This window comes from Paroedura picta, chromosome 6, assembly GCF_049243985.1.
Source record: "Paroedura picta isolate Pp20150507F chromosome 6, Ppicta_v3.0, whole genome shotgun sequence".
Classification (NCBI taxonomy): domain Eukaryota; kingdom Metazoa; phylum Chordata; class Lepidosauria; order Squamata; family Gekkonidae; genus Paroedura; species Paroedura picta.
In genome coordinates this window covers 22,667,703-22,811,881 of record NC_135374.1, presented here as the reverse complement: position 1 = coordinate 22,811,881, position 144,179 = coordinate 22,667,703, and the positions used below count along the sequence as shown (strand labels likewise).

Below are 144,179 nucleotides of genomic sequence, written 5' to 3'. Positions count from 1 at the left end.
AGGGGAAATGACAAGCCAGAAGCTCTATTTTCCCAAGCCCTCTCATGTTAAGAGATGTGAAAGAAATGTCCATGAATTTCCATGGGGTTTAGGCAAGGGGAGAATTTTTCAAGGGGTTTTCAGTGACTCAAAGTTAATAAGTAGTTGGTGCAGCATCAGGTGAGCAGAGAACCATTGCTGTTGCCAAATCATATCTCACCTTTTATCTACAGTGTTAATATGTTACACATTACAAAAGCCAGTGTTTTTCTCCCACTGGTATCAGTATTGCACAATAAATCATTTCACACTTTGTGCGTGAGCTCGGCTGCACATTTTCTGTCACTAGAACAAATCTGAAAATTATGCTACGAGAGCGAACAACATTTTAGTCTCAACATGATGTTAATTACCTTTGGGGGGATTATTCCTTTAAGTTGTGATTAACAAAACTCTCCTTTGCAGACACCTTGGGATGGTAAGTTTGCATTTTCCATGGCAATAAGGTCATATGGGATGTGCTACTGTTATTGAATTCTTCAGTGTATGGGAGAGTATGTTGTATGTGGGGACTTTTTGTGTGGTGTGAAAGACACTAAAAAGAATCCCATTGACCCCTTTCTCCCTCAGACAGTTTCATTTAGCCCTTTGTAGAACACAATTGTTGTTCGGCAAATCGAAGCGCTCCATAAGTTCAAAAAGGTTCTATAACAACCACTTGTGTTCTTCAAACAATATGGCACCGTGTGACCCACCGGGGAACTTCAAAATAATTAAACGGGATTTTAACAAACCTTCTAAACTGCCAACGTGAGTGGAATGGGACCTCAGAGAGAGATTTCATTCTGGAAGGGCAGGGTCAGCCTTTGAGTCTTTTTATATTTATTGTGAGGTAAATTAATTGCCATATTGTAGCTGTGACTGAAACAGTGGAGGAATAGACCTATAGTTCATTTCATTAAATAGTTCCTACTGAGTCACACTTAGATATGCGCAAACTTGTCACTATTCATAATAAAACCTAGAAGTTTCACTGTGAGACTGAGAGAGCTCTGAAAAACTGTGACTGACCCAAGGCCACCCAGCAGACTGTAGGCGGAGGAGTGGGGAATGAAACTCAGTTCTCCAGATTAGAATTTGCCACTTTTGACCACTACACCAAGCTAGCTTCCACTTCAGGATTTCATCTCACAGGCTGAATATCTGCTTTAGAACTGCTTCCAGCCGTAGCTGCAATGCAGCCAAACACCCAGAGTCACAAAATCCCAGGGACGCCTGCCTCCCCTAGGTGAAGACTGAGCCATTGCCCACATTTTAAAATTTAGCTGCTTTTTCAGTGTTTGTTGACAGGTGAAACGGGGATTCCAATCTACATTGGTCATGTTGCCAAGGAGCGTGTCCGAGAGTCATTAGCCCAGCTTAACCCATAAGGGAATATAACAGTGTGAGAGGAAAGCTATGTAGACAAAAGAAAAGAACACCCCTGTCACTTCTTCATCACGGAGTGTGATGTACTGATACCATTCAAGCAACAGACAAGCTGGCATTTAGGTGTGAGTTGCCCTTTTATAGGCTGGCAAAAACAATGTGCCAATCAGCCTGGTAACCCTGAAAAAGAAGCTGAAATTTTGTTGAATAGCTGTGTGGGGGATTAAATACAGTACTATCTTTCCCCCCTCCAACAGCGAACTTGTGTGATTTCAGGTTACAAGACCATCCACATGTCAACCTAGCTGCTAGCTGGGCCTGGGGGAATCACATGGACAAATCCTATTTGCATATACGAGTTCCTTGACTAGATAGGCATAGAGGCATGCAAGCCTTCATCTGACCCTTAGCTGGGCCAGGGTATCCCTTTAAATAACTTTTTGCTGAGCTATTTTGTTTAATGACTGCAAGTTTATACTTTTAATTTGTCCCTTCATTTAGAACTCTTAACTTAGAACCACGCTTTTTTTATTAAAATGGGTTTTAAAGTTAAAAAATTCTACACTTTTACAAAGCAAATGTTCTTCCGACAGATTCATGGGGGATAGGTCTATCTGTGGTAACTAGCTATGTTGACTGAAAGGAACCTAAACAGAAGGGTGGGTTGGAGGACCAATTTTAAGAGATTAAAATGTTGGGTACTCGAAGGTTGGGTGAGAGGAAAATTTTGGTTGTTGAGAAATAAATTTGTTGTGAAATAAATTAAACAAATATATGTATCTGTTACAAAGTGTACTAAAACTGGACTTTAAAAACATTGGCACAATCTGCCCTTGAAATGGTGAATATTTGAACTAAGAAATCCTGATTACCTGATATATATTGATAATTCTAGGTTAAAAGACTTGAACCAATAAAACAGGATCAGCAATTAAACATTCATTATTTGTTTGTTTGGTTTTTTGTTTATTTAGATTTCTATACCGCCCTTCCATATGGCTCTGGGCAAGTTTACATTAAACGTTGTAGAATGGTTACATAGAATATTATAACAATGCAAGAGATAACAATCATAACATAACATGGCATAACATAATCACAACATAAAATGACAACCAGATGCTAGATAAACATATCTCGCTTGATAACTTTGAACCACATTAAAGCAGAGCCAGCAGGGCTTTTATGGAATAACTTTTGTTTTTAAGGTGTTGGTGGGACCCCGGTTTAATTTTTCTATGACTGACTAATACAACTGCGCCTCTGAAATTGTTGAAGAGGTTTTATGCATAGGGGATGCCACATTTGCTGTTTTCAATTTTAATATAGCCCTGATGATATGCTATCATAATGATTATAAGAAAACTTGTTCCATAGTCAGCCCTTCCTAAATGCAGATGCTTTTGGAAATCCTTCCTACCAGCTGTCTGGGAGGGGATCTGAGTTCTTTAAACAGACTTCTGTGCATGTGACCTTTCCCCGGGCTCTCTGTGGGATTGCAGCTTTTGTATATAAACTAAAGTCAGGTTGGAAGATCATTAATTGTCACAGGAAAGGCACTGGAGTTTCAAGTGTGCATATGTTTTGGCAAGCATGTATGTACAGCTCGATGCAGGGTGTCAGTTTTCCACAGTTGTGTGAATTTACTGCTTTGCTCTTTCTGTAATTTAACAGCCATGTTGCAATTCACAGTTATTATGATGGTCCTCTACTTCATTATGTTCTCTTTTTAAGTGCTTTCATCTGCTCTGCTTTTCTTGATTGCCTTCCTCCATTCCTGGACTACTTGCATGCAGACAGTGAAAGAAATTTCTTCCAACCCCTTTCGCCCGTTCCCCCCAAGGATCCCTTCCTCTCTTCCTCGGCAAGCACATTTGTGTTTTTCTCCTCCTCACCCCCCCTTCCTTCCTGATTGCACCCAGGTTTTCTGGGTGGTCCATCTGCAAACTAGATAACGGTGGAGTGTCTCAGCCTGCCTGAAGCTGAAGCGTCCTGCTTACAATGAGGCCTCTCGAGTGCTTTCTGAGAACCTCCGCCTTTTATTGCCTTGTTTGTGTCCAGGCTCTTTCACACCTGCTTGAAAACATGTGCTTGTCTTTTGGGGATGTGCTCGGAAATCCCTGATGGCACAATCTGTCCTGTTTGGATGCAATTTAAAAACACACAAATATACACTTTCCATCATATGAGCTGTAGTGTTTCGTTGACCTTACCCCTGCTGGGAACCCACAGTAACACTCTGCAGTTTTTTGTCATGAAAATAGCCCTGGGGTGTTGATTTGTTTCTGATGAGTTATGTATAGTCGGGATATTAGGGTGGTGGCAGTAGCAGCAGCACCCTACTCGCTTCTCCTGAGGAAATGTCCATGTTTGTTGGAAGGATTCGTGCAGATATCCCCTCCCCACTAAGAGCTGGTTTTGTTCTGGAAGATAAGCAGCCTGTCATTGGGGTCTGCTCCTCTCCTCCCATGTGGCATCTTGCTGTGTTTTTCTTTTACGTGGTCTCTTGATAGCAAAGTGTCACAAAATCATTATCGCTCGATTGAAGAGCATGATTGGTGGAACTAATTGCATTTGTAGAGCTACAGCCACATTTGTGAGGGTGAGATTCTGGCTCTGAAGCTGTGCTGCTCCTACCCCTTCTAAAGCCTTAGCTAGAAAGGCAGAGAAGGAGTGCAAATTGCTTTGGCTGCTGTCCCAAACGAAACTTCCATTCGTTTCTCTCCATCCTGGGAACTGTGTGATGATGTCACAGCAACCCACATTGTTATGTGCGAAGTCGTGTCCGACCCATCGCGACCCCATGGACAATGAACCCACATTAGGCTTGTTTAAATGTTGATGTTCTTGCATAGTATCCACAAATGAGTGAGTTCACTCTTTGTTACAAATAGATCCAGGCAGGATCTATGTGCACTCACGGTAACATATGGACAGGTCGGGTGTCTCCGACCAACAAGAGACAGTGATGTGACAAGGGTTCTTTGTCATCTAAGTGTTGCTTGCTGTGTCTCAGTCACCTTGTTGCTTTAGGAAAAGGAGCTGCACGAACAAATTCAACATCATCTTTATCTTCTCTTTGGTCTTCTTGGTGCTGTGTGATGCCCCCTTCATGCATACACCGTACACACCAGCAAATGTTCACATTGATTCAAGTGTTCTGGAAGGCTTGCTCCTTCAAGAAATTCTTTGGTTGCAAACCACTAGAATTTTAGATGCTTTCTTATATATTCTAGTCCAGGAGTGATTCCCAGCCCACAGGAGGTACACCTGGCCTCGACCCTGGGCCAGGGCCTTTTTGGTCTTGGCCCCAGCCTGCTGGAATGAGCTCACGGGAGAGCTGAGGGCCCTCTCTGTCTTTGGTTGATGCCGGGGCAATTAGATCTGGGGGCCCTCCTGAAAGGGCTAGAACAACCGCTCAGCCCTTTTCCAACAGTTTTCCTAAGGCATTTGGTTATCAGTTAGTGGTAGTCCCTCAAGTGGGGTGGGTGGGGGTTGGAGGTTTTTTGCTGCCAGGGATGAATAACTCTTTTATGTGTTTTACTGGGATTGTATTGTGGGGTTTTTTTACAAACAAACAAATAAAATAAACAAACTGTGGTTTTACAAATGTCTATGGCCTACAATTACTATCAGCCCCTTTTCCTATTTACTCTAGTGGCCAAACCGAGGTCCATGGACTACAATTATCACATGCTCCTGCCAACAGGTGCTTATGGTAACTATACTTCATGAACCTCTGGAGAGCCACAGTGTGGCCACCCCTGCCCAAGTCTAAAGTTGTGGTATGGTTTGCATTCGAAAGGAAAAGTTAAAGTGAAATTTTCAAATTATGGATTGAGAAGTTCACTTAAGGGTTCTTCGCCTGCCTTTTTCCCCTCAGCTCCTGGAAGAACTCATCCCTGGTAATGTCCGATGTGCTTTCTTCCCAAATATCTACACAGCCAAAGCAGACTGTGTAAATGTGCTGCGTGCAAGATTGGCTGGCAACTAGTGCTGCCTGGGGAAATAAAATGCCTTAAATGAGTCCGTCATCTGTGACTGCAGAGTTAAAATGGGGTGAAGTCTTTTTCTTTCAACCCTCAAAATATAAATTAAGTTTAAAAATAAAATCATGCTGATGATGATTACCTCTAAAAAGATATGGGGTCCCCTACAATTTTTTTAAAAATAAAAATGCCCCTGAGTCTGGATTACAGTCTGGTGGTACAATATAGCAATTCATATTGATGCCAAAGTGTGATATCTCTCCTGGTGGTGGGGTCTCTCTGGGTCTGAAGCTGAAAAGCCTTAGCCCATGCAATATGGTAGCTTACTCCCTGGGTTGTTGGGTGAATGTCTAAAACAGGCATATGAAGACATCACTGATCCAGCCGTAAATAAAATCAAGATCTGGTTTACCTGCATTCCAAGGAGCACCAAATGAAGCTGGAGAAGTGAATTGGAATGGGAGAGAATTCAGTCAGCCTAATACCTATTTTCTTAGAATCTTACAATATTTTCTTAAACATATTTTCTTAGAATCCAGTCCTGTTAGTTAAATGGATCTTACTTCCAAGGAGGTCTGCTTGAGGTTGTGGCTTAAGACTTTTGCTCATTTTTTCCAGCTGTTCTTCACACCATTTCAGAGAAGGACTATCCAAAAAAATTTCCATGAATGTTCACAACAACAAGTGACTGGTATTTTTACGGGATTTTCCCCTCCAATTTTATTTTTCAAAGACATATCTTTTTTCACTGGTAAAAGGAATGTTTGTTTGTTTATTTATGCCCTCCCCTGGAGACACAATATCCGTGTTACAGGTTACTAAATTATTCCAGATGCCACATGACAAACTGGCCATTGACGGTATAGAATCACAAAAGTATACTCACTACGTGTTGCGTTGTATTCTGATAAATATAAGTAAACCGTCTACCCTTTTTCAAAACTATAGGTTTTCCAAAGTAGTAATATGTGACGTTGCTATCTGCCATATCTGTTCAGTCAACAGAATGATGGAGATTTTGATTCAACATCATAGCTCACTAGATGTACTTGGGCAAGGTGTTATCTCTCAGTCTCACCTTTCCCACAAGTCTGTTCTGAGGATAAAATGGGATGGGGTAGGTGGAAATCCGTATAATTGCCCTGGGCTCCTTGGGAGGATGAGTGATTTACAAATTTAATACTAATGCCATCAAAGTCTTTTGCTGGTACTACTATAGGTTCTCATGTGATTATTTATTGTTGAGTACTATCAAAGCAATGAGAACAGGAGTTACACTAAAAAATTGTTAGTGTAACTGGTTAAACTAATTTTAAGAGATCAGAAAGTACAGTACTGGTGGTACTGAACATCACACAAAATAAACATAAAAGTAAGTAGGAAAAACACTGGGGGTGTGATTATTATGAGGTGGATGTTATTGGTACTGTACAAATAAGAGCATACTTCCATGAAAATCTTCAACGAAATCCATCCACCCATATCCCCATATCCCCTTCAATGCTACCAATGTCTCCTTGCAGTATTTAAATGATCACTTGTCACTAAATCCATGTAGCACCAATTGGGACCACCAAAAGGCAGATCAGATATCAGTGAGAACTAAATGGTGTCATTCTCAAACCCTTTCTTATGATTCAATGGCTGAAGCAAAGTTGTAATAGCTGGCAACAATTACTGAGAGTAGCAGAAGGTTTGTTTGTTTTGTAAAGCCATAATGGTTGATTGAAAGAGTAGCAATTATCGAAAGTTAGAACAGAGATTGATTAATTAATAAATCTTAATCTGTGTGGTTTTCTTTTATGTGCCTGTTTTGGGGAGTGGCTGCGGCTCAGAGCTTGGCATACAAAAAGTGCCACCTTCAAACTCCAGCATCTGTAGATAAAAGGACCAGGGAACAGATGATATAAAAGACCCTGGAGAGGCACTGCTAGTCTGAGTAGATGGTACTTATCATGGGTAGGGTTGCTAGTTCCAACCCTAGACTGGGGGGAGGGCAGGGTTTGGGGAGGGGCCTCAGACAGATATAATGCCATAGAGCTCACCCACCAAAACTGATCATTGTCACCTGGAAATCAGTGGATCCCAGGACATCTCCCACGAGAGTGTAAATCTAATCCTGGTAGACCAGTGGTTTGACTCAGTTCAAGATTGTTTCACATTCAGTTTTACAAGAGGTTTTCCTCCTTAAATAAGGCCAGTTTGAAATTTTAAAAATCAGAAAAGTGTAAAATGAGAGCAAATTTGTATAGCATCTTTGTTATTTCTTTAGAGGAATATGCTTCTATGATTTTCCTAAATTCCTGAAAACTTAATGTGTATCTGAGAAGTTCTTCGAAAAGGAGTTTTGAAGACCTGTGGTTTCCAGTGGTTGTAAAGGAAAACAGAGCTATAATGCAAGATAGAATCACGGTGGTCTACGGAAGATGTAAAAGCTATTATCAGATAAGCAGGCAGCCCTTTAGTTCGGATGACATAGTGAAAAGAAAGCTGCAAATTGACCTGAAGATTATAAAAACAAAGATAATGAGAGGAAAATTGTTTAGGACTGATAAAGAGGACTCTCCTCCTCATAGTTCCTACCTAATCCTGAGTAAATTGTCCTGAGCTTCCCAAGGAGAAGAAACAGGCTGAAGAAGATGCCCCACTAACCATGTCATTTAGTGGGGCTTGCTTTCCAGTAACATGGAATAGCCTGAATAGGCTCTGGGGCCTATGCCCCTTCCATTCCTGGTAGGAGTGCCAACTCCAGGTTGTGAAATTCCTGGAGACTTGGAAGCAGAGCCTGGGGAGGACAGAGTTTAGGGAAGGAAAGGGGGCTTGGCAGAGATTTGATGACGTTGTCATTTTCTCTAGGGGAACTGATCTCAAGTAGCCTGCAGTTGAGCTCCGATAGCACACTAGACCTCATCTGGAGGTTGGCAAGCCTTGTGGCTCTGGTTCCAGAGGTGCCAGTAGAGTCACTTGTGTGATCCAAGAAGCATGATGATGATGGTGTTATCCGTTCAGTGTGTCCGACCCTCGGTGATTCTATAGGAAAGCTTTCTCCATTCATCTCTGTCAATGACTGGAGAAGCATATCCTGATACATCTCCCTTTTTCTCAGTGTTTATTTAGGCTTTTCTTTCTGATGTCACTATGATCATTTATGCACTGGGAACTTCACTTACCCAGCTCCCATGCAGGAACACAAATCGGGGGCAGATGAGGTGCTCTGGGCCAAATCCTTCCCCGTGTGGGTGCAGGAAGAGGTGGGGCAACCTGCCACGACTAAAACTCCAGCCTGCAGCCCAGCATGAAACCTCCAGTGCATAAACGGTCTATGAGAAGTTTTCCTAAGAACGAAACTAAAAAGACACATCTCCTCCTGGCGACTGAAACAGAAGGAGCCCATTTCTCAGCTGAGTCTGGAGGAGTGTCGCTTCTACCAAAACTATAAATTAAAAATCTAACCCGTAGTCATAAACGTTGACACTGGAAACTTCGTTTTTAAAAGCTGTTGTTACAAATTACCGTTGTGATGAAGAACCAAAGGGGAGACGTAAGCCTCCAGACGAAGTCTTCAGTTAAAAGTGGGCCATGTGTCGGCCTGTATTTCACAGTGAAAATGGGCTTATTTCACAGAACAATTTGCATATTTAATGGGGGAAATTGCTTATTTCATGGCACAGTATTAGCCTGATGGCATTAAAAAAGACGCTTTAAAAAACCCACAGAAGCAGCCGTATGAGAACGGGTCCCTGCCCTGTTCTTCCAGCATCTCTCTCCCTGTGCCACCAAGATCTCAGGCCACTACAGCAGCCCCCCCCTCCCCCCCAAAAAACAGACAGCCTTCTAAACCTATTTCCTTGGAAGGGAACCCGAATTGAAATGAATAAGAGCCGCATAAGCAATCAGCGGTGCTTGTGCGCATTTCATTGGCACAAAGTCCCAGGAAGAGCTTGACCTTTTGTTTGTTAGAAATTGCCAACCAATATTCTGCACGGGAGTTCACGAATCCTTGTCACAGCCCAAATCCTTGTCAGAGGTTGCAGGGGGAGAAGGCAACCTGAATTTTGAACTGAAGCTCACATTTCCCCCAAGATGAGCCTGTTATGTGGAGAACACCTGCGTCCACTTTAACCTCCTCTGATGCGTGAGCCTAGCTTTTTGCCACTAGCCAATTAAGGAGCTCTGGAGGACATTCGGGGTCACTCTGTAGCAAGCGCCTCAAATCCTCATTAACGTTAATTAGTGCTCAGTAGGTTAATTGGTGGTGAAGCTCATCTTTTTTTAATTACTCTAACGAATAAGCCTTTGGGACCCTGTGGTCAGCTTTGAATTATTCTATTTGTTTTGATGCTCTTCATCTGAATGTGTAAAGACAGATGCTTCTTGCCAAGGCTTGGGGCTGCTTGCTTTTCGGGAGGGGAGGGAGGGTCTGAAAGGCAAAGGCTCTTCTTTTTTTAACAATTGTTAATTGGGGGCTTAGCAGCTTATGCCCTAGAAGAATTTTCTACTCCTCCCCCCTGTTTCCCTTCGGAGATGGAAAAGCTTTATGGCCTGGAAGAGAATAAGTTACAACTCAAACCGATAGCATCTGAAACCTGTGTTTCCGGTGGGTCCCCATCATATTGAACAAGTATTTGAAACAGTGCTGGACTCAAACCTGGATTTATCGTCTCAGAGAGACTGGAAAAATGGAGGAGAGGGGAGCTGTCTTTTTGACAGACAAGCTTTCTGACTAAGACTGGCTGTGGAAATAATTTCTTTCCCCCTTGCCAACTCTTAGGCTTCAAATCAAATCCATTTGTTTATTAAAACTCTTACACCCTGTTTTCCAACCATATTTCAAGGCAGCTTACAAATTCTTATCTGAAACAAAATACCATAAAACCACAAAGAAATCCCACCACTTGCTTGTAATCACTCCATTCATGATCGTAGAGCCAGGTTACTCTAGGGGAAGAAATGTTCTCTGTGAAGCTGAATGGGGAGGGGGGGGGGGTGATCTGCCTCTATAATTGCCTTATGCTTCCTTTTGCCTCGGTCTTCGGCAACACAGAAGTTGTCTGATGCTTTTTGTACTCTCCTGAATAAACTGCTGAGTTCTAAGCCAGAATGTTGAGTTAACTTTTTGGAGGAGATTTGCCATGGGACAGGACCTCAGGGAAAGGCCAAGATCCGGTGTCAGAGCATTCTGAATGGTCGAGGTTTAGTCTCTGGCATTCTAAGACAACCTCCCCTGCCCAAGATGTCTGCCTGCTATTTAATCAGTGTCCAGTTAGACCCGGATGCCATCATACAGTCAAAGTCAACTGGTATTCAATATATTCTGTGTATAGCCAAGGCCACTTGAACATGTGGCCCAGCAACTTTTCAAAATGATGGGTGTTGGTGTTTGCAAAGCTTTCTGAAAGGAACTGAGGTGATTATCTAGGGCAGGGGTGGTCAACCTGTGGTCCTCCAGATGTCCATGAACTACAATTCCCATGAGCCCCTGCCAGCGTTTGCAGGCTCATCATATATATATATATATATATATATATATATATATATATATATATATATATATATATATGGTGTATGGTGGTCTCCTGCCTCTCTCCCCTCTCCCCTGCATTGGGGGGGGGGGAGTGTGCAGGTAGCAGGCTTTGTGTCCGTATGACGGGATCGCTGCTCACTCCCCGTACCATGGAGAGGGGTGCGAGGCATGTTGGGTGATGGGCTCCCTCATTGCCTAGGACACAAAGCAACCTCCGGCCAGCCCTGCTTTCTGGGTAGGCCTTCAGTGTCTGCCAAGGCCCTCGCACCCTTGTCCACACTGTAATAAGAGCTGGGTGCTGGGCCAGGGCTTCTGGTGTCCGAAACCATCTAGCAACAACTGTACGGGTTCTCCTAGCCCACCATTTGCTTCTGTGTTTGGAGATGCACAGTGACAGTATTCTGGAAAGCCCCGTGGAGAGAGGTTAAGAATCCACCGCTTGTGTGTTGGTGTTTATATTTTGCTTAGTATCCTGAGGCAGCACTAGCATGTTTGTGTTGGCTTATCTATTGGAAACCAAATGCCAGATATTTGGGGCACTTGCAGCAGCGCTGGCATGAGTTTGCAGAGATTAGTCTGCATTATGTTTACTGTTTCTTTTCAGGGGGTAGGAAATTAGATCCGTTTCGCCACATCAGGAAATGGCTGTAGACAAGTTTGTTCCAGTACGAGAAGCCCTACCTCCCAGTACAAGAAGCCCTACCTAATTGCTTTAACCTGCATGTGTCTTTGCTTTGCTTTACATAACCTCCGCGGAACCGAATGGACACCAGACTTGGCCCGACAAATGCTTTGTTGCTTATCCAGTGAGCTTTTACTTGTAATTTCTGAGCGAGAGCAAATAAGTCTCATGCTAGACTGCCGGCAGCCATCCTGGGGACTACAGTTTCAATGCTGCAGCTTAATGGTGGGGGAAACAAAGGCATTTCAGAAAAATATTTCAGAGTCCCACACTGTTTTATGGGACTACCAGTAAGAATTAAAGCCTTCCAAGGCTATTGAAGTCAATAGGATTAGAAGAGTTTAGCTCTGCTGAGAATTGAACGGTAGACTTGTTTTTTGTGAAAACCTATATGGTCCTCAATAAATTACAAAGGATTTGAGGTGACTGATGTGTTCCCAAATAAGACTCAACATCCTGTTGCAGACAGGTGTGACAGAAGCCTTGGACATGTGCTCAGTAACATCGTGTTGCGCTTTCTCTCTACGGTCATTTGGAGTCAAAGAAAGTTTGCAAGCTGTCCAAAGTTGGCAGAAACTTTCCAACTAACTTGTGTGTTCGATACCTGTATGGCCAAACAGTTATGCGTCATCCCCCCCCCCCCCCGCGCTCCCTCAGCATATTCGAATGGATCGGGTGCTGATTGATGGTGGACAGGTGTTATTTAGAAGAAGAGCCATTATTTCATGATCTTGACTCAGACATTAAGGGACTCATTTTGTGTGCTTTTATTCTTGCAGTGTGAACGAACGCGACCACCTGTTAAAAAGGCTTGGCAGAAAAACTCCACCAAGTCTTTTCCGTGCTCATTCTGTCCAGCATGGAGTGCCACGTAAGTAATGGGCAATGCGTAACTATTTCTTAGTACTGGATTGGCACAAGAGTGAAATAAAGGTTTTCCTGGGGTTCACATATATCAGGGGTGGTCAAACTGTGGCCCTCCAGATGTCCATGGACTACAATTCCCATGAGCCCCTGCCAGCAAATGCTGGCAGGGGCTCATGGGAATTGTAATCCATGGACATTTGGAGGGCCACAGTTTGACCACCCCTGATATATAAGATCTGTAAAAATGTATGGAAGGCATGAACACTATAAGCAGTCACACCCTTCCAGGTCACTTTGCTTAGGATAGCACTGCAAGCCTAGCAGCAAGTCACTTTTTGCAAAACGTTGGAAACCTTGTAAAGACAAATGGACTAATTCCAGATTCCAATATATGTATTATTTCTGGCAGGTCACCCTTATCTCGAATCAGAAGACAATGAGTCCATTTATGTACCCTCCTTTTCACTACCCAAAGGAGTCTCAAAGCATCTTACAATCACCTTCCCTTCCTCGCCCCACAACAGACACCCAGTGAGGTGGGTGGGGCTGAGTGAGAGAACTGTGAATGGCAAAAGGTCACCCAGCTGGCTATATGTGAGGGAGGAGTGGGGAATCAAACCTGGTTCTCCATCTTAAAGGGCGCTGCTCTTAACCACTACACCAAGCTGCCTCTCTTGACCTAGTGGTTACCCCGTAAAGTATGACAAGGAGAAGGGTGCCTGGAAAACACAACTGATGTGTGAGAGTATTCCACCGAAGCTTAGAAGGGTGTGATTGTGATTAGGATATCACACTGTAAGTGACCCTCATGTATCAGACGTTGACCTAGTCCCACAACCTGGCTGTATTTGATACAAGTAGTTGCTGTGAACCATAGCTACGTGTTTGTGCTGTACTCTGCAAGGGCCTCTTTAGCTGAAAACATGCCTATTGGTCCATGTCAAGTGATGATGGAAAGATGGTAGGAAGTGTTGTCAGCTTGCAGCCACCCCTTATTGGGTTTTCAAAGCAAGAGACCAACAGAGGTGGCGTGCCATGGCCTCTGCATCACAACCCCGGACTTGGTTGGTCTCCCATCCAAGTCCTAACCAGGGCCAAGATCTGGCAAGATTGAGCTAGCCTGGGCCATCCAAGTCAAGACCCAGATGGTAGAATAGCCTCCATTATTTGAGCTATGACAAACTTGAAGAAACCTAACACAGGGTAATGGAGGATAGCCCCTCTGTTGCAGAAGGACAGTGTGGTTATCATTGGTAGCCACAGGAGGCCCTCCACCCACTATTTCTGCTGCCCTGCTCTCAAACATACATAACATGATGATAAACCAAAGCCTTGCCTAATGCCCCCTTGGAAATCAGGCATTTGACTACGCAGTCCATTGGCCTCCCCACATAAGGCTGGTTTACGTCTGCCTATCATGTCTTATCCGGCCTAAGGGATTCCAGTTCAGAGACTAATTATAGGAACAGTCTATGTAAAGCGTTGTGGAATTGTACCCTCACTCTGCAAGCTCTGGACTGGGTCCAAGGCCGCATCATTAAAATCCAGATGATAATGATCAAGCCCTCCTCTCCTTCAGACAAATGTATGCATTGCAGGGGAGAATTCCAGAGGCCGTATAACAACTGTCAGGACAAAAGTGTGAAAAATAACATTCTGCACACATGTAGCATGCCAGAGGAGAACACTTGTGCTGTCAAACGTGATCTATGAGGTCGTGTGCATTTTTGAAGGCATTGCTAAGCTTTTAACAGGTTGATAAGCTGCAGGAAGGAAGAAGAAGGTATCAAAATAAATTTCAGCTCTCTTCACCTGCCTCTCTTAAATGCGAATGATGAAGTGCTAACCGAGCCGGTCCAGAGACAGTAGGAGACAATCGTGTGCCTGATTTCTTCCTGCACATAAATTTTCACTGTAATTTTAAAAAAGCAAAAAGAGGGGTTATAGCCAGTCTACAACCCCTGTCATTTCTTCTCAATTGGTATTGCTATCAAGTGGAAGGAGACTTGTGGCACCTTATAAAGACTACATAGTCTCATGTAAATTTTTGTGCACTGCTGTCCCCTTCATCAGATGAATGGTCTGCACATTTGGTAAAGAGACAGATCCGCACATATGCACATGTAGATAGGGGTTGAAGAAAAAAGTAGTAACTGATTTGGTTGGATCGAATGAAACGCCGGCATTCCAGCCTGACATTCCTGTGCAGCACTCAAATGTAGGCCAGATAAGCAGAGGGACTATTTCTAACAGCAGTAACAGATGATGATCTAATCTTGCTAGACTTTATTTACATGCATTGAAACAATCTGCGTATCAAAAAGAAGGGTAGATTGTGTGTGTGTGTGTTAAGTGGGTGCTTCCAATTTATGGCGCACCCTATGAATTAACATCCTCCAAAACATCCTATTATTAACAGCCTTACTCAGGTCCTGCAAACTTAGGGTTGCAACTTCATTGATTGAGTCAATCCATCATTTTAGTGTCTTCCTCTTTTCCTAACGTCTTTGAGTTTTCCACATGCATGTGGAGAAAGAATGGGGAATTGAACCTGATTCTTCAGATTAGAGGCCGCTGCTGTACATCATGCTCTTAACCACTACACCATGTTTCCTGCATTGTGCAGGGGGTTCAACTAGATGACCCTGGAGGACCCTTCCAACTCTATGGTACTATGATTCTACCAGAGCCCCGTACACCAGTGCAATATTTATGCTGGCTTTTGAGACTTTTATTTCTAGCTGTGAAGAATCTGTTGGTTCTTAAGTTCTCCCCCTCCCCCCAAATCTACAAAGACCTCCTTCAGTTTAAAGAGACCCTGATCTGTGAAATTGCCACACAAATATTTTGGGGTTAATACGAAATGACATAGATGCCATCTGCCCACTGCACACAGCCCTATAGAAACACTAGAGACACAGTCAGCTGTGCTGAGGAAACAACTTCTAATGTCTAACCATAGTCTTAATGGAAGACTGACTTGAGCTGTAATCTCTCAGAAGGGATATCAAAACTAACGAGATACTTCTATAATTTAGCAGGCAGAGTGATAACATCCAGAAAGTGGGAAACCTTATATTTTGATTATATTACAAACTTTGCTTCCCACCACAAACAACCACCAGGCCATCAGATAACTTAGAAACCCTCCTCAAGTCACAGATGGTTGAAGACGCTAAGAATTCAGGACTGGTTTTTGTCTGCTCCTCCACTACGTCCCCCCTCCACTTTCCTCTTCCACTCTTAGACAGCTGTAAATACTGTGAACAATGAGTAACTTGTTCTTCAGAATGGAATAATAGGTGAGGCTCGAAAAGTGGGAGTTGGGGTGAAGTCCGAGCTTTCAAAAGGCGCTGTTGTAAGTGTGAGACGGAATCGTCATTGTTTGGTTTCTAAAGATAGTGGAAATGTACAATTAGTCCATTCTTGAGCCATAAAAGGGGAGGAGAGAGACACAGAGAAAGATATCTGCCTTCCCCCCCCCCTTTGTCCTTCCAACTGTAGCCAATGGAAGGGCTGGATTAAGCATGGCCCACAAAGTAGAGCGTGGGGTAGAGTTCTGCCTCAGGGGGTGGGGGCGGGGCACGGCCCTGTTATGAGGGTTCAGGTCTCCAAGGTTTTCCCAGTGTGAAAAATATGAACCATTTGCTTCTGACACAAGAGTTTCTTAGAAAGTTCCCACAAGTCAGGGCAAGGTGCCTGTCTCCTCCTTGCTGAAGAGGAGCCGGGACTGCATCCTCAAACTGGAGAGCCAGTTTGGTGTAGTGGTTAGGAGTGCGGACTTCTAATCTGGCATGCCGGGTTCGATTCTGCGCTCCCCCACATGCAACCAGCTGGGTGACCTTGGGCTCGCCACGGCACTGATAAAACTGTTCTGACCGAGCAGTGATATCAGGGCTCTCTCAGCCTCACCCACCTCACAGGGTGTCTGTTGTGGGGAGAGGAAAGGGAAGGCGAATGTAAGCCGCTTTGAGCCTCCTTCGGGTAGGGAAATGCGCATATAAGAACCAACTCTTCTTCTTCTTCTTCTTCTTCTTGAGGAGAATTTGGAGCCATAAGAACCTGTCCAGCATGAACTGAATAGTGTTAAGGGAGATATTACTCTACGGAGCAGCAGTCAGTACTATTAGTGGTCACTGCTGGTCACTGCTTGCTAAATGACTGGTTGTTTCAAGACACTGGATTTTTTTCTCACGCCAGGAACAGTGGACCAATAGTCTTTGGAAGACTGATATTGTTCTCCTTCTCCTTTCCTCTCCTGTTTGTCTTGTATAAGCATGCGGATCCTGAAACAGAAAACCTCTATAGCTATCCTATAGTAAGAGAAGTTCTAGTGACCTATTTAGGCAGGCAAGGTTAGCTGGATCCATGTATTCCTCACCCAGCCCGGACCCAACGTTCTCTGTCTAAATTTTCCAGGGAGTTGTATGTCACTCATTTCTCAGGCTCCGTGGATCAGTGAATGGCATCTGTGTACAATTCTTTTGTGTGTGAATGATAGGTGGCAGGAAAGAATCTGCTCTGAGACACAAAAACTAGTTTATTTCCTTACACATGATGAACTTTTAAGCAGGAGAGGTGACCTAAGTGTTACTTCATGCATTTCCAAATTTTCTATACAGGAATTCTATTACCAAGTTTGAAAATCGCCCGTGTGAATTATCATGTGATGTGTGATGCTTTCTGGCATGTGTTTTGTTTTCTGTAATTGGTTGCACCCCTTTAGCAAAACTGTCCAGCCGGTGAAATGCACACTGTGATCTACGCACAGGTTTCCTGCTTCTTCTGTCTCGGAAATGTAAGCCGTGTGAAACTGTCCTTTGAGGGCGATAAACAAGGAAAACTTAGGAACAGAACTTTGAGTGAGATCATTGGGACTAATGTAGCCCTGTTCTTGAGAAAACAACCTTAATTCCTCAGAAGTCTTCAGGCAAGGCAAAACTGTGGAGATATTTGACCCCAAAACCCTTGTGATCTGGAGTGGGGAAATGGTTCTCCTTTTGTTTTTCTTCCACTGAATTGCTGTTACGTCCAACTATTTAACAAGCAAGCTGTAGTCATTGCTGAGTCTTTTAAAACTTCTGTTCTCTGCTTTTTTTTCCAGATGGGTATGCGTTTTCTCAAGAGGAACACGGGGTCGTTTCGCAGTCGCAAGTTGTTAGGTCCTACGACACCACAAAACAGAAAGCTGGACAAGAATAGCTCTTCTTTCCTTGGTGGTGGAAGGAACCCTGTTTGGATCAATGTGTCCACTGTTAATGCATCCTTGACGAAGGTTGGCAGCAGCAAATCTAAACACTGGGAAAGCCCATTACTGTGGCCTTAGCCAACAAGTTTGTTATGTATTCTTCTTGCAAACCTTGAGCACACATGGTGGGGGGGGAGCGCAGAAATCACCATTTGAAGTCAGCTCGCCTTGCTCTGTCTGACATTTCTTTATGCTGTTTATGAAGCATTTGGCTGTGCTACATGAGGTGTAAAATTGGAAACATTTTGGTTTTACCGCCATTAGAAGAGGGTAAAAAAGATCCGTATGCACAGCACTCTGAGGAAAGTCAAGGGGTTGTATGTTCCATGACGAATCTGCTTTTGCTTAATTCAAATAGGAGTGCTGGCATTTCCTGTTGTGTCATGCCCAGAGTCAAGTGTGCAGGGCTGAATGTATGAAACCTTCCTTTATGATACTCAGTATTTATTTGACTGAGATGTTTGTGGACAGACCCCGGGGATGGGGGAGGCACTTAGTTGGCCGTTGTAGGGAAACAAGCCCTTGCAGAGAACTGGGGGAGGTCTGCAAGTGAAAGAAAGAGCTCCCGAACAAGACAAACCAAACAAAATAGGTCAGAGAAATATTCGTCATTTACACACGCACATGCAAAGACACCCAAGTTACCTTCAGCCACAAATATCTATCCATTGCCCTAGTCGTCTGCATGGCAGGACATGGATGCTGTGTGCATGGCATTCTGCTCAAGATGTGACTAAAACGCCAGCTAAAGTGCAGCCTTGTGTTTCTTGCTGGGGTACATGGACATGTGAATCTGCCTTACACTAAATCAAGCTATTGGCCCATCAAAGTATTATCTACTCAGACTGACAGTGTCTCTCCATGTTCTTGGGCTTTCCCATCACCTCTGAACTGATCTTTTTAGCTGGAGGTGCTGGGGATTGAACCTGGGATCTTCTGCATGCCAGTCAAATGCTCTGCCCCCCTTCAAGTCACGGTCCATCCTCAATCTGTATGCAGGCTACAGTTTTGGCTCTGGCCATTCTAATCCACAGAAACATCTTCTAGTTATACACAAAGGAACTCTCCAGTTTCAAGGGGGAGGATGTAAAAAGGGTTTAGGTATTGTTTCCTTTTTCTTCCTATTGGCCTTTCTAAAGTGTTTTCCAAGATGGTGCCTTTATATCTGTTAGAACTAATGAGAATTTGGGGAAGCGGAACACATGGATTTACAAAAGCGGGCTTATACTGAGTCGGACCTTTGATCAATCAACATCAGTATTGTCTGCTCAGAGTGGCAGCATGGTCTCCAGGATCATGCAGGTGTCTTTCACATCACCTGCCACCTGATCCTTTGAACTGGAGATGCCACAGAAAGAACCTGAGACCTCCATGCTAATCTGAGCAGAAGTTCATTTCAGTTATACCACTGAAATTCTCCTCATCCAGATTTCTTCTGGGAGTTCTGAGGTCCGTGCTCTTGTTTCTAGACTGGGGTTAATTCACCAGGCGTTCTTCATTCTTCCACTTTTTTGGCATCAACATTTTGCACAGAGTCCTTTACACCAGGGGTAGTCAACCTGCGGCCCTCCAGATGTTCATGAACTACAATTCCCATGAGCCCCTGCCAGCGTTGGCTGGCAGAGGCTCATGGGAATTGTAGTCCATGAACATCTGGAGGGCCGCAGGTTGACTACCCCTGCTTTACACGCACAGTTTTCCAAAACTTCTCATTGCTTTGGTGTCTTCTTCCCCACCGCCACCCCCTGTTACTTGCGTACATTTGTATTCTTATAAACACAAAAACAGTCTTGATATGATTGTATATACAATTGTATCAGATGTCTTTTTTTGTTTGGTGAGATCTAAAATTGTGCAGGTGTGCACGCACAGATTGGGAAAAAAATGGATCTTGATGTAATCATACATAAACCAGGATGGCACATTTCATTTTCAGCTTTGATTAGTACCTATGAGCTGATCGGTGAAGCGGTGGAAGAGACCAGGGGCCTGAAGTGATGCCTGCTCCAATTCCAGAATTCATTTTAGAATTTGTCTTGGTTGAACTGAGATTCAGGAGAACAGCAAGTAGACTGAGAGCATGATGGAACAGCAAAGGAACAAAGAAATCCTCTTGTCCCTGGCCAAATCCATCTGGGATTATCCTGTCCTTGAGGTAGATGATTTTCTCTGCCACACCAGCAAATTTAACAAGCCCTTTATTCCAAAGTGGAGTCCAAAATGTAAAGGGGGGAAAGAGCACCTCTTACCAAACAAACACATTTCAGATTTAAGCCTCTCCCCTGAGAAAACATACAAGGGACCAGGAAATTCAACCCCGGAATGAGCTCAGTGCTGACAAAGTGTTGCCTGTTTCTACTCAACACCTTAGAGACACGGCACAAAAATGTTTTAGGCATCACAGACAGAAACCCCAGCTCCATATCCTGGCATCGCCACTACAGGGCAATGTTTCCTGTCAAGAATAGTTTCACCAATACAGAAAGGCTACATTTAAAAACTCAGACTAGTTACAGGGCTGCCCACACAATGGTTGTTTTCCTGCACAGGCTCTTCCCGTGGCATGACAGAGAGAACATCAGCTAACAGAGGAAGCTTTTCTGCATGCAGAGATATAATAATGGGAAGCAGCAGCTTCACTCGCTGGATTTTTGCCCACTGTCATCAACAGCACAGGAGCCCTTCCGGAAAACATTGGCAATCCTCCATAGCATAGCAGTGAGTGGAGCACCTGGCCATTGAGCTCTTGTTCACTGCTCATTTCAGATGCCAGTGAAATTATGAGAGAGGAAGAGAATCCTTGTTTCGCTGATCAGTTGGTTTCCCCTGTGGAACAAGCATGCCCAGTACACGCCTCGGAATCGTGCATAATTCTAGGAGAAGAGGTGAATGGAGCCCTTAGATTTCATCTGACACCGTTCCTCAGACATGCCCGATTAATTTTAGTAGTCAGACCACAGTTTTGAATAGCAGAAGGTAAACACTAATGCATAGCTTGTCTCCAACAAGATCTCTCATTTATCATGTACACCATGCACAGGCTGTTCAAATGCCGTCAGTGTTTTTTGCCCTTTTGCTGACCGCCCTGTGGAACTTCTCTTGATTTAAGTGTATCCGAAAGCAATTCACATATGAATATTTATGCCCATCAAACCAAAAGAAAATAGCCACCTGGCTCCCGCCCTGGACTAATCTTCTTAAAGGACTCAGATGAATTCTAGGGATTGAAGACTAACATTCAGGTCTTTGTGCCACCTTTAGCAATCTGAAATCCTCCCCGTGTGGAGAACAGGGTTTTCCAATTCTGCTGGGTTTTTCTTGGATCGGCATTGGGGTGCTGAAAATATCTCCATCTCCCTACTGGAGTGGCTGATCAGGGAGGGGGAACCATTTGTGCAGTAAGGCCTAGAAACAATTTGCCAAGAGCCATGGATGTCAAGGGGCCAAATGTTTGTGTGTGTTTTCATATAGGTGTGTACATCTATGACACAGCAGGTAGTGTGCTGAAGACTGCGAGGAGCAGAAGAGTTGAGGAAACTGAGTCATAGCAGAGCCTTTCCTCTTTCTTTAAACCATCCTGTTTTGTTTTCAGGTTAGGAAGATCCAGCCAACAGCAAATAAAGTCTCATTGGTTGCAGTAGGAGAGAATGGAACACAAATTGAATTCTTCCATAGAATTCAGTGGGACTTAACTTTAGCTGGACCATCTTCAGAGTTTGCATGGAAAACACAGGAAATGATTTACTTTAAAAAAAATAGCTGTTCTTGTTAGTAGTACCAGGTTCCAACAAAGTCAAGCTTTTCTACACTGTTCTACTCTTTTCGGGCAAAAATATCAAGTATAATTGGGGGAGAGGACCCTTTAAAATTGAGATGTTCTCCTAAATATTACATACTCCTCCAATGAAGCAGGACTTTCTCAGCCCCTTTCCTTGTTTGCAGTGCTGGCCCCAAGGCATTAAACTATAGATCTTATGTTGGAACAACAATCTATAGTTCATGAATTTCTTCTAAATCACAACAACAACTCTGATTACACCAGGATTTAATTCTTGTATGCAATCCTGATGGATTGTGAAAGAACTAAACCATGACTTGTGAACCAGGAGATCTTTCAGTCTTGTGCTGAGCATAAGAAGAGGGTTTGTAGGCAAGAAGCAAAGCTTATCCTTTGAGGCTTGCATATAACAGCCACCTATGGCTTGTTGTGAATTAGAATGTGTTCCATTCCTTAGCCATATTTGATGGGAAGGAGAAGGGAGGATGAACCAGAGGAGGACGTGGAAGGCTCATTCTCACAGCAACAAACCATGACTTGGTCAGTGCAGCATAACAAAGCCACACAGTCCTTGAAAGCAAGCTGGTTGGAAGAAGGGAGCCTTGTGTTGATTCCGCTTTACCTCTGGTAAATAGTTGGTAGACTTTGTCATTTTGTTTCAAGAATCTTCCATACTAGTAATGACCATGCTCTGCATTTGTATAATGATGTTGACTTTCAAAGCACTTTGCATTTAAGTTGCCAGCAGGCGTGGAGAAAAATGTCCTATCCCTTTCATATATGGAAAAAGACAGTTGAAGCTTTTCATGACATAGAGAACGCCAAGCCTCCGTTAAAGGTACAGAACATTCTCTTTCAAACCCCATGCCAACCCTGTAAAATAAGAGTAGTGTTATTTCCTTCACATTGCGAGGGGCAGGGGAGAATCTCAGGGAGATTTCTGACCCTTAACTGACTCTTCTGTCCTAAGCAGATATATCCCAATCTAAATTCATTGGAACCAATGGGATTAGAAGTAAGTGGAAACAATTCTAAACGCATCTACTCAGAAGTAAGTCCCATGGAATCCCATTGGGCTCCCTTCCAGGATAGTGTCTTTTGCATAGGAAACCACCGTTAACCTCACAACCATTTAACCGCATGAGCTGCTCCTCAGAAGCGGTGGAGAGTAAGTGTACACACGCACCTGTATATACACCTAGGTCAGTAATGCAGTCTCTCTCCAGCCATTTCCCCCTGTCTTGACCACAGCCTGGCTCCAGCCTGTGCTTTGGTTAATCCAGCCCAGTGAACAAAGTTGGGGGGGGGGGGGGAACGGCTGTCAAGTGACACGGTTGATTTTACTTGAAAAGGCTCTGGGGCCGGTGCCTTTTTGACCTATCTCTAAATGGAGGTCGGCCAGTGTCACTTTCAAGCTCTCCCCACAGTGACTAGTTGGCATGAACCGAGGTACATGTGTGAGGTGTCAGCTCAACAGAAATTACACAGAGGGCTTGTCACACAGCGATATAGTATGTGACATTAAGAGTGGCAGGTCAAACTTTTGTCAGCACTGGTAGGCCGAGGTCTGACTCTGGGTTAATTCTACAAAACCCACCCAGGTCAAGACCTGCCATTCTTCATGTTCTCTGGAGTTATTACAAGCACTAATCTACTGCCGCAAGGTATACCTTGGCGGGATTTTGTGTGTGTATCTCGTCTTAGCGAATAGACTAATAGTAAACAAAGACGTATATCCCGATGATAATATCGAGTCAAAAAGGAAATCAGCCGCTAGATAAACAACTTTCGTATCTATTTGCAGAAATCCATAAAGCCAAGAGGCGTTGTTTAGAAAAGCATAGCTTGAAAACATAACCAGCTCAACTGGATACTGCGGCAGAATATATGTCTGCTTGATTAATGATTCTGTATTTTTTTTTAATGTAAGAAGTGAGGACTCTTTGGCAGCTTTCTGCCTTGACCGCTTTACCAGATTTTGTTTTTAAAAATATCCAGGAAAGAAGCTAATGTCTGTGTTGCCTTGTTTGGGGGGGAAAACAGCTGTAACTTGTCACCTTGGTTCCAGACGACACCTGCCTAGACTTGACACCCAAAAGACACTGTTGGTTAACAAGTATCTCCTCACAGATTTAAAACATAAACCAGGGTTTGAGTCAAGCCCCTCTAAGAAATCTGTGGATCTTGTCTGTGCCCTGACAGGACTTCAGATGCTGCCATAGAGATCTACCAGGGACCTCGTAATAATTTGTCAAAGAAGAAACGATGAATTGCTAATAACACTATCAGAGCCAAGGCCTGTCGCTAATGTAGCTAAAAGGAAATAAAAAAAATGTGTGTAGAGCAAACATTAACTCTCTGGGTTGTAAATTAAGATAACAGTCTAGCCTTCCTAATCTGCACTTTGCTAGACCACACACTTCTTAATGCATGCCAAAACAAAAAAATCTATACTTTCTCTCCCGTTTGAAGCCAACAGCAGATGCTGGAGCAGTTTCCAGTTACATTCTTTTTAGAAAGAGCAGGACTGTGTTTACAAGAGGCTTAGCCGTTGTTATCCTAAATAATTAAAAATAAATGGAGGGTGACAAAGTGGTGCGGTGTATCTTGCATTATTTGTGGCTCATCAACAAACACACCTCTGGGCACAAAGCACAATATCTCCATGGGGAAAAATTGTGTTTTACTTGTGGGGCTTCTTGGACTGAGAAACAGAACTCCCCAAAGACAGTGGTGCTGCAGGGGTAGTCAAACTGTGGCCCTCCAGATGTCCATGGACTACAATTCCCAGAAGCCCCTGCCAGCATTCGCTGGCAGGGGCTTCTGGGAATTGTGGTCCATGGACATCTGGAGGGCCACAGTTTGACTACCCCTGTGCTAGGGAAGGGATAGCAGAGGCAGAAGACTAAGACTGGAGCCTATTCCACATGGGTGTTTCCTCTCACTTTCACCCTGCATATCTGTTGGGTTTTCTTTGACATTCTACATTGATTTTCCTGCAAGTAAGGGCAGGAAACCAGCATTAGTATGCAGTATCCCTTTATTTCATTTAGAAAACTAAAAATAATTCTCCAGAGCTTCTGCTAGACTAGAGGACTCCTCCCCCAGACAAATTGCAATCCTGTGCACAGCATGCTGGAGTGGCTGCTGACTTTAACACACACACACGTTGCCAACAACCACATCTTGCAATGCCAGAGTCAGTGGGTTCTACCATGCATGTTTTACACGCGCCATCTTCCCCCATATGAGATTGTTTGACTCCCATTTTACACAGTGGCCCATCACACGGCAGACAATCCCCTATTGTTCAGCAGAATGGGAAGCAGGGCTTCTCAGCAGCTTGTCCATTTCAAAAAAAAAGTCTGATCAGTTCCAACATCGGTTTCCCCCCCCTTTGCCTGCGTTCCTTTCTGTTCCCTTTCATTCAGTGAACAAATGCTAAAGGGCATGTACAAAACCTGTACCACGATAAATTAAATAGGAGGCATACTACTGCACAGCTGCAATGGGAAAACTACATATTTTTAAAAAAGACTTTGTATGCCACACGTGTCCCAAGAGACGTGCCACCCCAACTTAAAAATGTGTGGGTTTTTACTTGTAGCTTCAAAATAAATACACCAGAGGGGGAAAAAAACATGGTGCATAAGATGGACACTGAATCTGAGGTCAAGATTAAAGTCTTACTGCTCTGAAAACCTGCAGTACGAAGTGTGAGTGACATGGGCCTGAGGGATGAGGAGGAAAGGAGGAAACTGGAGGAAAGGGAGCATCAAAAGTTGGCACTTAAAGACAAGTGAAAACCAGAAAGGGAGAGGCAAATGGCTTAAGAGGAAGAGTTCTACAAGGCTTGTGTTTGAACATTTCCCCACTAGAGCTCTCCCAAATATTAGCCTTGATTAAATGTGATGCTGGCAAGGTAAAAAAAAAAGAAAACAACCACTGCTCCCTGGGACTTTTATACTCACACGCCTGTAAACTGAGCTGCTATCCAAGCACTGCAGCAACATGGCGGAAATGGGTGCTCTGCACAGATGGCCACTCAGTTTAAATGAGATCCTGTGTGGCTGTAAGTCTCAGGGTGGGGAGTGAGGCGTCAATGCCTTTCCTGCAGCCAGAATCATGGCTAAAGCAGAGCTTTGTTCCATGGATACAGCCCTAATATGTTCATATCACAGTGAAAGTGAGTTGTAAACTGTAGTTCATTTGTTTTGCTTTGTTTTAAAAAAAATTCCTTATAGATGGCCTCTCCCCAATTCCGTTGTCAAAATATGATAGGGGAGGAAACCCATCGCTTTATCAAATCCTGATCGTTACAGTTTTGTAAGGGTGCTAAAGAAGACTCTCAGAGAGACTCTTGGAGACCTTCCCAGCATACTTTGCTGGGTGGCCTCAGATCTAGGAAGATTTAAACATAGTTCATTACATCTGTAAACAACTCTCCTGTGCCGTAAAGGGCCTAGCTATGCATTATGTTTTCCTAAGGACTTTCCCAGATCATTTGGAGAGGTTTGACTAACCAGGCATAACTGAGCCCAATTCTGGTTGGAGAAAGGGGGTTCAGACCTTCCTCCCTGCCATTGTCCCTACTTGAAATAGTCCCAGGGAGCTATTTGTGTTTGCTACATGGGCATCTGTACTGATGAGCTACACAAAGGAGGCAAATTGCATCTTCCCAGGGCTGTTTTAGATCAGGGAAGCCTCCTATTTCCATAGGCTGGAGTCAGTCTGGGCCCATGCTCACTTCAGAGGGTCAGGACTTCAGAACACGCTTCTCCACCCAGGGCACTTGACATGATATACTGCAGCCCAAAAATATCACGAGAAAGGCCCTTACATTATACGCTTATTTTGTTTATGGAACACAAAATCTTGATCTAACCTTCTCTCAGATGTCAAGAATGATCAGTTGTCCAGGATCTTGACAAATATAATTTCCGAATGTTTCCAGTTGTCTTAGGGAATATCTGTACTCCTCAAATTGCTTCACACAATGAAAACAAAAACCCTAGCCATCCCATGACAGATGAGTCAACACTCTTAGGCAGGGGTGGGCAAACTGTGGCCCTCCAGATGTCCATGGACTACAATTCCCATGAGCCCCTGCCAGCATTTGCTGGCAGAGGCTCATGGGAATTGTAGTCCATGGACATCTGGAGGGCCTCAGTTTGCCCACCCCTGCTCTTAGGAAATAATTCCTGAGCAGGTTGGATCTATCACAGATCACAGATTATTTTATGTACAGTTCCAAGATTTCTGTAGAAATCATGACAGTCTTTTTTTTAAAGCTATTATACCTCTAGTTGCTAGCACCCAATTTCAGTTCTTGGACTTAAACTGGGTTATGCTTAAATGGATGGATTTTTGTAAAAACGATTTCTCTGTTTGTTAAATAGCTTGTCAAGTAGCAGTGCCACGTCTAGAAAAGGTCTCAGACATGTCTCCGTTTAGTATGTCCACCTCATTCTGTACACGCATCTTTCTTCCTCAACATCACTTCCATTTTGTTTTGGATTCCTCATCTGCCTGCCAATGGCCAGCAAATATTGATTGGAACATACCCATCTCGTTTCATTCCACATGAGCTATATTCCTGCACAGCCCAAATGCCACAAGCGAAAGGTGTTTATATAGTCATGTGTGAGCAACAATGGTCCCTCTTGCATTTAGGCAGGCATGAGCAACAATAAGAAAATACTTGGAAAATTCTGCTCCTATGTACTCTCTCACAAACTGTAATAATTTGTAATGTTTCTGTGTAAAGAAGCAAGACCTTGCTGTATAATAGCCATAGAGACATGGCTTTAGCCTACTAAGCATTCATGTAAATAAAAAGCCTTACATTTATTTTAAAAAATACTCCAGGAAAAGTGTATTGTCTCTCCATTGACCGTTTGGGTGTTTTAACCTGAAACTATCGATTTGGTGTCTATTTTTCCTATTTTGTTTTGAAGGCTTCAGGAAAATTCCTGCATATGTTTTGCTCCCATTTTGAATCCTCAGGCTGATTTTTTGTCTCAGTTCTGTAGAGGCCATGAAGCAGTAGCAAACACCCTTCCACCAAAAAAAGCCCTGTATCATGGCACTATCGAATACCGACTTGGATAGAATCCTATCGGACCTCAGAAGCTAACCAGGATCATCTTTGGCTAGCACATGGAATGGTGATCCCCAAAGAATACCAGGGTTGTGATTCAGGAGCAGACAAGGGAAAACTGCCTCCAAACATGTCTTGCCTGGCAGCTGTACAATCTGAGGATCTCCTGGCTATATTAATCACATGCCAGATGATTAAATAATAACACCTCATGCTTATGAACCAGGGAGAAAGAACTGACAAGAAGATATTTGATTCATTCCTCATTCCCTTACCACAGAATATTCATCCATACGAGGGACACGTTCAACTTAAAAAACGTATCTGTGTGGGTGGAAAGAACAGCTGTGGAGTTTGCCCTTCTCAGATCCCCCCAAGAATTCCACTCAGCAGTCAAGGAGAGACTAACACAGCAGTGGCCGACCAATCCGAAACATAAAAGAGGACATGTTACAGTATACATAACAGGAATAGTGTTAATGTTTTGTCAAATAACAAACTGGAAGTAAATGGAAGACTAGCAGTATAGAGGCACCAGTCTGATAAAATGGCCCACACAGCTTTTCCTCCTATTTGGGCCCAAGAAAATAAACACCTAATTTTCTCCCACTCAGAATAAAAGCTTCCGTGTGGTTGAGGCAGGGCATCTGCACGGATGCTGCACCCACAGCCAATAGGAGGACAGCTAAGCTGTGCTTCCTTCCACCACCCATTAGACTTTTAAGGGGATCTTGTTCCTTTCCCCTGCTCAGCTGAGCTGTAGGCATACAGAATCGAGAAACAGAAAGGGAGAGAGAAAATAGGTTCCAGGCCACAAATGTGTGTTTTTGTGGCAGGGGTAATGGGGGACCAGTGGCAGTAGGGGGACCACTCCAGAAAGTGTTGCAAGAATAGTTCTGTTGTAATGTGTTTGTGTGGGTGTCTTCATGCCCCTGTGCCTGCAACAGGACAGCAACCACAGTGGCACTGCTGTAGAGATGTCTCCTCACGTTCCTCCAGCCACTAGAGCTGTCCTCCAGTCTAAGTAACCCTCAGTGATTCTTCCATTGGAGGAAATGCCTCAGGTTGGACAAACACTCCATAGGCAGAAGAAAGGCTTCAGAAAGTGGAGTGGTAGGATATTGGTGTTTGCCAGTACTACATGTAGTATCCATACCTCAGATTGGCCATTCTTGAACAAGCCTAAAGCATCCAGTGAAATGAAGGAACAAACCTGCTATTTGTCAGTTGCTCCCATATGTCACGTTATGCTGGGTCTATTCTGCACACATTGGATAATGCACTTTCAATGTGCTTTGGCAGCTGGATTTTCCTGTGCAGAACAGGATAATCCACTTCTAAATTGCATTGAAAGTGCATTATCCAACATGTGCAGAATGGGCCCAGGTCACACAGTATATGTGAATTCCAGGAGGAAAATCATACTGACTTTTAAAAAAAAGTTGTTGACCCCAAATCCCATCATTGTGTGCTTTTGTGGGGGGGGGGATTTTAAATGTCTGAGGGAATTACCTCAAGATACCACATCCCTTGATGCAAGCATTCCTTTCTTGACCAACACAGCTGGGTTTCAGCCCAATTAATACAGCTGGGATTACTGGGAATGGAATGGAAAGCAGATTCCATCTCTGAGTGTGGATAGCCCAGAGAGAGGGAAAACAGGCTAAATGTAATGGGGATAGGCAGTTGTTTTGTGGGTTGTCTACCTTGCTGGGTGGTTTCACTGAGAAGATCTTCCAGATGGGATTTTGGCACTAATTAATCTGTCCAGAAAACATCTGCCACATAGTGTTAAATGCACAATTGGGCAGCTTTTGTGTCTGTTTCTTGGTTTCCCACTTTGGTCCTCTTCCTGCAGGAAATGGCTTTGAGGTCCTCTCAACTGCTAATGCACTTCAGACAATATTAAAACTTCTCCATACTTTCACTTCCGAAGACTGGGTTCCAGATCAAATAATTAGGCAATTAAGGATCATGTAGAGCCTCTTGTGGCGCAGAGTGGTAAGGCAGCCGTCTGAAAGCTCTGCCCATGAGGCTGGGAGTTCAATCCCAGCAGCTGGCTCAAGGTTGACTCAGCCTTCCATCCTTCCGAGGTCGGTAAAATGAGTACCCAGCTTGCTGGGGGGTAAACAGTAATGACCGGGGAAGGCACTGGCAAACCACCCCATATTGAGTCTGCCATGAAAACGCTGGAGGGCGTCACCCCAAGGGTCAGACATGACTCGGTGCTTGCACAGGGGATACCTTTACCTTTAAGGATCATGCGACATTTACAGAGTGAATGGCAGGAAGTGGAGAGAGGCCTGCATTCATGTTTGAAAGACCAGCTTATGACTCCAATACTCTAAATGTGGTCTACATTCAGCAGAGGTCAGCTTTAAGCTATCTGAGGGGCAGGACATAGTTGTGTCTTTTTGTTTTTAATTGTTATGAACCCTATTTCCTATCATATCAGAGTACTTAAGGTCTCGCACAAAATTTCTGATACCGCATTAGAAAGAATCCCAACCAATCTCATGTCAGGAAAGTCACCAAGGCCCGACCTTTCTGCCCCCAGTCTGCTCCTGCAGTGGGAGGAGCAGTACCACCTTCTGTCTCCTTAACCCCACTCATTTTTGGCAACTAAAAACAGCTGAGGGAGTACCTGTGTATTCTGCTGCCTTGGGCCACATGTCTACAGAGGAGTATCAGGGCAGAAAATACTTTGAAAGGTAGGTCTTCTGCCACATATCTTATGCAAAACGGGTTGGCATTTTCCAACCCAACTCACTCCAGATGACTTGTGTAATGAAACCCTTAGATATTGGGGGTGTTGTGGGTTTTATTCAGGATCTGCCGACTGGCATTATGCTATGGGAGAACGTTTCATTGGTTCCCAACAGACTGGCATAAGTTCCCAGTGGTTGTAAGGTAAAGGTAAAGGTATCCCCTACCGGACCCTTGGGGTGACGCCCTCTAGTGTTTTCATGGCAGACTTAATACGGGGTGGTTTGCCATTCCCTTCCCCAGTCATTACCGTTTACCCCCCAGCAAGCTGGGTACTCATTTTACCGACCTCGGAAGGATGGAAGGCTGAGTCAGCCTTGAGCCGGGTGCTGGGATTGAACTCCCAGCCTCATGGGCAGACAGCTTCAGACTGCATGTCACTGCCTTACCACTCTGCACCACAAGAGGCTCTTTCCCAGTGGTTGTATTGGTCCATAATCCCACCTCCCTGGTCTTCTAGTGTTGCCATTTTTTTAAAAAAAATGTTCTATTAATGCCCTCTGTTAGTTGAAAGCCTGCAATGTGTTATATATCCAAGAGCGGATACCAAGGAGAACGTCATTGGACTTGTGCTTCTGAGACAGTCTGTAGGACTGGTCTGCTGATTGGATGTGTGTGCGTGGGAGTGTGTACATATGCCCCAAAGTTATCTCCAATAATTTTTTAATGAAAATAAAACAATGAGTCAACAAGGGTTTTGCTTATTTGGGTTAATGTGGAGTCAAATGCATTCAAGGACTTGCCTATAAATTTAGTTGCTATTTCTAGTCACTTGGAAGGACATCAAGGCCTCATCTCAGACATCCGGTTGTACCCCATCCGGCCTAGGTAAGTGCGCTTTCTGCTCTGGTCTTTGAAGGGTTCCGTTTGAGATGGCTTGCTTTAAAGCAGGGGTAGTCAAACTGTGTTTGCTGGCAGGAGGCTCATGCGATTTGTAGTCCATGGACATCTGGAGAGCCGCAGTTTGACTACCCCTGCTTTAAACCATTCCATCACCGCCTCCAGACACTGGACCAATGCGGTCAGAGGAGTTTCTGGCCAATCATCCATCTGACCAATCATCAAGATAGAGCTGGGTGTCATCTGCACATTGTTGAAGGCAAGACTAAAGCTCTGGACTAGCTGGGCAAGAGGACATATGAAGGTATTAAATAATGTTGGGGAGAGAATCAACCCTTGTGAAACTCACAAGGGCGTTAGCAAAAATGCAAATACTTCTCCCTAATAAACCCAGGTTTATTTTAAACTATAAACTTTCCCCCTCAGTTACCAGGTGTTTTAAAGATAGCAAGTATATAGGCTTTGGGTTCACAGCTGTGAGGTATGTTTGGTGATACACAGGTAGAATATGGAGCTGACTGAGGCAGAATTGTATATTAAAAACAAAGAATGTGTATTTATTTACAGGTAGGTTTCAAGGAACAGGTCAGCAGCACAGGTCTCCAGACAGAAGAGAAACCTGGATGAGGCCCATCGATTTAGAGAGCGGTTTGAAATTTCTTTAATTCTTCCAAGAATAAACAGGCTTTTTCCAAGTGGCCACCCAAACAGAAGAGGATCCCCCCCACACACACATACACACACCAGCCTGCCCTCTCCCAAGAGCTGGATGAAATGGCACAAGGACTGCTCATTGCCAGAGACAAGCCTAACAACAGGTGATTCTCGGCCACCAGTCGAGCCAAACCAGCCAGCCACGCTACTGAGCAGGTTGCTCTTTTCCTGAGCCAGACCTGAGCTCTCACTGCTTCTACCCTGAGGCAGAACCGAACTCGACTCCCGCTGAGTTTCCCCGCCAACATTCCACACACACACCCTTTCTCAAAGGTGACTAGAAGTGGCTCTTTCCCCCTTCAAGGGCGGGACAAGCTTTTGTCCGTCACACCCCACACGTAAGGTAACTCAGGTTGCCTTATTATAGAACTGGCCATATATCTCCAGTGCTTCGTTTAAAGAAGGATCCAGACCCAGAAGCATCCCCCCACCCCGCAAAAAAACTTTTCTCTGCTTGGGAATATTTGATAATGTTCTTAACCATAATGATCATTTGATAATGATCCCGGCCCTAGGGGAGCATGCCTGGCCTCGACCAGGGCCAGGGCCTTTTCGGTCCCGGCCCCCACCTGGTGGAATGAGCTCCCGGGAGAGCTGCAGGCCCTGCGGGACCCTTCAACGTTCCGCAGGGCCTGCAAGACGGAGCTCTTCCACCAGGTCTATGGTTGACACTAGGGCTGCTGGGGTACATCGACTGCTCTCCCCCAGGCTTCTTCTTGAACATCGTTGAACTCCTTCTCCTCCACCCCCCCTTTTTTAGGAAAGGCGGTAGGAAGGGGATCTTATTATTGTGCCGCCATGTTGTGACATTTTAAAGTCTTTTGATGGGAGTTTTAATGGGGTTTTTAAGACACTGTAACCCGCCACAAGCCATTTGGGAGTGGCGGGAAATAAATTGAAATAATAATAATAATAATAATGATGATGATGATGATGATGATGATCTTAACCGTGTCCTGCAGAAAGCTGGCCCACGTTGAGAAACACTGAGCCAGAAAATGGTTGGCTAACATCCTGGTCTCCTTCAGTTGAAAGGTCAGAGCAGACAAGTTTGGGCCCCAGTTTCTGCAGTTGAAAAAGACTGTTTAAATAATAAAGAGGACCCCCCTGGCTCACCCCTGCTGTCAAGGATTTGCCTTCTTTTTCCGAAATACCCTCTTGTGCATACATTATACTTTCCCATTGTTTTGATTAAAAATTCTTTTGCAACACACACACACACACAGACACGCAACACAGAGAGCCTGGGGTGCCGCTGAGTGGCAACCTGCAATCCCAAGGAACGGCTGGAGCTGGCTTACAAATGAAATTTGACTGGGTGGGTCCGAGTGGCTGCTGTCAAGAGAATGAGAGCACTGCATTAGTCTTGAACAAAGCCAGGGCGCTGACTATTCTTCCTTCTGCTGCGCAGCGGGGAAAGCAGCAGCTGCCTTCGAAATCTCTTTACAGGGAGGAAACAGGCAGCAGAACAAGGAACTTCTGTTTTTTTGAAAAGGAAGAAGAAAAGGAAGAAACATATTGGATTTATAATTGGGGAGGAAACCCACTCTGCTAATCTTGAAAGGAAAGAACACCTCCAAGCAAACTAATTTAATATTTTAAGCTGGTAAAAAAATTATGTGATCCCGCTTCTCAATTAATTTAGGCATAAAGACCAATATCAGAATGTAGCTGATAAGGGAAACGGCAGGCATGCTCCAAACTCCTCCGAAGAGCAACAATGAAGGTCTTTGCACTAGCTTAAGACACACACCCACACACGCACACAAATGAACATTTGAAATCCCTTCTTTTCTCTTCCCCAAAGAGCTCCAAAATGAATTTATAGGGTTGTACCCTGTTCAGTGTTCCATAGTATTTTCTCTTCTACTCTAAAAGAGAGACTGGGATGGTGGTAGATGTTGCAGGGGTAGTCAAACTGCGGCCCTCCAGATGTCCATGGACTACAATTCCCAGGAGCCCCTGCCAGCATTCGCTGGCAGGGGCTCCTGGGAATTGTAGTCCATGGACATCTGGAGGGCCGCAGTTTGACTACCCCTGAGGGTTACCATCTTCCAGATGTTCTCCCAGAATTACAACTTATCTCCGGATTGCAGAGATCAAAGGGTAGTTTTGGAAGATTGTCTGTATAAAACCACTCCCCAGTGAACCCCCTTTCTCCCCAGCTCTGCCCTCCCGGGGCTCAACGGCCAGTTCTCCAAAGAATTTCCTGAGCCAGAGTTGGCAACCCCAAGGCCAACTCTTTCCATCATCTTCATAATTTCAGTTGCACGAATAAAAGGAAGAGGTTTTTAAAACGTTACTGGCATTCTAATGTTCCTCCAAAGGCACTGGCTGAATAACAATTAAAAAAAAACAACCATCAAAAACCCTAAGATATTTCTTTTCTTGAAAAAGAGTAACTTTGTCTTAAAGGATTTCCCTGTTCATTCTCCCCACCAAAAGGCTGCCCAAGGACCATAGTTGGGGCACGGGAAGGGACATGTGGAAAGAGACAGTCCTCAAATACGTGAGTTCTAGGCCATGAAGGGCTTCAGAGGCCATAGGTAGCACCTTGCGTTAAACTCAGAAACAGACTGGCAGCCAAAGTCGTTGTTTTGTAATGGGCAACACCTGTTCCTTACAGGCTGCTGCATTCTGGACCAGTTTCTAGGATGTCTTCGAGGGCAGCCTCAGTAGCGGCATTGCAGCATGAGGTTATAGGAACGTGCATCACTATGCTTACCATGTGCCTCTGGGTTTTGCAAAAGAAGTCACAAACGACCTTAAATATATCATTTCTTCCAAGATTTTACCAGGGTTATTGAGTCCCCACAACAGACAACCTGCGAGGTAGGTGGGGCTGAAAGAGCTCTGACAGAACTGTTCTTTGAGAACAGCTCTAACAGGACTGTGACTAGCCCAAGACACCCAGCTGGGTGTACATGGAGAAGCAGGGAATCAAACTCACCTCTCCAGATTAGAGGCCACTGCTTCTACACCACCACACCACATTGGCCCTCCTGGAGTCTCCCAAATCATCACACACTTAATAATTCAGGGGCTTCTGGTCGCAGAAAGGCTGGAGAGCTGAGCCCATAACCCCTTTCCTCCAAAATGAAATCTCCACTTCTGCTTCCCTCCTCTCCCAACTTCTGGCAACAAGCTGCATTACACTGAAGAGGTGATGATGTGCAGCTGAAGAAAGCCTATAGATGTTCAGTTCACTGCAAGTGCATAGCAGGTACCTGTGATGAATCAAAGATCTCACGTGTGGGAAAGTCAGTTTAGATCAATTTTTCTCCCCAAGGAACTTTTCTAGTGAGAGGATTAGTCCCACAAACACCCCCTGTGAAAATGGAATGCATGACCTATTGGTATCGGCAGCTTATTCCCCTACAAGACATGGACTTCATACAGTTTTCATGGGGCTGTAAGTGATCCATTACACAGATTTCCCCGTGTGGGAGAGATTCCCCTGACAGGAAAAATCCAGGACTTTGGCATTTGCCAAAATTACAAAGCGATGAGGTTGCAGATATGACATCATGGATTACGCCAAGAATAAGTCTTTCCCCACACAGAATAGAACCTATTTCTATTTTATTTATTGTATTTATTTCCGATGTTTCTCACAGGGACTCAAGACAGATGACACTGAGTGAGTCAATACACTCAACAAGATGGAACATTCCGTCAGGGATGAAATAGGATTTGGGTTGCAGCACCAACCAGAAGTCTGAAAACAGAACTCAAGCTGAACCTAAGTGTAAACACGCCACACAGCAGGATCCAACCCACAGCAAATGATACATGGGAATACAGGCCACAGCTCCCAGCCATTTTCTGATTTGCCAGAAGCAAAGGAAGCACTCAGGGGAAGGATTGTATGTGAACTCCAAGTAGCCCTGCAAATAGAGTTCCGTGCTGCAAGAATAACTGGGTGCCCGGGACACCCTCCCCTCTTGGGGGTGGTGGGCTTTTAAAACAGACAAATGGGGATGCCCCTCATGCCTTGTGTGGGCCTGGATCCATTTTTAAAATGGTTGCAAGGGTTGTCAGCCTCAATACATTCCAGAACCTTTGTGAGACTTCTTAATTAGTTCTTCCTCACTTTTCTGGAATTTTAAAACTTTTCCCATTATTTTTGAATTTTGTACCATTGGTAATAGATTTTCATTGGTTCAATGTGTAGCTTTTTGTATTAGTTCTTTTATTTAATCTCGAGGGGGCTTAATCTCGAGGGGGATTTTGCACAGCCTCCTTCTGATTAGAGGATCCCCCTCTTGACACTGCACCAAGCCGGCTCTCAGCTGACCCACATGGATGACTAGCAGAAGAGTAAAGCGGGTTTTTTCACTACCCAAAGGAGTCCCAAAGTGGCTCAAAATCGCATTCCCTTCCTTTCCCCACAACAGATACTCTGTGAGGTGGGGGGGGGCTCTGAGAGAACTGCTCTGTGAGAACTGCCCGAAGAGAGCTGTGACTCGCCCAAGGTGGGGAAGAGTGGCCCAAAATGGGGAAGAGTGGGGGAATCAAACCTGGCTCGCCAGATTACAGGCCACCACTCTTAGCCACTTCACCATGCTGGCTCTTCCCCTGAACCTTAGGGTTGGGTGGTATACAAATGTAATAAATAAATAAATATCTAGATTTTTGTGTACCAACTTTAAGCCGCTTGCTGGAAGTACCCTCCCTGACAATGCAATCCTGCATAGAGCTACGCCATTCTAAGCGACTTACTCCGAAATCGCTCCAGCAACTAAGCACACGATTTCACTGTAAGTACTTTAACGTCTTGTCAGTGAATTATGTCCAAGTGCCTTTCCTTAGCTGCACTATTATTTTTCTAACTAGCATCCTGAAGGGGAACATGAAATGGATCTCAGTGGAACTTGTCTGCCTCGAACGTGTTTACGATCTGGGAGAAATAGCTCCATCAGCTCTCACATCACTCTCCGGATGATGTGTTCGGTCCTTTCTGTTTATTATTCCTAAAAATAGCTGCTCTCTGTAGTCTGCCCCGTCAAAACAAAAACAAACCATAAAAAAGTCCATCATTCACACACCCACACCCTTCCCAAAGAAATGACTTGGAGAACAGGGTGGCAGCACATTTGGTGCACAGGTCAAACAATACTAGAGTGCCAGGTGACCCAAGCTTCCTGACGCACAAGACACGAGATTACGGACTTTCAGCTTTACCTAGAAAGCCATTACAACATCTTATCTTAACAAGCATGACAGAAGCCCTTTTGCTGTATAACAAGCACCAGTTTTTTTAACACAGTTAGCAATTTGCTATGGAGAGCCAGAGTGGTGTAGCAGTTAAGACAGGCAGCTTCTAATCTGGAGAGCCTGGTCAGGTGCAGCCAGCTGGGTGACCTTGCGCTAGTCACAGTCCAGCAGCACCACTCTGGGCTGCCACCGGTGCGTTGCTGTGGCGCTGCATGTTCCACAGCTTACTGTGTCCCTCCAAGGGGTGCAGGTGCAGCAGAAAAGTTCCGCTGCACGGGGTGGAGGCGGGGTTCTTGTATTTTTCAGGAAGTTGGGTGTGCATGGGAATATAATCCCACCTTCCTGCACAAAATGTAAAAAAAAAAAAATCTCTGGTCTGCCCCGGAATGCTGTAAAGTGCCACAAAGCTCACCAGGGCATTCTTTGCCCTCTGCCGGCCTCTGTAGGGTGAGGAGGAGCCAGGACTGAAAAAAGCAGTCCTGTTCCTTTAAAGAACCTATAAAGCCGAGATGTTTCTGTCAAAACATATAGAAGTTATGCTCCAGGAATCCCCAGAGGGTCACTTCTCCCTTGTGCACATCTCAGGGTGTTTGGAGAGATGCATCCTTCTTTCACAATGTTATACATTAACGAAGAGAATATTCCTGCAGCTGCCAAATACGAATTGTTCTGGATCCCTTGTAGCAAAAATGGGATGTAAATTGTAACTAGTGATAATAATATCTTCAGGAACAACTGTGCCAATTTATGTTACATTTCTAAGGTTATGCCACATATCTGGCGCTGTTCTATCTTTGAATTTGAAGTATGCTTACAGCCTGAGAGAGAGAATTGCTTATTAATTCCAGTTTTCCTTCCTTTGCTTCTGGCAAAACATCTGTCCTAATTCTCCTAACAAATATCGATAATGTGTGTGGTGGCAGATCTGTCATCTACTGACTGGGACTACTTTATTTATTTCTTTAGATTAGGTTTCTAGGCCGCCCCTCTCCGAAAAGGCCTCCAGGCGGCTCACAGCATAAGAACTTTTTTTTACAATATTTTTGTTTGCTACAATTTTATCACACTCTATAATGCAGGGGGGCGTACATGTTTCCTCACTCCTGATTCATCCTCACATAGAATAACAGAATCATAGAATAATAGAGCTGGAAGGGACCTCATGGGTCATCTAGTCCAACCCCCTGCACTATGCAGGACACTCACATCCCTATCGCTCATCTACTGTAACCTGCCACCCCTTTGCCTTCACAGAATCAGCCTCTCCGTCAGAGGGCTATCTAGCCTCTGTTTAAATATTTCCAAAGATGGAGAACCTACTACCTCTCTAGGAAGCCACTGAGAAACCGCTCTAACGGTCAGGAACTTCTTCCTGATGTTTAGACAGAATTTCTTTTGAATTAATTTCATCCCATTCTGTTCCATCCTCTATATGGCACCCTTTTAAATACATGTAGATGGTTATCAAATCCCCTCTCAGTCGTCTCCTCTCTAGGCTAAACAGACCAAGCTCTCCTAACCTTTCTTCATACGGTCTCCAAACCCCTCACCATCTTTGTTGCCATTCTCTTTGTCTACATCCCTCTTCAACCGGGGTGCCCAAAACTGAACACAGTACTCCAAGTGAGGCCAAACCAGAGCAGAGTAAAGTGGTACCATGACCTGGACATGATACTCCGTTTGGTACAGCCCCAAATCCCATTTGCCTTCTTAGCCACCAAGTCACACTGCTGACTCATGTCCAATGTATGGTCTACTAAGACTCCTAGATCCTTCTCACACATGCTACTACCGTAATCGTGTGAGGTAGATTTGGCTAAGAACAGAGACCGGCTTTTGGACATCTAGTGGCCCACGGAAGTGAGAGCCAAGTTGAAAATTGGATTTCATGTTCTCTGTGAACTGCCCTGAGGCACAAGGAAGGGTGGTATAAAAATGTAAGAATGTACTAGACAGCTGAAAGTCGCTCTGTCCTGCCTCCTTTCTTTGCTTACATTTATCTCCTGTGTCACAGCGGTGTATTCCTTCTGGCTGGTGCAGTACCAATGGCTCTTGCCATGCCTTTCAGAGATGGAGAAAAGGAACATCATGCTTGTTTCCCAGTGGCTGATTGTGTGGGCCATTGCTGCAAAATGTTGAATTGGGCTCTTGGAGCCTAATCCTAACTACCGTATTTGCCGGCGTATAAGACGACCCCCCCAACATTTCCACTCAAAATATAGAGTTTGTTACATTACATTACAGTACTATGGGCCACTATGGGCAGCTACGTCTATCCCAACTCAAGTGCACCCGGCGTATAGGACGACCCCCCCCCACTTGGAGGCATGTTTTTCATGGGGAAAAAAGTAGTCTTATACACCAGCAAATACTGTATATACAGGCACAAGTCCCTTTGGTGTTCATCCCCAGGAAAGTGTACATAGAGGAAAGAGAAAACATGAAATAAGTTTCTATTGCAATCTAGGGGGGAGCTGTTGATTATTTAAACCAGTGACTCTGGTCTCGTCTAGGGACCCTGACTCTGGTCTAGGGAACTGGAGTCATGCTTACAGCCTATTGAGATCCATGAGAGCTGACTTGGTTGGTATCCACTAACTGGGCATGCTTTCCCCCCCTGGATCTGGACCATTATTACTTTGCTCCAGCAGCCCTCCTCCATCTTCCTAGCCAGGTATTTACGATTATGCTTCCATGTATTTTTGCAGACCTTGATTTTTTTAAAAATCAGCATTAGCAGAAGTCTTGGACCAATTACATGAAAGGGATATTGCATGCTCCAAATTAAGTTGGACCGGCTGTTTTCTAGTGGCAGCTTGGTGGTGCAAAATGGCTTCCCAGAGATGAGCTTCTGTAATGTGGTAATATGGTCTTCCCAGTTGCAATGTATGGCTGTGAAAGTTGGACCATAAGGAAGGCCGAGCGTCAAAGAATCGAGGCTTTTGAACTCTGGTGCTGGAGAAGACTCTTGCGAGTCCCTTGGACTGCAAGGCGAACAAACCGGTCAGTCCTAGAGGAGATCAGCCCTGACTGCTCCTTAGAAGGCCAGATCCTGAAGATGAAACTCAAATACTTTGGCCACCTCATGAGAAGGAAGGACTCCCTGGAGAAGAGCCTAATGCTGGGAGCGATTGAGGGCAAAAGAAGGAGACGACAGAGAATGAGGTGGCTGGATGGAGTCACTGAAGTAGTCGGTGCTAACTTAAATGGACTGCGGGGAATGGCAGAGGGCAGGAAGGCCTGGAGGATCATTGGGGTCGTGATGGGTCAGACATGACTTCGCACCTAACAACAACATCAACAACAACAATGTGGTAATGCAAACTGGACCTGGTATAAATGTGTCACATGCTGCCCCTTGATCCCCACAGTCTGGTGTGTCCCGAACAAGACATTTCTCTTCTCTTTTCAAGTGGTATAAATAGACTCAATGACGGTGATATTCCTGCTGTGTGCTCTAGGTCTCCACAAATCCTGGGATCCTGACAAATTGTATTTGTTTCCTTCCTTGGTCCCCTTGGCTTGGATCACAGTGAATGCAAGTTTGTCCAGAATATGGGTCTGGCAAGCAAATCAGGCAGCAACTGTGATGTGATGCAGAAAACTCTTCTCCAAAATATACCGCTCATATACTGGTGGTGGAAAGTAATGTCAACTAGCAGCCAACTTCAGGCAACCTCATACGGCTTTCAAGGCAAGAGATGAATGGATGTGGATGCCATTGCTTGCTCCTGCATAGCGACCTTGCGTATTCTTGGTGGCCTCCTTTCCAATTACGAATTAGGGCTGACCTTGCTTAGCTTCTGAGATGTGGCTAGCCTGTCCCATCCAGGTGAGGACACTCATTCCTGGGAGGGAGGAAAACTTACCCTTTGCATTCACCAATGTGCAACTGAAGGTCATTCCCATCACCTGGCTATCCTATTAAATCCTCATGTGGGAGGTGGGGTGAGGACACAACAGTGTGAACATGTACTCAATATTTCCTGCATGAAAAAAATGAATGTTTCTTGTACTTGCTAAAGTCATTATCCGGACACATTACTAGGGAAATTAGTCCTAAAAATTACCCATGTGCTCCCCCCCCCTTTAACTATTCCTGGGGCCCCAAAAGCGCTTGAATTTAAGCATACAAATTGAACAGTCTGGCCGCTATTCAGTGAACGGTATCATTTTATACCACCTTTTCCCCCCACTGAGAGGAAAGATCGTACGTGCTTTGGCTCCAATTGCAGGGAATGGCAAAATGCCCACAGGACTTCAATGGGAGCAGGATTTTGGGACTTTATGTGATACTGCCAGGTGCAAGCTGTAATGTGCAAGACCGTAAATGATTGGGATGCAGTTGGGAGCTCCAGCACAGTGGCTTGCCATGAGAAACAGTTTAGGCATGAATTGTGCTGCTGTAATCAAGGGCTTAATTGCGTGCTTTAAGTTAAACACATGCTTGAACACCTTGGTGCAATACCAGGTGGAAGCACTTCCTTTGGGAAGGGGGGGGGAATGATCCTGTGCCCCCAAAGCTGTACTTTGTTTCCAGCTTCGTTCAAAACGACTGAAATGTATTCCTGATGATGGACAGCTTTCGAGGCCATCGTGTGGCCCATCTGTCCTTAGCACTGGGAAAGCAGCACCGAAGTTTTGGATTATATATATACTAGTAATGAAGCCCGCTGTAATTAAAATACAGCGGGTGCTAGGCAAGGGAGCCTCTCGCCGCATCAGGCCGCCGGCAAGGGAGCAACTGCAAGCCGCGCTCCTACTAGTAATCAAGCCCGCTGTAATCAAGCCCGCGAAGCGCCTCCGACGCGTCAGGCCGCCAGCCAAGGGAGCCCCTGGCAGCCACACTGCGCGCGACTCCCGGGGGCTCCCTTGCCTAGCGCCCGCTGTATTTTAATTACAGCGGGCTTTATTACTAGTATATAATAAATACACACACACACACATATATATATATATATATATATATTTACAACCACAGTGTGCACAGGCATAGGAAGCCAGAGAGTTGATGTGAAAGGGTGAGCACAGGGCAAAATTGTATAGAGAACAAAACTACCCGGGATGCCCAGTGAGATTACTTTATACGCAAGTGATATTAACTTATAAACAAATACTTGCTGAAGAATATAGTTTGTGTGGGTTATGGCCAGTGGTTAACATGACAGAACTGGACTGGGAGGATAACAGCGTGGTGTGGAGGTTAAAAGAACAGCAGACTCTAATCTGGAGAACTGGGCTTGATTCCCCACTCCTCCCCATGCAGCCAGCTGGGTGACCTTGGGCTAGTCACAGTCGTGGGGAGAGGATGTAAAAGATGCTTGTAAGCCACTTTGGGATTCCTTCAGGGAGTGAAAAGCAGAGTATATAAAGCAGAAGAGTTGGTTCTTAAATGCTGCTTTTCTCTACCCTAGGTAAAAGGTAAAGGTATCCCCTGTGCAAGCACCGAGTCATGTCTGACCCTTGGGGTGACGCCCTCTAGCGTTTTCATGGCAAACTCAATACGGGGTAATTTGCCAGTGCCTTCCCCAGTCATTACCGTTTACCCTCCAGGAAGTTGGGTACCCATTTTACCGACCTCGGAAGGGTGGAAGGCTGAGTCAACCTTGAGCCAGCTGCTGGGATTGAACTCCCAGCCTCATGGACAGAGCTTTCACACTGCATGTCTGCCGCCTTACCACTCTGTGCCACAAGCTGCTTACAGTCACCTTCCCTTTTCCCACAACAGGCACCCTGTGAGGTAAGTGAGGCCAAGAGAGCCCTGATATCACTGCTCGGTTGGAACAGTTTTATCAGTGCCGTGGGGAGCCCAAGGTCACCCAGTTGGCTGCATGCAGGGCAGTGCAGAATCGAACCCAGCATGCCAGTTTAGAAGTCCGCACTCCGAACCACTACACCAAAGCCAGCTCTTCTTCTCCTCTCAGATCAGATGGCCACAGATCTAGCTGGGTAACCTCAGTCAAGTTACTCACAGTCTGCCTAACAGGAATACATGAAGGTGTTTTATTGTGGGTTAGACCATTGGTCCAAGGTTGTCAATTCCAAATGGTCACAGGGTGGGAATTGAACGTGGGACCTTCTGGCTGCTAAACAGATGCTTTACCTCTGAGCCATGCCCCCCCCCATTTATTTTTATATTTATCAATATATTTATTCATAAATTTATTTAAATATATATATAAAAATAAATAAGTTATATGATAGCCATCTTCAAGTACTTGAAGGGCTGTCACAGAGGATGGGGCAGTTTATTTATATATTTATTTATTGCATTTCTATACCGCCCACCCCTAAGGCTCAGGGCAGTTCACATGGAACATAAACAAAGAACAATAAATCAAACTCTGTGACTATATCAAATAAAGGTAACAGTAATATAATAGCAATAAACTGAGAAAACAACATTCTAACGGTAAACAATTTAACAGACCCATGGCTGGTCAGCATATGGAATCAAGGGAAGAAGAAGAAGAAAAAGAAGAAAGAAGAAAGAAGAAGAAGAACACCTAACACCCTGGGCATCCTGCATACACCACCTGCTTGCATGCAGGCTATTCCTTTCCTTCTCTTTGCTTTCACTGAATGCATGGACTTCTCCATGTCTTAGTAGACCATACACTGCACATGAGTCAGCAGTGTGACTCAGAAGCTAAAAAGGCAAACGAGATTTTGTTGTTATGTGCGAAGTCGTGTCCGACCCATCGCGACCCCATGGACAATGATCCTCCAGGCCTTCCTGTCCTCTACCATTCCCCAGAGTCCATTTAAGTTTGCACCTACTGCTTCAGTTACTCCATCCAGCCACCTCATTCTCTGTCGTCCCCTTCTTCTTTTGCCCTCAGTCGCTCCCAGCATTAGGCTCTTCTCCAGGGAGTCCTTCCTTCTCATGAGGTGGCCAAAGTATTTGAGTTTCATCTTCAGGATCTGGCCTTCTAAAGAGCAGTCAGGGCTGATCTCCTGTAGGACTGACCGGTTTGTTCGCCTTGCAGTCCAAGGGACTCGCAAGAGTCTTCTCCAGCACCAGAGTTCAAAAGCCTCAATTCTCTGACGCTCGGCCTTCCTTATGAGATTTTAGGCTGTATTAAAAGTATAGTGTCCATATCATGTGATGTGATGTTACTGCTTTACTCCACTCTGGTTAGACTTCACTTGGAGTACTGTATTCAGTTTTGGGTACCACAACTGAAGAAAGATGTAGAGAAACTGGAGCGTGTCCAGAGGATGGCTACAAAGATGGTGAGGGGTTTGGAGACCAATTCATATGAGGAAAGGTTGGCAGAGCTTGGTCTGTTTAGCCTGAGGTAAAGATGATTAAGAGGTGATACGATAGACATCTTCAAATATTTGAAGGGCTGTCATATAGAAGATGGAGCACAGTTGTATTCTCTTGACCCAGAGGGTCAGACCAGAACCAAGGGGCAGAAATTAATTCAAAAGAATTTTTGGCTAAACATCCAGAAGAAGTTCCTGGCAGTTAGAGTGGTTCCTCAGTGGAACAGGCTTCCTCATGAGGAGGTGCAGTCTCCTTCTTGGTAAGTTTTTAAGCAGAGGCTAGATAACCATCTCACAGAAATGCTGATTCTGTGAACTTAGGCAGATTGTGAGTGGGTGGGCAGGTAGTTTTGAGTTCCTGCATTGTGCAGGGAGGGGTAGTCAACCTGTGGTCCTCCAGATGTTCATGGACTACAATTCCCATGAGCCCCTGCCAGCAAATGCAGTCACTAGATGACCCTGGAAGTCCCTTCCAACTCTATGATTCTGATTCTACATTATGATGGTAACTATTGCTTCCCTTACTTCCTCAAAACTATTCCTGTTCAGCCCTGCTTTTCCTTAGTTAATTTCGTGAGAGAATGTATTTTGAGTTTGTGTGTCTGTGTTTGCATTTAAAAAACAACTTTCCAGTTGCTCCAGAATGTTTTATTTTTCTTAAGGGTATAACTCAGAATACATAGGTGGAGATCCTGTAGTTACCCGCCTTTCACTAAGTCTCCAACTAACTCACTAATTTCACCTACTAAATTCTGGAGATCCCCAGTGTGGGCAACAGGAATTTCCACTTAGCTACAATGGCTAACCACCACTGATAAATCTGATGCAAAGACAGGACTCCAGTACTTTCTAAGAGTTTTGTAGAAGAGGGCATTTTGGCAGGTGCTGCTTAACTAATACAGATAACAAAAACTACTCTGTTGAAATATATGCCTACAGATTTATCATACAGAAGCCCCCCCCCCCTAAACATTTATTCATGAATTCATCTAATGTTGTAAAATAACCCTGTCTTAATAATTTCCACTGATGGGAAATTGAAGTAAATACTAAAGAAATCAATGGGATTTCACAATGCTGAACTCTGGCTGGATCGTGCCCCATACATGTGTATCTTTAAGAATCGCCAAACAAATGAGAAATGACAAACCATCAACTAAATTGGAGAACAAAAATCACGCCATAAAATATTTATTATGAAACAAAAGACCTTTCGCCTTCACTTGTAAGAATCACCTACTCAAGTGCCCTTTAAGAATTTTGTCCTTAAAAAATTATGCCAAACATTACAAGACATATAAAACATCACATGTCACAAACGGGTTTTTTTTTAAAAAAAGAATTACAATAAACAGCATATTCCCCATCTGTTGTAAATTAATTTCTAAATAGTTTCAATTTAACTTAGTCATAAACCAGTAAACAAAGAGAGTCACCTGATTCTTCACGCAAGTAAAGGGGCTTGTGCAGTGGAACTTGGAACTCTGGGAAAGAAAAGACAAGATGGCTAACTTCATTCACAGTTAGAAAAAAAGCTAACTGCAGTATCCCAGAAACAGTGGGGCTAATCAAGTCAGCTGCTGAGAATCCACAGAAGCATTTCAAGCCAGACACACCCAGAGAGACACATCCTTAGCCCCACATGAGGTTTTCAGCAGTATCTCCCAAAGGTGAGATATAAGTGTTTTCTGGCATCTTTAATGTGCCAATTCCCTTTGTTACCAACACACACACAGCATCGCTAGCAATCCTTTGCAGTCAGTTCCCCCCCTACTCTTGCTGAAACACGGGGAGAACAGGTTTCAGAAAGAACAGGAAGAAAAATGTTGGAAAATGTAGGACAGCGAGGGATGGTTAATAAAGCTGTGTGAAATTGGTGGGGGGGAATAATGAAGGGAAACAGAACTGGAACTTTAAGGCTGTCTGGAAACCACAAATGTCTTTGCTATTCTAACATGGTAAGGCAGCTGCAAACGAGCCCCTCATTTTTCCAATGTAGTACTTTGTGGAGGGAAGTCATCAGACAGGTGCTTTTGATGCAGCAAATGTTTACAGGGTGCAATACATGCAAAAGCTCTAAAGGAGAACCAACTGGGTACACAGTTCTTTGGACAGGAATACTGACTATCTGTCTACTCATATTCTTATTTCATTGGTTAAGAAGCTTTCCCCACCCCCTTTTGTGACTTTTTAAAACTTGTGCCCATTAAAAAAAACTTTTTAAAGCCAATGGACACAGCACAGTGTCAACACATGTCTGGCTTTTGTAAGCAGAAACATATTGAATGTTTCATTTATTGCTGCTTTTAAACATGGAAGCAAATCTGGCAGCACAAGCTCATGCATGTTTACCCAGAAGAAAGCCCCACTGTATTCCATGCAGCTTACACCTACATACATCTTGCAAAGGATTACAGCCTTACAAGTACCAGGCTCCCAAAGCATAAAATGGATGCAAATACTTTGGCAGACTTTCCAGCTCTTTTTTGAACATCTCCCAGAACTTTAGCTGATGACTGACAGAATCCTTCACGATTATTGCAATAACATCCTTTCAGGTCATGCTAATTCACCTAGAATATTTTAACTTCTCCAAAGCCTATGCAGAGTTTATTTGTCAATGAAGTAATTTTTACAGTGGAAAGCTACAAAGATGTTGCTGTCTGCCATTCCCCTCCCCGAGGCATTTACGGATGTTGCTATTTATTTGTAGCACCCTTTAAAGAAATCCTTTTACAGTTGTACCATTATAACTGTGCAAGCCGTTCCATATTCACCTATTTGGACTGACTTCACACGCGCACAGATACAGATGGGCAGTAAGAGCAGTGCCACTTTCTGTGGCCCACATCACCTGGGCCTGGATTTCGTCTTCATTTGCCATTTAATCAGAAAGTGGGGTCCTGCTGGAGACACGCTTGGATGCAATCCATCGCATGCCACTGAAGCTAAACTATAAAGCAAGTGTGTTTTGAAGACTGCCGTAGCCCCTGCAAACTTTGTCTGCAAATGCAATCAGACTTGAAACGTGCAGGACCAAAAGCCAAAACCATAGTTTCTGTAGCAATTTCGGTCTGGAACAAAACCTTTTCCGCCCCTGATCTGAAAACTGTTGAGGTAAGCAACACTTTTGTAAGATGTTAGAAGTTCCCGACGAACTTCCTCGGCAGAAACCAAGGAGGCTTCAGGACTTGTAACATTCCTTTTTGCCACTTGACTAATCTCTCTAAGAGGACTTTCAAGAGCAGGTAGAGCAATTGAAAGAATAAAAAGGGGAAGGTGGCAAACTCTTCGAATCTCAGCCGATGGATGAAAGACCCCCAAAAGTTGGATGATTTCAGGTCCCTCTGGAAATGAAATTGTTTGCACATTTTCTACAGAGGAAATTATTCACCGTAAAATATAGTAATTTCATATTAAGCTCCAAGGACTCTGTAACTCATAAGGACTTGCCTTTATTCATCACTGTGATTGTCAGCACAGCAAATATGACGTGTGCTCAGAGGATGAGGGTGGAGGGTAAGAAAAGCAGCATTTAAAACACTTAGCTTGTACAGAGTAACAAAACCTTTTATATATCTGGGCAAATTCCTCTGCCCTGCACCTAAGGGACACTTATTGGCTGAGGCATCTAATCACCCTCAGATCTATAATTGCCCAGTTTCTTATGCATCTTGACTCTAATAAACCCTTCATGGTAATTAACCTCCCCCTGCCCCCCTCCCCACACCCACCATATTTAATGGTTGAGGAACTTCTGTTTCGCTGTATTTGACGAAGAGAGCTTGCACACAAAAACTTATAGCTTGAATAAAACTGGACTCAAACTTTGTTCATACAGGGTGTTCTCCTTTTTCGGCAAATAAACAAAAAAACTTTTATAAACACAGTCCGGCATGCACAAGCCATTCAAAATTATTTACAAATGATGACGTTCAACAAATTTCATCCCAGCAGCGTTTCTTGTCTGCTCACAGTCTGCCACGGCAATAGATATTTTTTGCTTCTGTGGTTTATTTCCCCCCCCCCGCGCCCCTAAAAAAAAAAAAAGTTATACAGTCACTGCTGGGTACATCTTCTGTTCACTATTGCTGTGGGGATAAGGAGACTGAATTGGCCTGTATCCGCCTTGCAGACCGTCCAAAAAAGGCGGGACAGGGGGTAGGGAGTCATGTTGCACGGCATACCCTACGTACTGCGGGTGCAAATACTGTCCTTGGTGCGGCACTATCTGTGTCGCCTGCTGGCAGTTCAGGACTGAGAAATTCGTAGGCATGTTGACGTAGACGTTATTCATGGTCCCTTCCGGTAAGCAGCAGTTGGTTTGTGACCTGGTAGGGGGACCCCTGGCCCCTGAGTTGGCGCTGGAACTGGAGCTGGCAGCAGTACTTGACTGACGCGAGGAGGACCCTCTGGAGGTGCTGGCACTCGGGATCATGGGAATGGTCTCCATCATCCGGCTCCCTCCAGGAGCTCTGCTCTGCTGCGGCTCCTGCTTGGGCCGCAGGCATCGGCAGCAACAAGCTGCAACCAGGGAGCCCAGGATGATGAACGCAACGAAGACAGAGCCGACGATCAGGAACGGCACGTAGATGGGCACTGCCAACAGAAAACAGAACGTCAAGACACCCCCGCTGCAAAAATACGCCTTTCAAAGCAATGTGATGAGCCTTGCGCCTCTTTTTTTTAAAAAGCCCAGCGTTCGTGCCTATGCATGAACCGAAATGGAAGAGAACATTTTTACAAGTACGCACTTTCCTAGCTGCTTTTCTTCTAACATTTAATAGGGGGGGAACTTGCTTTTTGACAAGTTCGTGGTGTGGAAATAAGGCTTGCCGGGGTATGGAACAAAAATATAACTAAGCAACACTGGAGGCATCAACATTCAGAAGTGTTCGTACCGTATTTCTAACTGGGCTACGAGGCTCTTCTTGACCACAAGGCAAAGACTCTATTTCTTTATCACGAAGCGGCAGCAAGAGAACAGCACTGCATCAGCCAGACAAGGAGACGGTCAAGAAAAGGCTACAGGATGAAGTGCCCTCAACTTCCTGCTCTTTAGGCAGGCCCCCACGCACGGCTGTCGCCCAAGTTCTGCCAGTTTCGATGGGGGACTTGCACAAGCCTTGTTCCGAGCATCAGTGAAATTAATGCACGCTCTGCAGCGCGTATGTTTTTCAGGAGTAAACCAGCTCTAATTATAACATCACTTCAGGCTAGTACTGGTGAGCTCAGGATTCACAAACAGCAGGCCAAATGCCGGATATCTATCGAGGCTTCCCCAAAGAGATGTCAAAAGACTGAAGTTTACCCTTGAAATCCAGTTACATAAGCACATGATTAAGAGGCGGTGCGGTTTATTTATTTATGGTATAGCGACAGGTAGGTTAGACAGTAGAATGAAGCGGCGCCTTACTTAGGGGTATTTTTTTCTTTTTTAGGAAAATGGCTGCTTCTCCGAGTTTTTCTCATTAGTATTTTTTTTTAATTGGATGGATGCAAAAATCAATGCTGAAAAGGCGTAACTGCAATAGGAACGTTCGTAAAGTCTGAACGAACTTCTGAATCAAATTGCAGGCACCCACATGGACACGAGTACCTCGTTTCTCCCCTTTTCATCAAAATTCTAATTATATAAGCAGGACGTCTCATTTTCCCATTTCAGAGACATTTTATTCCTTTCTCCAAACAAGGACAGATCTACCTGAAGTGCATCTCTGCCCCCATCCCTTTTCCTGCTGCCCGATGAGAATTCAAATCACACTGAGAGCTTCCTTTATTTAATTTATTTAAAACATTTCTATGCTGCCTTTCCATCCAAACAACACCCTCTTTGGCAATACACTTACTGGGACCTGTCCAGGGATACGTGAAATGGAGGTCAGACAATAGATGGTATGAAACAGAGTTATCAAATCAAAGAGAGCTGTCCCAGTTCAAATCCTGCCCCTGTCACAAGGCCATTATGACACTGCGGGCAAACTATCCAGGGGTTGTGTCTCTGGGGCAGACCACCAACTTCCCATGTAGAAGATTAATCCCCGGCATCTCCAGCTAAAAAGATCATCAGGTAGTAAATAATGGCAAAGGCTGAGATCCAGACAGAGTAGACATTAGACAACACTGACCTTGAAAGACCTTGAAAGTCTTACTCAGCAAAAAGTGGGTCTATGTGACATTCCCTCTTTTCCTGAGCTTCTAACTCACATCTTTAATGGAGGGAATAGTACTGGCCTTAGAAAGTACTGTAAAGATTATTGGCTAGTACATTCAAAGGGTTTTGAACACTATAAAATGCCTCCTTGACAGCAGATCAAGGATATGACTGTTCATCCTCAAGGGTTTCCAGGCTATGTCTGGCAACTGGTAGGAGCATCAAAGGTGGGGACATATCATCTGTGCCATGACATCATTTCCAGGAAAATCCAGAAATGATATCAGGTAGTTCTAGGAACTGTCAGAAACAGTATGGTAAGCCTAGAGCAGGATTAGTCAAATTGCGGCCCTCCAGATGGACTACAATTCCCATGAGTCCCTGCCAACGTTCGCTGACAGGGGCTCATGTGAATTGTAGTCCATGGACATCTGGAGGGCCGCAGTTTGACTACCCCTGGCTTACAGCTACCCAAAGTGACTTCTGGGTTTCCCCTGGAAGTGAAGCCACAGCAAAGAAGCTGGCTGTTTTTAAATTTAGTGAGAGGCCTGGCAGCCCTATGAATCTCTGACCTGGAAAAAGGATTAAGGTGAGTCCAGGTTCTTACTTGATGTAGAGGAAGAAGAAGAGTTGGTTTTAATACACCACTTTTATCTACCCGAAGGAGTCTCAAAGCAGCCTACAATCGGCTTCTCTTCCTCTCCCCACAACAGGCCCCCTGTGAGGTAGGTGGAGCTGAGAGAGCTCTGGCAGGACTGCTTGGTCTGAACAGCACTATCAGGCCTGTATCGAGATCAAGATCATCCAGCTGGCTGCATGTGGAGGAGCGGGGAATCAAGCCCGGCTCGCCAGCTTGAAAGCTGCCGCTCTTAACCCCTAAGTTGTGCAAAGTACAGCTCCTTAATGAATGGCGCCCCACTGCTTCCCAGCTGACCCTCAGGCATAACTTCATCACAACCTGGCAGAAACCAGTTTTCCATGACTCTTAGCCTCAGAGGGATGATCCTAAATGTTATCATCTGTATTCTAAGATGCTTGGGAAGATACATCTTCATTGATACTGCCAGCAGGAGAATGTCACAGATGTCTGGAGTGATCCACACCTGGCCTGCACTGGTCAAGTATTGGATGCTGCATGCAAAGTTTCTTATTGCACATGGAGAATGGCACGCACATCCTCAACTGCTGGATATGGGCATCCCACAGAACCGGATCTGTATGCACAGCAACCCAAAAACCTCCCTGGATTGGGGCAATTGTGCATATCAAGCAGAATATCAAGCTTGTTTAGAAGGAGCATACCTGTTTAATCCTAGAACAGCAATGAATTTCCAAGAAGCCCCTCTCCCCTATTATACATATCTCAGAAGTCTTTTGAATTCTGGTATAATTCTGCTTAGGTATGTTCTAGTACGTAACATCCAAGTCACCACTTTACAGAAAGCCATCCTAGAAACAATTTAATAAAGCGATACTGTACTGTAATAAAATGTCCTTTTATTTACAAGGCTTAATATAAATGACCCACATTAAATTAATTTAAACATGCCTTTGCCTCTAGAGCAAAGGAGCACTGAACTGAGACCCTTTTGTGCAGAAATCCCTCGGAATCTATGAGCCAGTTTTGAGGCAGTGGTTTGACAGCCTGTATCCCAAGATTCTGCTCAGCAAAATTTGAAGCCTCTGTACAGCCCAAGGCAGGGATAGTCAACCTGTGGTCCTCCAGATGTTCATGGACTACAATTCCCATGAGCTCCTGCCAGCAAATGCTGGCAGAGGCTCATGGGAATTGTAATCCATGAACATCTGGAGGACCACAGGTTGACTATCCCTGGCCTAAGGCACCTTTCTCTCCCAATTACATCGGCTTTTCCTTGGAGAAAGGTTTCAGATACTCTGAGCAGAATGGCCATGTCAATACATTAGAAGGCCTCAAGTTGTATGCTGGACTGAGTTTGAACCAGAAAGCAGGAACCTGTGCAGCATTAGAGAAGCAAACACAAGTATGACTATGTTATATCCAGACCCCATGCTCTTGCCTAGAAGGACCACAAATCCACAGAGCCTGTAACAAAGGTGGCCCCAGTACCACAAACAGAATAGTCACTCTTTGGCTAGAAACAGTGTGTGTGAAGAAGAAGAGCTGGTTCTTATATGCCACTTTTCTCTACCTGAAGGAGTCTTAAAGCGGCTTACGATCGCCTTCCCTTTCCTCTCCCCACAACAGACACCCTATGAGGGAGGGGATGCTGAGAGAGCCCTAATATTACTGAAGAAGAAGAAGAGTTGGTTCTTATAAGCCTCTTTTCTCTACCCAAAGGAGTCTCAAAGCGGCTTACATTCACCTTCCCTTTCCTCTCCCCACAACAGACACCCTGTGAGGTGGGTGGGGCTGAGAGAGCCCTGATATTCCTGCTGGCCAGAGCAGTTTTCTCAGAGTGTGTGGCGGGGTGTCATCAAAATCCCACATGCATAAAAACCATCAATGTAAATGCAGTTTACTAGCCACAGTCCAGCAGAGATGTATCTCAAGTCCTATCGAATGACACTCAACTGAGGGCGACACAGTAGGGTTTTCAAGGAAAGCAGAGGACTTTCGGAGCGGGGAGTTTGCCATTGCCTCCCTCTGCACAGCAAGCCTGGAATTTCTTGGTGATCTCCCATCCAAACGATTAGCTTCTGAGATCTGCAATCAGGCTAGCCTGGGGCATCTGGGCTAGGGAAGTGCACTTAGCCAGCTCAGAATCAATGGCCCAAGCATGCATACTATGATAGGTACATTTGTCACTTTGTTGTTATTGTTGTTAGGTGCGAAGTCATGTCCGACCCATCACGGGCAATGGTCCTCCAGGCCTTCCTGTCCTCTACCATTCCCCGGAGTCCATTTAAGTTTGCACTGACTGCTTCAGTGACTCCATCCAGCCACCTCATTCTCTGTCGTCCCCTTCTTCTTTTGCCCTCAATCGCTCCCAGCATTAGGCTCTTCTCCAGGGAGTCCTTCCTTCTCATGAGGTGGCCAAAGTATTTGAGTTTCATCTTCAGGATCTGGCCTTCTAAGGAGCAGTCAGGGCTGATCTCCTCTAGGACTGACCGGTTTGTTCGCCTTGCAGTCCAAGGGACTCGCAAGAGTCTTCTCCAGTGCCAGAGTTCAAAAGCCTCAATTCTTTGACGCTCGGCCTTCCTTATGGTCCAACTTTCGCAGCCATACATTGCAACTGGGAATACCATAGCCTTGTCACTTTATCCGTGCTCAAAAACATCCAGTTCCATAGAGAAAGAGGGACTACAGACACCGATTTAACGAATTTCATTTAAAATTCTTAACTGCTGTCATAATCCATGAAAATAGTTTTCATGTGTGAAGTACAGGCATGGTAGAACCATCCCGAAGAAGAAGAGTCGGGTTTTCACTACCCAAAGATGTCTCAAAATGGCTTTCCATCGCCTTCCCTTCCTCTCCCCACAACAGACACCCTGTGGGGCTGAGAGAGCTCGGAGAGAACTGCAACTGGCTCACGGTCACCCAGATGGCTGCATGTGGAGGAGTGGGAGATCAAAACGGGGTCTCCAGATTAAAGGCCGCTGCTCTTAACCACCACACCATGCTGGCTCCCTTTTACGTTCATCAGTGTCAAAAGTGCTTAACCTTGTATATGTCTTTTATTTCATTGTGACATCAAATGCTAACTACTGAACCAGAGGGATGCCATGGTCTGAGAACTGGGCTATAATCTGAGAGAGACCTGGGTTCAGATACAGACTCTGCCAAGAAACTTGCTGGGTGAGTCAGGGCCTGTCAATCAGAGCACAGGGTTGTTATGAGGATAAAATAAAATGAGAGCAAGCCATGCATATTCCTGGAGCTCTGTGGAGGAAAGGCAGAATAAAAATATATTAGACTGAGCCTCTAAATGCCAGTGCCAGGAGGCTACCTCAGGGGAAGGCCTCAGCCTCTTTGCCCTGTTGTTGGTCCTTCGGAGGAACTGGTCGGCCACTGTGTGACACAAGGTGCTGGACTAGATGGACCACTGTTCTGATCCAGCAGGGCTCTTCTTAGGGTCTCAGACAGACCCAACTACAGCTGGATTATAAGACTGGGTGGCAGAGTGGTTAAGAGTTCTGGACTAGTATCCAAGAGACCCGGGTTTGAACCCCCAGTTGTGTCACAGATGCTCAATTGTTACCTTGGAGCAGCCACACTCTTGTCAGCCTAACCTACCTCACTGGGTTGTTGTGAGGGTAAAATGGAGAAGAGGAGAATAATGTAAGCTACTTTAGGTCCCCATTGGGAAGAAAAACAGGGTACGGATGAGATAAAATTATGCCCTTAACATATAATTAGATGACTAAACAGCGATCTTGGGCTAGTCAGTCTCTCCTACTACTCTTTTGTGGTAATGAGGATACACAAAAACTGATGCTGTTAATTAAGACATATAGAAGAGAGTTCATCTGTCTCCCAGTGAGGTACAGGAGGAGTTGTTAAGATGCCTCTAGTTGCCGTGAGGGCCTCAAGAACTATAATTTGTTAATAAACATGTTGAGTTACTTCACAAACTCCCAGGATAAGTTTTGGGAGAACCCAGAGAACCTGGTGGAGAACTTCCTACGTTCCCACTGCCTTGCTTCAAAGGACTGTTGTTGTGAGGCTAAAATGGGACCTGCAGAGCAATGCTGTTACCTGCTTTGTGTGGGTTTCCACAGGGGAGAAAAATGGGACATAAATATCTATTCTATCTAAATTGGTTTTTTTTATCTAAATCTAAATAAATAAATAAGATGTTTTGATGAGTTTTTAACTTCCGGACCTCATGAAGCCAAGCAACACGTGGCTGTCTGCAGGCATCCAAATTATCCACAGTTGATGGTGTTTGGGGATGGTTCTAGCTCAGATGTTCTCAACCTTCCTAGTGCCGCGACCCTTTAATACACTTCCTCATGTTGTGGTGACCCCCAACCATAACATTATGCAAGTGTTCTTCCATAGAAATTAAACTGAAACTGACCAATGGCATGAAGATCCATTGTTCATGACTGTATATACATTGGTATTTTTTTCCGGGGTTTCTCAGTTCAGTTCTGCCTCTTGTCCCACCATGCCGATCTCGCTCTTTTCCGCTGCTCTATCTCAATCTACCCAGCAAGGCTGTTGTGTGGATGGTGCCCCCCCCCCCCCCGCCAAGCTGCTTGCCCTTTTACGACTCCAGTGAAAGGGTCGTTCAACCCCCAAAGGGGTCCCGACCCCCAGGTTGAGAACTACTGCTCTAGCTTAAGTGCCACCTTCTGTAATTGTGGCAGAGATCATTTGGTTACAAAAGTGATGGAATAAAAGGATAATGAGCTCACAGCATTGAAACACTAAACAGAGCTTTTGCCAGGATGTTGTGGAAAGGGAAGCTCTGAAAGGTGTCTGACTAGGACGTGACTGCCAAGCTCACCAGATCAGTCATAGCTACATGTGCACATGTACAATCTCAGAAAAGGAGGCAGGCTATACTGCATGGGGAGTGGGGGGGGGAGGTGGGGCTTTCTGTTTACCTGAAAGGAAAGGGCATCCCAATCAAACTCCACCTACTTCTTCATCACTCCTCCCCCCACAAAACAGGGGAGGCCCCACAACTCAGTGGCAGACCACATGCTTTGAATGCAGAAGATCCCTGGCATCTCCAGTCAAATGACTGCCAGTAGCTAGTTTGAGGGGGAAAGACCTTTCTGTGTCTGAAACTCTGGAGATTTGCCGCCAGACGAGGTGGGTGAGGCTCAGCTACACGGACTGCAGTTTGATTCGGCATAAGGCAACTTTGTACATTTGTATATGTTATAATCAAGTAATAGGAGACTCAGGGGCTACTGGCCAGGGATTCTGGTTTGGTGGGCGGGCATCATCTGGGCATGGAACTGGGGTCACTGTGGGTGGGAAGGTAGTTGTGAATGTCATGCACAGTGCAGGGGGTTGGACTAGATGACCCTTGAGGTCCCTTCCAACTCTATGATTCTATGACTCCTTAGAAGCTAAAATGACTCAACTGAGGCTATTGCACTTTGGTCACATCATCAGAAGACAAGAAAAGGGGAAGGCAGCAGGAAAAGAGGAAGACCCGACATGAGGTAGATTGACACCATCAAAGGAAGCCACAGCCCCTGGATTGTAATACCTGAGCAAGGCTGTTAATGATATTCTGGAGGTTGTTCATTCATAGGACTGCGAGAAGTCAGAAGTGACAGTGCTTAACACATGTAATTCTTGCTGCTGGCCATTCTTACCATACGGGAACAGGAGACCCTAACAATGTCTGCAAGACGGTTTTATTTCCTGGCGACACAAATAACTGCCTACTCTTTGGAATCAGCAGAGAGACACCGCTAAATGTAGACTAGGTGCCCTTAGTCAAGAGACAACTTGACAGCACTTAAAACACAAACACACACAAACACACAATAGAAGGCACTTTCTATAACAGTTTTTAGGAAAATAGGGTTTTTTTTTGGCTGCACACCTCTCATGGATGGTAGAAAAACACTGCTAGATCCTCTCAAAAATCCACATTGGCAAGTGAGGACAATTTTCACCCATTTTCCAGCCTCCCATCACAGCTCTCCAACACACACACACACACACACACACCCAATGCTGCTACTGTGCCCCAGAAGCTGCTTTTCAGGGTGGGGTTTCAGGCTACAGTTGGGAGGGAGGCTGAGAAGCAGCACTTCCACGCACAGAAATTTCAGCTGGGATCCAACCACTGCAAATGCCATTTCCGTAAATTCAAAGTTAAACACAAACAAATCTAGTTAGCTACACACTGCTTATTTTTGTCTACTGGGTTTGGTTTTCGCGGAAGCCTCTGTTTCAAGCAAACTGTCTCTAAGTCCAATATCAATGGCTTTGAAGGGTACCTCAACAGCTATGACATTTTTATCCTGCCTTTAGTCCTCAGAGCTCGGGGGACTAAATGGAACAATCCCTTCTCTTTTATCCTCACAACTACCCTGTGAGGCTGGAAGAATGTGGCTGGCCCAAGCTCACCTAGGCAGTGCCAGGAATCCAGCAGCCCCCTGAAGGCCAACAAGACTTGTAAAGGTATCTCCTGTGCAAGCATTGGGTCATGTCTGACCCTTGGGGTGACGCCCTCCAGCGTTTTCACAGCAGACTCAATATGGGGTGGTTTGCCAGTGCCTTCCCCAGTCATTACCGCTTACCCCCCAGCAAGCTGGGTACTCATTTTACCCACCTCGGGAGGATGGAAGGCTGAGTCAACCTTGAGCCGGCTGCTGGGATTGAACTCCCAGCCTCATGGGCAGAGCTTTCAGACTGCATGTCTGCTGCCTTACCACTCTGCGCCACAAGAGGCTCAACAAGAAGCTTTAACAAGATTGTAGGGGCACAAATTTTCAGAGACAAAACTCCCTTGGTCAGACACAAATAGGAATTTGAACCCCCATCTCCAGGGCCCTAACAGAAAACTCTAGCCACCCTCCCACAAAGTTTTGTTTTCCAAGTTATTTACTACACATTTGTGATTTTGCTTCAAGCTTCTGTTGGTCTATGGAGGGGAGGCAGGGGGAAGGGAAGAAGAAGACAGTAGATACTTACTTTCACTGGCTAATATGCAGACCATGTGGATTTTACCAAAGTCTGCTTTTTATAATGAATCAACAACTTTCATATGAGTCATGGGCCCCATAGGCCACTTACTCATCCCCCCATTTATAATCTGAATTAAAGGCCTATACTGACTAACACTGGGCTCCCATTTTAAAGTTATGCTGCCCAGGTCACTGCAAGGCAGCAAGGAGGCAGTGGCAGCTACCTCATAAGTTAATGAGCGGCTAAAAGAATTAGCAGTATGGGTTTTGTCTTTTGGGCACCAAGTCACAGCTGATTTAGGGCAATCCTGTAGGGCAGTGGTCCCCAACCCCCGGTCCGGGGATCCCATGGATCAGTCGCTACCGGGTCACAGCTCCTCCTCGTCCTCCTCCCCGGCTGCTGCCTCGGGGGCTGCCCTGCCACTCTGCCGCCGGCTCACTTTTGGTGCTCTCCAGTGGCCGCCATGGCTGGGGCTCCCCCTCGGTGTGGCATTGCGCAGCTGCTGCTGGCAGCGCCCCCCAGCGGGCAGTGGGAAGTCAGGGGTGCCAGCGGGAAAGCAAGCGGAGCAGGGGCTCAGGCGGCAGTGACGTCCCTTGTAAAAAGACTACCCCCCCTGGGCCTCAGTAAAATTATCAAGCGTTGACCGGTCCCCAGTGATAAAAAGGTTGGGGACCACTGCTGTAGGGTTTTCAAGACACAAGAGGTGGCTTGGTATTACCTGCTTCCATGTCATGACCCTGGTATCCCATGGAGGTCTCCCATCCAAATATTAGTCAGGATAGACTCTGCTTAGCTTTGCTGTTCTGATAACATTGGGTTAGCCTGGGCTATTCTGGTCAAAATATATTTAAATAATCAAACTTTGTTTTCATTTTGATGGCAGACTCAACCTCACTGGATTCTTCTGTGCCACAAGCAGCTCCAAACACTGTTTCTCACAACTTCAGGTCTGTCAATAGAAAGAGAACCAGTGTGGTGTAGTGGTTACACCAGGGGTAGTCAAACTGCAGCCCTCCAGGTGTCCATAGACTACAATTCCCATGAGCAAATGCTGGCAGGGGCTCATGGGAATTGTAGTCCATGGACACCTGGAGGGCCGCAGTTTGACTATCCCTGGGTTAGACTATCAGACTAGAACCTGGGAGACTTGAGTTCAAATCCCCACTCTACCACAGAAGTTCACTCAGTGACCCCGGTGTTTCCTGGAGGGGTCTCCCACCCAAATACTAGTCAGGGCCAATCCTGTTTAGCTCCCGAGGTCTGGCAAGGTCAGGCTAGCCTAGGCTATCCAGGTTCGAGTAGCAACATGGTACCCAGTTCAAAAGCGATGTCCACCAGGCCTTAGACACTGCTTCCCAGGTTCAAGTCTCCTGCGAAACATGGGGGTAATAATAAAAGTCTACCTTCCAAGGCTGGTGTAAAAATTGTAGTAGTGCTATACAATTATCCCTAAGTGGCCCAGTTCAGGCCTCACTGCTTTCACCTGGTAGCCAGTCCCTGTAGGGCTTCTAACTAAGTAGGTGAACCTGGGAGGCAGAAGGGGCTGCTAAGTACACGGGGGAAGTATGCGCAAGCCTAAAGGCGAAAGCCAGCCCTGCCGTCGTTGCTTGCGCAGCGCTTCTTTCTCTGGCGCGCAACTGAGCCGCAGGCGCCGCACGCCCACGCGGCCCCGGGCCTTGGCATCAGGCGAGGCAATCCAGGCGCCTACCTGCTGCGCCGTCGGGAATGTCCTTATCCGGCCGGCCGTGCTCCGCTCCCCCCTGCTGCCGGTCGTTGTCGCACACGCCCTGGTCCAGCCGGGCCTCGGCTCGGGAGCAGCAGTAGCGGAGGGCGCAGGTGCCGCAGCAAATGGTGGCGTCGCCGTCGTCGAAGTGCTCCGGGCACTGGAAACCGTCCCGCCAGACGGCTCCGTCCAGCCAGCCGTGGCAGTATTCGCCGCTCGCCCGCGTCCTCGCCGCCAGCCCCAGAAGCAGCAGCAGCAGCAGCAGCAGCAACCGCCCCTCGCCCCGCGACGCCCGCCGCAGGCAACAGCGCCCCCTCCACATGGCACCGCTAGGGGGCGGCGGCAGTGCCCGGCGCCCAAACTGTGGCCCCGCTCGGGGGCGCAGGTCTCCGGGCGGCCGGGCGCGCTTCTCCTGCGGCTGTCCGGCGAAGAGGAGGGAAGCGGGAGACCTCGAGCGTGGCTGCGTCCTCACTAATGCCCAGGCGTGTTCGCAGGCTCGGGGGGGAGGGAGGCCACGTCTAAGAGGGTCACGTCCAAACCGCGAGGGTCGCCCTGGCTGCTCCCGACGCCTGCTGCTCCTGGGGAGAAGAAGGGCTCCCTCGGTCGGGCTCCTGGCTAGGCGGGGACGCCCACCCACTTGGGCACGGCGCGCCGAGCGACCCCGGCCCCGTGGAGGGTGCGAGCCACGCGTGGATGTGGAAGTCCGGCGCTTTCCGAAGATGCCCGCGCCCCCTTCGCCGCGGGGCCAAGACGCAGCGACGGCCTTAATCCCACGGACGAGCCCCGAGGACGCCGGCCTCCGAAGCCGGGCCGCCGCGCTGCTGCGAAGTCTTGGACCGGCGGCGCCCCGGAGTCCCGCGCGGGGCTGCCCTCCTCAGGAGTCCGGAGCGAAAGGGCGGGCAGGCGAGCGGGCAGGCGAGGCAGGAGCGCGGCGGACGGCGGACGGCCCGGGCAGGCGGGACGGAGCGAGGGACTCCGGGCACCATAACCCCCTCCTGGGCAGCGAGGGGCACGGGAGGAGGGCGAGCCCGGGCTCAGGCGGGGGAAGGGGCTCTCTCGCCGCGTGCGCCGCACTTTCCAGTCGCCTCGGCCGCCAGTCCGCCGCCTCCTTCTCCTTCTCCTCGTCGTCGTCCCCGGCAGCGGAGCGGGTCAGGTGGCCTCTCCGAGAGGCGCCAGTCCGGCTCAGCCGAAGCCCCCGAGCCCTGCCGGCCAGCGGCTCCCTCCCGCGCGCGAAGCGCCCAGCCGGGGCAGAGGCACGAGGGGAATCTCTCCTTTCCTCTCCCGCCTGGAGTTTCCCCTCTCGGCCGCTGCTGGTTCCGCCCCGCGCGCCTTCGGGGAGCCAGCGGGGGCGGCTCTCCTGGCCAGAGGCGCAACTGCCGGGCTCCCTTCTCTGCTCCTTGCTGGACTTGCTTTCTGTGTTGTTATAGGCACCCTACACCATCCCCCGGCGCGCATGCGTCCTCGGGATCGGCTGCCCTCCCACCCGCCTCTGTCTCCCTGAATGGGGAGCTTTTGATTCTCTGCCTCTCGCCGCGACGGAGAGCCGGGAAGACGGATCAATAGCCTGAGGAAGGAGGAGAGGGGGGCGGGGAAGAGCGGCAGCCCGCTAAGGCACGTCTATAGCTTTCCAAAGTCTTGCACCAGAAAACAGGGACTTTTCTCGTCTGACTTTCAAAGCTGGAGAGGCGCGCTCCTCAATTCCCCACGAGAAAACGTAACGTGGGAAGAGTAGCCCTGTCGGGTTTGCCAGAGCAAATAACGCTGAGGGAGGCCACTCTTTTTTTGTCTGGAACCCAGCCGTCTCCCCCAAAACAAAGTTCATACTATACATTCTCAAAGGGAACTTTGTGCCCTGTGCACATGGTGCAAACACATTTGGTTCAGGGCATGTATCACGTGACTGGCCTGCCACATACAGATAGAGGTATACCTCAGAACCTAAGATGAGCCCTGCTTGATTTGACCAATGTTCCATCTAGTCCAGTGGTTCTCAACCTTCTTGATGCCGCGACCCTTTAATACAGTTCCTCATGTCATGGTGACCCCCAACCATAAAATTATGCAAGTGTTCTTTCTCAGAAATTAAACCCAAACTGACCAATGGCGTGAAGATCCATTGTTCATGACTGTATATAAATTGGTTTTCTTCTAGGGTTTCTCAGTTCAGTTCTGCCTCTTGTCCCACCATGCCGATCTCGCTCTTTCTGCTGCTCTAGACAGACCAACGCTCTATCTCAATCTAACCTGCAAGGCTGTTGTGTGGATAGCGCCCCCCTGGCCAAGCTGCTTGCCCTGCCGCGATTCCTGTGAAAGGGTCGTTCAACCCCCAAAGGGGTCCCGACCCCAGGTTGAGAACCACTGATCTAGTCCCACATCCTGCCTCATGCAATGGCCAACCAGTTCCTCTAGGGCCAACAATATTATACATGCAGGATAGTACATTTGTAGGTTGCACATTTGAAATGAGAGAGTGGGGCAGAATTGTCATTTGAAACCAGGCTGCACAAACAGGACCATGTAAAGTCACTTGTAAGGTGAAAAGGCAGCACTGAATTGCTATGTAGCTGAGTAAGTGACCTGTTTAAATATTTTTAGCAAATAACATGAAATACATGTTGGTTCAGAGCAGTGAGTGTTCTGAGGGTGATAAGACATCTAGAAGAATGCCCGCACCATAGCAGGCCCTGGGGATAGCCTAGCCAAACGCAAGTTAATTTCCCATAAAGCTAGAATTCAGAATCACAAAGTGAAATTGGTTGTCAAATTTTTTCACAGTCAGAGTAGTTCAGCAGTGGAATAGGCTGCCTAAGGAGGTGGTGAGCTCCCCCTCACTGGAAGTCTTCAAGCAAAGGTTGGATACACACTTTTCTTGGATGCTTTAGGATGCTTAGGGCTGATCCTATGTTGAGCAGGAGGTTGGACTAGATGGCCTGTATGGCCCCTTCCAACTCTATGATTCTATGATTCTATGATTCTATAAGTGCAGACAGAAAGGAATGCTTCTTCATACAATGCATCATGCACCTAAGTCACTGTCACTATGTAATTTGAACCCGTTGTTTCGAGTCTGAGCTTCTACTGCCAACAGGAATAGCTCTCTGACCCCCTACAGCCAGCTTGGTGTAGTGGTTAAGAGCGGCAGCTTTTAATCTGGTGAGCCAGGTTTGATTCCCCAGTCCCCCACATGCAGCCAGTTGAGTGACCTTGGGCTCCTCACAGCCCTGAAAATACTTAAAGGGAGCAATCATGCCCTTCCTCCCAACTTCCTCTTTTGTGGGGGCTGAGCATTCCCAAATCCCGTAGCCTTTCCTCGTATGGATTGTCTCGAACCCCTTGATCATCTTGGTTGCTCGTTTCTGCACCTGCTCCATTCTATCCCCCCTCTTTTTGAAGTGAGGCTTCCAGAACTGCATAGTAGTCCAGGTGCTGCCTGACCAATGGGGGACTGGCATCTTGTGATTTAGAAGTGATGCCTCTATTGGTACAGCCCAAGATCTCGTTAGCCTTTTAAACCACTGCATTGCACGGACTGCTCACATTTAGCTTATAGTCCAACCATATACTAAGATCTTCTCAGATACTGTTACCCAGAAGTGTGTTGTCCATCCTGAATGTATGCATCTCATTTTGTTACTTACTCAGATGTAAAACTCTGCACTCATCATTGCTGAAATGTGTCTTGTTCACATCGGCCCATTTTCCCAGTGTATTCTGTTTTTCTTACATTGTGCACTTTAATTTCAGTGGGAGAGATCTGAAGAAATGCTTAAATATCTTATTGAGACCAGTGGAGCTTATAAGTGTCTACCTTGATTTCACATCTGCCTTTTATAGACAGCTGGATAGTTTTTCCTGTCACATGCACTAAGCACAAAGTTACTTTCCAAGTGTGCAGGTAAGACCAGAATGAAATAATGTGGATTTGTTGTCCGTTCTTGCCTTCAAACAACACTTTGTACATTGTAGACTATTATTGTCTCCAGCTAGAGTTACTGCCCTTTCATAATGCAAGGAGCCCACTTCTGTCAGAATGAAGTATGACAAATAATGTCAAAAAATGAAGAGGAGTTGATGCCAAGTAACTAGCCTTGGGGCAGAAACAGAGAAGGTGAATCTGTCCATCTACAATATTTAAACAGATTTTGTATGATTCCTGAAAGATTTTTGACTGAGAACAAATGAAAACTCTTAAAATGTCAAACATTGGTAGAAGTTGGTGTTGGCCATGCCGCCCTTCCCTATGACTACACTAAAATATTCACTCCTTTTTCTTTGATGATGGGGAGATCAAACTGGCAATTTCAGCAGGTTACAAAATTAGCTCTGGACTTCAAAATCAATGTTCAGATTCCAAGAGTACAAGAAATGCCCCTGTTGTCATGGGTGCTCTTAGCAATTGATTTAGACGGTTCTAGGGGCAACCATTAGATGCCTCTATTTGAGCCCTACCCATTCCCCGGCTCCTTGTTTGGATATCTCCGTCAAGTCTGATGGGCAGCCTATGTGGTGTGATGGTTAAGAATGTCCAACTAGAATCTGGAAGAACCAGGTGTGAATCCCAACATTGCTGTGAAAACTCCCTGGGTGATCCTGAGACAGTCACTCATATCCTAACCTACCCCACAGGATAGTTGTTATTGTTAGGAGACAATGAACCAGAGGAAACATGAAGTTGTAAGACCGCTTGGGTCCCGTTTGGGGAGAAAAATGGGATATAAATATCTCGTACATGTTGAGGGAACTTTGCACTCAAGTGGAAACTGCCGCATTCACTGCTTTAAAATTTTATTTCCATCTGAATGGCTGATTCACAATTCAAACCTGGAGCCAAGATTAGCAGTACACATTCTTAAAGTTGTGTTGGGGTGGGGACAGTGCAGGAGAGGTTGGGGAGGCCAACTCAAAAGTTGCCTAGGACCCACACAGAAGAGGACTGGATTTTGCCTATTTATGCTGGTGAAGAGGTTGACTATTTGGCCCAAGTGAAATACTTAGGATTTGATAGCCTCATTGCATTGTGAGGATTCAGTATAAGGAACAAAGAGAATAATCAAATTGATGAAAATTCCCTGGTGGAAGTCAATGCAGCCCAATGAACCCCTGAGAATATGTATTTTTTCACAATGCAGTTATGCACCCAGCAAACAAGATATCTTGTTGTCTGTCACTTTATGGACTTCTTTACATCATAAAGAAGCTATTTATCTTAGACCTAAACCTTATACCCCTTATCACACCTTCTCAAGTTTTTGTTTGTGTTAGTTTAAATCATGTTAGGACTTTAAATTTATTTTTCAATAAAATCCTTTTTTATTTAAAATTTGTCCTGTGCATGAGTCTTTCTGGTGGGAACACCCTGGTATACACTGGTAGATATCTTATTTCCCCTCTCACTCACTAGAATCACTGTCCCCCATCCAAAATTCAGGAGTCTGTTTTTGGTAATGCAGAATCTCAGGAAGAGGTATTTCATACCACCTACTAAATGGCATTTATTTTAGCTGGGGATGCCAAGAATTGGACAGAGAGCTTTGGTGACTCACCCAAACCCCCTCACCATGTTAAGGGGTGAATCGAAGATGCCATGCTGGCTCTAATAAAGAAATTATTCATGTACTTCAATTATTGTCTGCCTTTCTCACTAGGACTCCAAACACATTACCACTAAAACCAACACATTAAGAAGAGTGAAATATATATGGAGAAAGATTCAGTGAACTGTGGCTTTCAAGGTGATGTCTCAGAGCAGTGGAGAATAGGGTTGTGTGCGGCGGTGGCTGAATCGGCCGTTCCAGGCCGATGCTGCCAGCGTCACGCCTCTGGGGGGAGGGGAGGCGCAGGCGCTGGTGCATCGGTTGGCGCACACACAGGTGCAGAGATCTGCACCTGCGTGTGTGCACCAAGGTGCGCACTTGCGCCCACGCCTCCCCTCCCCCTGTAGCAGAGCGCTGGCCGCGTTGGCCTGGAATGGCTGATTCGGCTGCCGCCGCACACAACCCTAGTAGAACACATCTTCTGGCACATCTCTTGGGTTACGGAAAATGGTTACAGACATGATATCCATAGTCCTGCCCCAGGGAGCGCACCAGAAGAGGCAGGAAAGGATGAAGGAAGAGATGGAGGCGGCCATGTTAGCAAGATAGTTGCTGACTGCGGAAGAATGTGAGTCTTCACAGGTTGAAGACTGAGAGGCTGCTGACAGCCTATATTAACTTGAGGCTGGGAGGCCTGGGTTGTGGACCTGCTCCTTCTGCTGATGCCCTTGGACTGCCTGAACAAACCCTTGGCTCCCTGGACTGAGTTAAGACATTGCATTCTGCCTGTCCTTTGGCATTCTGTTTTTGAAATACTGATTCTCTCTTCCTTCTATGCTTCTGTCCAGCAGAGAACTAAAACCTGAGACCAACACAACCTGAGACCAACACAAGAGGCAAAGGAAGCAGCTGGTTTCCCTTTCTTGCCTGAGGGAAATGGAGGGTGAGAAGAGGCTGAAGATGGGGCAACTTAAAAGCAGCAGGGCCTTTCAGAGGGGCCAGGACCTCTTCCATCCAGCAAGCAGCAGGAAGAGGAGGACAGATAAATCCTATGATTGGCCCTAGTTGGGAGAGTGTTCTTGCCCTGTTGGTGGCACACCCCCAGGGAGGGCCAATCGATGCTCTCTCGCTATCTACACACAATTTTAACTGATTGGACCTCATTGGGACAGTGTTCTCTTCCTATCGACACACAATTTGAACTGATTAGCCCTTATTGCACAGTCCCTATTGGTGGCACACCCCCAGGGAGTCCAATCAGGTAGGTAGTGATTTGTCTGTATGCAGCTTGAGCGTTATCTTGATGAGTGATAGTGATGGTAGCATTGAAGCTCTACTACTGGACTCCACCAAATCTTACACAATACAGATTTTTCTGCCTCCTCCCTCCAAGATGTCACCAAGATATGGGAACATTATCTTTTTCAAGATTACTTTTTTGAGGATTAATTTAAACTCTTTACAGAAACTGCATATACAATGGTGTCATACAGCAGAAGACGGCTATGACCCTAAAAATAATGTCTTGGCGCATAGTCATGGAAAAATCATGGCAACAAAGCAAAATATACTGCACTTGAAAACAGATCAGACTGTTCTTAAAGTAAGAATATGCCTGGACAAGACCAGCTCTTTTGTTCTTCAAGGAATATGCAAGGAGAAGGGATGACGATCCTTATCCACGTGCAAGACAAGAGCTGGCTCAGTCAGACAATGCCTATAATTGGGAAAGTGCATACCATCTACCCCTCCCAATTCCCCAGATCATTAGCCTGCCTGAACTGGAAAGAAACTCCTTACGGATTGCTAATATTGTGATCATCTGTACTCAGAATGTGCCTGCCAAATCCAGGCATCAAGAAAAGCACTGAAGATAAAAAGTTTTTGCAACAGCACTTCCAGAACAGAGAAGCTGCTGCAGGAAACCAAGGAGGCTACATTTTTCTTCTAGATTTAAACAGCTGTGTGAAATGCAGCAAAAGTCTGCCAGGAAGCCAATTGACACATATGAAACGTAAAGTGGTGCAAACAGTGTGCTATAAATGATAACAACCACAATAACGATAATAAAAAGGTCCATAATAATCCCAGGGACGTTTCCAGCGAGACAACAGGAGATGACTGCATAGAACCAAAGGAAAGATTTCCCCCTCTTCAGGGGCTGCTTTTCAATATTTACGCAGAGCATGCAGCATGCTGGGAAAGGTTTCAGGAGTTCATTGTGCAAATTCTCACGGAGGCTGTGCACAGCAGACATGATCAATAAACTTCCTAGTTATGTGTCTCAGTAGAGTCTGGGCTCACCGAGGTAGGGAACCCCTGGGATTGAAGGACACACAAGATGTGGGACATGGTGAAAACAAGAATACAGAAGCCAAACCTGTATTATTATCTTCTGGGCAGGGGAACCACTAACAATTTCATAATGAACTGGTGGAGTCTGCCATATCACATGTGGAAACACTTAAGAAAAAGGAGCAAGAAGTCATTTTATTGGAAGGAACCCATGATTCTAGAGGTTGATATGATTAAGGGCTTAAAAAAATGTTTTAGCCTTAGATAAATAGGGACACATCTGGATTTATATTAATCCCCCCCCAAATATAACCTCTTAACTATATGCATATTGGCATATATTCAATGGCACAGTAGTGAAATCTTAATGACATAAGTTTTCTTAAGAGTGAATGGCAAGGACTACAAATTCACCCCACCAAACCAGCCCATTGAGCCTAGGGTTGCCAACTCCAGCTTGTGAAATTCCTGGAGATTTGGGTGGGGTGGGGTGGGGTTAGAGACAACTGAGTTTGGGAAGGGGAGGAAGCCAAGAGTAGATATGAGGCCACTTTATTTATCATACTTATATACCTTTAGGATTTCCATTACTTCCTAGTCTGAGGAAGAGTGCTTGCACTAAAAGCTTACACCTTGAATAAATCTTTGTTGGTCTTAAAGGTGCCACTGGACTCTGATTTTGTTTCCTAGGCAGTATGGTATACTATGGAATTTGCCCTCTGAAACTCCCATTTTCTTAAGGGGAACTCCCAAATTTCTGCAGGGCCTGCAAGAGGGAGCTCCGCCACCAGGCATTTGCCTGAGACCAACAACAGGTCCCCCCTCAGACATCCCCTCCATGGCCTAAACCAGTCTGTCCTTGTTGTTGTATTGGTTTATATTATATATTAATTTGTTCCATGTATCCCCCCATGTTGTATGTAAATCTCCCTGAGCAATATGGAAGGGCGGTATAGAAATCAAATAAATAAACAAACAAACAAACAAATAAATAGTCAGGTGATCACTTGAAATTCTGGAAAAACACCAGGTACCACCTGAAAGATGGTAGCCCTAAATGAGACCTCCCCCCTCCAAATTTTGTTCTTAGGAATCAACAGAACCTCAGGAACAGCATTACATGGCAAAAAGTATCCCTTGATTCCACTATACATGGGATTTGTCCTTACAACAGCCCTACATGATAGGCTGATGGCTATTGGCTGCTTTGTAGGAACCACTGAGATTTAAAGATGCATAGGCATTTGAACCCAGTGGGGCAAGTGGACTACAAACCAAGGTAAGGATGCATTCATTAATTCTACAGGGCGGCCATTCTTTTGTAGGCTGGTGCCTGCCCCCTCTCCTCTACTGGGAGGAGCCACTTTTTCCAAGCTCTGGGTGTTTGAAGTCTGTTTTCAGGGGACCATCTCCTAACAATCAACCACATTGAGAAAGACAGAATCATAGAGTTGGAAGTGACCTCCAGGGTCATCTAGTTCAACCCCTGCTTGTCCTCTCACATGGTGGTTCCTTGGAAGTTCTCCCACCTCACTGCCACCTCATTCTTCTGCACATGTGAACCAGGCCTTGTGGAACCTGGCAAGTGTTATACTCCACAGGCAATAACAAATGGAAACAGCCAATCTGAATTACCATCCTAAATATTATAAACATAAAAACTAAGGGCCATTCCGCACGAGTTCAAAGTAGCAGGAGTGCGGCAAATTGTAATTGTTACTAATTTGCAGTTATGCACGACGTCGCACACAATCTGCCGCACTCCTGAAACCGATCAGCAAAAAGCGCTTCGTTGTAGCGCTTAAAGGGAAATCCCAAAAAGTGGATTCACCCTCCGAAAAGCGCTACACTCTTGCAAGCAATCTGCAACAGTTCCAAAAAAGACCTGTGCGTTCCCATTGTTGTGGTTTCAGCAAAGTCCATTGCTTTCTGGGGAAATGAATGAGTCTTATTTGTGGAGACATAACTTGGCTCCCATAAATCCAATCCAAACCAAACTTGGGGGACAGGTAGAGGAGAATCAGCTGGAGATCCTCAACAACTGGCTTGCACAGGGTCCATTCTATTTATTTATTTATTTATTTATTTATTTACTTACTTACTTACTTACTTACTTACTTACTTATTATATTTCTATACCGCCCTCCCAGGAGGCTCATGGCGGTTTACATTAAACTTATAAACAATACATGGAGCAGTCTTCATTAATCATACAATAATAATAATAATAATAATAACAGTGGTTGTAACAGAAAACAGTATAGTAAATAGTATAACAATAATAATATAACAGTATAACAATGCAACCGTGCAAATGGCACCACAGGTCCTGAGCACTCTGGTGGAGTTCTGGGAGGAAGGGGGGGAGAGCGGGGGCCCTTCATTCGTTGTTGGTTGTGCCTGGTCTCAACCAAATGCCTGGCGGAAGAGCTCCTTTTTGCAGGCCATGCAAAACTGTTTAAGCTCCGTCAGGGCCCTGATCTCTTCTGGGAGCTCATTCCACCACGTGGGGGACAGGACAGAGAATGCTCTGGCCCTGGTCGAGACCAGGCGGACTTCTTTAGGGCCTGGATCATTAGCCGGTTGGTGGCAGAGGAGCGCAGAGCTCTTTTGGGGGCATCGGCAGGGAGGCAGTCCCTCAGGTACACTGGGCCCTGACCGCAAATGGCCTTGAAGGTAATTACCAGAACCTTTAGTCTGATCCGGAATTCAACTGGCGTTGGGTTTTAGAAATGGGTTTCTACACACACCTAAATATCCTGAACCTGCATTTGTCAAAATGACAGTCATGTGGAGAAGCATCGGGTTAAGAGCATGTGGAAGAGCATCTGGGGGGGGGGGGGTCTGTGTTGAGTTTCCCGTCTCTACCCTCCACAGGGTCCATTCTATATGCTCCTGAACCTGAGCCTGTCAAAATGGCAACAGCATCATTTTGACAAGCACAGGTTCAGGAGTGCATAGAACAAATCTTGTGCAAGCTTGAGAACAGCTTGAAAGTTCGTGGAGAGTTCATGCCGATTGATCTGTCACGAACTTGACTTTGTGAACCACGAACCAGCCAAAATGTGCCACAAATTTTGGTTGTGAGCAAGTGTGTGCCCATCCCCACTCAAGAGATTTTTGTCTCCCTATGCCACTAGCATCCTGTTGCCACTCATTTGGATTTCCAGCCCCATCGAAGCAGATGATGACTTTAGGAAGGTGTTGCAGTAACCAGGACCACTCCTTGACTTTCTTTCTTGGGGCTACACACAGCTGGTGCCAATGCCATGCTGGCCTGTGCAATGCAGCACCTGGATGTCCACTTCAGTCAGCATAACAGGCCCTAGTTAGAGCAGTAACAATAGCAATCCTTCCTGACAGTGGCTCTATAAAATATTTACGTTTCAGTTAATCTTCTCTCTCCCCTGTCCCCATTACCTTAGTCAGCAGCAAGGGAAGACTGGTAAATATGCAGCCCGACCGTTAGAGCTTTGCTTCCCCTTTGCAACAGATTTGAATAATACATTGAGCCCCAAAGTAATTTACATCTCAATACAATGCAGATTCTTTCCCTGGCTCTTATCCTTTACTGCTCCTTAAGAGGGTTAAAAAATATTAATACTTCCAGCTGGCTATCTTAAGACCCATTCCTAAAACCCACCCTGATCTGTGACCATTTGCATCTGTGGTAACCACTGTCCTGCACAACCGGTGCAGAGAGTGGTATAGCCCAAACACAAACCTGGTGACATAGAGGGGGCGATTAGTTATTGTAGAACAACAGTTGGTCACCCAATTGCTATGTACAGAGGGCAGATATTGGGAAAATACCTCTCAATTCACAAGATCCCACATAACTTGTCTGTATACACAATGGTAGTTACGACAAAGGTCCATCTAGAAGAAGAAGAAGAAGAAGAAGAAGAAGAAGAAGAAGAAGAAGAAGAAGAAGAAGAAGAAGAAGAAGAAGAAGAAGAGTTGTTTCTTATATGCCGCTTTTCTCTACCCAAAGGAGGCTCAAAGTGGCTTACAGTCACCTTCCCGTTCCTCTCCCCAAAACAGACAGCCTGTGAGGTGGGTGAGGCTGAGAGAGCCTTGATATCACTGCTCGGTCAGAACAGCTTTATCAGTGCTGTGTTAAGCCCAAGGTCAGCCAGCTCGCTGCATGTGGGGGAGGAGTGGGGAATCGAACCTGGCTGGCCAGATTAGAAGTCTGCACTCCTAACCAATACATCCAACTGGTGTAGATCTAATCCATCTGTGGAAACTGGATGTCTCTGAGAAGCTCATTGGCATTCTCCTCCTCCTCCTCCTCCTCCTCCTCCTCCTCCTCCTCCTCCTCCTTATTTACATTCCACCTGTCTCACTGGGCATCAAGGCGAATTACAAATATAATTTTTAAAAACCTGGGCAACCATTAAGTGGATCACAAAATATGATAACATCAGGCAATCAGTGAAGAGATTACAACATATTTCTTGGTTCATCTAAAGCATTTTTATACCGCCTTTCTACCCAATCGGGGTCTGCCAAGTGGTATTCATAAAAACATAAAACAAACTACAGTTAAAACTATAACATTCCATTAAAAACACAGATATAAACAGCACTAGAAGGAGGGCCAAACCCACTAGAAGGAGGGCCAAATCCACATACCAGATGAAACAAAACATCTTCACTTGTTGGTGAAAGACACCTTTAGAAGGAGACAGATGAACTCTATGAAGAGGAACTTCCAAAGTTTTGGGGCCATGACGGAGAAGACCCTTTCAGGGGTTGCCAACCATGTAACCTCAGAAGCAGGGCTGCTGAGGATGACCAGAATAGGTAGGTAGGGGCTCTGAGTGGAGGGGCAGACTCTGAGGCAGCCGCCTTCTGCACTCCAGCTTGCCTTAACCCCTGCTCTGATAGGTTCTTACAGAAATGCTGTGTGTGGAAACGGTGCCCAAAAGGTAGCTTAACTCTAGGAATTTGTAACTGCCCGCCAGACCAAAAGGTAGATGATTTAAAAACAGCAACGTAATTAAGGAAAGCAGCTAGATGACATAACCCTGTCATCATAGGCACTCTGTCATCACAATGCACTTGAACACATTATGTGTTCAAGCCAGGAGAGTGGAATTGGGTGTGGCAAACACTGGCAGGGGCTCATGGGAATTGTAGTCCATGGACATCTGGAGGGCTGCAGTTTGACTACTCCTGGTATAGATAGTACAATCGCTTCATTTTCTTACATTCAAGTGGATAGCCGAATTGGTCTGAAGCAGCAGAGCAAATTTAAGACCGACAAAGTTTTCTTCAAGGTATGAGCTTTCATGTGCAAGCACACTTCTTCCGATATTTCAGCTACCAAAGTGTGCATGCAAACAAAAGCTTATTCCAGACTTTCTCAGCTTTACCATTGAGAAACCCTTGAAGTTTTGGAGAAACCTTCAGGTTTTGAGAAACCCCAGCAGTGGCACAATCATGCTGATTATGGTTGGGAAGCATCGCTGTGGACACACCCTCCCGGGATCCCTACCCCTCCCACCCCCTCCAGGGCCAGCATTGGCCATCTTGGGAGGGGGGGTCAACATGACCATATGTGGTCATATCACCCAATAAATGTTTAACATTTTTTTTATTATATTAAAAATTAACTCCCAGGGCTGTCAAGAAACACCAGGGTTTCGTGAAACCTCGATTGACAAAGCCTACCTCATACCTTGAATAACACTTTGTTTATCTTAATGGTGCCGCTGGATTCAAACTCTGTTCTTCATTGTCTTACTGGCTGCTTTTACTATTTTTGCTGACATTACTGTTTTTAACTGTTACTGCTGTATTGTTGTGTGTTTTATGCTGCTGGCGGCTGCTGGCTTTAGGCTTCTTATAGTTCCATTCCACCAGTCTAAATCCATTGAAATCAATGGGCTTGTAGTAAAGGTAGACAGGATAACCCTGAAAATTAGGTAAAATACCTTTAATTTCGTTTTTAGTGTTTAACTTTTTGTTGAAAACTGTCTTAAGGGCTGTTTTCACAAGAGACAGTCTAGGCATAGGCCTCATAAATAAATAGTAGGAGATACATAAATGATAATTTTTATGGGCTTGTGAATGTTCTGATGATCCAGAAATAAAAAGTTAGCACGACCCTTTAGCCTGTAATCTGCCATACTGGGGAATTGTAAAGAGAGACGAGAAAAGGATTCTGAATAATACATTATAAATCTATTTATTATATTTTTATTCCACCCTTCCTCTAAGGAGCTCCAGGTAGTTTTTTGGGGAGGATGGAGGGTCCTTGCTCCTTTTGTTTTCACAACAACCCTGTGAGGTAGGTTAGGCTGACAGCAAGTGACCCTTGGTCACCCACAATTCAATTCGGAGCACTGAAATCTAAGCCCCCTGACATCAGTTAGCTTCTTAATGGTGCTGCCAGCGAGGGTCACAACTGAGTGCAAATTTGAACCCTGGTCCCCTGAACTCTGGTCCAATACGATAACTACTACTCTGCATGGACTCACTTTCCAGGCTGAGATCTCATCATGGGTTGCAGGTGGACTCCTTGATCATTTTTACCAAAGACACCACCTGGTCTTAGCATTTTGTGATCTTAATGGCTTGGATTTTCTTTTCAGGAAATCGGCTTTAAGTATACCCTATTAACTTTTCGAGTTCTTTCAGCTTTGTCTTTTTTGGGGGGAACCGTAATTAATTATGGCAATAAATTTTGGTACCTGGCAAGCTGGCACTTCATTATATAGAGCAGGGGTAGTCAAACTGCGGCCCTCCAGGAGTCCATGGACTACAATTCCCATGAGCCCCTGCCAGCATTCACTGGCAGGGGCTCATGGGAATTGTAGTCCATGGAGATCTGGAGGGGCGCAGTTTGACTACCCCTGATATAGAGAACAGTCAATGAAATTTTAAGGGTGATTGTTTTAAGAGACCATAGCTGAACTAACATTGCCGTTCCATTTGTGGATTCATTTGAAACGAGGGACAGTGTGTGTGTGTGTGTGTGTGTGTGTGAAATGAGACCTCATTCTTGTTTTATTAAGCAGTCACAAGAGTTTACGGAAGGTGTAAAACTGAGGGCACTTGGAAATGAGGTCATCTATTTAGCCACAGAAGAGATTCAGGATGGGCTGAAAGTTAAACTAATATAACCCCGGTCGCAATTTAAAATTAATTTCAGCAGTGCCTTAATGCTTGAAATTAACACCGCGGAAATTTAATCCAGCCTTTGGCTAATTTGAACACTTTGTGTCATGTGCAATTATTAAATAAAGTAACCGGTATCTTAATTTTAAAGAAGAAAACCCCCCAAATATTCCAAACAGAATCGTCATAGATTTACCCTTCGTTATTATAGAGCCATACGTGGGAGAGATCTGTGCATACAATGAACACTCTGCTTGCCTGCTTTTTTGGGTACACTGACAAGAGTAGCCAGAGGGGCAGGACACTTTGAAACTCACTGACTGCTTATCTCTTCTGCTGCTGCTTCCATTTATTCACAGAGAAAAGAAAACTCGAGGGTTACTCCACATGGGTCCCTTTGCCATAGCCCACCCAGCATCCACAATGTAACACGTTCGGGCTTTTGCCCACATGGACCACCTTGTCCATATATAGTCCCCATGCCCTGCCCCATCATGAACATCCAGGAGTGGTATAAAGTCTCTTGATACGATGCGTGACTGCAAGATGTGTTGCAATGGCTGTAGGAAGCCCACCAGTCCAGACCCTCTTCACAAGCATTGTTCTCTGGGCCCCTGCCCTGAGGTGTGTTGGGTGGAGACCAGAGACAGGGCTTTTACCTGTGATAGAGCAGAACATCAAGGACCAGAGGTGTGCCTTTTTAAAATACCTTCCTGAGGCCTGTGGGTGGTGTGGGTGGCATTTTGGTCTATTCTGGACTGGCAGGCTGGGAGGGAGGTTGTAGCAGGGTTGTTTTTTTATGCTGCCAAGGGATAGGATTGTTGTTCTATATACTGTTTTATTTGGGCTTTTATTGTAAACCACCACGAGCTGGCTTGGTCCAAGAGTGGCGGTCGAGAAATCAAATTAATTAATTAATACATGTTTTATGCTGTGGCTGTTTTTCATGGCTTGTTACTTTTAATGGTCTTCTTCCCTCAATCTATCTCTGAACGTCTCTTGACTAATAGAACCACACGGAGGTCACCATAAGTGGGCTGAGACTTGACTCTACTTTCACCCACCAAGCTGGGGAAGCAGCGGGTGCCTTTTCTAGGTACATAAATCATCACGCAGAGGCTGATCCAAGCACCGCATATTGTGCAAAACACCTGGAGAGAGGCAGGGTTCAGACAGCCGTGCTATCCTGCACTGATTCCAGTTATGGTGTGACGGCCTGCCTGTCTGATGGGGAATGGCCATCCTGTTCCCTTCTCCTCCCAATGGAAAACAAGCCCCTGTAAAGGCAGCTCCATTGAGGGGTGCCAACTTTGCAACTGGCTTCTGTAGCTGTGCTGTGAAGTGCCGCTTGGTGTACAAGATCCACAAGGTGAAGTTTCTGATGGCCAGTGACCGGCCAGTTGCTATTAAGCTCATGGTGGGGTCCCAGGATCTGTCTGGGAGGCATGTGAGACAACCAAGCAAGTCTCAGTCTTGCCGGTGTGTCTACCTAGGAGACCTCAGGTCCTGGAGAATGCTATATATTTATTTTACTTGTATTCATTGATGCATTCCCCATTTTCTTCACCAACTGGGAGCCAAAGAAGCTTGCAATGCCATTCTTTCCACCTCTGTTTTCTCCCAACCACCACCCTGGGAGCAGACTAGGCTGAAAGAGTGTGACCGATTTTTGCATGGAGGTCTACTCCCACGGCACCATCCATGGTGCCTTTAGGGGTGGCTCAGTGGCGGAACATCTGCTTTCCCTGCAGAAGGTCCCAGGCTCCATCCCTGGCATCTCCAGTGAGCAGGCTAAGGTGATGGATGGGGAGGACCACCCAACTGGAGACCCTGGAAAGTTGCTGCCAATCAGAGTGGACAGTTCAGACCCCATTAGACCAATGGCCCAACTCACTGCAAGGCAGCTTCATGTCTAGGTATATTAATGATACATTATCACAAACAGGCTTGGCTTGGCACCAGCTCTGCAAGGTCGCTGTTGCTAGACTGCACAATGTTGCAGTGAAACTGGCAGGGGCAGAAGGCAGGGCATTTTCTTGCCAGGAGGCGGCCTGTTTACATTTCTCTCACTGGTCAGAGTTGGAATCTGGATCCATTTCCAGGATGGTGCTAAGCTGTGTCATTCCTGGCGAACGCCGCTTAGTGATGCCTGGGACGGAGAGAAAAAGAACAACGGACAGGCAGCTTGCTACAAATCGCTTGTGCATACTCGGTACATACCTGGGGCTTGGCAAGGGTCTTTTCCTTCTGGAACAGAATTCCAGCCACTTATTGCCCCCTTGTGGTGATGCTCCTATATGACAATATTCAAGGAGGCTGCAGCCAAAAAACGATTCCAAGTTGAGTTACACAAAGTAACCCAGCACAATAAAATCAGAGTCCAATAGCACCTTTAAGACCAGCAAAGATTTATTCAAGGCGTGAGCTTTCGAGTGCAAGCACTCGAAAGCTCACGCCTTGAATAAATCTTTGCTGGTCTTAAAGGTGCTACTGGACTCTGATTTTGTTGTGCTACTTCAGACCAACACGGCTACCCACTTGAATCTAATGAATCCAGCGACACCTTTAAGACCAACAAAGCTTGATGCATGATACAAGCTTTTAAAAAATACCTTGAATAACATGTCGGTCTTAAAGGTGCCACTGGACTCAGATTTTGTTCTAATAACAAGAGTTTCCTTTCAAATTAGGAACGCTGTAATCTTGTGGTTCCAAAGCGATGTTTTATTTATATGATGATTCGGCTGGCTGACGCACCACTGATCATGCCGCCTGAGTGGAGGTTTCTGGGTCCTTTGGTTCCAAGAGCAAGTGTGATTGATTGACAACTGTCAAGTTTAGGACATTGAAGTAGGTTATGTCCAAGGTCTGCACCCCCAAGGCTCCAGTGGAATTCATTGATCCCACCCACCCCAGAAGCAGCACTGAAGAGGGAAGTATTGAACAGTAGAACATTCACTTTGTATCAAGCCACTACATGTAAAAAGATGTACACACACATGCACATAAACCCATCCCAGGCAAAGCCAGGCTCTGGGTCTGGCTAGTGTTTTCTGCCCTGACCAGCATTGGCTCTCAGAAGTCCTGGGCTATTGCCAGAGGCCCTTTCATTGGAGATGCCAAAGATGAGTGACTGAGGCAAACCAAAAACAGAATCTATTGTCTGTTCTTCTGAATGATAATTATACCACAGGGCAGTAAGCTTGGTTTATGTTGAGGGAAAGCCTGGTTTTCGTCTATCAAGCTTCTTAAATAGATTTGGGCAGTTTTTCCTCAGTTGCTTCCGACTTACTGCGGCTCTATGAATTGATGTCTTCCAAAGCATCCCATGATGTAACAGCCTTGTGCCAGTCTGGAAAACTGAGTGCTGTGGCTTCCTTCACCGAGTCAATCTATCTCATGTTGGGTCTCCCTTTCTTCCTAGAGCCTTCAGGCTTTCCTAGCCTTCTCATGACCAAAGTTCGATGGCGTCAGGTTAGGCATTTTACCTTCTAAGGAGAGTTCCCAGTTACAGGTGTGCACTTGGCTCAACTGTGCTGGAAAAAATATACCTTACTGGTATTTTCCAGGTATTATTTAAGCAAATTACAGATCCTTGGATCTGATCAGCTACCAGTATAACTGACCTGAATAAAAGCTGATGTGGGGGGAGCTTTTATTCGGGTGTATTCAGACACACTGGTCAGGTGAGGGGTTGGAAGCTCTCAGCCCCTGCTGTCCTGGCTGATCCTCTCGGGTCCGCATGTGGGGGCAAGAAACCTTCCCACCCTATACAGATCCTGGGGACAGCTTCTGCTGCATGGTGGTTTATAGCAGGGGTAGTCAACCTGTGGTCCTCCAGATGTCCATGGACTACAATTACCATGAGCCCCTGCCAGCATTTGCTGGCAGGGGCTCATGGTAATTGTAGTCCATGGACATCTGGAGGACCACAGGTTGACTACCCCTGGCTTATAGCACCTTCAAGCAGAAGCCCTTCCTGCTGGTCTGCATGAGGTGGAGAGATCCTGGGCCATGCAGCAGACCCCACCAAACAGCTGATCATGCACTCTCTGCAGGATCAGCTGTTCGTTGGGGTATGCTTGGCGGCCCAGTTTTAACTGGGCCATCCAGCAGACCCAAAGCTGAGCCTCCAGGGAGAATTCTCTTGGCACGATCAGTTGTTTGGTGAGTTCTGCTGCCTGGTTTAAAATGGGCCACCCAGCAGAGCCCCAGCAGAACCTGTGGGGAGAATTTTCCCCACAGGATCAGCTCACTGACAGTCAGGCCTGTTAGGCAGTCAGGTCTAAACTGGGCTGCCCAGCAAAGCCCCAGCCAAGCCTGCAAGGGAAAGTTCCCTGCACAGAATTGGTTGCTTGTGGGTTTAAAGGGGCCCCAAAACACCCACGTTGAGCCATGGTTCAGCTGTTTTTAGTGCCTTTGCAACTTTGTCTCTGCATTTTCCAATTTGCGTCTCTTGAACCCAAAAAAATTCAGGATTTTTTAAAAATCCCAGATCCAATTACTCTACCAGTATTGGGATCTGGCTTTTTGTGGGGAGAATCCTGAAATTTTGGTAGGTCCAATGGACCAGACCCCAAAATTACCACGGGAAAATCTGCATGTCTCTATTCCCACTGTACTGGGGAGTTAAGATAATCCTCTGATGACCAGCAGTCTGGATGTATAACCAGATTTCCTTGCCTCTGGAACTTTTTCTGTCCTTCTTGCAGCTAGTGGACTTTACTGTTTTTATTTTTGACAACTTGCGCCAGTTTGAAATATCTTATTGCCTGTTTAAATCTCTTTGGGGGGGGGGGGAGTCCTGCGGTTTTATTGATTCTAATAATTGTAATACATTTTTATCCTACCTGCCCCCCCCCCAAGGGCCTCAGGGCAGTGAACAGCATTTCCCCACCTCCTTTCTATCGTAACAACTCTGTAAGGCAGGTCAGGCTGAGAGACGCTTACAAAAGGAGACTTCAAAAAAGCCTTCAAACCCTACCTTTATCCAGAGTATGGATCAAAACATCAGTTTCACAGGAATTAACTAACCTGGGGCACTGTGGACTGGAAGCTCCTCCATACTCGTAGATGGATGAAGGTGTGATCCATCCGGAATTTCTAAGTCCCATTGAAACAGAACAAAGATCTGATTTTTATTTAAATATAGTCATTTTGGGTTGAATCTTGGCAGCTTTCCTGCTTGCAAAAGAGGAACCCACTTGAGATGGTCACAAAGGCTATACCTGGGAGGGATTGTGGGGCCTACATGACCAGCAGCCACACAGGACGCAGACTCCAGAACGGAGGGGAAATCAGGCAAGATCCAGAGGGAAAGCTGGCATGAACCAACCCCCAAATGCACAAATCATTCCAAGTGTTCTTCCATTGAAACTTTTTTTAAAGCATTGTTCATGTAGCAAACTATGGAGCTCATTATTGGTCCCTGCAGTCTTATTTACTGGTTGCATCCCACCAATACTTCAGAGACAGAACATTTCAAAGAGGGTAAGCAGCACCCATTCTTTTAAAAAAATACACTTTAGTTTACAACACAGACCGCTGTTATTGGATGCATTGTCTGAAGGAGAGGGGCAAAGAACCTCTGCAGGTGAAGGATATGAGATTGTTCAGTCTTTGGAATAAAATAGAATGAACCATTTAATAGGAGTCAATGAGGTGGAGAATCCCCCCCCACACACACAAACTAACCCAGTATCCATCTACACATGCACCCATTAGAACAGGGGTAGTCAACCTGTGGTCCTCTAGATGTCCATGGACTACAATTCCCATGAGCCCATGGACATCTGGAGGACCACAGGTTGACTACCCCTGCATTAGAACATTCTGTAAATTGGATTGGCCTCCCACCATCACCAATGATTTTCGGAATAGATTTTTTTAAAGGGGGCACAGAAAAAAAATCCATTTTGAGAGGGTGGGACCTCTAGAACAGTGGTCCCCAACCTGCGGCCCGCGGCCCGGTGCCGGGCCGCAAAGGCCATGGCACCGGGCCGCGGCTCCCTCTCCCCGCCCCCCCCCGCAGTAAAAAACTTCCCAGGCCGCAAGCTTGCGGCCCGGGAAGCAACTAACTACGGGAGGCGGGGAGAGGGAATCAGGGCCGGGCCGCGCCCGTGCAGGCCACGCCCGCTCGGCCCGATCCGCGGACGCGGCGTGGGCGCGGCTCGCGGGCGCGGCTCGGGTGCGGCCCGATCCGCGGGCGCGGCGTGGGCGCGGCCCGCGGGCGCGGCTCGGGTGCGGCCCGATCCGCGCGGGCGTGGCCCGCGGGGGCGCGGCCCGATGCCCTGCCGGTTCCCAGCCTCGGAAAGGTTGGGGACCACTGCTCTAGAACACTGTGGAACTAGTGCTGTTATTACAGGGAGGATGTTTTGTTGACAGGGCAGCTTCCTTTGCCTCTAGGGCTAATGGCAAATTGCTTTTGAAAGGGAGAGTTATTTCCTGTTGTTTAAAGAAAAAGTAAATAAAACATTTACTGGGCTAGCATGAAGGTCCTTCCATTAGCCTGAAAAGCAGCTTGGATTCCAGCCAATGTGTTTGCGCTATTTTGGGGCATAAGTGGGACATGATCTGGCATTCTACCTTTGCACCTTTAGGAATCTAACAAGAAAAATCTGGTACAAAAAAATTATTTTCTTCTACCTTGTGCATCTTCCAGGGCTGTTTGTTCTGCTGTAATGAAAGCTGAGTGAGGTAGTTGCTTCAAAATTCAAGTTTTGCAACATATTAAATAACAACATTTTCTGGAGTATGATGAGCTTTGACTCATAAAAGCTTATATTCTGGAAAAGTTTGTGGCATTTTTTAAGATGCTACTCGTCTCTAATTTTTGTTGGTCTACTATCAATTATCAATTAGCTCAAGAATCCCAATCCAATTTAAAAAAATTTAACAAGAAGAGTTGGTTCTTAGATGCCACTTTTCTCCACCATTTGTTTTAAAGCAGCATAAAATCACCTTCCCTTTCCTCTCCCCACAAAAGATATCCTGTGAGGTGGGTGAGGCTGAGAGAGCCCTGACATTACTGCTCGGTCAGAAAAGCTTTATCAGTTCTGTGGCAAGCTCAAGGTCACCCAGCTGGCTGCATATGGAGGAGTGGGGAATCAAACCCAACTCACCAGATTAGAAGTCGGCGCACCTAACCAGTACACCAAGGGATATAGGGTCAGTAACAGCACAAATAAAGAAGATGGAGAAGACAAAACTATCTAACATGCAAGAAATTATAGTTAAAAACCCCAATGACTACTCTTGATGTTCATACAGCAGTTTAAATTAGGCAGAGTCAGAGTACCTTTATTGGCATGAATTTAAATTAGGTATTTACCTGGTATCTGCATTCCTATACACAGCTTTGGAGTTGAAAAGGGGAGGGAAGCTTTTTGTAAAATTAGAAAAGGGGAGGGAAGCCACTGCACTAGGGTAGTCTAAGACCCCCAATGGCCACATTTCCCAGTTTGTTCTCAAGCTTTTGCAATTGTATTGACCACAGCAAAAATTGCTCTATAGACACACTAACAATTCATCATTAAACTTTCAGGTTATCTGTGTTGTTGGATCCCTTTTAAAAACAATATTTTCATGTGTCATTTCTTGACTTTCAGTCATTATCAAATACATTCAAGTGTGTTAATTTGAGCCCAAAATGACAGATTAAACAAGCTTCTGTTCTATTTAGAAAATCTTAAAATTTCTTTGGAAGAATGGAAGAGGTTGTGATTAACATACAAATGGCTCAGCAGTAGGGTGGACAAAGGTAGTGTATGAACAAACGGACAACACTCAGCAGCAATTACTCTTAGCACAAGAAGTGATTGACGATACGCTTCTCGGTTGATGATGGCAACACAACGGGTGAGGCCTGGTTCCCATATGACACTGTCCATACAAGTTTTGAGTCCAAAATTAGCAAAATTAGTCTTGCTGCTGGACTCTAAATTTGTTCTGCTGCTTCAGACCAACATGGCTACCCGCTTGAACCCGTCTATACAAGTGTACATGAGACACAACACTGCAATGTGGAAGAAAGCACATTTAACTTCATATATACCCTGAATGAGGATTCAAAGAGGCTTATATGGTGCTGGCTTGCGTGCGTATCTTTGATCCCACTGACCACTGTCTTCATGTCAAGGTGTGCAGTAGGATCACTCTCTCGGTGGTCTTTGGGGGGAAAGGGACAGGTGGCGGAAATAAAGACAATTTCTAAGGACCAGGTACACTTCAATCACTTTATTATTATTTGTGAAACACAAAGCTGCACGTGTGGACAAAGACAGCAACAGTTTAAAAAAATAGCTTCACAAGTTATATACAACAAGGAAAATTCAGTGGTTCAACATCGCAATCTTGTAAAAAGCAGAAACACACACGCCAGGCCTGCTTGTCTTTAAACCTAATACAAGCCCAAGACTAATTCACAGCAAAACGGTGGTCTGAAATGAATTTTAAGCTTTTTCTTAATCCCATCCCGTTTAAAAGCTCTACCATCCTTCAAAATAAACAGAATAAACAAAACAAACTCAACATCCTGCTCATTCTTCAAATATTGCTAGCACATGGGTAGAAAGGTGAAAAACCATATGCTAACTAAGCTATTCCCCCCCTTATTTCTGAACACATCAAATTCAAGACTCACACATCTGCCTGATTACTCGTTTCGTAAGACATAAAAAACAGCCAGAATTTACAAAAGTAATACTCAACAACTGAAAGCAGACAATTTCCAAACAAGAATATATACATTACACTTTTCAAAGGTGCCTACATGAGACCTGCAAATAGTTGCTTGGATTATATACAAAATAGTTTCTATGTAAAAAGACCGGACCCGACTGAAGTTCTATGCAGACGCATGGTGAGGCAGTAATGAGACAGGCTGATTGACAGCCCACCACCCTCGAAGGAATGGCCTAGCAAAAGCCCTGCTGAAACAAACAGGATCCGTGCAGGCAGCACTGGGCGGCCCCTAGTTTGAGGAACCCGCGTTCCCACAACTGAGCCCCTAGTTTGAGGAACCCGCGTTCCCACAACTGAGCCCCTAGTTTAAGGAACCCGCATTCCCACTACTGAGCCCCTAGTTTATGGAACCCGCATTCCCACTACTGAGCCCCTAGTTTAAGGAACCCGCGTTCACACAACTGAGCCCCTAGTTTAAGGAACCCGCATTCCCACTACTGAGCCCCTAGTTTAAGGAACCCGCGTTCCCACAACTGAGCCCCTAGTTTAAGGAACCCGTTCCCATTACTGAGCGGGAGACAGAGCTTTAACATGCAAGTATGCTATCACTGGAACTCAAATGCAAGACAAGAATGACAACTGTGTCCCAGAGTCCGCTCTTTGCCTATGGCTTTGCTTGACACTTTGCGGCTGCTTATTGTGCCTGCTGTCTTTGAGTATAAGCGAGCAGCCCCTTTTGGGAACTGATGCTTGTCTCAGAATAGCCCAGGCTTGGTCTATATTGGAAACAAATGCCCCACACAAAGTGTATTCATTTGTTCTGAAGTAGCCCCTGTCTGAACTGATTTCTCTTGCATGCTGATATGTGCGGAGTACAAGGTGAGGCGAGAACGTCTGCAGAAGCGGCTTCTTTGTCCTTGGTGCACGCCGCTTCTAAGACTTCCCACCGCACCTTTCCCAGAGTGCTCTTCTGTTATGCTCATCGTACAAGAAATGCTACTCGTGATAATTTGTGCAGATTGGGGCTGTTTCAGTATGCATCAACCAGCCGTCTGCTCTTCCAAAATCATGGATTCTTTCTCAAGCCCTGCATCTGAAAAAACTGCCACGGTTCAAAACCAACCAGCTTGAGCATGTTAACAGTGAATGCACAGCTTAACACGCTGAATGGAAACGAAATGAAAATGAAAAACAACAGATGAGACAGCCTGTTATGTCTTAGGACCTGAAAATACATGCTTTGTGTTTGATACACTGAGACAGTATGTGCATATGTATGTGTGTGTGTGTGTGTATGGGGGGGGGGGCTGAGAACCATTCAGAACCAAAACTAAACTCGGAAGCATTTATTTAAGGCCTGTCCACAGACCGCTCTCCTTCACATGGCAAGGGTACAGGGATCAGAAGCATCCCTTAGGTCCCTCTTCACTCAGCATTCCTGTCCCACCTTTGATACTGACTTGAGGGTCAGTATCCCAATGGATATCTCAATGGATATTATATCCATGCAGGCTCTAATTCACAGGGACCACTTCCCACATCAAATCTGATAAACTGGACAGGCAATCTGTGACTACACACATGGGGTTGTTCACAAGGAGCCCCAATCAAAACATCTCTGCCCCGTAGCCATGGAAGTGGGGCAGTGACTGAGCAGGGCAGCAAAGCAGGTCTTTGCCCCACGTCTCCCCCACACATGGGGACATGAACTATGGACACCACACTTGACCTAACCTTATCGGAAAAGTTTGAAATGAATTAAATGTACCAGCGATGCACAAGCAACTGTGTATCTGTACTGTATATATTTACATACATATACACAAAAACCCACCCGGATGATTTTAAAAAGCTGTATCAAGAAACAGAAGGTATGGGCTCTAGCAATTTTACTAGAATATAACTTTATCTATACAAAAACCAAACCCCTCCAAATATGCATGTCTCTCTACACAGTTTAAAGTTTATTGACAAAAATATTCTGCTACTATTGGGTTAAATATATGATTTTGCAAGATTTTAAAATCATGAAATACGTATCTAAACCTAAGACCAAAAAAAAAAAAGTTCTTAATTGGGCTTTGAATCACAAGAAAATAGCTGTTACAATTACAGTTTAATAATCCAGGACAGGGAGAAGTAGCAAAATGTTATAAATTTCCAAGATGCAGAGCATCTTATTTTATCAGCTTAAAAAAATAGATTTTATCACAATGAGCCATGTGAATGCAGCAGTGCCCCTCCTCTCGGCCCCCCTCCCTCGTGCCTCCCCCCCTCGGCCCTTTATCTTTTCCCCCTCTTGTTTCCAGCTGGGGGTTTCTTCAGCTGAAGAAGCTGTCCTCCTGTGCCAAAGCTTGCAGAGGCCGGATTGGACACCCCAAATGTCAGGCCGGCAGATGCTGTGATGCCAGGATTGCTGAAGTTAAACCCAGATGTGCTTGAAGTGCCAAAGCCTTGGAGGGGAGGGGAAAATATGTCAACATGAGAGGATGTCGAGACTCAAGTCATTCCTTTCATCTAATCTAATAAAAAAATAAGTTTTCACCCAAATCATGCGACGCAGTCCTGTGCATGGCGCTGCCCTTCAGGGAATTCATCATAAAGTTACATGCGTCATAAAGTGCATGGAAGAGAATGGATCCCTTGCTTTAAGGGGCTACAAGTCAACAGATGTTAACAGTGGCAATGGAAACACTGCCTCCCGTTGCTGGTTGTCCCACAGGCCACCTGAAAAGTCCTATAATGCAGGGGTAGTCAACCTGTGGTCCTCCAGATGTCCATGGACTACAATTCCCATGAGCCCCTGCCAGCGTTTGCTGGCAGGGGCTCATGGGAATTGTAGTCCATGGACATCTGGAGGACCACAGGTTGACTACCCTTGCTATAATGGTTGGTGGTAACTTAAATCTGGTGAGGGAACTTTTCTGCCCAACTTGCACACCCAGGGGTGGCGAGTCGTTTTGCACACAAAAAACATCTCCCCAAAGAACTAAGCCAGGATATGCTGTTTCTCTCACTCTCTCACACACTCCCTCACTCATTCTGGGGAATCCGTTCTCTCTCCACGCACATGCATTTCAGTATGCAGCCTGGTTTGATAAATCATGTGCAGGGAAACAAGTTTTGCTACAAACCGGAACACATTTAGTATTTAAGAGAAGGCAAAAGGGTGTGTTTCTTCCAATAAAGTGTGCACATTGGTGGTGGTGGTGGCGGCAGTGCGGGGAAGGGGTTGATGAAGGAGGATGGCAGCCAAATCCCAAAGGTGCCCCACGTACTGGCATAGGCTGGAATAGGGCACAGCATATGATGCCTCAAGTAGGTATGATAAGAAAAAGAAAATGCAAGGCACATATCTGTTCTGTTTAGCAAGAGAGAACTGGGAGTCAGACAAAGCAGCAGGTAAGAATGAAAACACCATATGGCACAGATATGCCCACCCATGCGCATGCACAGGCACGTCCTGGCCAACGGAAAATCCTAACAAGCAAAGCACAGCGGAGAGCAGAGCTCTGAGGCTATAAAAACATTATCCATGCATTATCAGAGTCCTTCTCTGATGCAAACCTCCATCCTACCCGAAGATGGAGATCCAGAATGAGCTCTAGATTCCCTTTTCCTGCTTCCCACACCCCAAGTGATGTTCATCACTGAACAAGGAGATACTACAGAGACTACACAAGTCAAGGTCACTGATAATTAGAAGGATGGTGGTGTTTGTTATTGGGCATTGTCTTTAGAATGAGGCTCTGCAAAAAGGACAGCTGCCTCTACAGCTGCAGTAGACCTGGGCCCCTATAATGCAAACCTTTTAAGTGGATGTCTACTTTTATGTCCCAGTAGCTTGCAGGAAGAGAGCTGTGTAACCCAGCACTGGACAAAAAGGCTTACCTATCTAAGGAATGCTCAGCTTGGGAACTACATGTAATCTGCTTTCTAATCAAGAGGCACAAATTCTGACTTACTGCTTCAAAAAAACATGGCATAGGTAATCTCATTCAGTGAAGTCTAAGGGGAGAGTGCCAAAGCTACTATCATGCATGGAAGGAAGATTTGCTTATCTCCAAAGATATCTTGCTAAACGGCCTGACTGCCTACGGGGGAAGCAATATGGCAGCTAAGTGGCAGGTTATCATAGCAACGGTTGCGAATCAGTTAGCAGCAAGGTATTGATTCTTTTGAATAAACTGAAAGAAACATCTGGCGGGTGAAACTACATCCAGCCTAGGAACATGGCAGTGTAAGTATGGCTAGCTCACCAAAGCAACATTTAGACATCACAAGCTGCAATTTGAATGTGATGAGACCTTAATGCTTGGGCTCATATGTCCCTTCAGTGCACAGAGTACAATGAAAATCAGGCAATCTTCAAACTCATTTGTAGCATTAACAAACTGAGGTTTGTTGCTTGCGTTCAAATCAGACTTCAGAATCCAAGTTTGCAGGCAAACACACAAGCCTCAACTTTATGAAGTGTTCAAATGCAGATATCGTAATTGTGGTTAGATTGAGGATTTCTTCAGACTTGGCTCCACATGGAAGGAAAGAGATGGCCGAGCATAAAAACCCAGGAAGTCCAGATTTGTTTATACCACTAACAACTGTGGTGTGTTGTGACATCTGAATGTTGTCCATTTATTTTTATATAGAACGGGGAAATATTATTAGTGACAAAGAAACATTGACAAGCTGTCTTTAGTATTTTGTCAGTTCAACAGAGTGCTCGGTTTAACATTGCAAGCAGGAATAACTGAGACGCTTGGTTTTAAAAGAAACATTTAGAGATGGGAGAAAGCAAGCTAAAATGTTTTAAACAAATAATACTGCAGGGTTAATAAAACTCAGAAAAGTAAGTAAGGTGGCAGCACAGAAAGCTAGAACCTTCCAGCATTTGTTTACAAAGACATTGGCTGGGATCGGAAGAGTTAACTTGAGGAAAAACCCGGAACCTGGGCATGCCCAGTAGGAGTTTCTTACTTTCCCTTTCACTAGCAAAGTCCACCATGCCTTATCATGAACTGCTTTTCAAACTGCTTTCAGCTTCAGAGGAGTGTTTGAGCTTGGGGAAGGCTACTTGAGAAAAAAGTCTAACACAACCTTCCTGTGCAGAGGAGGGTCTGCCTGCTTAGGATGGCACTTGAAATAATCTTGACAATGCAGAACTTGTTATGAAAAAGATGAAAAGTGTATGCCACTTTTTCTCTACCAGGAGTCTCAAAGCAGCTTACATTGGCCTTCCCTTTCCTCTCCCCACAACAGACACCCTGTGAGGGAGGTGAGGCTGAGAGAGCCCTGATATCACTGCTCAGTCAAAATGGCTTTATCATGGTCGTGATGAGCCCAAGGTCACCCAGGTGGCTGCATGTGGAGGAGGAACAGGGAATCAAACCCAGCTCACCAGATCAGGTCTGCACTCCTAACCACTACATCAAGCTGGCTAGATTAGGTACTTGTGGTAGAAAGTCCCGTCAAGTCACAGCTGACTTATGGCAGCCCTATAGAATTCTTAAGATATACTTTGAGGGACTCCCACCTAAATACTAGCCAGAGCTGACTCTGCTTAGCTTCTGAGATTGGTCGAGATCAGACTAGCCTGGGCCAATCAGGTCAGGCCGAGCTCAGGGCAATTACTCAGGGCAATTTAATTACCTTAACATTGGGGGGCGAAAAAAAAAGACAAACCTGCACTAAGGCTTCCTGAAGGCTTATTTGTCGTTCCAAATCCAAATGATGACGCACCTGTAGCAGTGCTTCCAAAACCAGAACTACTTCCAAACCCTAGTGGAACAGCAGTGAAGACACGGAACACAAATTAAAACAATGTACACACACGGCTGGCTTGAGTTAAAGGACTCCTGCATAGTGCAGGGGGTTGGACTAGATGACCCATGAGGTCCCTTCCAACTCTATTATTCTATATGACTTGGGCTCCCTTAAAAGGCCTTGTCAGCCACCAGGGTGCAGCTCTGTTCCTGAGTACAACGGACAGAAAAATTCACCCCTTTCAAGTGTTTTCAACAGGACATTCCGGTATGAAAACTCTAATGTTCAACTGGAATGCCTACAGGCAAGAATGGGCGCTTATTCCAACAATATCGAAGGACTAGCCTTGCTAACATGGATGCAGCTACAGATCGTTGGCCGCACTAGTCATCTGCCAACATACTAAGGAACTCTCCTTTAAGTAGCAGAAAGATACAAAAAGGTATCCTCCCCCTCTTAAAACTGGAGGACTGCTGTGAGAGGTACGACTTTACTGCCATTACTGCACAAGCAACAGGCGAAGACCCGTCAGCCATGTTACAAGCAAAATAAATTAGTTTCAAGCTGGCGATGGCAAGTAAATTTATGCCAAAACAATTTCTCAAACGTTCCAAATCATCAAAACGAACTTCTAGATATATTCCGTTTTCGGTATCATCAGTGATATGAGATACTCTTACTATTTTATCAATGAATCCTCTGTAAATAATTTTTTTCAAAGATGAAAATGGTTCTACAGTATCAAATATACAGAGGTCTACAAGTATTGACAACACAAAGTATAAATGTTCTTTAGTTATAACCCCTACTAAAGAGCATTTACATTTTGTGATGTTAATACTTGTTGACCTCTGTATATTTGGAGAGTGAACCATATACACTAATATATCCCCACAGGTTAAGTTTATATTCTTCTGATACATTTTCATCATTGAAAAGAATTTATTTAAAAGAGGATTCATTGATTAAGAGCATCACATATCACTGACGAAGATACCAAAAATGGAATTTACCTGGGAGTTCGTTCTGATGATTTGGAACATTTGAGAAATTGTTTTCCATTGGAATAAACTGTTATTTGCCATCGCCAACTTGAAACTCATTTCTTTTGCTTGCTTCGATTACTGCACAAGCAAGCCAGCAGGCATAGCACTGCTCCTTCTGCCTTTGTGCAAGGGCCTGATGGGGATGCGTGTGCATGTTTCTTCTTCCTCAGGTAAAGCTGGAAAGGAACTATGTGCAGGCCCGGGATCTCTATGTAAGGTAACAAATGGGTGCAGCTCACCAATTTCCACTTCTTATTTCCTGCAGTAGGTATCAATAGACAAAAAGCTCCAAGCTGACAGTCTGCCTCTGCACCTAACCACCCCGCCATGTGTTTAAAAAAGAAAGCCTGCATTGGTGCAGCAATGAGAACAGGAATACTCAAGGAGGATGGACATTCCCCTTACTTTCTACAACACAATTCTAGGCTTGTTTAATCAGAAGTTAGCTACTTCCAGTTAAGTAATGCATAGGGTTGCAGCCTAGATATTCCAAATTATTTCTGGAGCTGGGGACAGGGGGAAAGCATGAGATCATGATTTACAAATGGAGGAATAGCAAGCATATGCTCTGTAACCCAGGTGAAGCTCAACTTTAATGCTCCCAAAAACTATACCATTCCTTTTCTTGCATCTTTCAGATTTTCCACACCTGTGCTCCTAGCTGCACTTCATAGTTTAAGTGTTGTCCGTGTATTTCTCATACATACACACAAAAAAGCTACCTGGGATTTATATACCAATAGGCTGAGTATATGCTAGGAGGTTGTGTGCATAAGCAAGGCTTTTAAACCAGGGAGAGACAACGTGGCTGTTTTGCAAGAGGTATGATATGCTCGGCTGGACATCTGACATGGTACATTGCTATGGCAAGTCAACATGCACAGTAAGAGCACCAATGCCCCTTATGTCTCTCCATATACTATGGGGAAGGTGGCAACACACAAGGACTGCCTTTGAAAGTGTGATTCGTACCAGCCCACATACACTAGGTCCTGAAACATGCTACACCCCTCCCAAAATTTGGTGCAATATCCTGAACCATCTATTTTCTGAACTGAGCACAACTTTACTTTCCAAACATGCCCCACCACTTAAGCTCAAAGCAGGTAAAAGAATACACACTTATGCACACCCGGCTTTTAAAAGATCCTTCAAGCACTAATTCTCCATAACAGCTAGACACAGTTCAGGATCAAGATGCATTCCTGGAAAGTGGGACTGTAACTTCACACAATCAAAAGGGTGCCTGCCCCCAACGCACTGGAGACCGTGATGGAAAGGGTGGGACAAAACCCTTTATTTGATCTTCGCTATTCACAAGCAAGAGGCATTAAGAATGGCAGAAGGTTAGACTGCCGACTCTTGCAATGCACGCTTGATAATTCAACCTAATTTGGAGACTCGGGTACGGAACCCGAAACTGGCAATTAATTCAGATTAAAACGGAGCACCGGGGCTGGGTGGGGATGGGAAGTGGCCCTTTTGGCGCAACCATACATCGGGGGCTGAAAGTTCTACCAGGGGAAGCGTGATGCCCAGTTCAGTCTAAGAAGCGCTGTATAGTAATTCAGTGAAACATTAGAAAAGTTAAAGTGTACCTCCAAGGCTTGAAGAGCCTAAGCCACTTGATTGCAAGCCAGTGCCAATACCTGAACCGAATGGTGTTCCAAAACTAACTCCCAGAGACGGCTGTGGCCCTGGTATAAAAAAAAAACGAAAACAAAGCTTGCCTTACTCTTGCGCAACAGAGATCCGTTAGGTAAACCCTGTCATTAAAAAAGTAAAACATCACAGCTTAGCAAATGCTTCCTAAAGTACCAAGAGTTTTGTTAGAATTCCTCCCCAAGCGGCCCGAGGGCTTAAATCAGGGGTAGTCAAACTGCGGCCCTCCAGATGTCCATGGACTACAATTCCTATGAGCCCCTGCCAGCGAATGCCAGCGAATGCTGGCAGGGGCTCATGGGAATTGTAGGCCATGGACATCTGGAGGGCCGCAGTTTGACTACCCTTGGCTTAAATGGATACATCTAGCATTTGGAACACAATACAAGGCGAAACAACGGATAAAGCTAGCAAGTTATGCCGCAGAGTAAGAGCAAAGCATTTACAATGGATCTGAATGTAAGTTAGAATCTCTGTTCCTTGAGGGGGACTATGCTTGAATGCCTTGGAATCTGTTCAGCCATGGCTCTGTAAAAGCCAAGTTTAAATTCAAACTTGGCTAAAATCATCATGTTACCAACGTCTGATACTGAATACTCCTTGGAGTATTGTTGTTAAAAAAAACTAAACAAAACAAGTAGATAAAAAACAAGACAATGGCTTTCTTTTATTAAATTTATTTTTCATTTTAGAGCAAGTCAATTACACAGTAACATGACAATTCAAACTGGTTCACACACACACAAAAAATGATAATTACTGAGTTGTTAGAACTTTCCTACATTTACAACATCTTATGCCTGTTTAAATAAACATTTACAAAAAGGCACAGTTGCACACCTTACCCAATACATTCAAAAGTTTCAGATCCAGAAGCATCTAGTATCGTTTAAAAGGTTGGGAGAACAGTGGCTTCCCTTAATATACACATAGCCAAAAGCCATCTCTACTGCACAGAGAAACAATCTCAAGCCTCGGCCCATTTTTCTGTGTGTGTGTGCTGGGGTGGGGGGGACGGGACGATGACAACCTACCCGACTTGCTAGGCTCTCATTATAAATATGCTGCAGCAAAGAAGTGGAGATTGATTTAGCAGTATATAAAAGTCAGCGGATAGTTTTCACAGTACAATCTGTACCCCTACCTTTAAGCACAGCGGTCAGTGCATGAGTTAAACCTGAAAAATTTGTCAAGTTCAAATACTGTGCGTACGCCTTCATATTTATATATTTCTGCTACGCCGACAGCCCAGGCTGCAATTGTGTAAATGCAGCTCTCAGGCAGAATTCATGGGGAATGAATGGTTCAGAATGCACAGCAATACGTGCTGGTTTGCCTCCCAGAACGACAGTCTTGTTGATAAACACAAAGTGTGTAGAACACATTTAAATGGAATACTCTGGCCATTAACTGCTTCTGAAATCTTTGGGTTCTCAACTTTCTCTAGATATTGATCATTTCTGGAAGAGATTCCATTATTGCATTACAGTACTTAGATCTCATCTCCCATATGACTGTGGCAATAACTAAGAGAAAGGAAAAATTTTTTAGCCTGCATTGTGTACGTCAGACAAAGCATTCATGGTCCACTTCTGGCCCTACAGATATATAAATACTTGAGGTTTTAAAGTTCTTGTAATGGCGCTAATTAAACAGATAGTCAATTTTTTAAAAAAAATCAAGCAAAAGGCACTGTTCTGCATTAGGACTTTTGCAAGGAACCTGTCCACATCTTAGGTGATCCAATGCAAAAGTGAGGTTGCTCTATTCAAGGTTACATTAAGCTGTTATAACGGGCAACAAGAACCAGCAGCCTGCAATTTGTTTTTTAGCACTTTATTTGGCAAGTTGAGGTTCTATCTGCATTCCAATGATACACCATACACTAACTACAGGACTTTTCTTCTTCTGTAGAAGCGTTACATTTCAAGTTAAAAACCGGATGTAAACAAATTGAAGACTTTCTACCTAGCAGCTCCTCAAAAAGATTCCCAGTATGAGTCAATTAGGTGTCTAACGACAACAAAAATGTCCAGTGTTCCAAAGAAATTGTTACCAGTATTCCATCTTAAGGGAGGCCCTGCTGGTGGAAGACCTTTTGATCGTTTGATGACACCCCAGTCCTCCAAGCCAAGCTGCCACTCAAGCATGCTTAATAAAAGTAGTCCCACAACAGAATCTATATCCAAATTACATAATCACAGGATTCCATACTTAAGCTGACAAAGTTTTTAACGGAACAGCACTCCCGTTTCTGTGGTTTTCAGCACCAGAAAACCAGAAGAATCTCCCATTAAAAATTTAGATATGCGTACATAATTTAATTTAAATAATGCTCAAGATCGTCTAAGCCAAAAAAGACATCAGTAAACATTGTCACCTTTGGATAGCGTGTCCTTTAACCTATAATTACTAGCAGTGATTTAAAATCTCTCTATATACATATTTGCCCTGTGGAGCAGTTTTAGTTCAATAAATATTCGCTTTTAAGAGCCCAGTTGGCATACAACAAGGATTCTTGCCAAACATTGCTCAAAACTGTCCTATAGTGATACTAAATGAGCAAACTGTTCGGGTCCAGCAAGATATATGGCAAGCCTACTTCCTAATAAAGCAAGCTGGACCCTAATTTAACTTCATTTGTGTGGCATTTTAAACTGGCTCAAGCACAAGATGTAATTTTTAGTGTCATTATTGAGACAGGTTTAATTCAGGTAGAGAGGTTTAAAAATGGTATGCTCAGCAAAAACAAAGATAAAGCTTTAAATGCTAGAAGGTATTAAGAGTGCAGCAAAGCAAAATGCTTTAAGAAAGCTAACTCAATCCTGATTGCAGCCTATGCTTAAGACTATAATTATACAACTCTTTTTGCTTTTGACAGGTCTTGATAGCACAGCAATCAAGGCAGCAAGCAGCAGTATTCTCACACTGCAGTCTTAAGCAGAGTTGTAAGGGTATAACTCTGCTTAGAACTGCACTATGAGTCATGCAAAGCTGCATAAGCCAGACATGCAGTCTAATATGGACGATAACTCTAGATATTGGTTTACACAGAAATGCAAACATCATTCCAAGCCATTCATCAGTTTCTCAGGTTCAAAATGAAGCAAGTGTTCTAGAGTTGGCAAAATTCATGTTACTTTAACTCTGAACAATTAACTTCAGAATCTTAGTTTTTAAACTATGATTTCTGCCATACTTCAGACCAAGAGTCGTTCTTCCGTTCCAGGGAAGTTACATGAACACAACAAATCCTTACAGATACTATAACCCCACCTCTAACATCTACTCACAGTATATTTTTTGCTACAGAAAAATTAAAAAGGAAACTTCAAGAATAGCCAAACACCTTTTTATGTCCTCTCCTAGTTATTCTTTGGCAGTCTATGCATGATTCAATATAGGCAGAAGGCCCAGATACTACACTTACTGCAAAAAAGCCAGACCACCTAGCTCAATATTATCTCCTTCAACCAACAGTGGCTTTCCAAGCAGTTAGGCAGAGGTCTCTTACCAGCCCAGCCACCAAGTTCATAAACTGGAAGTTCCGTGGACCAAGCCTGGGATGTCTCGTATGACATGAATGGGCTTTACCACTCAATTATGGCTCCTTGAACTGGCAACTTTTGACACATGATATTTGAGTTATCTACAACTAAACGATTTTTTTTATGGTCAGCTCAGCCACATCAACTGCAAAGGCCAAATTAATAGCCTCTCTTTCCAATTCTAATGCTTGCAGACTCAGTTTTCAACACTGGCATAGGCTCCTAAAAGTAACAGCTTAGCGACTCTTCTCACTCTGCAGTAAGGGAGAGGGAAGGATCCAAAGGAGGCCTTTCCATGTGAAAAGTGCCACCCATTCACTCACAGAACAATTGGGCTACACCCTGTGCAACAAGACTGCTCAAGGAATGACGACCTCCTTACAAACTACTTGTGAACTGGAATTCTCCTCCTAGTGCTTGCAGGATGCCTGCACAAGATAACATTTCCATTCCATTGTCCTTTGCACCCAACACGTTGGCTGGAATCCACTTATTTGGAAGCAAGTTCCACTAAAATCAATGGTACTTGCATCCGCAGAAGGGCAATTAAGAAAAGCTAGTGAGATTCATGAGGTTTCAGGTAAAAGTGCTGATCCATTACCTGTTAAGGTGCTATGCACACTTACTTTAATAACTCTGGGGGGTGGGGGAGAGATCTTAACAGGACTTTGGGTTTGGTCATTACGAATCACCTAATTTACAACACCTGTATAAAAACTGTAAAAAGCGTTCAATGAAGATTAGTCACATACTTAATGTATGCCATAATAAAAGACATACATTTTTTAAAAAACATGACCCATTAAATTATGTTGCTACAGTGAGCTAGAAGGATGCAATAGTCCTTCCTTTTGGGTTGTAATCTTTCTGGACTTGTCTATGGTAAGATATAGCTGCCAACATCTACTAGAGGTCAAAACTTGAAATACCCTGTAGACCTCATTACTTAACAGCAGTACCTCATTTAATAGCTCTGTAGGTAGTGAGTGATGTATGTACATAGCATGCTGCTTTTCCACCAAGCTCAACAAACACCACAGTGAGACTGAAGAGGGCAGAAAGAACCACTGAGATTTATGTAGGTCTAGGCCAAAGAACACTGTAGTGTAAAACCGTACCCAAATCTCTAACCAAGTGCATGATTTCAGGAATCAAAGCTTCCTAGTCTCTCTATTTCTACATGTGAATTTCAAAATCCAGAATTATCTGTGGAAGGGTCAGCACTGACACTGGCATTGACCTTCAAGCACCTTGACTGGTATGCGATTTAAAAATTTCTTTGCTGTGCTCACAGTTGTCTTTTCTACCCAAGTTTACTTCCAAGTGAGGATGACTTCAAAATAAACTTATGATTCTTCTAAGTCACAATCCCAGATACCAGCATCTACTTTTTAACACCCTCCCTTTCAAGATGTTAAGAAATAGCAGCCTATGGGTTTTTTTTTCCAGTTTTTGAACCACATTTCAAAATGTGCCATGTAAAAACAAACAAAAAAAATCCCTATGCTTTTGTTCACAGGGAAAATGAAGAATTTGACTTGGGTACTCTCAACAGATTAGAAAAAATGTACACAATAGTGTCTTAATTTTTGAAAGACATTACCTTATGCATATTCAGAGGTGACAAAGACTCACATTCCAAGGGGTTAAGTATTACAGTAACAAGCTATTACAAGTAAAGTCACAAGAGTAAATACTGTGTGTATAATTATTGCTAAATCTATCCTGCATTTTTCTATTTCCTATGTTTTGATCAATTGTCACTCACAATTTTGAGATTCCCAACACAAAGGAAGACCTTATATATAAAACATTGTACAAGTTGACTATCTTTGTGGCACTAAAAGCTATAACTTGAATGCACTCAGACCTGTAGCAGGCTGCTGCTGCTGCTGCTGCGTAAGTGTTGCAGCCATGGCAACGGCTGCTGCGTTTGGTAGGTTGCTGAAAGGAGTGGGTCCGGTTGTAACGCGTGGGGCAGTCTGCCACTTCTTGGCTTCTGCTCGCCTTGCCTCAAATACATCCACAGAATCTCCCAAAAAGGTTTTTCTATAACCGAGATACTGGTCTTTGAGCATCTAAAGAGAGACAAGAAAATCTATTCTAGTTCACGTGTGACCTTAATGCATTTTGGAGTTTCTGACAGCCGCCGCTACAAGCTAGAGAACAAACCCCAAAATCGGACGTACTCAATGTAAAACATGCATACCAGGCTCTCTATAAACTTGCAGAACATTAAATCACAACATGAACAGCTAAATATTGCTCTTCCTGAAGTAACTGGGGATACTTTGCTAAACGCAGTGGTAAAATGGGATCCTTCTGTAGAACAGAAGAATATCTCAGGTTGCCAGTAGAAAAACCCTTCACTATCCTAACTTGCCCCAGAGGAGAGAAAAGTAGCTGTCTAACTGTAGTATACCTGTATGTTTCAAGTAAACAGGAGAAAGATAATTTACCAGCCCTCATGGGAGAATGAGCCTCCAGATTTGAGTTTTCTGTCTACTCAACAGCATTACAATAGGAAACATCTGGTATGTGGAACAAATTCTGTTTCAGAAACTGCTAAAAATATTTAAAAACTCACCATAAACTGGGGAGATTACAGGTGTGACAAAGTATGAATGTTGTAATTTTAAAAAGCAAAGTTGCTTACTTTGTACCTTCTTTTGCTAGTATAATCAGATCTAGACATGAAATGCATGCTAAACAGAACAGGGCTATATAGAAATGTATGTTCTTAGCTTAAAAGCCACTCAAGGAATATAAACAAACTATTTCTGTTTTTAAAGTAATACAGACAGACCAAGAAATATAAACAGAAAACACAAAAGTCAAACTGCTACTGGCAGATTAACAAGGGATCAGCACATTCTACTAGCAGGTTTTACAAAGAAATGAGAAAGACAACTATATAGAGAGTAATGTAGGCACACACAAATATTCATGCTATGGTATTACTCTTATAAATCACTTGTAGGCATCTGGAAATATGCCTTACCTTTACATTTTCATGTATTGATTGAAGCTGTGCAGCTAAAGCTACAAATGTTTGATAAATTTTCTGCATTGCCATAGATAAATCTGCAAGACATGAAGATTCTCGATGTCAGATCATGCCACAAAACAAAATTATTTTCGTTCCAGTAATAGTCAAACCCTTGTGTCTTGATCATTTAAACTGATTTCAATCTATGACATACATCCTACCACACTACAGAAGCTGTGGGATTGTCAAACGCTTCTCCTGGAAAGGTCTTCAAACGCAAAATGGAGGAGAAACCATCTTTTGATGCTTTATCAGCAAATTATTAAACCCGTTGTTTCAATTAATTTGTAACCCCAAAAGTGCAATCCTATGCAAAATCACCCTAGTCTCAGCATGTCGATTTCAGTGGGACTGGAGTAACTCTGCAGCAGAGAGCACTGGCAGTATGCTTCAATGCACTGACAAGTGGCTACCTGGATGAAACAATTAGCAATAAAATCTTGTGAGCGGACTCAAATGAGCCAATTTGCCATCAAGCACACAAGTTGTGTGAACGTGCTAGCATTCTTGCAATACCCATTTTTCCAGGCTGATTGCTACAAAGACAGGATTGTTGCATGAAAGACAGATTTGAGAGTTGTCAAAGATTTGGATGCAGCTCTGTTTGGGGCGAGAGATGGGGGTGGGGGGAGGAATGCGTCATTCCCTGGAAGACAGACAAGTTTTTCAATTTAGAGCAGTAGTTCTCAACCTGGGGGTCGGGACCCCTTTGAGGGTCAAACAACCCATTCACACGGGTCACGGCGGGGGGGGGGCGCCGCCACTGTTGCTGCTCCTCCTGAATTTATATACAATTTATAACCAATTTATATACAATCATGAACAATGGATCTTCATGCCATTGGTCAATTTCAGTTTAATTTCTGTGAAAGTACACTTGTATAATTTTATGGTTGGGGGTCACCACAACATGAGGAACTGTATTAAAAGAGGCATTAGGAGGGTTGAAGACCACTGATTTAGAGGGATTACTACACTGGCAACATACAGGCCCAAAACTTACTGCTAAAGTAGGCCACAGTGGCATCTATCTGTGGCAACATCTGAACTGAAATTCCTACGAGTAGTAGCAAAAGCACTGTATGATGCAGAGACTTGGCAAACTCATTAAGCACCAGCTTTTACCTTGCGGAGTTATATGCGAATTATTTGCCTGAGTAGCGAGATGATTTTCCAGCTCTTCAATCTGTTGTCGGTACTGTTGCAGTTGCACTTCAAACTGTTCAACCAAGATCCTGAAGTAACTAGATTAGGTATGTTTTAGAACATTTTAAACACAGCCCTTTAATAATCTCACAAAAACAGTGTTGTGGTTCGGGCAGGTGAATGGCAGCCAACTTGTAGAAAAGTTTACACAGAAGCACTGGTATACATGATTTTTGTTGACAACACCCTCATCATTTCTCTAGAACCGTAGTTGTTTTCTAAAAACATACCACTAACTTTTAAACCACGCATGAAGAAAAGACAAGGAGGAAGAAATCGCTAACTGTGACAGTTAGGAATCAAGGTGAACCATGATCTGATAATACCAATAAGGATCGGCTGAAAGGATCGGCTGGATTTGAGCAGAAGGTAATCTGGTTCACAGATGCTTATGGCAAGTCTTGTAGAAAAGTTCTCCTGCCTCGTGCTACAAAAATTATTGTGCAGCAACTTGCACAAGCCTTTGAATTTAATGTCTCTTTTCATGTACAACACTCTAGTTAGTAATAGGGGATAAAAAACTAAAACCCGGTCCCTTTCATGAACAGAATGCACCTTCCACATGCAGATAGGCACTTCGGGATCTAACTGAATTGCTACATATCTTGCTCATGCTATGAAGCTATTGCAGACAATGCAAGGAAGCCGTAACTTCAAATCCTGTACTTACTCAGCTGGCGCTGTATTTTCATGTTGAAGACCAGGAGGTGTTTTCTGTGTTCTTAATGCTATTTCAGCATTTTTGAGTTCCTATAGGAAAGGAAAAGTGCGGATCCTGTTTTAAAATGTAATTAATAGCAATACCTTAACAAGACTGTAGCTCAATGCCATGGCCCTTGCCATGGCATTGGATGGGAACTAGCCAACGGTCTTGCACTACTACAACCTAAAATTATAGATATAGCAGTTAGGGCAAAACCCTAAGAACCATTCTTCAGGCTTTGAGAAACCCCAGAAGAGCCACAATCATGCAGAATATGATTGGGAAGCATAACAATTTGCATACCAACCCAGGGCCCCTTCCCTTTCTACCCCTTCCAGGCCCATCACTGGCCATTTTGGGAGGGGGGGGGCGGATCAATGGGACCATATATGGTCAAATCACCCAATAAATGTTTAATGAGTTTTAAAGTATATAAAAATCAATTAACTCCCACCCATTCAGGACCATTCCAGTACTGTCAAGCAACCCCAGGGTTTCATGATGCCCTGTGAGAGAAAAGTTGACTTACACAGACACAATATTCCAAGTTAAACTTATGATCCTCAGCTGATAAGGGATAAAATGGCCGTCTATATCAATGGACTGTTAGGCAAACACACAAAGTGTTTTTAAAATGACAGGTCACGTGATCATCTCTATTGGGCCTAGGCCAGGGGTAGTCAACCTGTGGTCCTCCAGATGTTCATGGACTACAATTCCCTTGAGCCCCTATCAGCAAACGCTGGCAGGGGCTCATGGGAATTGTAGTCCATGAACATCTGGAAGACCTCAGGTTGACTACCCCTGGCCTAGATGACAACAAATGTTCTTAATCATCTGTCTTACCTGAGCAGTTTCCACTTTCAGTTTGTCAATATTGAGAGTGTTTCTCTGCAATCCACTGGCCGCCACTGACAAAAGCTGTTTCAAGGCTTTAATATCCTCCTGCACTTTAAGCATTGCTTTGGAAGACATTCGACTAATTTCCTCCTGAACCTGTTTTTGTTCTTTTACAAACTTCCTAAAAAAAACGGTGGGAGGGAGAGAAAATACCACTTATCCATGCCAAAATCTGTGTTTTTTTAAAACTCAAAATGTGACTCAGCCTGCACAGGACTTAAGATATTAAACAACAGCAGTGGGGGACATCTGGCAACCTGCAGCAAACAGAACTGCAAATAAAACCAGCTACTGTTTCAGTATCAGTATTCTTTATTACGGTCATAGACCAGCAAAGTCAAAACAATTTCACAGTTACATAAATAATATGGCTAAAACACAGTTTTACTCATAAAATAGCATTATGTTAAACAGACTATGAGTCTGCTAAAATATAAATTAGAATTAAATGGAAATATAGGAAATTGTTCTAATTGCTCTCAGGGTCTGTTAAGTTTTAGTCAACTTCCACCGCCTTTTCATGGCTGCAGCACAAAACCTGGTGACACTATATGTGATGGAACAGCTACTGCTTCTACTAACTATATCACTATATTAAGATTAGAAAAACTGAAAGTATACACAAGACAAATGCAATTACAATAAAATACTGGGATTAACTTATCTTAAAAGCAGTGGTGACTAAAATTTATTCAGGCATTCATGATGGTTTGAGACCAGCTGAAAAGTTCATGGAAGGAGTCTGCAATACGACTCTTTCCCCATTTCCCTCTCTGTCCTTTGACAACACCAGCAGTCCAAAAGCTGTAAATTGTGAACTTAGTTGAATTAAACCAACTGAAAGAAAACTCCCAAGCCGGGGGTGTGTGGGAGATACTTCAAATGTAGTTAGCATATTACTGCCCAATCTCTGATGTAGACAAACAATACAGTGAGTCACTTGGAAGACCATTTTCTGACTACTATCTTCGAATGAATTGAAATTTAAATGAGAAAATACTTACTGGAGATTTTCTACATCTTGGCAGATTACTGGAGGTAGATTTTCATCTTTAAGTGCTTTACTATCCCTGACAACATACAAATACTTTATTAGGAGCCACACCTTTAGCAAAGAATTACATTTGAGATGGAATCATCTTAATGTACCATCCTAAAACTCACAAATCATTGTGCATAGCAGTTAGGAAGCACCCAAAATTCCTTATCACCCTCCTACTGCTTTCCCCACACAGAAATCTAAGAATCTCTTAACTTTTAGCATTCAGATAAGAACTTATTAATGCATTTTTTCAAAACAATGCAGTACATTATAGGGTACATGTTCGAAGGAATATTTATTTGATTAGAAATACCTGATATACTTACTCTGGCCTAATTCCTGTTTTGTCACCTAGGGAAAAAACAAAGACAGGGTACCTTACAAAAAACTTACAATACAACAGCTTCTCTATTTTGGTTATGAAAATGTCAGCACACTCCCTTAGGTGAAAGCCTTCAGCTCTCTTTGCTCACACTGTACAGGCACCCAGATCCCTCCAAAAGGCCAGCAGGTGTTTGGGTGAGGTGGAGGACTGAGTCAGCCAAAATCATTCTCTAGCCCACACCACGCTCTGGATCTAAACTGAAACCTTAAAAAACAAACAAACTCATACCACCTAGTTTAATGCAAAGGTTACAACCTTATGCGCATTTAACTGGGAGCAAGCCTCAGTAGATGAAGGATACTTCACCAAGCGGAGGACCCAGTTACAAGTGTCCGGTGAATCCCATATACAAGAGCTAGTAACCACCTGGCAAAACAGCATGTCTCACTGACATGAGAAATACATATCCACGCCATCTATTAGAAGAGTATTCATTATTTGAAGACCCAAACACATTACAGAGCTCAACACAGCTCTGGATATCGGAAAAGGGGCCCAAGACCATATAGACAGGGTATGGTGTAATCCTAGTGAGGAGAGGATCCTCCTGGGTCCTAGAACCTTCCTAACCACTAGGCCCTGCAGAAAGTCCACAATAATAAACACATCACATCATTTATAACACCTGAACTCAGATGCTAGAAATTTTATGTTTTTAGAAAAGAAAGTTGCTTTTCACACCAGCTGCTTGACAGATGGTTCAAATTCAGTCTTAAGCATAGAATAGTTATCATATTTTAAACCAGGAAGTTTTCAAAAAGACTTGCTATAATTTTAACATGGCCTCCACATAGAAACTCTGTTAAAAAAAAATCTATTTTATAACCCAGTATGTGTTTGTGTGTTCTATAAGCTTACAGTTTAAACTGTGTTTGCACATAAACACTTACTCTTTTTATCTGAGGAACTGCTGAAGTCGATACCACCAAGACCTTCATTTATGGTAGTTGCTGGGGCCGCCCCCAGTGTCAAACCCAAAGCATTCTGTCCAAGACCTGCAAATAATCCAACAACCGCATCACAGATATCTTGCGGTCTTCAGACATCAGCATTTAAGTAAACAGATTTTAAAAAATGATTAACTCCTCCAAGAAATGCAATCATCACTGAAAACTGAAGGCACGTCATGTTTATATGAGCTGCCTAGAACCCCATGCAAATGCTGGAGGCTGCAAGTTTTGCAGTCTAGCTAGCCAACCAAAGATCGTGCTTCCCACCAACGCCATCCTTCACAGAAGGGGCGCCTTTTATAGTTGCAAATATAGTTGTAGAGAGCCAGTTTTGTGTAGTGGTTAGGAGTGCGGACTTCTAATCTGGCATGCCGGGTTCGATTCTGCGCTCCCCCACATGCAACCAGCTAGGTGACCTTGGGCTCGCCACGGCACTGATAAAACTGTTCTGACTGGGCAGTGATATCAGGGCCCTCTCAGCCTCACCCACCCCACAGGGTGTCTGTTGTGGGGAGAGGAATGGGAAGGCGACTGTAAGCCGCTTTGAGCCTCCTTCGGATAGAGAAAAGCGGCATATAAGAACCAACTCTTCTTCTTCTTCTTCAAATATATGCATCATTATGGCTGCAGTCAAAACACTTCAAACAAACCTCACTATATCCTTGATTCTGCTATGTTTTTATGGGATTTAAGTGACATTTAGAGCTGCAGGGAGGTGTAAAGTATCTTCAAGGTGCAGCTGACATATGGTGGCCCCACTGGGGGCACTTCACCCAAGTAAACAAAACTGGTCTGACCCGAATCCTAATCCACTCTCATAAAAGATAGGGGCACCTCAGATGACCCACAGATGGCGGATGAGGTTGGCAAAGGCTCAGGCATAAAGGCAAACTGTCACCTTCATGGTAATCTGGAGATCCACTGTAGTAAGGGGAGAGGGTTGAATGCGAATGTGGACCAGAGTGAAGAAAACACAGCAGAATAAAAGCCTCACCAGAAGACCTTCACAGTGTGTCAAAACATGTCACTTATAAGGACTGTATGTATGGAACAGTATATTCATGGTGCAAAGTGTTGTTAGGTCACAGTTGACTTACGGTGATCCTATGGGGTTTTCAAGGCAAGAGGTGGTTTGCTATCGCCTGCCTCTACATCACGACTCTGGTGTTCCTTGGAGGTCTCCCATCCAAGTAGTGACCTTTCATAGCTTCTGAGATCTGACGAGCTCAAGCTAGCTTGGGCTACGCAGGGCAGGTTTCAAGTTACGGAACTGTAGTACTGGTTTTAGTTTTGTAAGTTGTATGTTGACCTTAGGCTCCTTCAGGCAGGAAGTTCGTTTGTGTTACATAACTATGCACTGATCTTTTCCAAGGCCCTGATCGGCATCCAATAGCCAGCCAAACTATCTGACCACAGCAGCGAGACCAAAAGCTTCTCACAAGAAAGGCTTATTTTATTATGACTCTGCTTATTTCATAGGGCTTGTCTGGTGAGTATACAAATTGTGCCCCAGCTCTGAACGATCTGCAACTGAACATAGGCTCCAGGATGGAAGGGCTGAGCCACATGACAGAGGACTCTCACCTGTAGCAGCTGTGCTTGCACTTGGAAAGAGCGTCCCTCCTAATCCAGCTAAGGCTCCTCCTAGAGACAGGCCCGTGGACACTGTTGTGGTTGGAGCAGCTGTGCCTCCCAAGTTTAATGTGAAACCAGAGGACCCTGGTTAAAGAAAACATTGTGATACTTTGAAGACAAGATCTTGACTTCTGTTTTAGCAACATACTATCAACCTGCCCAATCAACTTGTATTTGGTTATTGGCACAAGGACCATCTTCTTCATAAATTCTATTTGGAATTACTTTTTAGGTGCAGGCAATGAATAAGTGAGACTGTTCAATACAAGCTGTAGCTTAAGGGTCGGAGCAGGGTACTTTTAACCAAAAAAAATAAAAGGCCTGCACTTACATGCACCACATGAAGGTCACTGACAATCTAGATGGCTCAAATACAGCATTAAATCTTCTGCAAGAGATTCAGAAAAACCTCCAGGAGTTACATAATTAAAAGGTTTCTGTATGTGAATTTGTCATCTGGACTCATGAGCCACTGCATAACTCCTCACAGATGTCTGTCAGGAATCTACTGCCCATCAGTTTCATTGGATGCCCTCGATTTCTAGTATTTTGAGAGGAGTAAAAGTTCTCTCTTTGTTAACTCCCTCCACCCTATGCATAATTTTATAAATTTCTATATCATGTTCCTTTTAGTTATCTTTAGGGATGGGCATGAACCAGAAAACTGTGGATCGTGTAGGTTCATGGCTTAACTATGAACCAAATCAGGAGGGACTTTTCAATGGGATTTGTAGAAAGCCTTAAAAACAGCTGAGTAATGGGGAGTACCCTGCTCCCTGCCACTCAGCTTTTTTTTTTGGAGCTATCTTCTTAAAACAGCCCAAGACAGGCAAAACTAGCTGACTGGCAAAGAGCACCTCCCTGCTGCTAATTTGTTTTTGTGGCTTTCATGGGGAGCACAAACCACGTATTTATAGAAGTCATGGTAGACCCATTACAAACTTGGTTCACGAAACACAAACAAGGCAGAACTTAGAGATGAATTTTGTTTTGTGGTTTGGTTTGTGTCCATTCCTAATCTTCTCTTGTCTACACTGAAAAGCCCCAGATGCTTCAGCTTTTCCATATACAGAAAGTGCTCCAACCTCTAATCATCTAAGAGTATATTACACTGGCCATTGTCAGTTTAGCAGAAATGGAATTCCTAGCATTACACATATTTCCGATAATTTAACACAAACCCTCTTTTGCCAAGAACTGCGCCGATCCGTCTTTCTCAGGTTACTTATTCCTGAAGTGCAATGCTTAGGCCCCTGCATTAGTAAACATATATAGATCCCAGAATGGAAAGAAGGGTTCTCTGTGAACAAAACAGTTACTATCTTACCTGCTGCAGGAGTTGATGTAAGAGCAGAAGAAAGTGAAAGGCCAGCAGAGGTAGACGTTATAGGCAAAGCAAATGGTGTGGCTGATCCTGCAGGTTTGCTAAATCCTAAACTAAAGCCTGTAGTAGAGGCAGAAGTAGTAGCTGGCGTGCCTGCAAAAGAACAATTGTGCTTTAGTTCTTCATGTGAAGTCTGTTCTCACCGTTCCACCCAAACTGAGCATGCTTAGTAGAATTCCGATAAAAGCTAGTTTCAGATGTAACAGCAAAACTTGCACCTGCCCTGAAAACCAGGATTCCAAAGGAGGAATAAATCACTGTGAGGCAAATCCAAGCCATAGGTTATCAATTCAGATGCAGTGGCTTACAAACTTAGAAATAACTGGCTCATTACTGGTGAGGGTTGTGCATGCTACTCAGGGATCACATTTGAATTCCAGGTTCCTTTCTATAGCAAATGAAGTAACTGAACTCTTAAGCTTGGTAGATCTGTATGCTGTCTGGTTAAACCATAGAGGAATTGACCAGATTGACTATCACTGAACCTAGCTCAGATGCGTATGTTCTCAGGCCCCCAAGAATGACTAGGATGTGGGAGAACCAGCATGACTAGAAAGGCCTAGGTTTGAATCCCCACTGTACTATGTAAACTCCCTGGGCCACTCACACATTCTCAGCCTAACTTACCACACATGGTTATTGTCAGGATATACTTTAAGAAAGTAAAACATAACAAATAATAATGATACTACCCACTGGTAGCTCCTGGCATGGACCTCACTACTTGCTCTTGAGAAACAGAAACAGTTATAACACTGTGGACCCATTGCAGCCTCAGAGTTTACCCAGGATTCCTAAATAATGGCCAGACATGACTCATTGGGAAGCTGCAAACAGTTACCCTCTTTTTTTAGTCAAAAGAAAGCTAGTGCTAAATATGCAGTACTTACCAAGCGATAACCCAGTAGCAATGGTTGTTGCTGTTCCTGTAAAGGAGTGCAAAACCAGACCAAGATTTATTTAGTACAAAATTTAAATCTCCTGGAAGCCCTCCTACAATGCTATGTAAGCAGGGGCATTTATACTTATAATACTTGAGATGCAAAGCTTCTCTACAGCAACCCAACCTCCTACAGTGGCCTACAAGTCAACTCACCAGATATCACTATCATGACCACAATATATATGTAGCCTCTGATACCTCCTTGTATTCTCCTTTAGAACTTTGATTGGTAAAGATTGACATATAGTATTATTTCATGTTTTTGGGTTTCTCTATATTAGTAAGAAACTCATAAGGATTTATAATATATAACCTGATAACATATAATAAGTATTTCTACAGAATGATACAATTTTTGCTCCAACTTTACATAATAGGGTGTTCAGCCTTTTGTATTCTATGGGTAATTAATTAAGTTAACAATATGAACTTGTTAAAACATCATTGAAGGAGAGGTCAACATTTGTTTAGCTTCACCTTTCACCATTAATTTCCTAAGTCATATCAGTAATTCAAATACATGAACTGAATTCATATCGTGTCAGAATAAATATTTATTACCTGTATTTGTTCCTCCCAGTGTAAAACTAGTAGCAGGTTTTGTGCTAAAGAGTCCAGTTCCAAAGCCTACAGAAGAAGCGGTTGTTGTAGTGGTAGCTGTTGAGCCCAGGGTCCCAAAATTAAGTCCTGTTGAACTAAATTACAGGACAAATATAAAGTTTAATTTCCACCCCATATCTTCATTGTAATGTCTACAAAACTTTCTGAAAGTCAAGATAAATTCCACTAGTGCAGGGGTAGTCAAACTGCGGCCCTCGCTGGCAGGGGCTCCTGGGAATTGTAGTCCATGGACATCTGGAGGGCCGCAGTTTGACTACCCCTGCACTAGTGGGTCCCTTCTAATTCCAAAAAGCAATTAACATTCATTTTGCTGTCAACTAAACCAGGGGGAGTCAACCTGGCAGGGGCTCATGGGAATTGTAGTCCATGGACAACTGGAGGACCACAGGTTGACTACCCCTGAACTAAACCAAAGGCTGAGCTCATTTTTAAGTGTCCTTTTGTGACTGAAGATAAGCTATGCTGCCCAGTAATGTGACACACTGATGCTATGAAATGTCCTACCTTCTGTAATCCTGCACAAATGTTACGGGGTGTGCATTTGCCTTAAACTGAGCCAATCCCCTCTCTCAAAAAATACCTTACCAGTATTTTTCATTTATTATTTAAGCTGAATACAGATCAGCAAATCTGAATTGCTGCGAGTATTACTGAGCTCAAATAAAAGCCATTTCTCCCAGTTATTATTTGAGTATATTCAGCTATATCACAGATCAGCTGGAAGTGAGAGAGATCCTAGAGCCAACTTATCCTGCAGTACAGTTTAAATCATACTGCAGAAGAAGCCAAGCCAAAAACAGATTTGGGATTTCCGGAAAATCCTGCATCCGAGATTTTTCAGACATACTGAAAATTTTGGGGTGCAATAGATCTGAACCAAAAAATACCAATTGTTTTTATTTGCACACACCTCTTGCTCATTAAACCACTATTCTTCTCATTCCAAGGAACTGACAGATATGTACCCAAAGGCATTCAAGCAAAAATTTTAACCCATAGAAATTAAACATTGCCCACTTGCCTTCAGGCTATACCTTTGACAGTCTCTGTATAGCAGGGGTCCCCAAAGTGGTGCCCACTAACAATTTTCTTGGCGGTCATGAAGTATTTTTAGAAAGAGGGCTGGGGCTGGGTTGGGGTCTTGCTCAGCAAGGTTTCTGATTTGCCACTGAAGATATCACTGACTCTGCAGTTAAAGTAACCCGATAAAGTTACCCGATAAAGTTTCACTGGCAGCTGAAACCAGAGTGCTTATTTTATTTGTTCCACTTAATATTTCTGGTAAGCCCTTGGAGGAGGAGCTGGTCTCATGGCTTAAGTGCCACTCAGCACTTAACCCCCCCAGTCAGGGCAGCTGTCCCGCCCCTGAGTGCCTCCTCCTCCAATCAGCTTGCCTGTCTGTCCAGTGATCAGCCAATCGCCTTCCATCCCCCACCCCTGACCATCACCTCCTCCTTCCACTTCCCTCCAGGGGTCAGAGGCTGCAGATCCCTGCTGAGTGAGAGCTTCCCCTGTCATTAGCCATTTCGGGAGTTGGTCGATATAACCATATATGGTCATGTTACCCGATAAATGTTTAACTAATTTTAAAAAATACCTGAAAAATTAATTAACTCCCACCTGTTTGGTAAACCCTTCCAGGACTGTCAAGAAAACTTAGGGTTTCATAACATCCGGGTTGACAAAGCCTGATATAGGGTTTTATTTCATAGTAGAATTGTTTATTAAGTTATTACTATTCATAACGGACCTCTTTGTTTTTAGAGAAAAGCACTTGACAGGCACCAAGGAAGATGTCAGCAGGTATCAGTGCACCCACAGGCACCACATTGGGGACCCTGCCCTAGAAAAAAAGACACCAGGCCTCAAAAATAACATGATTCCCTCTTACAGATTGGGATCTAAAGGAAGAGTTCCTCGAAGTGCTGGCAGAGCAGGTCTTTCTACTACCTTCCATTTTCCCAGGTACCTTATTATTTTTCTTCAGACAATTCCACCTTTTAATTGAAATGTTTCAGGATGGGAAAATCAGGTTACGTCACATTTCCCACTCATAGCTTTTATCCCATCATCACTGCAGCACCCTGTCCTGTCATATATTCTGTTCATGAGGCTCTCCAGAGCCCCACATGAGTATCAAGGTAAACGGGAGGTAGCATGAGATGCCAAGGAAAAATCCACTCTCCTCCATAAACTCTGCCACTGGATCTGGCCCACGGGCTTCTTTGAGATCCTACTGCCCTTATATACCCTCCATCTTTAGATCTGGGTTCCCTGGGTTCATCTGAATGATCTGATTGCCTCACTCCCATATTAGCAACCTGATGTCCCCCGGCTAATGTGGGGGGGTTTGGGGGGGTTAGTCGGGTTAGTTAGTGCATGCCTGTTGCCTAACATCGATAGTGTGATTTGGTTTTAATGGTTTTAACTATGGGTTTTATTGTAATTTTTATTGCGTAAACCGCCATGAGCCTAAGGGAACAGCCTAAGGGAACGGCGGTATAAAAGTTTAATAATAATAATAATAACAAAAACAACAACAACAATAATAATCTTGAGTCTTATGACAAGGTTGCATGTTGCTGCAGTGAGATCAGTCATGATCCTACAAACAGAAAAGTCACATGGTACTTATCATGGGGCACTTCAGGGTTGAGATATCAGGATTATGGTTACAAGGATAATCTGAAAATGCTAAAAATGAAAAGTAACGAATGGTACTGGTGTGTTCCTGATTAACTTATAACAACCAAATAGAAGTGTAGGTCACGATCCTGATATGGTTACAACATTCAAAGCACATTGCATGTATGACTACAGAAATATTTACAATGGCCCTGAAAGGAACAGCAACACCGCTATCCACATACACACACATAAACAACTGAGATGAGATTCAAATCAGGGTCTCCCAATTTGTGTTCTTAACCACTCCTCAATTTATTTATTTTTAATCTTCTCTAAAATGAAGTCACAAATATATCTAGATCTGAACACAGCCAAATCTGTGGATATTTAAATAGAGACACTGGAGCCATGGACAGACAAGTCAGCTATTTCTACAAACCTGAAAATATGCCACAAACTTACAGAAAAATCTGAAAACTTTAAAAAAATAAGGGAGACAGCTTAAACCCCTCAGAATAATAGCAGTGCCAGAAAAAGAATTGCTTTTTGCACCCCACTTTTTACTACCCAAAGGAGTCTCAAAGCAGCCTAACATTCTCCCCCTCATCAGAGCGAGGCAAAGGGAATGAAAAACGTGATTAGCTTCTCGCAAAGAGGAAACAAAAAAACACCCAAGTGCTTTCTGCCAGCTCCCGGGCACCTGTTAGAAAACATCCAAAAATCAGCAGCGCCATCCTCCACTTGTCCCCCGGGCTTATTCGGATCCTGGCGGAACTCATGTGGCGATGGAGGGCTGCTCCTGCTGCGCACGGGGCGGGGGCTTCAAAGGGCTGCCCTCCCGCCGGGCGAAACGGGAAAGCAACTAGGGCAAGAGGTAGTCAACCTGTGACCCTCCAGATGTTCATGGACTACAATTCCCATGAGCAAACGCTGGTAGGGGCTCTTGGGAATTGTAGTCCATGGACATCTGGAGGACCACAAGTTGACTACCCGTGAACTAGGGGACGTTTAGCTGCTGCGGCGCTCGCTTGCAAACCAGCCCTCCGCGAGCGCCGCACACTTCCAAAGGCGCTTGAGCGGACGGGGCGGGACGGGACGGCGGGGGCTTCAGGGACGCCCCACTCACCTCGGAGCGGCGGCCCCGAACGAGAACCCCCCTCCGCCGCTCCCGCCTCCGGTCCCAGCCGCGGCCGCAGCAGCCGTGGCTAGGGTGCCGGCTCCGAAAGAGAAGCCCGTCGACATGGCGGCAGCCAGGGTGGCGCGAGGCCTCTCTCCTCACACGCGGCGCCCGCTCCTCCTCCTCCTCCTCCCCCGACCGGGAGGAAGGCTCTCGGCCCCGGCGGGAACTTCGAACAAGCGGCGCCACCGCCAGTGACAGAGAGGAAATGTCGTCACGCAGGGGCCTTCTCCCCGCGCATGCGCGGTGCCGCAGCGCACCCCGGGAGAACGGACGGGCCGGGCCTAGTTGCTCGGCGAGCTTCTTCCTGTCCGCCTGTGCAAAGGCTTCTCAGCGCCAGAGGGAGGGTGGGGAACGCCGTCGGACAAGCCCATCTGAGACCCTTCTACTCAAGCCTAATAGTGCAATCCTCCGCAGCTTTAATCCAGCCTTCAGTCTGTTGGAATTCAGTAGGGTGGACTAGAGCAGGGGTGGTCCTCCTGTGGTCCTCCAGATGTTCATGGACTACAATTCCCATGAGCCCCTGCCAGCGTTTGCTGGCAGGGGCTCATGGGAATTATAGTCCGTGAAGATCTGGTTGACTACCCCTGGACTAGAGCAGCACTGCCTTGGATTCTATTGTAGTTCTACTCCATTTGCACAAGATGTTCGGATTGGCTCGAAGCCAGTCTTTCTCTTTTTTTTTACCGTTGACAAACCCCTGAAACGTTCTCCAGGCTTAGAGAAACGTATTCTTTTTATGACCACGTAAGAGACAAAACTGCTCTAAGCCTTAATATAGATTCTGATTCAAGGAAAGAATTTAAATTCGCCTCAAGCAAAGAACCTGGAGCATCCTTCTCTCTCCAAAGTCTGCCTTCTCAATGCTATACCCTCAAGTCTCCAGGAACATCCCAGTCCTGAGTTGGTAACCATATCCTCTAGGGCAGGAGTAGTCAACCTGTGGTCCTCCAGATGTCCATGGACTACAATTCCCTTGTGCCCCTGCCAGCAAATGCTCATGGGAATTGTAGTCCATGGACATCTGGAGGACCACAGGTTGACTACCCCTGCTCTAGGCATGTTCAAACTGTAGTTCTCCAGATGTCCATGGACTATAATTATAATGAACCCATGCCAGTACATGCCACCCCCTGCTCTAGGGTGTTTATAACAAAGTGGGGAGATTGACCTGCCCAATGAGGATAGGAAGGCATAGTAAGCAAAATAGAGAGACTGTAGAGGTAATAGAATGGAGCAACACAAGAGGGCCCCTTTGTAATGGAAATACAATTCTAGTCCACTGCAATGGTTATTACATGTATCAACCTGCTTGCATTGTTCTCTAATTCTGTAATCCTAGTTCTATTGTGGTTTTCATTGGTTTTATCCTGTCTGATTGCACCTGCTTTATTATATCTTGTAATGTGCCTTTGGAATCAGCAAGAGAGGGAGACTAGAAAGTAAATAAATAGAATAAGTCAGGATTAAAGGCTGACTTTATAGGACTCCCCTACAAAATATGGAGGACAATCAAAATAACAGGAAAGCAAAAAATTACCCGGTTCTCTCTGCACAACACTAAACTACCCAGAAGTGTTTTCACATGTTGCATGTATGAATATAAACACACACAAAAAATCAAGCAGATGAGCCAATATATCTGAGGAAGGAGTTTCACAAGCAGGTTCCCCCACAGGAGAGGCTGGGCTACACATGGTCCTAAATTATATCTCAGAGTACAATCCTGAAAACAGTCTCCTGGCTTTGAATCCTGCTGACATTAGGATTGTGCTGTAAAGCTTAACAAAGAGAAAATGTGGCTGTTTTATATGACATTCCCACAAAGAACCTGAACGAGGTAGGCAACAGAGAAAAACACGGACAAGAAAAACGCAGCAATACAGCTTCCCCTCAAAAAAATATACTATAAAATTAACTGCCAAATGTCGTTCAACAAACATTGGTCTTGCAGCGGGATGACAGCTCAGGGTCCTACTGTACCTCCTTGGGGGAGGGCATTCAATAATACTAGAGAACAGACCTGTGTTGCAGGGTAGCCAAACAGGCAATCTGAAGGAACAGCTCAACCCAAATATGCCCTTGAGTAGGATGTGAGGTGGGAATGGACTCATAAGCAGTTAGGACATCAAGCTTCCTACCTGGGTACACTGTTGGTTTTAGCGCCACCCCTCCAGAAAAGCCCTAGATTGGCAAGGTCACTTTTTCTTGCCATGACTGGTTGCAAAACACTTTCTGTTCTACAGGCAATTTCATCTGCTGATGGTTTGAGTTCTAACTGTAAAAACGGAAGCAGATACGACAGTGGGCCACTTAATCCAGTTAGCACAGCCTAGGCCAGACGCCATTGCTGTGTGAAATTCACTGATTGGCTAGGTGTATCATGATGTCATAAGGGCATCAGTTAGCTTGGCTTGCCAGGTTCTCCCTGTCCACTGGCAGGGGATGGGCAGTAAGGCTGCCAAATCCAGGTTGGGAAATTCCTGGAGATCTGGGGATGGAGCTTGGGGAAGACAGGGACTTCAGTGGGTTACAATGTGAGAGTCTACCCTCCAAAGCATCCATTTTCCCCTAGGGGAATTGATCTCAATAATCTGGAGCTGTAATTCTGGGGGGATTCTCAGGTCCCACCATGAAGCTGGCAACCTAACAGCCTATCGGCATTGCTGTCACAGACCCAGGCCAGTGAAACTGCTAATGGACTGACCCTTCCCCATCGACTGCTGGAAATCAAATATAATGCATATTAATAACACTATTTGAAATATTTCCTTAAGCACTACAAGTGTCGTCCCATCCCCCCCCCCCGCTGTAAAGTTGCATCGAATTTATGGTGACCCTGTAGGATTTTCAAGGCCATTGCCTGCCTCTTCCTAGTAACCGCAGGTGGTCTAGGTCAGTGGTCCCCAACCTTTTTATCACCAGGGACCACTCAACGCTTGACAATTTTACTGAGGGCCAGTGGGGGGGGGGGTAGTTTACTCCTCTACTCTAAGCCATTGCCCTAATGCTCTCTGGTCTCTATGGTAATGTTTAAACATCCCTTCAAAATAAGATACAGACACGCCACAACAATGAACATAAGGAACATTTTATTTTCATGGAAATTTTAACTCATGACAATGACAAATCAATGGAAACCCTGAGCTTGTTTCTCTGCAACGAGATAGTCCCATCTGGGAGTGATGGGAGACAATGACACCTGAAGTGTGTTGTAAAGGGCCGGGGGGGGGGGGGGGAGAAGGCGTCCTTCGTGGCCCACCTCCATTTAGTTGATGGACCAAATGTGGTCCGCAGCCCACAGGCTGGGGATCACTAGTCTAGGTAGTCTCCCTTCCAAACCAAGATGGCCCTGCTTAGCTTCTAAAATATGATGAGATTGAGTTAACCTGGACTATCCAGGTCAGAGTAATACAAGTTATACAGCTGTAAATATGCCAAATAAGGTAGAATAAGAAGACTCGTCTGTAGTTCTATACACACTTATGTGTCAGTCAATCCCACTGACCACTTCTAAGTAAAAACTTTTTAAAAATCTGTTTAAAAAATGTTTAAAGCAAAAGGACTTAAATATGTAAAAGATAAACGTTTGCACATACACACAAGTAAAATTCTCAGGATTCATTGTAGTATGTATTCTGACATGCCAAATCATGAAATTATAAATTCTGGGATAGAACACAATATTTTTAGAGCACAAAATTGCCCACTCCTAGGATGTGCAGCTAAAAGCAATTTTAAAAGATCTGGTGAAAAACTGCAGGCTGTTTTTATTTTCTGGAAAGTTTAGCTCAGAGGGATCTGGGCAGCCATCCTAAGCACATTTACTTGAATGTAAGCCCACTGAACCCATGAGTATTTACTTTCCAGTGAGCACATGCAAGAGCGGCCAGCGTGTATCTCGTCCTATGCACATTTCCTTGGGAATAAGACTGATTCAGTTTAATAGGACTAGATATTGTTTCTGCTAGACTCAGAGGAACTTTGAACTCTTGTGAGTAACCATTTTCAGAACACAATCTATGGTTTGTAGCTTAGTCACACTCCCATATACTGACAGGCCTCATCAGAAATTAATACACAGGAGGGGAGGAGTCAGGAATTACAGCCACTGGCCCTTACTGTGACCACACAACACCTGGTTTGGTTTAGATGTGCAGTACAATGAGGTGGCACAGTGCTGAGGTGGTAGCATGGGCCGTACCACTGTAGACTTCACCTCCAGGTTAGGAAGTTCCTGGAGGTTTGGGGGCAGAGTTTGCAGAAGGATAGCAACTCAGCAGGGCTGTGATGAGTCAATCTTCTGAAGCATCAATTTGTCTCCAAGGGAACTGGAGATCCGTTGTAATTCCAAGTGAGCGCCATGCCATGCCATGCCAGGACATTGGCCACCCTACCTGCAGGGTAGCAGGATTAGTCACTGTTCTCCTACATTAGTACTGGGGCTAGACTAATTTTCCCTGATGTGCCAGTTTTTAATTTTCAGGAAAACTTGAATGTTATTGTTTTATATTTCACATCTTATGTCTGTGGGTAGCTTGGTTTTTATTATTTATTTACAAAATACAAAATTTCTACCCCGTTTTTCTAACTTTATCCGGAACACCAAGGCAGTTAAAAATATACCATGTCTTAAAAAGCATTAAACCAAACAAAAACACACAAAACACTGAAAACTGTAGCTAATGTACAGACAAAAAACCATAAAAACAGCAATTGAAATATTGCTTTCTGTTGGCCGGAAAGGCAGCATGGTATATTGCCAGATCTTGGAAGCTAAGAAAAGACGGTACCTGGATGGTACCACCATGAAAAGATACGCAAGGAAGGCAATGGTGAACTTGCCTTGAAGGCCCCTTACTGGGGAACCCAGTTAGCATTTGCATACTTATATTCTTGTACTCCCCCTTCAAGGATCGCTGCCTTGTTGTGGCAAGGGGGCTTGCGTAGTTCAGTGAAGCTATGAGCTATGCCGTGCAGGGCCACCCAAGACGGACAGGTCATAGCTGAGAGCTCTGACAAAAGGTGATCCACTGGAGAAGGCAATGGCAAACCACTCCAGTATCTTTGCCATGAAAACTCTATGGACAGTTCCAATAGGCATAACGATATGACGCTGGAAGATGAGCCCCTCAGGTCGGAAGGTGTCCAATATGCTACTGGGGATGAGCAGACGGCTAGTACGAGTAGCGCCAGAATGAATGAAGCGGCTGGGCCAAAGCCGAAAGGACGCTCAGTTGTGGAAGTAACTGGTGGCGAAAAGACAGTCCGATGCTGTAAAGATTTTTATTCCATAGGAACCTGGAACGTCAGATCCATGAATCAAGGCAAGCTGGACGTGGTTAAACAAGAAATGAGAAGACTGAACATCGACATTTTAGGAATCAGTGAACTAAAATGGACAGGAATGGGTGAATTTAATTCAGATGACCATCAGGTATACTACTGTGGACAAGAATCTCGCAGAAGAAATGGAGTAGCATTCATAATCAATAAGAGAGTAGGAAAAGCAGTCTTGGGATACAATCCCCAAAATGACAGAATGATCTCAGTTCGAATCCAAGGCAAACCATTCAACATCACAGTGATCCAGGTCTACGCCCCAACCACTGCTGCTGAAGAGGATGAAGTTGATCAGTTCTATGAAGCCCTACAACACCTTCTAGAAGCAACGCCCAAAAATGATGTGCTTATCATCATGGGGGATTGGAATGCTAAAGTAGGAAGCCAAAAGATAACCGGGATAACAGGCAAGTTTGGCCTTGGAGTACAAAATGAAGCAGGGCACAGGCTGGTAGAATTTTGTCAAGAGAATACAATGGTCATAGCAAACACTCTTTTCCAGCAACCCAAGAGACGACTCTACACATGGACATCACCAGACGGTCAACACAGAAATCAGATTGACTATGTGCTCTGCAGCCAAAGATGGAAAAGTTCTATCCAGTCAATAAAAACAAGACCAGGAGCTGATTGTGGTTCAGATCATGAGCTTCTTGTTGCAAAATTTAGGCTTAAATTGAAGAAAGTAGGGAAAAGCACTAGGCCACTCAGGTATGAACTAAATCATATCCCTGACGAATACACAGTGGAGGTGACAAATAGATTTAAGGAATTAGATCTGATAGACAGAGTGCCTGAAGAACTATGGACGGAGGTTCGCAACATTGTACAAGAGGTAGCAACTAAAACCATCCCAAAGAAAAAGAAATGCAAGAAATCAAAATGGCTGTCTGAGGAAGCTTTACAAATAGCTAAGGAGAGAAGGGAAGTGAAAGGCAAGGGAGAAAGAGAAAGATACACCCAATTGAATGCAGAATTCCAGAGAAAAGCTAGAAGAGATAAGAATGCCTTCTTAAATGAACAGTGCAAACAAATAGAAGAAAACAATAGAATGGGGAGGACCAGAGATCTTTTCAAGAAAATTGGAGATATGAAGAGAACGTTTCATGCAAAGATGGGTATGATAAGGGACCAAAATGGTAGGGACCTCACAGAAGCAGAAGAGATCAAACAAAGGTGGCAAAATTATACAGAAGAACTATACAAGAGCGAGCTTAACATCCCTGATGACCACAATGGGGTAGTTACTGACCTGGAGCCAGACATCCTGGAATGTGAAGTCAAATGGGCCTTAGGAAGTCTGAGCAACAATAAAGCTAGTGGTAGTGACAGCATTCCAGTTGAACTATTCAAAATCTTAAAGGACGATGCAGTAAAAGTGCTACACTCAATATGCCAGCAAATTTGGAAAACTCAACAATGGCCACAGGATTGGAAAAGGTCAGTTTACATTCCAATCCCAAAGAAGGGCAATGCCAAAGAATGTTCAAACTACCGCACCATCGCACTAATTTCTCATGCTAGCAAAGTTATGCTCAAAATCCTACAAGCTAGGCTCCAGCAATATGTGGACCGAGAACTTCCAGAAGTACAGGCAGGATTTCGAAGAGGCAGAGGAACTAGAGATCAAATTGCCAACATACGCTGGATCATGGAGAAAGCTAGGGAGTACCAGAAGAACGTCTACTTCTGCTTCATTGACTATGCTAAAGCCTTTGATTGTGTGGAGCACAACAAATTGTGGCAAGTTCTTAAAGAGATGGGAATACCAGAGCATCTTATTTGTCTCTTGAGAAATTTATATGCAGGTCAAGAAGCAACAGTGAGAACTGAACATGGAATCACTGACTGGTTCAAAATTGAGAAAGGAGTTCGGCAAGGCTGTATACTGTCGCCTTGCCTATTTAACTTGTATGCAGAGCACATCATGAGAAATGCGGGATTAGAGGAGTCACAAATTGGGATCAAGATTGCAGGGAGAAATATCAACAACCTCAGATATGCAGATGATACCACTCTAATGGCAGAAAGTGAAGAGGAACTAAAGAGCCTGTTGATGCGGGTGAAGGAGGAGAGTGCCAAAGTTGGCTTGAAACTCAACATCAAGAAAACAAAGATCATGGCATCCGGCCCTCTCAATTCCTGGCAAATAGAAGGGGAAGAAATGGAGATAGTGACAGATTTTATTTTCCTGGGCTCCAAGATCACTGCAGATGGGGACTGCAGCAAAGAAATTAAAAGACGCTTGCTCCTGGGGAGGAAAGCTATGGCAAATCTAGACAGCATCCTAAAAAGCAGAGACATCACCCTGCCAACAAAAGTGCGTTTAGTCAAGGCTATGGTCTTCCCAGTTGCAATGTATGGCTGCGAAAGTTGGACCATAAGGAAGGCCGAGCGTCAAAGAATTGAGGCTTTTGAACTCTGGTGCTGGAGAAGACTCTTGCGAGTCCCTTGGACTGCAAGGCGAACAAACCAGTCAGTCCTAGAGGAGATCAGCCCTGACTGCTCTTTAGAAGGCCAGATCCTGAAGATGAAACTCAAATATTTTGGCCACCTCATGAGAAGGAAGGACTCCCTGGAGAAGAGCCTAATGCTGGGAGAGATCGAGGGCAAAAGAAGAAGGGGACGACAGAGAATGAGGTGGATGGATGGAGTCACTGAAGCAGTAGGTGCAAACTTAAATGGACTCCGGGGAATGGTAGAGGACAGGAAGGCCTGGAGGATCATTGTCCATGGGGTCGCGATGGGTCGGACACGACTTCGCACATAACAACAACAACAACAAATTCTTGTACTGATATTTCTGTTGCTAAGACTGGGACAGCCTTGGGCTACTAGCAATAAATAAACTTTGCCTTTTTATCAGGGCTGTATACATTGGGAAAGGATCTATTATCTTCTTGTACACCCCCCAAATGTTATTTGATAGCTCAAAACACCAGGGCCACCCTATAAGGTTTTCAAGGCTAGAGACATCCAGAGGTGTCTCACCATTGCCTGACCTCTCATCCTAACCCTGGTGTTCATTTGAGGTCTCCCATCCAAATGCTAACCCGGGCCAACCCTACTTAGCTTCCTGGACCCAAAGAGACCAGCAGACCTTTGTCGCAATCGCTCTGACCTTCCCTCACCCTCGCCGTGTTTCTCCTGCTGCGCGTCCTCCCTGCTGCAGGGGGCGCCGTGGGGCCCTTCCGCCCTCTTCCTAGCCGCGCGCGCTTCCCTCCAGCTCGGTGGTCCGGAAGCGTCTCCAGGTGCCTGTCTGAAAGGGGCGGCGGCGGCGGCACCATGGAGCACATCCGCACCACGAAGGTAACGCAGCGCGGCCGGGCCTAGTGCGGCGCTCCCGGGCAGGGTCCTCGCGCAAGGCCTTCTCCGGACACTGCCCGGGTGGCTGCAGAATTACAAGCCGCCCGTCTAAGGGGGGCAGCCAAAGCGGCTGGGGGGGGCTTTAGTTGCTTTCCCCCCAGGGGTAGTCACACTGCGGCCCTCCAGATGTGCATGCACTACAATTCCCATGAGCCCCTGCCAGCATTCGCTGCCAGCATTTGCTGCCAGGGGCTCATGGGAATTGTAGTCCACACACATCTGGAGGGCCGCAGTTTGACTACCCCTGCCCCAGAGGAATGGCGAAGCGGCCAGAGCTGGTTGCGGTTCTGCGGCCGGTGGCTTCTGGTCGCGCTCCGCTGTGGGGCTCCGCTTCCCGCTAAACACGCAGGGACGATGCAGGGACGCGCTTCGGGGGAACTCACGGCTATTGCCTTGGGCGGGGCACATTTCCTAAGCTTGTCTGGGTAGCCGCCAGCGGGGTTGAGCTGCTCTCAGATCCCCGCTTTTAAAATCTTAGTCCCACGCCCAGCCAAAGGGATCTGCACCCGCCGGGGTGCAGGTGATGTTCTTTTGGTGTGCCTTGTCCAGAGCTGAGCCTGACATCAATGGTGCCCTATTGTGCATCGGGGGAAAGATGCTTAAATTTGGGATGAAGACTGTAGTGCACAGTTTTCTAGTGTTTGGAACAAAAGTGGGCGGGGTTCTGAAGCATCCTTGGCAATAGCGGGATCATTAGGCCTTATTAGGTCCTTTCCTCTACCTCCTCTAGCAATGCCATTATTTGTCAGGTGGGCACGGTGAGAGTCTATTATGTAAAATTTTCCCTGTAATAGTTCCTTGTTGGACATTGCATGATAAAAAAAATCACTTATTGCCTTGTCTTTCAACCCACTCCAAGCTTTACTTTACCTAACATTAACTGCTCAGGGCAGAGAGTTGATGAAATAGGCAAAATGAAGGACTGAAGGAGCCAGACTCTTGATCCCATTTTTTTGTGTTTCACTTCCCACATATATAAAAAAAGCCATGTGTCCTTTGGGGAAGACTTTTATGCATAATTGCATAATTGCATACTTTTATGCATAATTGCTCTGACAGTTTGGATGGTCTGCAGCCTAAAAGCACATGGATCAGTTGGCAGTGTTAACTATAATGTCCAAATAATAAAATAGATTCATGTCTTGCATGATTGCATGTCTTTCCTCCTTCGTGACAATATTTTCTGATGGGGTTGCCAAACAAGAGAGACTCTGTTTTACCTCTATGATCACAGTACTTAGGAGTGGAAAGCACTTTCCATATTCTATTCCCTTCTCTTTTTACTAGATCTTTCCAGTGGAAACCTGAGTAAGGGATTCTTGTCAGTTAGCATCTTAAGTTCTCTTGTAATTAATGGAATTGTAGTAATGTGGAAAAAATACTTCAGACAAATTGCGAGTTTCCCTTTTTGCTTTCCCACCCCCATTCCATCATCAGGGTTAAATCTGTAGCAGCATTTCTTTATATGAGTGGCAGAGAGAACTCTGACTAGAAATAATTTTCCAAAGTAATGGGATTTTAAACAGGATTAGGGTTGAGTGCTTTAGCTGTGGGAGGATAAATCTTGCTCTGCAGCCATTTAGTTACTTTATTGCAGCCAAAGCTCGGTTGTATTACAGAAGGTCGTTGATCTTTCCCTACTGTATTATGTAAGTACCACTAAGCAATATGGAGTGGCCACCATCAAGTGAAGCACAGGATAAGCTATGGAACAACAGTGAAGTTTTATAGCTGTTCTGTACTGACCTGCAGTATCTTCATCTTAATTTTTTTTCTATCAGAATATGACAAAAGGGAAGGCGGAAACTCTTGGGTAATCTACTGTTGACATTTCAGCGAGCAAGCTGAAATGAATTGCTGTTCTAATGCTAGAACAGTCCAGAGAGAAATGTCTTGTGTGCACGGAATTGCAGCCATAATGAAAATAATGACAATCATAAACTGAGATTGAAAAATACAGAACAAAAACCAAAAATTGGAAACAAAATGGATAGAATTTGTTCATAATACTTTTGGAGGCCTGTCAATTTCCTTTATACCAATTTAGCCTTTGATTGCCGCTCCTTAAGTGCATACATTTGCACCTTCTTGGTTCTAATGTGCAGGGCAATGCAAACAGTTTAACAGCTCTTCAGGCTCTCGGCTGCCAGTTTGATTGCTGTTTCCCTAAAATGAAAAACCTGACCATTGAACTGTAAATTTGCTAAGGGAGAGAAGGAATTATATTTCATGGGTTTATTTTTAATGTGCTTACAGTCAGTATTTTTCAAAATGGCCAGTCTTTTAAAACGTTGGCTCTTGTACTGAAGAGTAGGTATCTGTACAGTTGACCTTCATTTCTGGGAATGTTTATTCATGGATGTGCATTGATGATGCATATCATGAATTGCATAGGGTGACAAGGTAGGGTTCAGTTGTTCATAAAACTGGCAAGTCTATCCTTGAAGGGTTCACTTCATTTACGGCTGACTCATGACTTGCTTGGCTGTGTAGCTGCTTCCGAGTTACCAGGCTGCTTCGGTTCTATATTGGTTGAAATTGTTGACTGAAATTCTAGCATCCCATTTGCTGCACATGAGCATGGACTGAAGTAACTTTCATTCGGTCAATAAATTCTGAAAATACATACTTAATAGATACTGATTTGTGTTGTTGACATTTTTAAAGAGCCAAGGATTAAATAATTAGATGCACTTAGCCAGGTCAGGTATCTATGATGAGATGATATCCAGGAATTGCAAACATCTTTACTGCTGATGCAGCATGTTCTTTCACTGCAGCTTTCTCCCCTGAGTTCTGATCCTGCTGTATACAGAACTTGAGAGAGATGTGCTCTCTCTGAATCTAATGGCAGAGCTCTTGATGGAAGTCTCGTGGCAAGCTTTTGAGTTAGCACTAATGAGGTGATTCTGGCAAGAAAGTAAGAGGAATTAATCCTTGCGGAAACTTCTAGTGCTTCTTTCATTGTTTTTTGTTTGCTTCTTTAAATTATAGGATTCAGGCCTCTCTTTTTTAGGGGGGATGCCTTACAGATAGAATTCAGACAATATGATGAATAGTTTCATATCAGGTTGAAAGTGAGTGAACTTTTTAGCATATAATTTTTTTAAAAATTGCCTTTGATCCACTCTAATTTGTGGCTAAGAGCTTTGTTTTCTCTAATGGACGAGCTTTGTACACAAATGGGTAGAGGCAGGGCCTCCTTTTTAGGTTTGTGCCTGCTTTTAACTCATGGATGCATCGAATAATATTGGAATGTATGTAAAAGGGAATATGGATTACAGGTGCTGCCCTCTGATGGTTTGGGTTCTTTTATCAGAGTGTACAGAATAGGTTTGCATTAAGGAGATGGAAAAGTTGTTCTAGGGCCTGAAACATGGTATGTCTCAGATCTCTCTTTTCTTTGAATTGTTCTTTAATACTTAGATTCAGCTGCTTGAGCTTTGGGATTAGATGTCATCAATAAGCCAATGACATCAATCTAAGATTGTAATCCAAGCAGCTTTCTGTTTCTTGAGCCAGGGTTCTGAGTGATGTTGGTCAGAAGGGTTGGGTGAAGGTTGATTGGCCCATTTGAGACTGTGTTTGGCTGACTGACACTGGTCAGATGAAAAATTTGAAGGTGGTCCTGGAGCCCAGCTTTGTGGATGGCGGAGTAGTTCCTAGGTGTGCTTTCTGTCATCTTCATAGAATTATAGAGTTGTAAGGGACCTCCAAGGTCATCTGTTCCACCCCCCTGCACAATGCAGGAAACTCACAACTATTTGCTCACCCACAGTGACCCAATTCCATGCTCAGATAATCCCCCCCCCAAAAAAAAAACCCTGGCCTGGTAGAAATTTGCTTCCAGAACCCAAAGTAGCAATTGGCATTTCCCTGGGCCTGCAAGAAAGAGCCACAAGAGCCAAGTACTGGCACAATCCCTTCCTGCCCACCCATTTACAATCTGCCTAAGTTCACATATTCAGCATTTCTATCAGATGGCTGTCCAGCCTCTGCTTAAAAACTTCCAAAGGAGGAGAACCCACTACATCCCGAGGAAGCCTGTTCCACTGAGGAACTGTTCTCTCAGGAACTTCTTTTGGATGTTTAACCCAAAATTCTTGTGAATTAAACCCATTGGTTCAACTGCTCTGTCAGGAACTTCTTTCAGATGCTTAGCTGAACATTCTTTTGAGTTAATTTCAACCAAATTTCAATTCATTCAGCGAGAGTGCATCAGGATATTTGTCTCCCAGGTGCTGTGCAGATGAGCCAGACTGGAACCTGTGCATGTTTCTCAGCCAAGTGACTTCCTGGCTATCTTTCAGGAAATGCACTGTCCCTGGGGGGCCTTCACACACACCCCTAGCCTGAGATGCAGAACAACAGATTCTCCAGCACACCCAGTCAAGCTCTAGGCATTCGCTGGCAGGGGCTCATGGGAATTGTAGTCCATTGACATCTGGAGGGCCGCAGTTTGACTACCCCTGCTCTAGGCAGATGCAGAAGAGATTTCTTTGGAAAAAAGAAGTGTTTGCTCCACATGATCAAGAGCTCTTTGCCCATAGTCTTACTGTTAGCTTGTCATCAAAAATAGGCAACGTTGCTCTCTTAGCCTTTTCTACCTTGGTTTTTAACCAGATAGCTTTAAACCATACCAAATGATTGGAGTTTTGCTATGTCACAGCTGTCTTTTATATGTGCCTCACGGGAATGTCTTTTTTCCCTCCTTTTCACTTTCACTTCCAGGTGGAACAGGTGAAATTGCTAGACAGATTCAGCACAAGCAGCAAGTCACAAACTGGAACGCTTTACCTGACAGCCACTCATCTCTTATTTATAGACGCTAACCAGAAAGAGACATGGGTAAGGATTCTCACTGCACTGTCCCTCACTCCTTTAATCCAGGCTTTCTCAACCAGGGTTTCGTGATGGCCCTGGAAGGGTTTCCCAAATGTGTGGGAGTTAATACAGTTCTATACATTTCTTCTTCTCCTCCTCCTCCTCCCTCCTTCCCCCCTCTTCTTCTTATATATTCATTTCAACTTGCCCTCTTCTCCCAAAATGGCCAATGATAGGCCTGGAGGGGATGGGAAAGGGAGGGGCCTCACATGGAGATGTACATAGCTATGCGTCCCAGCTGTATTCAACATGATTGTACCATTTCTGGAGTTCTTCAAAGCCTGAAGAATGTTTCAGGGGTTTCTCAACAGTCAAAAAGTTGCAAAAGGCAGCTTTAATCACACTTTGTTCCTTTGCATTGTGCATCATCTGAGGGCAAAATGAACTAAGGTGCATAACTGCCCACAAATCAGTGTCCTGGCTTGTGATGTGCAAGAGGTTGATCCTTAGGAATGAATAGATTATGAGTTTGTGGTGAGCATTTTGACCAGAGGGTGGCTGGGCTATCTGGGGAGAAGATTGCGGGCAAGACGTGCTGTCTAGAGAGGGGAGCTGTAGTGTGGGGGATGACCAAGTAATATTGTAATATCGTCAGCACTGTTGGAAGCTCAGAACGTTTGCCACAGAGGAGAAAGTGTCATTCTGGGGTTTGAGAAGTAAAATTTAGATTGCTGGGTAGGAGGCTGAAGCCCAGGACCACCAAGGTGGCCTTCTCAGATGGGATGCCTGTTCCCACTTATTGATCCAGCTGGAAAGGTAGAGGTTAGGCTTCTGTTTGTGAATGCAACAATGGTGCTATGTGGTTGGGGGCTGATCTATTAAAAGGGGCTCTATTTGAACAGAAATGGAATCAGACTCCTGGTGCTTCACATCAGAAAGGCTGCAGCTTTTAAACTAACTCCTGGGGAAGAATTGAGAGGAGCCAGTGAGCATCCCAGTTCAAGATAACTGGTTCCTGAGGGGTAGATAATGCTCTAATTGGTATTGTAATCAGGATCAGGCCAGAGCTTGACCAGTTTAAGGAGACCAAAGGCCAATGTGGGAAACTGCATGCTCAGGGGGGTGCTTGGAGAAAGAAACAAATGGAGAAAGAAACACAGTATAGGTGTTTATATATAAATAGTAGAAACCTCCAAGCAAAGACTGAAATGAAAACACAGATGTAGGTAAGAATTTTAGGAACCTGGGGAAAGTCAGTGGGATACAGCTATCTTTGAATAAAGTTATCTAGGAAGGACCAGGAAGGATGTGTCAGAAGGAGAGCGACTTTAACAGAGAGGGCATGAACTAGAAAACTGGAATAGATCCTTCCCCAATCCGCCTAGGTGGCAATACCTGGCCCATAATAACTTAGCATTGGGAACTTCTTATTATCCAGCAGATCAGATCTCTGAAGGGTGATCTGGAAGTGAAGAAAGAAATAGAGGAGGCCATCCAAGAAGGAAGTTATGAAATAATAGGTTATTTCAGCCACCCACAAACTGGCCAGATAAATGTGAATTCAAGTTATGAGAAATGGTACAGAATTTATGGACTACTGGTGTTTGGGATGTTGCAGCTTGCGATGTGAAAGTGGTATGGCACCTTCTATCGATTGGGAATAGTGATCACAAAATTAGGAAGCTCAGAATGTTGCTTTTTTGTAAATGGAAGATTGCCCAGTAGGTCCACACCCATGTTCGATATCCAGAGAGGAAACCTCAAAAGTGAACAGATAAGCTGCAAGGAAGCTGAGGCTAAAGTGGGTTGATCCTTTTTGGTATGCTTAGAAATCACTTAAATTCATCATAATGGAAGTTCAGAGTATATACAATGCAGATTAGGAATCAGAGAAGATGCCGGTGTTACCATCAAGCAAAGACAAGCTGTCAAAGTTTGCAAGACAAGGGAAGTCTTGCCCAGACAAGGTAAATTATAATTATTACAGGCGCTGGTAAAAGACACAACAGCCTGACAAGAAACGTAGGTGGAAAGGGACCGCGGAGCGTAGTGCTGAAGCTATTGAGACTAACAATAAACATTTCTTTAGACGGTGCAGAAGCAGGAAACGAGCTGCTGGAAGTGGTGGGGGCCTTGCGCAACAAAGGAGTGGAAGAATTGCTAAAGGAAAATGGGGAAATTGCAGAGAAACAATGGATTGTTTGAATCAGTGTTCACTGCAGAAAATGTGTTACAGTTACTCACAGTGGAGCCACTGTTTTTTTGCCAAGCTGTTGGAAGAAATGAACCAAACAGAGGCGAGGAGGCAAAGTTTAAAGGCTAAACATACAAATAAAAAAACGAACAGGCATACATCCAAGCATTCTTAAGAACATCAGATGTAGAAGATCCTGATCTAACAAACGTACTTTGTGTATTGCTGGACTGGTTTTTTTATACCATGCTACGCAAAGAGTCCCAAAGCTGCTTACAAACACCTTTCCCTTCCTTTGCCCACAATAGACACCCTGTGAGGTATGTGGAGCTGAGAGAGTTTTGATAGATCTGATTTGCAGGAACAGCTCTAAGAGAACTGTGAATAACCCTAGGTCACCCATCTGGCTGTATGTGGAGTGGGGAATCAAATCTGGTTCTCCAGATTGGAGGCCATCGCTCTTAACTGCTACACCATATTGGCTCTCAAATCTGTCTTCCAAAGGACTGGAATGTAGAACGCTAGGAAAGGTTAATGTCAGCAGGAAAAGAGGAAGACCCAGTATGATGTGGATTAATTAAGTAAAGGAAGCCACAGCTCTCAGTTCGCAAGACCTGAGCAAGGCTGTTAACCATAGGCTGTTTTGGCAGTCATTAATTCATAGAGTGGCCATAGATCAGAAGTGACTTGATGGCACTTAACACACAAATGGCAATTTTTAAAAAGGAATCCAGAGCCAGTCCAAAAAATTACAGGCCAGCCAGCCTGTTGAAGAAGAATTAGCATGGCTTCTGAAGAGTTAAATCCTATCCTACTCTCCATTTAATGTTCTTTGCGGTGGGGTTAACAAGTATCTGAACAAGAGTGATCTCTTGACAAAGCTGCTGAACAAAAGGGATTGTGAATCATGGGCTAGACCAAGAAGAAGCAGAGAGGAGGAATAAATGAACAGAAGAAAAAGAAGAGGATTTTTATACCCTGCTTTTCACTACCCGAAGGAGCCTCAAAGCGGCTTACAATCACCTTCCCCTCCTCTCCCCACAACAGACACCCTGGGAGGGAGGTGGAGCTGATAGAGCTCTGGCAGGACTGCTGGGTGAGAACAGCTCTAGCAGGACTGGGATGAGCCCAAGGTCATCCTGATGGCTGCATGTGGAGGAGCAGGGAATTGAACCCAGCTCACCAGATTAGAAGCTGCTAAATCTACTTATCCACTACACCAAACTGCCTCTTTTTGACACTCATTGCAGTAATTCTTGCAATGGAGGGAAGTAAGACGTGGGTTTCCACAACAGGTTTGTATTGGGACCGATGCTTTTTAATCTGTTCATAGCAGTCTGCAACTGGGGGAGAGCAATGAGGAGGGCAACATTTGCCAATAACACCAGATTACTCAGGATGATAAAAAGCAGAGCGGATTGCAAAGAGCTCAAGAAGGGGTCCCCTTCAAACTGGATAAGCGGAAATAAAATGGCTAATGAGGCTCAGTGTGAATCAGTAAAGTGATGCATTTTAAGGTAGAAGTCCTCAATTGAAATGCAGGTTTGAACAGCTGTTGGTTGATCAGGAAAGAGATCTTGAGGGGCCTGGAGGATAGCTTGATGAAAATGGTGGTTTGGAGTAAGGCAGGAGGGAAAATGCTAGATTTAGATGGCAGGTTATTAGAAACAGGATCACAGAGAAAAAGCCTTGAATAGGTAGAATACAGTTCTAGTTGCCATATCTCAAAAAAAAAGATAGTGAAATGTGGGAAGAGTTACAGCAGAGGGTGATCAAAATTATCCTGGGGCTAGAGCACCTTCCCCAGGAGGAGACATGAAGGTGTTGAAAGTTTTTTAGTTTACAGAAATATTAACAAGATGGCACATGAGACACATTTGTAAAATTAAGCAAGTGGATAAAGTGTGCAAGCACTGAGTCACGTCCGACCCTTGGGGTGATGCCCTCTAGCGTATTCATGGCAGACTCAATACGGGGTGGTTTGCCAGTGCCTTCTCCAGTCATTACCGTTTACCCCCCAGCAAGCTGGGTACTCATTTTATCGACCTCGGAAGGATGGAAGGCTGAGTCAATCTTGAGCCGGCTGCTGGGGTCGAACTCCGAGCCTCATGGGCAGAGCTTCAGACAGCATGTCTGCTGCCTTACCACCCTGCGCCACAAGAGGCTCTTAAGCCAGTGGATAGAAAGAGCTTTCTCACCATGTTTGTTCCATTATGTTATTGTTCTTCTGTTAAGACTGTATTGCTGTTGTTCAATTTATCGTGTTATTTGCACTGTTCTTTTTCTCCAGTTCCATGTAAACCGCCCTGAGCCTCAGGAGCGGGTGATATATAAATATAATAATAAATAAAATAAATAAATAAAGTTGGATTGATCAGACCCATCAGTCACCCTTCCTGGGTCCTTGTGTGTTACAGATACTGCACCACCATATTGCTGCTGTCGAGAAACTAGCCTTGACGACATCAGGTTGCCCTCTGGTGATCCAGTGCAAAAACTTCAGGATAGTTCATTTCATTGTCCCCAGGGAAAGGGACTGCCATGATATCTATAATTCCTTGGTTCAGCTGTCTAAACCAGGTAATTGACTGGCTTTCGTGCCTCCATCATTGGTGTGCATTGAACTACTGTATCCCTTTGGTGGGTCTTCTAGAACAAAGCACCAGAAGTCACTTTCTCTCCCCCCCCCCCTTTCTCTTGGCTTGTTTAGCAAGATACGATGAACTGTATGCCTTCTCGTACAATCCAAAGCAAAGCGAGGTGGAACGAGTGCAGGGCTGGCAGCTTATTGACCTCACAGAAGAGTACAATCGGATGGGCGTGCCTAACTCCAACTGGCATTTGTCAGATGCGAATCGTGACTATAAGGTAAGAGATTACCTGCCCTGCAGAAGAAGAATTCTAGAAGAGTCCATTCGCTGTAAGGTGGGGTTTTTGGAACATTCTAAATTGCAAGAGCTTTCCTTTGGCACTGGGAGAGAATCTGGTTTGTTCCTTCTTCCCAAGGGAGAACTCTGTTTAAAAAGTTTGGATACCTTGTTTTCTGCAACCCTTTGGTAGATCTGGATGGAGTTCATTGCCTGAGTGTACACAGCTGGTGGGTGCTCCTCTTTGATCAGCGGGTAAATAATGTAGAGGAGTTTATTCCCTGTTATATTGGAGCCCAGGTGGCTGTAAATGGGAGGCTGTGGATAACCTTCCAGTCATGGATTTCCCTGGTAACAATTTGCCTTTTTCATTCCCTAGCAGAGATAGGTATGTAAACTAGCATGTTTGTTTTGATTTCAATGCTGGAAGTTGGTTTTATTTAGAAGAGGAAGAAGAGTTTTCTTTTATACCCTGCTTTTCACTGCCCGAAGGCTAATTGGGTAATTCTGTCCACGGCCCCAGTTCCCTATTCTTTCTTCTATATTTTAATAACTATTTTGCCTTTTACCTTAATAGTACTGTAAATTTGTCATGTCCAGAGAATTTTACTCCAGGGTTGTATTGGGCTGTCTCTTGGATTTTTAGTACTGGTTTTCCCAAAAATGTAATCAAGCATTATCTCATCTAGCATTCTGGGTTCTTCAATAGAGCATTTCATTACCAAATGGCTTTGATCCTACCTAGGCTTATGTAGGCATGGTGGGGTTGAGTTTTGCTGATCCTCCCCTATGGCAGGAAACTTGATTCCCCTCCAAAATGAATCCGGGGGGGGGGTCCCACAGAGCAGCCTTGCAGGGGTTGGGGTTGAGTTTTGGTCAGAGGAAGGAATCAGTGAGAATCATGTGTGCACACACATACTCCCTCAGAAATATAGGCAATATTCAAGCCATTGGTTGCCTTTAGGTCCTTCTGTTGACTGTCAGCTTTAGAACTATAACGTTTAGAATCTGAGGCCTGAGATGACTAATTTCATGTCCCTTTATGACACATTCCCATTCTTTTGTGTCCTCCGAGTTAGTGCTTAATGGACAATGTCACAGGCTTTTCTGTATTGAATAAGCACCTAGCCCCTGAGTATATTTGCAGAGAAGGACGTATCTTAGTGTTTATCCAGTCATTATTTTGCATTTCAAATTCTTCAGACTGGAAGGTCAAAAAAGATGTCCTGCGAGGGGCTGAGGAAGCTGGGCATGGGAGGAGCTCCTGCCAGGCAATGGAAATCCTGCTCAGTAACAAGAAGCCTCTTAAAATACGGGCTTTTGACTTTTTCTGCTAGGCGAGTGGGCCCAGTCACACATTATTTCCTTACTAATGTAACATTATGAGCAACTTTCCTTCACCTGTTAGCTCTTGACCATCTCTAGATCCTAGATCAGGGGCAGTCAAACTGCGGCCCTCCAGATGTCCATGGACTACAATTCCCAGGAGCCCCTGCCAGCGAATGCTGGCAGGGGCTCCTGGGAATTGTAGTCCATGGACATCTGGAGGGCCGCAGTTTGACTACCCCAGATGGTTCCCCGATGAGGCCTGCCGGGTTGATTTCAATGGATGTCTGCCCGCGCACCATTTAAGTGTGTGGATGTTCATTATAGTTCCTTTTATTCTTCTCTCTCTTGCAGATCTGCGAAACGTATCCCAGAGAACTGTATGTTCCCAGGAGTGCAAGCAAGCCCATAATAGTTGGCAGTTCTAAGTTCCGAAGCAAAGGGAGGTTTCCTGTCCTGTCATATTATCGTAAAGATAATGAGGTATAGTCTGATTTCCTTTCAGTGCAAATGGGCCAAAGGCTATTTCCCAGCAGAGGAAAAGGCAAGAGGGTTAAGTGTGGGACCCCTGGCCCCCCTTGATCTATTGTAGTTCTGCAAAAATGGGTGTAACTGGCATATAACAATATGGTCCCTACAGCTGCGCTGACTTTGTCAAGCTTCAAGATGTAGAGCTTTAAGGCTTTTCATAATAACCATTATCTATGTTGGGGTGTGTGTGTGAATACATCAAAAGTCTTTCCCTCCCAGGGATAGGGGAAGGAAAGGATTGAAGCTATAATTAATACCTTGAGTGTTGCTTTACAAAGAAAGTATTGTGTCTTGGAAATTGAAACCAGTCTGCATGTGGTTGTTGAGTCTTTTTAAAAGAAACTTAACTTGGATGCATCATCTTCAGCTTTCTCCCTAAGAAGTAGATAGATGCTCTGCCAGTTTTTTTAAAGTACAAGCTATGTGCAAAATGTACATTTCAGGCGTCCTCTGAAAGCGTTGCATGTTCAGAGGTATCACGGCTCTGGTCTTAACTGCTCTTGTTAGAACCTCTGGACCAGATTCTGGACACTGTTTTTGTCCTCTGAAGTGCTTGTTTCGGTCTCTGACGGCCTGTTCCTTATTTCTGTTCTCTCTACCTTCTTGCCAGGCTGCCATTTGCAGATGTAGTCAGCCCCTCTCAGGGTTCAGTGCCAGGTGTTTGGAGGATGAGCACATGTTGCAAGCAATCAGCAAAGCCAACCCCACTAATCGTTACATGTATGTTGTGGACACCAGGCCTAAGGTATGTGGCTCCCTCTAGTCGCTAATTTTCCCATCTTAGTACTGTGATTCTGGGATAGGAAGGAGCACAGTTATTGTTGTACTAAAGGACAGATCAGTCAGTGTTGAGGGCAGTAATGGAATTGTTTATCTGCGGCTTTGGTCCCCACCTGTAACGATGTCGGACCACTTTGGGAGGAATTGTTTACTTGCTCAATCCAGCTGTTGGTCAAGATCCAGAGAACTGTGCAACTAACTCTAAGCACTTTCGTTTCTCAAAACTGTAGTCCTCCACACCACAAATCAAACCACAATCCAATCTTGGCTATAATTGCCCAGTTACTTAAGCTTCTTGATTTTAACAAGCCCCGCCTGGCAGCTACCCCTCCCCCCTTTGCTATATGTAATGGTTGAGGATATTCTGTCCCACTGTATCTGAAGAAGTGTGCTTGCACACAAAAGCTATATTTCTTTCATAAAACTTGGTTGGCCTTAAAAGGTGCCAGTGAACTCGGTTCAAACCATAAAGCAGTTAGTGATGTGGTTCAAGGGGTAGGGAGGCAGGTCCTCTCAGAGCATGTCTAAGCCCTGGGGTTTAGTAATACTCTGCTTCCCCTCCCTCCCAAAAAAACCCAAAGCAGCGTTCCCAGTTGGCCTCCGATCCAAGTATTAGCTTAGACTGGCTTAGCTTCAGGAGGTTGCTGTATCACTTGCATTCAGGCTGTTCCCTTGGGATCTTGACTGTTGTCTCTTGGACACATAGGCAGTGTTTGTTTCTACACATCCACCATGTGTTTCAGAGGGTAGCTGTGTTGGTCAGCAGTAGAACAGCCAGTAGCTAGGTGCCAGTGGACTCAGATCTAGCTGTTCTGTATATGTGGCTCTGAGGTTGTCCAGTTTCCCTTCCCAAACCAAGTAACCTCGTTAACCACTGTCTGTACCCAAAAGTCAATGTGGTTAGTGAGGTGGCTTCACGTTCCCAGAATTGTTCTAAAATTTGGAAACCAAATGGGGCCAGGTCTTGCATTTAGCGTCCTTCCTGAATGCATCAAAGCTTATTTCTTCCCTGCCTTATGACTCCTTTTACCTCATTGGCCTTTCAGCTGAATGCAATGGCAAACAGAGCAGCAGGTAAAGGTTATGAAAATGAAGACAACTATTCTAATATAAGATTCCAGTTTGTTGGTATTGAGAACATCCACGTAATGAGATCTAGCCTGCAGAAACTGCTGGAAGGTATGTGTATATATGTATTCCCACCAGGAGTAAGGGAGATGGTGCATATAAAAGGCTTTAAACAGAGGTCTCTTAAAAAAAAAAGGAAAAAAAAGAGTATTGCATGAAGAAAGTGTGTTACATAAAATACTGAATTCATTATGCCATGTTTGTGAGTACACATGAGCAAGGAAGAGCCATGAGCTCTTGCCATCTGTATTGTTTGAGGAATCTGTGGGGAATACCCATTAGCCGTTGCCCATCAAACAAAACCTTTTGGTTTCTCTGATTGAACAAGTATTTGACGTAATAATTGGGCTGACCCCAGCGTTGCAATAAGTCAGTCTCTTGACTGTAACTCATGAAAAAAACTGCTTTGAGTTAATGGGAATCTCATGAATGTATTGCTCCAGCTAGGCTAACTTGTTACCCTGCTTGTAACAGATTCATTATTCCAAAGGAAGAGCCACTTCACATGGATGCTGTGCTTGTTGCAGCTGCATGTGTTGATTTTCACAGCTTACCTAAAGTGTGAAGGGCAGATGAGATTCCCTACAAACATGGGACCACACACTACAGAACCATGTCCAGTTTCTGTGATCAATGCATCCCTTTAAAGAGGGGAGTCAGTAGCAAAGAAACTCCGCTCATACCTATAGTGCAATGGGAAAGGCATTTTGCTTCCATGGCTTCAGCAAGCATACAGGGGAGCTAAAGCTTGGGTGGGGAGACGATGTATCTGTTTGCTTTATATGTCATTGTTGCTAGCATTGTGAGCAGCACCTTTTTTCTGCTCCCTACAAAACTGTATTACACAAAGTAACACATATTCTGGGAGCTCCGTTTCGCGTTAACACTGTCACATTTCTGACAACACCAGCAGTCTAGCACTTGTTTCCATGTGTGGTGGAATTAAAGGAACTTTCTATTCATATAATTAGCAAGCTCTGAGATCTAGAAGTTCTGGTTTCTTTAAAGTAATAATTCAGACGCTTCTGTAAAGTTAAGAGTAACTTTTACTCCTAGTAGAAGAAACTGCTGCTGTTTGAATTGAACAACCTCCAGGTGTCTTTCTGTTCTAGTCTGTGGGTCAAGAGGGCTTTCAGTCAACGACTTTCTGTCTGGTCTGGAGAGCTCGGGATGGCTGCGGCACATCAAAGCCGTGCTGGAGGCTGCGATCTTCTTGGCTAAAGTAATTTGCGTCTTCTAACTTTTGGGTGGTGGGAAGATACGTTTGCATTTGACAGTCGGTTACAGCAGCAGCCCCCAACCTTTTTAAGGCTGGGGACCAGCCTGCAGTAGTGGGGGGGAGAGTGAGACCCGGGCGGCGCATATGCACGGCAGCTTTGCGCCGCACCTTCTCCCCCCGCAGCGCAGCACTCACCGGGCCGCAAGCAAATCGGCTGCCAAAGCGGTCGATTCGCTCAAGGCCCGGCGAGCTTCTCGTGAGGGGGGGAGAGGGAAGTGCGACCAGCGGTGGCCCGATGCTGAGGCTTCCACGGCCTGGTACTGGGCTGCAGCCCAGGGGTTGACGACCCCCGGGTTACAGCCCAGGCTATGGTAAAATGTTGCCCAAATTCTGAAGAAGCCAATATCAAAGGAAATACAAAAGAATTTGACTTTTTTTGTGATCTTGTTTGTGTCCTCCACACCCTTTCTGTATTAACAGCTGTAACAGTGCTGACCACTTGCTGGTAGGGGGGGGGGGTAGTGTACTGCCCAACTTTCTGTCTCTACTCCCTTAGATGGTTAGAGCTGCAAATGCATTCAGAATTCCCTGCAGCATGTTGCGCTGCTGCTGGAGCAGATCCAAGCCAAGGTTTATCAGGGAAGCTGCAAGTGATGATCAAAGCCTGTTGCTGCAAATAGCATGGGCAGTATATTTGGAACAGACTGAATGAGCAGGATGCATCTCTCCTCTTTGTGGCACAGATATAAGTAAGGCTTCTCGTCCTGTTCTAGGCCATAGCCTCTGAGGGCGCGAGTGTGCTCGTCCATTGTTCTGATGGCTGGGACCGGACATCCCAGGTGTGTTCGTTGGGCTCTCTGTTGCTGGATCCCTTTTATAGGACAGTTAAAGGATTCATGGTAAGTACTTATGTCAGCAAACTGGGTTATGTTTAGTTACGGCCACCCCAAGTCCCGAGAGACTTGATGTCACTTAAACATTCCCACAATTTTAGATGAACATTCCTCAATACTTTTCTGAGAGCTACCTTCATATTTGAGAACCAAGCCGAGAAATCCAAAGTGACAGCTTAAACTGAGAGGTTATCCAAACTGAAATGTGCAGCGTATGCGCAGAAGGAAAGCGTTTCTGGGAGCACAGTTTGTTCCCTCGTGACTGATGCCTTGTTTTCTTACAGGTTTTAATAGAAAAAGACTGGATTGCTTTTGGACACAAGTTTTCAGATAGGTAATAGCTTCTTGCATTAAGCACTTCCAATTGCATATTCCACCATATATTTTAAATATGTTCAGTCAGTTCAGACATTTCATTTCTGGATATTTGTAACTTTGCAGGGATGTGCAATCTCTTTGCCTCACAGGAACTTTTATCTGGCTTGAAAACTCTTGCTGGGCTGCAACATCTTAAAGAGTGGGATTTTCCCAGTGGGGTTCCCAATCCAAGATGGTAGGGAAAGTTCAGGGCATCTGGGTTTTTTTTTAACTATGTGGCACCTCTTGCTTGTCAGCCTATTAATGTGAGACTTGTATGTTCCAGATGTAATCATGCTACTCAGGGTTTTTCTTCTTTGCCTTTGGAGAACTGCAGGTGACATTCAGCTTGCTCATGCTGCCTGTTCCATGTGCATGTTGTTGTTATGTGCGAAGTCGTGTCCGACCCATCGCGACCCCATGGACAATGATCCTCCAGGCCTTCCTGTCCTCTACCATTCCCCGGAGTCCATTTAAGTTTGCACCGACTGCTTCAGTGACTCCATCCAGCCACCTCATTCTCTGTTGTCCCCTTCTTCTTTGCCCTCAGTCGCTCCCAGCATTAGGCTCTTCTCCAGGGAGTCCTTCCTTCTCATGAGGTGGCCAAAGTATTTGATGTATTCATATGCAAATGTTCCCACAACTTTTAGCTAATCCCCAAAAAGATATATTAATATATGTTAATATATTATAATCTGGCCACTTTCCAGAATCTACCCGAGATGGCTTTTGATAAGCTTGTAAAACTTCTAAATTTCATTTTTTTTAATCTTGATTTTTGGGTATGACCTGAACTCTATGTTGTAGATTTAGCAACCAGAATATTTTAAAAAAAATTTTTTTTTACTTGCACATGTTTCTCTGGGCTGTTAGCAGTACTTGGGTATCCCTCAACCAAGATTCAAAGAAGGCCCAAGAAATACTTTGCAAATGCTTTTCTCGGCATGCCCCACCTCCAGCTGCCTTGCAAACTTTTTGAAACTAATAGGGGCTTGCTGTTGAGGCAGGAGCAATGAGGTATGTCCCTCTGAAGTAAACTGGATCCTGACCGGTGCTTTTTTTCTTTGTATATATTCAGTAATCTTTGTCTAGTAAATGAGACCAAACTTGATACATGTACAGTCTGTTATAATGTGACCATACAGGACAAAACTTTGTCCATTATTCCTCTTGGTTGGATGCAGGCTAGGTTTTCCACTACAAGAAAGGACTGTCAGCAGAACGAAACTTTCCTGCCGCTTCCCTCCCAATGCAGCCCCTTGATGTCCTTGAAATGCTGCTCCTGCAGGATTGGGGCAAAGCAGGGGTCTATAGCCGGAAGAGGGAATTGGCAGGAATCGCTCCACCTTTTGCTGTAAATGGGAAATGTAGTAGATATCCATCCCCTTGTTGTTTTATCATGAAGGTGTTCTTGCAGTTCTTATGATTTGTAGAATAGGGTTGCCAGCAAAAAGTAGGAATCCCAATTCCCTTATTGTCAAACCAATATATGTATCAAGAGATAGTCCTGTAGTGGTAATCCTGTGTAGCATGAAAAAAAATCTACATTGGTGTCTCTGATTTTATAGATGTGGCCAACTAGATGGAGACTCAAAGGAAATCTCACCAGTGTTTGCCCAATTTTTGGAAAGCGTCTGGCATCTGACAGAGCAGTTTCCACAAGCTTTTGAGTACAACGAGGCTTTTCTTCTCCAGATCCACGAGCACGTCCATTCCTGCCAATTTGGAAACTTCATTGGAAACTGCCAAAAAGAGCGAGAGGAACTCAAGTAGGACTCGTTTCAATAAAAATGCATTGCCCGGCATTGAATCCTTCCTGCTTCTTCCCTAACTGGAGGATTTGGGGGATCTTCCTTAGATGCTCACAATAGTTAGACATGATCTGTGGTGGGTGAAGGGCCATGCTTTCTTGGACTGAAAAGCAGCAAAGGGTCCGCAAACCAGTGATCTCAATTATTGTCTTTTTTAAGGGAAAATCTGATATTGCAGCTTGGCTTACTAAATAAATTTGTGCCAAACGGTCCCCAACCTTTTTACGGTTGAGGACCGCCTCCAGTGGTGGGGAAGAGCCGGTGGCCTGGGTGCCGGGCACGCACAGCAGCTGCATGCAAACCCGCATGCGCAGAGTTGCCACACATGCACATTTGCACCATCAGGGGGCGCAAATGCGCATGCGCAGCAGTTCCGTGCATGTGCGTTTGCGTCCAACGGCGTGCTGGCGGCCGCGCCTGCCTCTTCCCCCCTTGCAACGAGAAGGTAGGCGGGCCACGAGTGAAGCGGCTGCTGCGGGGGTGGGGGGGAGAGGCAGGCGTGGCCGCCGCTGGCTCAATACTGAGGCCTTCGAGGCCTGGTACCGGGCCGCGGACCGGGGGTTGATGATCCCCATTTCTGATCTTGGTATCTGTGGGTTTACCCTACTTCTTTTCCTGGAATCCCAGGTGCCTCTGCATTCAGGAACAGCAGGACAATGGGCATATTCCCAGATGCACGTTAACATTGCCTAGTAATGGTGGTTTTTGTTTTGTTTGCAAAAGGAGCAAAAGAGACACATGCTGTACATTACAGCACGTCGTAGGAACAAGTAGTCAAATCTACAGGATTATAGGAAAAGGGACCCTTTTGTTTGCATTAAAATGCTTATGCATGGACCCATCCTGTGATTCTTTGTGGAGCTTCCCACTTCTTTGATTTAATATTGTTGGTTGACTTCTACAATTCTGTCAGAGTTCTGAATTCTGTCCCTCTTATACTTCTTTAATAGGGCTTTTGTGATAACGCATAGCTGAGGAGCTGGTGAGACTTCTTAAAACAATTGTACAAAGTGGGTTTTTGATTCATTGTCCTGCTATAAGAATAGTGGATAACATTAACTGGTTGACATACAACTCCCACCCATTTGGGAAGCCCAGGGTCATTGAGAAACCCCAGGTTTTCACGAAACCCTGGTTAAGAAAGCTTGCTCTAATGAGATTGAAGTAGTCTGGGCTGTCCAAAGCCTTTCAGTTTGCTTTTAAAAATCTAACATGAAGTGCCCATTTACGAGACAGTAGTGAAGTTTCTCTGCCACTGACAGTGTTTGATTTTATGTTCTCCTTATTTTAAGACTGAAAGAGAAGACTTATTCTTTGTGGCCTTTCCTCCTGGCTGAACAAAAGAAATACCGAAATCCCATCTATAATGAGCATTTTTCACAGTCCTTTCCAGTTCTGGAGCCTGACACCGTTTCCTTTAATTTTAAGTAAGTTTTAATTTAGTTTTTTTCCCATTTACATTTCAGCAATCAGCCCAGTGCGCTAAACTGTTTTTATGGTTGATGCATGCAGGTTTTGGAGAAACATGTACCATCAGTTTGATCACACCATGCATCCCCGGCAGTCTGTGCTCAACCATGTCATGAACATGAGAGAACAAAATAAGCTGCTGGAGAAGGACGTTAAGGAACTGGAAGCGGTGAGCATTGGGGAACAGCTGGTTTTGTTTCTGATTCCATCAGGACTGCTTTTCTCTTTCCTAAAAAGTTTATCCCGGTGTTGAAAAATGCAGTTCTCAACCCATCTGTCACATTAAAGTGGGAATAAATTTTTATTCGGGGACTGGTTAAAACTTTAAAAAAACAGTTTACATTGAAACTGAGAGCCCCACCCCCCTGGGCCTTCTGTCCAATAGGCGGGAGGGGAGAACAAAGTGCTATAATATGATGAGGAAGTGGCATGCAGAAGTTGTCTGTAGGGAGGCCAGTGATTGATGTTTTGTGGGCCTCAACTGTAGGAACAGCCCTGTCTTGCAGGCCCCGCAAATCTGTTTTAAGTCCCAGAGGACCCTGATTGCGCTTGGAAGAGCATTCCACCAGGCCAACACCAGGGCAGAGAAGGCCCTGGCTCCGGTTGAGGCCTATTTAACTCCTCTGGGGCCAGGGATCTTGAACAAATGTTGCATGCTTTTTCTGTGTGGCATAAAGGAAATGGTGTTCCCGCAGATACAAAGGTCCTCTAGATCAGTGGTCCCCAACCTGCGGGCTGCGGCCCGGTGCCGGGCCGCGAAGGCCATGGCGCCGGGCTGCGGCTCCCTCTCCCCGCCCCCCCGCAGTAAAAAAACTTCCCAGGCCGCAAGCTTGCGGCCCTGGAAGCTTCTTACTGCGGGGGGGGGGGGTGCGGGGAGAGGGAATCAGGGCCGGGCCGCGCCCGTGCAGGCTGCGCCTGCTCATTGCACGGGCGCGGCCCGATGCCCTGCTGGTCCCCAGCCTCAGAAAGGTTGGGGACCACTGCTCTAGATGGTTTAGAACAGGGGTAGTCAAAACTGCGGCCCTCCAGATGTCCATGGACTACAATTCCCAGGAGAATTCTGGGAATTGTAGTCCATGGACATCTGGAGGGCCGCTGTTTGACTTCCCCTGGTTTAGAACCTTAAAGGTAAGTCCAAGCACCTAGAACCTGATTCAGTCTTCAATTCGGAGCCAGTTCAGCACATATGTCAGATGAGTCAATCCATTTTTACAGAACACCTTCATAGCTAGATGACGTATACATTGACTAGCATGGTAGCCCTCTAGTGTTTGCACTAGATGCTGTTTCCAACACCAGTGGGTAAAAATTTCAGGAGCATCAAAGGGTGAAGGGTATCTGGAGGATCTGATGTTATAAGCAAGCAAGGATTGCCCGTGGCAATGAGTGGATTTGGGGGAAGCAATAGTTGTAGAATACCTATACCTTGCATGCAGAAATTCCAGATTGACTCCCTGCTGTCTCCCATTAATGGATTAGGGAAAGCAGAAGGGGAAGTCTTTCAGTGCCTGAGACCTTGAAAAACCACACCTGGGGAGGACAGTGCTAGGCTAGATGGACGAGTGGCTGTTTAATGTGTTGGCTCCGGTGCAAAATTCCCACTCATGCAAGAGCTGTTGCAGAAGTAGAAGCACAAGGAAAAGACCGCAGTAGCTGCTGGCATGACATCAGACTTGCTGGATTGTGACTTGCCTTTCCACTTGTACAAGATATTGTGCAACCAAACCCAGGGTTTCAGGAAGTGACGCTGGCAGCTTCTTCATTTGCAAAATAACTGACAGTGTGGGGGAGGGGGGAATTGCCGCACATGATCTTACATACGTGTGTCGGTGTCTATATGAGCAAACTAGGCCAGGAACGGGAGATGTTGTGCAAGGTTTTGCTCCTATCCCTTCTGCAAGCAGAACGGCACTAAGTAAACGTCTTTTCCCATTTGCGCATTGCTGGCTCCACCCCTGTGTGTTCAGAGAGGAAGGTGAGGAGCCCCCTGTGCTGAGGACTGAGCGTGAGTAACAGGTAACCAGGAGAGGTGGAAACAGTGGAGATGCAAAAGGGTTCGGAAACGACTGACCGAACAATCCCTCTTCCATTCCAGAAATTGGGGTATCACACCACCAAGGAGGAGTCAGACGCATCCTTCACCAAGGAACCTTTGCGGCCTGTTCAGCCGGGGTCCCCGGCCCATAAAACGCTCCAGTGCTTCAAGAAAGAGCAGCCTCTGCTGCGGGCCAATGACCGCCTCCGGACGATAGAGGGCGCCAACGCAGCAGACAACCGATACAGCGAGTATATGGAAGAGCTCTCCAAAACAGAGCCTGGCGTGGTCAGCCTGGAGTACGGAGTGGCGAGGATGACTTGCTAGGCGTCACGAGGAAGACGGCTCTCTCTTCCTGTCAAGCCCACGGGCAATGGGATGGGAGTGCCCTCTTGGTGCACGACCAAACACTGACTTGTGTAAACTGGGGAGATGTGTCAACATAGACTTAGAGTAGCACACTAGGTGTTAAAGAAGTGTTTGCTTCCCCCCCCCTCTCGAGGAGTCATTGACTATAGCGATCTTGAAAGAAATGTGGAAAACTTAGTTATCTTTTCTTTTGTGGCTTAAAGACCTGAGGAATGAAAAGCGGGGTATGTCTTTGCAGTATAACAAACTCATAGTTTGCACTAGGTAATTCAGAATGTTACTACTTAACGTGTTCAATGCCAAATCGTTAATGATCTTTGTCATTCTACTTCTGAGAAACAACAAACTACTTACTGGGACAGCTGAAAGTGTGTATATAAATAGTGTAAAGTGTGTGTACTCAAGCTGTTGCTTGTTATCATTTTTTGATGTCTCGGATGCCATGAAAAGTACTGTATATGAAGCTAGAAATAACTGGCTTTGTGTTTTCCAGTTCATTGCTGTTTTTGTTGGGTGTGTCTGTGTGTATGTTGAAGGCATTGGATTCTGAGATACCACTGTGTGTCGTTCTTGTATAATAGCGTCAGGTTTTGGGATCTTTTAGAGAAGCACTCAGCAGATCTCATCTGCAGAGGTGTTTATTGGCAGCCCTAGCTGCCATGTTCCAGCGTCCTTTCTTTAAAATTCTTTTTACAAAATCTGTAAAATTGGATTACCAGGATATGGTTAATGGTCTGTAATCTTCAAAACTGTTAATCGTCAATGCAGTTCCAGACTGGCAAGTTGGGAGAGAATTTTATGATGAGACTTGTAATGTGTGTGTCCACGTGAGCTATTAAAATTTGGGGGACGAGGACATCTGTTTCTGTGTAAACAAAACTGGCACTGAACTAAAAGTTAACCTTTCAGATTGAGCGACTGTACACAAACCACTTCGGCCATCAGTTGTAGGGGGGCAGAGAAAACCAACAGTTGTAGGGAGGCAGAGAGCCTATTATGTTTCTTGAGCAAATTGATTGCCTGCAGGACTTTCATTTCAGTTACACAAATAGAAGAGAAGAAGAAGAAGAGGAAGAGTTTGTTCTTATATGCTGCTTTTCCCTACCCAAAGGAGGCTCAAAGCGGCTTACAGTCGCCTTCCCTTTCCTCTCCCCAAAACAGACGCCCTGTGGGGTGGGTGAGGCTGAGAGAGCGCTGATATCACTGCTAGGTTGGAACAGCTTTATCAGTGCCATGGTGAGCCCAAGGTCACCCAGCTGGCTGCATGTGGGGGAGCACAGAATCAAACCTGGCATGCCAGATTAGAAGTCCGCACTCCTAACCACTACACCAAACTGGCTCTCAAAAAAAAATAGTTTTTACAAGAAGCTGCTTAGTGGATCTATAGAAAGCCTACATCTGTGAACAGTGCTTAAATCCTGTTTAGGGACCAAGGCAGCCTTTTTTTGTTTGGGAAGATAAATGTGTGCATGTGGCTGGGAGGGGGGTGGGGAGAGGGGGGCAACCAGACCAGCAT

General features: G+C 44.9%; 4 protein-coding genes across 14 annotated transcripts in view; 2 read left to right on the top strand and 2 right to left on the bottom strand.

Annotated features, from left to right (window-relative positions):
• ATP8A2 (ATPase phospholipid transporting 8A2) overlaps positions 1-17,802 on the top strand; it is a 369,499-nt gene extending 351,697 nt beyond the window's left edge. For all 8 annotated transcript variants that reach the window (XM_077341745.1, XM_077341743.1, XM_077341744.1 and 5 more), the window contains 2 exons: positions 12,382-12,473; positions 17,574-17,802. In XM_077341745.1, coding sequence (XP_077197860.1) covers positions 12,382-12,473; positions 17,574-17,671 — 190 coding nt within the window. In that variant the 3' untranslated portion in view covers positions 17,672-17,802. The remainder of the gene's footprint in view (positions 1-12,381; positions 12,474-17,573) is intronic.
• Positions 17,803-45,579: 27,777 nt separating this feature from the next.
• Positions 45,580-61,435, bottom strand: SHISA2 (shisa family member 2). The gene is made up of 2 exons (XM_077341742.1): positions 59,855-61,435; positions 45,580-49,003 (listed from the first exon to the last, which is right to left on the bottom strand). The coding sequence occupies exons 1-2, from the start codon at positions 60,189-60,191 to the stop codon at positions 48,456-48,458; spliced, it is 885 nt and encodes a 294-aa protein (XP_077197857.1). The 5' UTR covers positions 60,192-61,435; the 3' UTR covers positions 45,580-48,455.
• A 15,343-nt stretch (positions 61,436-76,778) lies between these two features.
• Positions 76,779-114,498, bottom strand: NUP58 (nucleoporin 58). Of its 4 annotated transcripts, XM_077341738.1 has the most exons (17): positions 112,100-112,379; positions 108,286-108,419; positions 107,672-107,707; positions 106,725-106,874; positions 105,347-105,481; positions 103,703-103,807; positions 102,754-102,778; positions 102,390-102,455; positions 101,332-101,506; positions 100,453-100,532; positions 99,702-99,820; positions 98,529-98,611; positions 97,398-97,605; positions 91,916-92,014; positions 89,191-89,286; positions 79,861-79,929; positions 76,779-76,975 (listed from the first exon to the last, which is right to left on the bottom strand). In XM_077341738.1, the coding sequence occupies exons 1-17, from the start codon at positions 112,213-112,215 to the stop codon at positions 76,893-76,895; spliced, it is 1,779 nt and encodes a 592-aa protein (XP_077197853.1). In that variant the 5' UTR covers positions 112,216-112,379; the 3' UTR covers positions 76,779-76,892. The 4 variants fall into 4 exon arrangements, with proteins under 4 accessions (XP_077197853.1, XP_077197854.1, XP_077197852.1 ...); XM_077341739.1 differs by lacking the exons at positions 76,779-76,975; positions 79,861-79,929; positions 112,100-112,379 and adding exons at positions 83,047-85,961; positions 114,292-114,498; XM_077341737.1 differs by lacking the exons at positions 76,779-76,975; positions 79,861-79,929 and adding an exon at positions 83,047-85,961 and having other exon boundaries at positions 112,100-112,378.
• Positions 114,499-120,649: 6,151 nt separating this feature from the next.
• Positions 120,650-143,519, top strand: MTMR6 (myotubularin related protein 6). Its single transcript, XM_077341736.1, has 14 exons — positions 120,650-120,802; positions 125,591-125,707; positions 130,295-130,457; positions 130,588-130,745; positions 132,425-132,553; positions 133,212-133,346; positions 134,428-134,560; positions 135,622-135,731; positions 136,502-136,627; positions 136,906-136,955; positions 138,547-138,747; positions 140,082-140,216; positions 140,302-140,428; positions 142,355-143,519. Exons 1-14 carry the CDS (start codon positions 120,779-120,781, stop codon positions 142,619-142,621), a joined length of 1,875 nt encoding a protein of 624 aa, XP_077197851.1. The 5' UTR covers positions 120,650-120,778; the 3' UTR covers positions 142,622-143,519.
• The last annotated feature ends 660 nt before the right edge of the window (positions 143,520-144,179 follow it).

What these genes read in the sequence shown, in the direction of transcription:
- MTMR6 (XM_077341736.1), top strand. Translation starts at nt 120,779, where the DNA reads ATGGAGCACATCCGCACCACGAAG. An exon ending in ATTATCGTAAAGATAATGAG is followed by an intron (nt 132,554 to 133,211) that starts GTATAGTCTGAT and finishes CCTTCTTGCCAG; the next exon opens with GCTGCCATTTGCAGATGTAG. An exon ending in CCTGCAGAAACTGCTGGAAG is followed by an intron (nt 134,561 to 135,621) that starts GTATGTGTATAT and finishes TTTCTGTTCTAG; the next exon opens with TCTGTGGGTCAAGAGGGCTT.
- NUP58 (XM_077341737.1), bottom strand. Translation starts at nt 112,215, where the DNA reads ATGTCGACGGGCTTCTCTTTCGGAGCCGGCACCCTAGCCACGGCTGCT. An exon ending in ACTGGGAGGAACAAATACAG is followed by an intron (nt 107,708 to 108,285) that starts GTAATAAATATT and finishes ACTCCTTTACAG; the next exon opens with GAACAGCAACAACCATTGCT. An exon ending in CAGTTCCTCAGATAAAAAGA is followed by an intron (nt 102,779 to 103,702) that starts GTAAGTGTTTAT and finishes TTTTTTCCCTAG; the next exon opens with GTGACAAAACAGGAATTAGG.
- SHISA2 (XM_077341742.1), bottom strand. Translation starts at nt 60,191, where the DNA reads ATGTGGAGGGGGCGCTGTTGCCTGCGGCGGGCGTCGCGGGGCGAGGGG. An exon ending in CATTCCCGACGGCGCAGCAG is followed by an intron (nt 49,004 to 59,854) that starts GTAGGCGCCTGG and finishes TTCTGTTGGCAG; the next exon opens with TGCCCATCTACGTGCCGTTC.